At 43.9% G+C, this 119,245-nt stretch overlaps 1 protein-coding gene across 1 annotated transcript; it reads left to right on the top strand.

Annotated features, from left to right (window-relative positions):
- The first annotated feature begins 9,635 nt into the window (after positions 1 to 9,635).
- On the top strand, positions 9,636 to 117,469 carry TMEM87A (transmembrane protein 87A). The gene is given in 20 exon segments (XM_030214515.1): positions 9,636 to 9,895; positions 27,851 to 27,911; positions 46,051 to 46,148; positions 46,720 to 46,836; positions 47,814 to 47,837; positions 48,877 to 49,048; positions 50,824 to 50,885; positions 51,836 to 52,025; positions 53,413 to 53,512; positions 57,370 to 57,463; positions 58,808 to 58,883; positions 84,424 to 84,491; positions 84,493 to 84,529; positions 91,716 to 91,774; positions 92,768 to 92,871; positions 93,606 to 93,679; positions 99,910 to 99,971; positions 100,794 to 100,846; positions 104,523 to 104,553; positions 116,801 to 117,469. Coding segments are annotated over 20 exon segments (1,668 nt in total). The 5' UTR covers positions 9,636 to 9,751; the 3' UTR covers positions 116,843 to 117,469.
- The last annotated feature ends 1,776 nt before the right edge of the window (positions 117,470 to 119,245 follow it).

Genomic DNA, 119,245 nt, shown 5'->3' with positions numbered 1-119,245 from the left:
ACTATTTATAAGTACAATTAAAAAAATAAAACATTAATTAGGTTGAAACTGGGAGCATTTAACATCTTTTTTTTTCCTGTGCCCACATCAAAAGAAAAAGGCATGTGGGAACTTGCTCCTTTTTTTGTGGAATGCAGTAGTATATTATAAAAATGCATTTGCTTTTTTTATTGTTACTATTTCACAAATATGTACTGAATAATGAGGTAGGGGCTTTCATGCAGAAGTTCTGTCCAAAGGCAGTCTAAATTTGCCAACATTGTCCAGTTCAGCACACTATTAGCAGCCAAGTTCATGCAAAGTTATTTATGTTCAATGGAAAATAAATCTGTTGGCACCAAGTATTACATATTAAGGGCATTACTGTAAAGTTTATTTTAATTCATTTATCCAGTCCTTACATGCACATAGTTTGCTTTTTAAACCCAAAGGTGAATCCTAAGGGTGGTTGAACAATTAGGTATAAACTGTGTTGTTGTTTATTTTTTTACTTTACTTGTTTTGGACTGCTTTGGGTCCTGCTGATCTGCACATCTGCTGTCTGGAATTTTGGAAGATGGAAATGAGAAAATAAAAATTAAAGTTTGGATGTACTCTGTAGAAGTTGTTTACTTTTGCAATGTGTGTATGGATGCCTGCTCTGGTGTATGCACGTGCTAATATTTGAATAACTGTCTATACTTATGGCTATGACTTCTGAACATGCAGCATCATTAAAGGACAGACTTTTAAATGCCCAGCTAGGTATATATGGTAATCTCATCTTTGTTAAATGTTTCAGACATAACCATGTGCTTGCTCCCATGATATAACTAAATTCTATTATTCTGTCTCATTGTATTTTCAAATGTAAGCCACATTGAACCTGAGTTTACTTGGGATAATGTGTGATATAAATGTTAAAAAAAATATATCCTCCACCTTTTAAGACACTGCCTATCCAGCTGAATGGTGATGGCACAATGAAAGCAAGTTCAGTCCAGTGCAGACTAACTCAAAATAACCTGTTCCTTAGCTGGGCCCTAGTATTACCACATTGAAAATGCAACCATACCATGCCTCTGTGGTTATGTTCCACTAATAAGTTAAACGATTAACTGGCTATCTTAAAAGCATTATATAACCTTTGGATGCATGACTAGGGACACAAATATACACTTATTTATTCAATATCACAATTCATCATGTACAGCCACAAAACAACCTTTTTAGGGTGGATAGTGTTTACAGTGAACTCCTTTTATTATTGACCAGATAGAGATAAGAGAATTCAGTTTTGGCACAGTAAGACATCACAAAAACAAAATATAAGAAGAACAATGGACTGCATTAGGGGCTTTTAGTCAATTTAGTTATGTTTAAACAAAAGAGATGTGCATGAAACAAAATATTTATCTTTTATTTTGACTCATAAAAACACTTGTCCCTGAAACATGTTCAAAACAGAATAATCCATTTGTGTATCTAAAAGGTAAACTTCTACAAAACAGATGCAGTTGTGATTCCATGTGCCCCAATGAAAGGAGAGTCTGATTTTCTGTCCATTTAATTGCAGTCTATTCCATCTTTATAAATCAAGGCTTCCCAATGCAGATTACAACAACATCTAAGATGAACCAATCAGTAAACAGGATATCCTCACTAGAACAGTGTAGAAAAATGAGAACAAAATTAGAAGTAGAAAAGGTGCAGAGAAGGGCAACGAAAATGATAAAGGGGATGGGACGACTTCCCTATGAGGAAAGGCTAAAGTGGCTAGTGCTCTTCAGCTTGGAGAAAAGACGGCTGAGGGGAGACATGATAGAGGTCTATAAAATAATGAGTGGAGTTGAACGGGTAGATGTGAAGCGTCTGTTCACGCTTTCCAAAAATACTAGGACTAGGGGGCATGCGATGAAGCTACAATGTAGTAAATTTAAAATGAATCGGAAAAAATATTTCTTCACTCAACATGTAATTAAACTCTGGAATTCATTGCCAGAGAATGTGGTAAAGGCGGTTAGCTTAGCGGAGTTTAAAAAGGTTTGGACGACTTCCTAAAGGAAAAGTCCATAGACTGTTATTAAATGGACTTGGGGAAAATCCACTATTTCTGGGATAAGCAATATAAAATGTTTTGTACATTTTTGGGTACTTGCCGGGTATTTGTGACCTGGATTGGCATCTGTTGGAAACAGGATGCTGGGCTCGATGGACCTTTAGTCTTTCCCAGTATGGTAATACTTATGTACTTATGTACACAGTTTATAACTGGTATTTCTACCAGCTACAATAATATTTCAAGCTGTTTTAGTGATATTTAATTTTTATTTCACAATATTTTACGTTTCAATCATTTTTATTCAAAACTTAAGAAGAAAAGTTAACATCATCATGTATGAACGTCTGATATTTTTCCCCCATGTGGCTAAATTAACACATAGTACTTCTACCCCAACAAATAGAACTTAACCTTCCCTCCCCTTCCCTTCCCCTCCCACCCCCCCCCCTTTTTCTTTTGCTATGGCATCAAATGAACATAATAACGCAGGGTACAGGGCAATATCTAGAAGTTTAACAGTCTACTCCTGGCAGTTGGAGTCAGAGTATTCCAAAAGGGAGTCCAAGTGAGTTGGAAATGCACTCCAGTCTTTGTTTTAAAATCTGTAATTCACACCCTCTCTACCCGCAGTAATGTTATCATACGCACACGCCACTGCGATACTGTAGGGTAGTTGTATGTAAGCCATTCTGAGAGTATTGCTTGTTTAGCCACTACAATAGCTTTGCGTACAAAAGCGGTAAATCCTGATGGGACAGGGTGTATGAGAAACGGATGGCCCAGGAGAAGCCCCGAGTCATACTTCCAGCCCGCCTTCCACATCTCAGAAACATATTGTACTAGCTCCTTCCAAAATCGGACTATGCCCTTGCAGGACCAAAACATGTGCCCGAGGGTGGCCCCCAGATCCCTGCATTTGAGGCACTCTCCCCAAGGTGAGAGTCCCATGTGAAAGGCTCTTCTGGGAGAAATGTAGAGTTGAAGAGCAAATTTGTATTGTAGCTCCCAGTGCTGCGTCATGTTCATTGTTTTGCGCATTGTAAGCACAAGGGACTTGAACTGAGGCAATGTAAGGGCCATGGGGATATCTCGTTTCCAGGCAGCCAGTAACTTGGCATAGTCTAGTTCGGTAACTGTGTCCCTGATGTGCCTGTGATGGAATGTGAGGGGCACGTTTTGCTGTGCCTCTAAAGAGAATGCTGTTGCCAACTCTTCCTGGACATCCTCTGCCAGCGCCTCCCAGGAAAAGGAACGTATATAATGCTTTAGCTGTGCATAATAGAACTCATCGGAGGGTGGCAAGGCGTATTCAGCACAGAGCTCCTGAAATGGCTTTATCTGTCCTTCACGGGTAAGTACTTGTAACAAGTATACTATCACTTTCCTTTTCCATCTGCGGAACACCGAATACAGCCTTCCAGGTGCAAAGGCAGGGTTCCCGCATATTGGCAAGTATGGTGTAACCTTCAAAGAAAATCCGTGTAATTTACAGATCCATTTCCAAGTTGCTTTTGCTGATGTCATTATTCCTGTATGCTTCAGTAGGGGTGGCAATGGTAACCCCATCGTGTGCAAATAGCTGCTGAAGTGCGTTTCTGGGTATAATTGTAATTCCAGTTCTGTATTTGTATGGTCCTGTGTTCTGTGAAACCAGTCAGTGATGTGGCGCATGCCACTAGCTATTATTAGATATTTCACGTTCAGTAGTCCCAAACCCCCATATTCTACCGGTATACTCAGTGTTGGAATGGAAAGGCGGGGTTTCTTCCCACTCCACAAAAATTTTTGCATTAACCTTATTTCACAATATTTATATTTATTTATGACATTTATTACATTTATACCCCACATTTTCCCGTACAATTTCGAGTTCAATGTGGCTAACAAGCTAAAAAGGCATTACAAAATATGAAACAAAATACATAAACCCACACATATCAATAAGGAAAGAATCATAAATATATAAAGAATTCAATAATAAAGCATAATGGGAAGAATGAAAGGGTGACATTAGGCACCAGGATCAATTGATAGAAATTTTTGGAAAAGGAAAGATGTAAAAAACTACGAAAAACCAAATAATCAAGTATCTACATATGGGAAGCTTTCAAATAAATTAAAAAGCTGTAAAATAAGAAAAGAAAAAAAATCTTTTGTTCTCCACCTTTTAAGGCATTGCCTATCCAACTGGATCAGGTTTACAGATGGACCACACACATAAGCAGTCCATTATTTTTCATAATCTTTTGCTATTGTTTTGGGTGAACTAAAACGGCAGCAAGTTCCGCCTACTGGCTTCAGCCGGTATAATGGACTAGAAAGGAACATCCCACACGCAAAGAGGTTTAATAGACAGGAGATGAAGTGACGTCAAAACGCTGAAACCAATTAGGTCAATCTGAGTTTTCCCTTCCCTGTGTAGCCATCATCCCCATATACTCAAAACAAAGCATTCAAACCTATGAACTGCTGCATCTACGTTGTCATTCTTTATTGTTGGTAGCATTTTTATTTAATCTCACTTATATTTTCAAACATGCTTGTGCAGCATACGGAAGTACACAGAGGAAGCATAAAAACAGGATAACTTTTTATAGGTAGAGTAGTAATTTGTTATAAATCTTAATCAGTGGTCAGTTGGAGGGGCTGGTTACAGGGACACCCTAGCATGTGTTATATTCATGCAGAGATTTTTTTTCTCCTAGTAATGGGCCACTAAAACAGACATCATGTGATGAGAATCAGGTGCTCAACATTCAGAGTTTGTATTTATTTATTTATGACATTCATATCCCACATTTAACATGTATTAGGTTGAAACCTGGGGCCATTTGAAAGCTTTTTTTTTTTAACTTGTGCCTATATGGTTTGTGGGAACTTGCTCCTTCTGTTTTGAAGAATGCAGTGGTATATTATATAAATGCACTTAATATTGTTTATTACTATTATTTACTACTGGTTGATATACAGCAGAAGTTAACCAAGTCAACTTCATGCTTTGTAATATAATTTTAATAGCATTTTCTCAGCCATTACCCAAATACAAATACAATTATAATGTTAATTATACGACCGTGTCTGTCTCTTATGGTAGCTTTTGTTAATTAAATCCATGTCAGAAAAATATTTGCAAGTGCAATTTTATTATGCAGGCAAACAATACACTGACAAAATACAAAATAGCAAGCAGCACAGTATTAGTCATCAAGTTTATACAAAGTTGATTAGTTTCAGTGGAAAATAAATCTGTTGGCTGCCTGCTATGTGAATATTCCATCACTGTTTAATTATTGCAACCAAGTATTACATATTTAGGGCATATGCCTTAAACATAGATTGTTTGGTATTGCTTAATAAACCTGAAGGCAAAACCAAAGTGTGGTTAAACAATTTGGTATAAACTGTGTTGTTTATGACTTTACTTTTTTATGAAATGCTTTGAGTCCTACTGATCTGTACATGTGTTGTGTTATTTTCATGGGTGGAAACAGTCAGGTGGGTTTAGAGGGAGGGAGGGAGGGGAGTACGGGACGGGAAGGGTTCTTGGGGTAAAAGTAAAAGTTTTTATTGTGCCGTGTTGGATGGTTTACTGTTTTTTTTTTCTTGTTCTGTATGAAGCTTATCAACCAACATGTTTTGCTTTTAATAAAGATGATTAAAACATAAAAAATAAGTTTTGGATGTTACTGAATTCTATTATTCTGTCTCACTGTATTTCCAGTTTTGGCACAGTATAAGCCATCACAAGAACAAAATATAAGAAAACCAATGGGCTACATTAGGGGCTTATAGCCCATTTAGTTACGTTTTCACAAATGAGAGATCTGTTTGACAGAAAATATTTTTATTGTTTTGACTTATAAACCACCTGTCCCTGAAACATTCTCAAACAACAGAATAATCCATTTGTGTATCTAAAAGGTAAAGTTCTATAAAACAGATGAAGATTTGATTCCATATGGAGTGGCCTAGTGGTTAGGGTGGTGGACTTTGGTCCTGAGGAACTGAGTTAAATTCCCACTTCAGGCACAGGCAGCTCCTTGTGACTCTGGGCAAGTCACCAGTGGCGTAGCTAGGGTAGTTGACACCCGGGGCTGGTCATTTTTTAACACCCCCCCCCCCCCCCCAAATCCAGTACAAGGCATACCGAGAATACAAAACATTCAGGACCTATATATAGAGCAATTATACCATACCATAAGCAGTAATTTGTACGAGTCACACAAGGAAAAGGAAAGCATCTTAAACACTACAGTGAACACTAGAACATCAATTCACCTATTGTAAAACGAAAACAGACAGAATAGTACAGATCGTCAATCCTGCACAGTCAATGCCAACCGAAAGCCATGTCTTTTTCACAAACACAGATACACCCTAATCCACTATAGAATAAGTAATAATAAACTTTCTATTTAGACAAAAATTAAACTGAACCCCCGATGCCAGACTCTGTATACAATGCAACACCAAAGAAACAGAAAATGTCCCCTAGTACTGTACAAAATATAAAGACAGCAGATGTAAATTTGAAAAAACAAACAAATACCAATCACCACTTTACAAATTAACAAATAGAAATAAAACAAATACAGAAAATAAAATACCATTTTATTGGACTAATACATTTAGTTTCCAGGGGCCAAAATCTCCTTCCTCAGGTCAATATAGTGTAGTGCTGTTACAGTATCCTATCCTGACCTGGGGAAGGGTGTTTTGTTCTCTGAAAGTTAAGTCAAAATGTATTAAAAGTAGTCCAATAAAAAGATTATCTTATTTACATGTTAAAGCAAAAAAATAAAAATATGTATTTTATTTACAGTTTGTTGTGTCTGGTTTCTGCTTTCCTCATCTTCTTTTCAGTCTTCCTTCCATCCAGCATCTGTCTTCGCTCTCTCTCTCTCTGCCATCCAGTGTCTGCCCTCTCTAATGTCTCTTCCATCCACTGTCTGCCCTCTCTCTCCCTTCCATCCACATCTGTCCTCTATTTCTGCCCCTTCCATCCACCATCTGCCCCAGTCTGCCATCTCTGTCTCTCCCTTCCATCCATATCTGCCCTCTATCTCTGCCCCTTCCATCCACCATTTGCGCCAGTCTGCCCTCTTTCTCTCTCCCCCTTCCACCCACCATCTGCCCTTTCTCTCTGCCCCTTCAATCCGTCTGCCCTCCCTCTCCCATCCATCCATCCAGGGTCTGCCCTCCCTCACACTCCCCCCTTCCATCCAGGGTATGTCCCCTCTCTTTCTGCCCCCTCTTTTCAGCCCCCAGTTCCAGCCCCCTTATTCCACCTGCCCCTGGTTCCAGCCCCAGCCCACATCTCCCACCTGCCCCCCTTTTCAGCCCCACTATCCCACCAGTCCCCAGCCCTTTTCTTCCATTAGTCCCAAGCTTCAGCCCCCAGCCACTTCTCCCTGTCCCCTTTTCAGCCCCCAGTTCCAGCCCCCTTCATCCACCACATGCCTTGCATCCCCCCTTTTCAGCCCCAGACCCATTCTCCCACCTGCCCCAGGCATGGACCCATTTTCCCTCCTGCCCCTTGTCAGACCCCAGTTCCAGCTTCAGACCCCTTCTCCCATCTGAGCACTCCCCTCTGAGCACCCCCACCCCTCCCCAATCCACTTCTTCCCACTGAGCACTCCCCACTGAGCACCCCCACCCCTCCCCAATCCCCTTCTCCCCTCCAAGCACCCATCTGAGAACCCCTCTGGGCTCACCCACCCTCCCTCCCCAATCCCCTTCTCCCCTCTGGGCTCCCCCACTTTCCCCTTCTCCCCTCTGAGCTCCCCCACCCTCCCCAATCAACTTCTCCCCTCTGAACACCCCTCTGGGCTCCCCCACCCCTTCCCAATCCCCTTCTCCCCTCTGAACACCCCCACCCCTCCCATCTGAGCTCCCCCACCCCTTCTCCCATCTGAGCACTCCCCTTCTCCCCTCTGACCCCCCCCCCCCGACCCGGTCCCGTCCCCCCTCGTGGAGAGCTGACAGAGCCCTGTCTCCTGCCATAACCCTTCATTTTTTTTTAATCCATTGCTGCGATGCAGGCAGCGCTTTGCGTCTGCCCTGCGTGTGCTGTGAAGATAGAAAATCACCTCGTTAGCGTCGGGCCTTCCCCCATTGTGTCCCGCCCTCTTCTGAGGTAACTTCCTATTTCCTTGAGGGCAGGACACAACGGGGGAAGGCCCGACGCTAACGAGGTGATTTTCTATATCTTCACAGCACACGCAGGGCAGACACGAAGCGCTGCCTGCGTCGCTGCAATGGATTAAAAAAAAACGAGGGCAGGAGATGAGGGCTGTCCGGAGCACCCCCCCACCCGCTGACACCTGGGGCGGACCGCCCCCACCGCCCCGCCCTTCCTACACCACTGCACGTCACTTAACCCTCCATTGCCCCAGGTACAAAATAAGTACCTGTATACAATATGTAAGCTGCATTGAGCCTGCCATGAGTGGGAAAGTACAGGGTACAAATGAGATTGAAGGGGGGCAGACTCAAGAAAAATGTCAGGAAGTATTTTTTCACGGAGAGAGAGTAGTGGGTGCTTGGAATGCCCTCCCGCGGGAGGTGGTGGAAATGAAAACGGTAACAGAATTCAAGCACGCGTGGGATAAACATAGAGGAATCCTGTTCAGAAGGAATAGATCCTAAGGAGCTTAGCCGAAATTGGGTGGCACAGCCGGTGGCGGGAGGCGGGGACAGTGCTGGGCAGACTTATACGTTCAGTGCCAGAGCCGGTGGTGGGAGGCGGGGCTGGTGGTTGGGAGGCGGGGATAGTGCTGGGCAGACTTACACGGTCTGTGCCCTGAAAAGACCAGGTACAAATCAAGGTAAGGTATACACAAAAAGTAGCACATATGAGTTTATCTTGTTGGGCAGACTGGATGGACCATGCAGGTCTTTTTCTGCCGTCATCTACTATGTTACTATGTAACAAAAAAAATAAATATGCCCCAGTGAAAGGAGAGTTTAATTCTACTTCCATTTAATTTCAATATACTCCATCATCTTTATAACACCATGCTTCCCAAGGCAGATTACAACAACATTTAAGATGAACCCATCAGGAAACAGGATATCCTCACTGAAGTTTGGCCATCTGTATTGTATATAGTGTATTTATTTATTTTTTAGTATAGAAAAATGAGCACAAAATACAGAGTTTAAAATTGCTCTTTCTACCAGCTTTAATAATTTTGAAGCTGTTTTAGTGATATTCAATTGTTACTTAATGATATTTATATCTACATATGGGAAGCTTTCAAATAAATGAAAAAGCTGTCCAACAAGTAAAAAAAAAAAACCAACAACTTTTGTCCTCCACATTTTAAGGCACTGCCTATCCAATTGAAACAGCTTTAGACATGTTACAGATGGACCAACAACAAAAAAAACGACAATATGGATGCAGAAGCTCATAGGTTTGTTTGCTTTGAGTGAACGGGGATGACGACTTCGCTGGGAAGGGGAACCTCAGACTATCCTAATTGGCTTCCCTACTTACAGTGGACTAGATAGGCTCACTTCCACTCCTGCTTATTAAACCTCCTTGAGCACACGTGCCTTCGGGATCAGGAAGAGGCTGGATTCTGTTACCTGGCAGTAGCAGACGAGGCAGAATGCGTGAGCGGAAGGGGCGTGGTTGGTTTGTCAGTGTGCGCTAGAGAAAGAAGACTAGGTAACAGTCAGTGACGGGTGGCTGTAGTTCTTGCTATGGCGGCTCTTTGGACGTCAGCGTGGTCCGTTGCATCTGCATCTCTAGTCCTCGTTCTCTTGGGGCCGTTGTTACCCGGCTCCGGGCCTGGGGCAAGCAGCGCTGCGGAGTTTTCCAAGTGGCGTGTCTCCCTCCCCTTGTTGGTGAGCGTCTGCCAGCGTGGGCTGCACTGAACTCGGGACTGGAGAGGGAGGGGTTGGATCGTGGGGTTCCTAGGTGACTTCTTTTGGGCTGGAGTCTGGTACACGAGAAGTCCAGGGGTCGTGGTGTAGCTCTCAGCTTCACTCTGGGCCGCTGCTGATAGGCAGTAGAGCAGATGGAGCTGCTTCAGCTCGTCCCGGATGCAGGATGTGCTACGTAAGCAAATGAATGAAAAGTGAGAAAGCACTGGGTCTCAAGGAAATTGCCGCCATGCAGTAACCTGCTGGCCGGAGATTTACTCCTAATTCCTAAAACTAGCACTGTGTGAAGTAGGGCAAGCGGCTCCCGAGAGAGACACGAGTACAGCAACGCTGACTGTGGTTGGCAAGCTCCATGGATTTAGTGCGTTTGTAATTATTTGTGTTTAGATGGTTGGCAGCGGGTTGGTTTCTATTGGCAAATCTGTGTGTCAGTCCTTGGTCTAAAGCCAGATCTCAGGCTGTCAATTTCGACATAGTTGAGTAGTCTAATTTTTCACAGACCTGCAGTGGAAGCTGCTAGCTGTCATAGTGTATAGTGATGGAGGGGGTGCACTCAAAGATCTCTATAACCATTTAGCATTTTATAGTTAGTGCTAGAGATTAATTTCTCGCTTGCGTAGAGGCTGACGTAGAAAGATGTGCCATAGAGCTGAGCCTGTGGTTTTACCTCAAGATTAATGAGAATGTATTTCACAGCAATGCAGTAAACAAATGATATGTAAATTTAAAGTACTCAGAACTTATACTCTACTACTACTGTTTATCATTTCTATAGCGCTACAAGGCGTACGCAGCGCTGTACACTATACACAAAAAAAGGCAGGCCTCTGTTCAGAGAGCTTACAATCTAGATAATGAAGGGGAGCTGCTAGATATGTGTATGCAAAAGTTCTGTGATAAGGGCGTTTTCATGGTCCATATGTCTTAAGAAAACACAAGTTACCAGCTCATCTCTGTGCGTGTTTGCATATATATATATATATTGGCCTCACAAAAATTTCTTGTACATGAAATGTTTACGAGGCTGATATTTATGTACAGAACATCATTCTGGTTCATTCAGATGTGTTCTGGTATTTCTGTTTTTTTGCAGACATTTGCACAGATTTGTTATCTCCTGTCAAAGTTACAGGTACTTGCTATAGTTGGCAGGGAAAAAATGGAAGTAAATCCCAAAATCTCATTCATTCCTCTCAACTAACCTTTCTACACTAGGATCCAGGCTAGGATCTTGTACCATGAGCCTTCTTTCACAATTACCCAGGGATTTTTCCCTTATTTTACATCCCCATCCATCCTTGATCTGGTTGTTGCAGTGATTATTCTTAGCTAGAGACCATTTACCATGGCTTCTTCCACAATCCTACCGATCGTGAACCTTCAGTCTGACAAGTTTCATTTCCTAAGTAGCTCTCTCTAAGACGCTATCATTAGTGTGAACTGCAGAAAAGTTTGGGAACAATTACTACTGCTCCCCAGGATCCATTACCATTTTCCTTAATCAAGAAATTTGAAATTTTCTTCCATTTATACATAGTATGGTTGTTGTCATTGGAATCCAGCATTGTTCCAAATGCATGGGAAACCACTTCTATAAACTTGAGAACAAAGGGTCTTTAAAAAATCTGTCTGTTACTAATAACTATTGATCTATTTCAGATTTGTCTTTCTTATCAAACTTAACTGAGAGGGACATTGCTGACCAGCTCTCAAAATTTCTGGATGATTATACGAATTCCTTACATCCAAATCAAACTGCCTTCTGTGAAGATTGTTCTGCAGACTACTCTCTTAGAAATTATTACATTTATACTAACCAACATTGATCAAGATAGAACAGTTGTACTATTCTCCCTAGACCTCTCACCTGCTTTTGACTTAGTAGACCACAATCTGTTAGTCCTACTTCTTGAAGTCTACCGACTATCAGGGGCTGCATTTCTATGGTTTTCTTTATACTTGTCGATAAGATATTGTTTTGTGGAATAAATCAAAATTGTTCAACTATCTGGGGCCAGAATTGCACCGAGTGATCCCTGCAACATTATTTAATATTTTCTTGCACCACTGGGTACTCTGATGCAGTCTTGTGAAATCACTTCCTTTACAAATGCAGATGATACACAATTGTTATGTAGCTTTGATCATATAAATTCTTCTTCCATTTTATCTCTGAATGCTAAACTTAACACCATTGTAACTTGATTTTCAAGCTTGTAAAATTAAACAATGCACACAAGATGAAAGCTGTACTGTATATGCTCAAACATAAACTTGGGTATAAACTGAGATAAGTTTCCCCTCCCCAAAAGGGGGAAAACTTAACTTGAGTATAAAGTGGGGAGGAGTAAAGTGTTTGCTGTGATGTTTTGCAGTTCTCCCTCACCCCTTCCCCTACTACTACTACTACTATTTAGCATTTCTATAGCGCTACAAGGCATACGCAGCGCTGCACAAACATAGAAGAAAGACAGTCCCTGCTCAAAGAGCTTACAATCTAATAGACAAAAAATAAATAAAGTAAGCAAATCAAATCAATTAATGTGAACGGGAAGGAAGAGAGGAGGGTAGGTGAAGGCGAGTGGTTACGAGTCAAAAGCAATGTTAAAGAGGTGGGCTTTCAGTCTAGATTTAAAGGTGGCCAAGGATGGGGCAAGACGTATGTGTGACGGATGTGCAGCATTTTTGTCCTCTTCCCCTCCCCCCAACACATCTGTCACTCCCCTCCCACCCACCCCATGCTAACTGGCATTTCCATATCATCAAGCTGATCAATCCATAGACTGGTGGGTTGTGTCCATCTACCAGCAGGTGGAGATAGAGAGCAAACTTTTGCCTCCCTATATGTGGTCATGTGCTGCCGGAAACTCCTCAGTATGTTCTCTATCTCAGCAGGTGGTGGTCACACACAGCAGCAGCTCTGGCTAGGCCTCCAAGCCTAATTTTTAGGTTTTGTTGAGTGCCTGGGGTTGAGGGCTCTTTTGAGCAAGTGCAAACCTGGTGGTGCCAGGTCCCTCCTTTTCTCCCCCCTCCCGCTGGCTCCGTTTAAAAAAAAAAAAAAAATTTTTAAACGTCCTTAAAGGCGTTTATTTCGACATTTATTTAAACGTTCATTGCAGCTACTCACTGGGACACCAGTTCATTACAGCTCGGAGCGGACAGCAGGTAATTTTTACCTTTTTATAGCGGGCAGGGGGTTCCCCGATTCTTCTCCTCGTGGCATATGGCGTCGGAGGGCGAGGGCGCAAAGGGTCGCTCCCTGGATCGCTTGAGCGCTTCTAGAGGGGATGCGGGGGTCTTACAGCCTGATTCGCCCTTGTTGGGTGACAGTTTCGTGACCGATGAATGTCCCGGTCCTTCCTCCGGCGTGGCGGTTTTTCCCGCCATAAGCGCCCATCCCCCGCTCCTCGCCTCCGCCATCTTGGCCGGCCACGCGGCTCGGACGGCTTCTTCGTGGGCCGCCCTTGAGGTTGGAGACATTAATGCCATGAATGCCCTTAATTTGGGCGACGGCACAAAAGCGGCTAAAGTTAAGCGCCGTTCTTCCCGCGCGGCTCCTTCGCGGAGTGTCGCGCCGGACGCCATTTTGGATGCGCAGCATGTCTCTCCCCCGCTCTTGCGAGCGCCGGTTGAGGGTGCGTCTAGGGCTGTTGCCCAGGCTGCGGAAGTGCACAGTCTGGGGGGTTTCTCCCCCGTGTTTGTTTTGCTGCTGCATCAGGCTTTCCTCATGCAAAACGCTGCCCCTGCTCCCTCGTCTGGTAAAGAGGTTGAGGTTCCCAGAGGTAAACGCCCTCGGGTTGATTCCCAGGCCTTGGAGGACTTTGTCTCCTCCGATGTAGATGAGGGCAGCGTGTCTGAGGTCTCCCAACGGTCCTTTGCGGATTCCTTGGAGGAGACGGATCCCCGCTCGGATGGAGCGGATGACCCCTCTGCAGCGGCTCTTTAGCTCAGAGGTTTTGCCCAACCTGTTAGTGCAGGCCATGGGCATTTTGAAGATTTCCTCTCCGGAGGACGTCTCTCCCTCAGCCCCTGTTGGCTCTGCCATTATGCTGGGGACGAAGCGCCCGCCTAGAACCTTCCACATGCATGATGCCATGCACTCCTTAATTTCGGCTCAATGGGATGTCCCGGAAGCGAGCCTTAAAGTGGCTAGGGCTATGTCCCGCCGCTATCCTTTGCCTGAAGGTGAACGTGAGGCCTTTCTGTGGCCTACCGTGGATTCTTTAATCACTGCGGTGACTAAGAAAACGGCGTTACCAGTGGAAGGTGGCACGGCCCTAAAGGATGCCCAAGACAGAGGATTGGAGGCGGCCTTAAGGTCGTCCTTTGAGGCGGCTGCTTTAAGTTTGCAGGCCTCAGTTTGCGGCTCCTATGTGGCCAGGGCGTGCCTGACTATGGTGCAGCGGGCTTCCCCCTCGGATCATTCCTTGAGGGCTGTTTGGCCGGCCCTGGAATCGGGCTTAGCCTATTTGGCAGACTTGCTGTATGATGTCTTGAGAGCCTCAGCTAAAGGCATGGCTCAGACAATCTCTGCGCGGCGGTGGCTTTGGCTGAAACATTGGTCTGCTGACCATGCCTCTAAATCCCGCCTGGCTAGATTGCCTTTTAAAGGCAAGCTGCTCTTTGGGGTCGAGCTGGACAAAATCGTGACCGATCTCGGCACGTCTAAGGGCAAGAAGTTACCAGAGGTCAGGGCTCGGGCTAGTACTCGCCCTGGTACCTCCAGAGGACGGGCTCAGGAAGCCCGTCGGTACCGCCCGGGCAGGTCGGGCTCCTCTGCCCTCTCTTCCTTCAAGAGGAACTTCTCCCCCAAGCAGCATTCCTTTCGCAGAGACCGCCGTCCCGGAGGTGCTCCCTCCGGTCCTCCCCCAGGGTCTCGTACCCAATGACGGGGCCTTGGTCCACGCCTCAGTGCAGATTGGAGGACGGCTGTCCTCGTTTATGGGCGAGTGGACCACAATAACTTCAGACGCTTGAGTGCTGGAAGTCATCAGAGACGGCTACAAGCTAGAGTTCTGCCGACCCTTAAAAGACGGGTTGTACTCTCTCCCTGCAAGTCTCCGGTCAAAGCTGTGGCAGTGCAGCAGACCTTGGACAATCTGTTCCGCCTGGGGGCGGTCGTTCCGGTGCCAGAGAATCAGCCTGGCAAGGGACGTTACTCCTTTTTCTTTGTGATTCCAAAGAAAGGAGGTTCTGTACGGCCTATCCTCGACCTCAAGGGGTCCATTGGGCCTTGAAAGTTCGGCACTTTCGCATGGAGACCCTCCGCTCTGTTATAGCGGCAGTGAAGGCAGGAGAGTTCCTGGCATCCTTGGACTTCAAGGACGCGTACTTGCATATTCCCATCTGGCCTCCTCATCAACGCTTTTTGCGTTTTGCAGTACTGGTCGACACTTCCAGTTCAGAGCCCTCCCGTTCGGGTTGGCTACTGCTCCGCGGACCTTCTCCAAAGTAATGGTGGTCATCGCGGCCTTCCTGTGGAAGGAAGGAGTTCAAGTCCATTCTTATCTGGACGACTGGTTGATCCAAGCCCCTCTTATGCAGAGTGCGGCAAAGCTGTGAACCGGGTGGTTGCTCTTTCGAGCTCCCTGAGGTGGATCATCAACTGGGAGAAAAGCCAGCTGCGCCCGACTCAGTCCCTGGAGCATCTGGGAGTTCGATTCGACACCCAAGTGGGCAGAGTGTTCCTGCCAGACAATTGGATTGTCAAGCTTCAGGCTCAGGTGGACTAGTTCCTAGTAGCCTCTCCTATTCGGACTTGGGACTATGTGCAGCTGTTGGGCTCTATGTCGGCCACGATGGATGTAGTGCCCTGGGCCAGGGCTCATATGAGACCACTTCGACAATCTCTGCTGCTGCGCTGGACTCCGATGTCGGAGGATTATGCTGTGCGCCTTCCCTTGGACCCAGCAGTGCGCAAGGCGCTGAGCTGGTGGACACAGACAGACAAGTTGTCTGCAGGAATGCCTCTGGTGACCCCGGAGTGGATTGTCGTCACGACGGACGCCTCTTTGTCGGGCTGGGGAGCCCTCTTCTTGGGAAGGACAGCGCAGGGGCTCTGGTCTCCTGCAGAGGCAAAGTGGTCTATCAACCTCCTGGAACTCAAAGCCATTCGGTTGGCGTTTTTGGAGTTCATCCCGGTACTGGCGTTGAAGCCAGTACGGGTCCTGTTGGACAATGCCACGGCTGTGGTCTATGTCAACCGCCAGGGAGGTACCAAGAGCGCCCCTCTAGCCAAGGCAGCCGTGAATCTATGCCAGTGGGCGGTAGCGAGCCTGGAGCAGCTGTCAGCAGCCCACATTGCCGGAGTCATGAATGTCAAGGCGGATTTTCTCAGTCGACATACCTTGGATCCCGGAGAGTGGCAGTTATCGGCTCAGGCGTTCTTGGATATCACGAAGCGCTGGGGCCAGCCGAGCCTAGATCTATTGGCGTCATCAGCCAGTTGCCAAGTGCCGCGTTTTTTCAGCAGAGGACGGGACCCTCGATCTCTGGGAGTCGATGCTCTCCTCTAACAGTGGCCAACACAAGAGCTTCTCTATGTGTTCCCGCCCTGGCCCATGTTGGGCAGGGTGCTAGACCGATTGGCAAAGCATCCGGGCTGGATAATCCTGGTGGGGCTGCCAGTGGAGCAGGGTCTGTTACATCAGAGTCCCGTGGTGATGGAGGATCCCTCCCCCTTTGGGCTTACGGCCTGGCTATTGAGCGGCAGCGTCTGAGGAAGAAGGACTTCTCAGACAAGGTCATCGCCACTATGCTGAGAGCGAGGAAGCGCTCTACTTTTACTGCTTACGCCAGGGTTTGGTGTACCTTTGCAGCGTGGCGAAGCAGGCTCATTTTCTTCATTCACTGCTCCAATTTCTTCAGTGTTGGCATTCCTGCAAGAAGGTCTGGAGAAAGGCCTGTCGCTCAGTTCCCTTTAAGTCCAGGCAGCGGCCCTGGCTTGCTTCAGGGACCGCCTGAAGGGTGCTTCCCTGGCTTCGTAGCCAGATGTGGTGCGTTTTCTCAAGGGAGTTAAGCACCTGCGCCCTCCTCTGCACTCAATGGTGCCTGCGTGGAATTTTAACCTGGTGCTCAGAGCATTACAGAAGCCGCCTTTTGAACCCTTGTTGAGGGCATCTCTGAAAGACCTGACATTGAAAGCAGTCTTTTTGGTGGCTATCCTTCAGCCAGAAGAGTTTCCGAGCTCCAGGCACTCTCATGTCGAGAGTCTTTTCTACAGTTCACTGAGGCAGGAGTGACTATTCGCACAGTGCCTTCCTTCCTGCCCAAGATTGTTTCTCGCTTCCATGTGAATCAGCAGCTCTGTCTCCCTTCCTTTCGTAGGGAGGACTACCCAGAGGAGTACTCTGCTCTTAAATATCTGGATGTGAGACGAGTCATCATCAGATACTTGGAAGTGACCAATGATTTCCGGAAATCGGATCATCTGTTTGTCCTGTTGGCAGGTCCTCGTAAGGGTCTGCAGGCTGCTAAGCCTCCAGTGGCAAGATGGGTCAAGGAAGTCATTGCCGCGGCTTATGTGGCCGCGGGGAAGGTGCCGCCTATCCAGCTGAAGGCTCACTCCACTAGAGCTCAGGCGGCCTCGATGGCAGAGGCCGGGTCCGTCTCCTTGGAAGAGATATGCAAGGCGGCAACTTGGGCATCGGCCCATACATTCTCCAAGCATTACCGCTTGACTGTGGCGGCACGGGCGGAGGCCTGGTGTGGAGCTTCAGTGTTGAGTTCAGGGATTTCTATGTCCCGCCCTGGGTGAGTACTGCTTCGGTACATCCCACCAGTCTATGGATTGATCAGCTTGATGATATGGAAGGTAAAATTATGTATAATCATACCTGATAATTTTCTTTCCATTAATCATAGCTGATCAATCCATAGCCCCGCCCAGATATCTGTATGGTTTCTATTCTGGTTGCATTTCAGGTTCAAGTTTAGTCTTCAGTTACTTCAGGAAGACTTCGGGTTCAAGTTTTTTCACTTGGATTCTTCAAGAGTTGAGACGAGTTTGTGTTACAGTGAGCTGCTGCATTCCTCTCCCCTCCGTTTTACGGGGCTGGATTGAGACATAAATTCTGCCGGCACTCCCTCCCGCTTCGTGCGGTTGTAGGGCAGTTTTGTACCCCTCCCGCTTCGGCGGTGCTAGGGTCAGTCAGCTCCTCCCGCGGTTGCGGTTGCAGGATAAGCCAGATCCCCCCGCATCGGCGGGTGTGGTGTCCCTCCCCCGCTCCACGGGGATGAGCTGGACGGATTCCCCTCCCCCACTTGTGTGGGGATGAGCTGGGTTAATTCCCCTCCCCCGTTTCGGCGGTGGTGAGCTGGGCAGAGTGTCCCTTTGTGGGTGTAATTCTCTAAGTGCTGAGTCCTGCAGATGGAGCTTTGATATCGACATACTGAGGAGTTTCCGGCAGCACATGACCACATATAGGGAGGCAAAAGTTTGCTCTCTATCTCCACCTGCTGGTAGATGGACACAACCCACCAGTCTATGGATTGATCAGCTATGATTAATGGAAAGAAAATTATCAGGTATGATTATACATAATTTTACCTTTGCTTCTTATGGGTATCTCCTTGCTGCTACTGCAGTTTGTGCCATAGTTACAGCATGTTCAACTTTGATAGGGTGGGAATTGGTAGGCCTGAAGCATGCACAGATGCTCAAAGCCCCATATTGACCCAACTTGCTGTAACTACAGCAGCAGCAGCAGCAGCAGCAATGAGGTACCCATAAGAAGCAAAATGCTGGTTGGGGGGTGAGGGATGGAGGAGAAACATGACAGACTGTGCCAGTCACTGCAGGAGGTGAGATAGAAGAGGGAGAGAAGATTGAAAGAAGTATCAGTTACCACAGAGAAAGGAGGGGAGGGGGAGGAGACAAATGTATACCAATTTGTCTATAAGCTGAGATGGCTTAGTCAAGTATATTCAGTACTTTTTTTTTTCTTTCCTGGATACCATGTATCTCACTATCCTTTGTTCTTCTACTTTCAGATGTTAAAAATTGATATAGTTCACACTTTATGGAACTACTGGGAGTTGTTATCGACTATCTATTAAATTTTCAGACACACATTTCATCCATAGTACAAAAATACTTTAAGATGAGACAAATTTGTTTTATAAAATAACTTATCAATCAAAATGCTGTTTGAAAAGTTACTTAATGTTTTTGTTTTAGAGCACTTAGATTATTGTAATGTTCTTTCTTCTGGCTTCCGATTTAAAAGACATGAAAAGGCTACAAGTACATCAGTAAAATTAGTGATTCCCAGCCTGGCAAATGCATCACAGTCCATTCAATTTAAATGGGCTGCGTCGTAGGAATCGCTAAGAGCGGTTTAGTAAAAGAGGCCCTAAGTGTGGGAAGCATGTGCTCCCACTTGAAAAACGAACACTGGCTACCAGTCTTGATCAGAATTCCATACAAAATAACACTGGTATATTAAAATACTTAATTTGGGATCTCCACTCTGTCATGCCTGTTAACACCTTGTATAAGCCTACTTGCTCTTTTGTCAGTCTGCTTTGGATCCACTCACACTTCAGCATTTAGTGTGCTAAGACTACATGTGAAACAACATACCACTTGATTTATGGTTAAAACCTTCATATGAGGGATTTAAAGCTGGGCTAAAAACTTATTTCTTTGAGAAATCCTTTGATAATTGATCCTAGTTTATCAGTTTATGGCGGGAAGCGCAACCAGGTAATGTGGAAAGACAGCACACAATGAACTTTGTTTTAACTTTCCTTTTCTTATTGTAACTTCTTTTCCATATCTTTTATGGAATTTTATGATTAATGTAAACCACCCAGATATGTCTGGGCGGTATTTATTTATTAGGATTTATTTACCGCCTTTTTGAAGCAGTGGCGTAGCCACAAGTGGTTCGGGGCCCACCCATTTAGAGCTCAAGCCCACCCAACAGTAGCTGATGAGGATCTCAAGCTCGGTCAGGTGAAGACTTCCCCCTGATGGTAACAAAAACGCTACTCTCCACAATACTGGCACCTGCACATGCTCAGTTTTCAATTCATGCCTGCTGCAGACTGCCAAGGTGGAAAGAAGCATTTTCCCACCAGCTGAGATTTTTTTTGGTGGTGGTTGGGAGGGGGGAGAACACTTGGTGCCCACCCACTTCTTGCCTAGGCCCACCCAAAATTTGTTGTCTGGCTACGCCACTATTTTGACAGAATTCACTCAAGTTGGTGTACAGTAAGAATAAATCAAACATGAGCAATAGGCAATTACAGCAGTAAAAATATTCAAATAACAATACAAAGTATGGCATAATATACAATGTCAACACAATATGTAATAGAACATTTTAATTGACATTGAAGGGTATAAGCAAAGATGGAGCATATTAGATAGGTAAGAGAATAAGAGGAGTTAGAAAGTAAGGTGACTGATTTAAAGAATGTTGCACAGAAGGTCAGAGAGATGGTTAAATGTTATGAAATAGATAATAAATTTGGAAACTAAGAAGTGGCCATGATTCCCCCTCCTCCCCCAGAGCATGGGAATGTTGTCTTTGCAGCATCCTCAGTCCCAACTGAAGTGAGGATCCAACCATGGACCATCTCCATGACACTGCAACACTTGCCACTTTAGTCATTGGGCTGTCACTGTGGGAACAAACACAGGAAGCAGTGACCAGGTTAAATGAGAACTCCCCTTCACTATCGATTACAATGTTCTATTACGTATTGTGTTGACATTGCAAATAGTATACCATGCCATACTTTGTATTGTTAGTTAAATAATTTTACTTCTGTAACTGCCTATTGCTCATGTTTGATCTATTCTTACTGTACATCGCCTTGAGTGAATTCCTTCAAAAAGGCAATAAATAACTCCTAATAAATAAATTGACCGGGAAGTAGCACAAATGCAGTTCCTAATATAAATACAATTATAATTGGTGTAGGCCTCAATTCTGAGTCATAAACTACACTTGTAGAATATGGTGCGCTGCTCTGTTATAACGGTATTGTTGTGTCGTCTTGAGTTGGCACATAAGGCAGATGGTCATATACAGCTGATGAAACACCAGAAGAGTGTTTCATCAGCTGCATGTGACCAGTTTAATACTCAGCTCAGTGAGGTCCTTTTCAGCTGTTTGATGCCACATCTGTCTGTCTACTTGGACCTCTGTTCACTCTGTCTTCCAGTTCATGGCTTGCCTTGGTATTCGTGTACTTTCCTTTTTTTTTTTTCGCAAGTGTCCAAACTAAGTTGCTGTAGTTTGTTAATGTTGTTTCTCTTATCACTTTGGTTTTAACCTTATCTGCTATGTGACATGTAGAATTCTTCTTAAGCTGTATGAATCAAAACTATCCAGTCTTGTTTTGGAGAGTTTAATTTTTGGCCAGGTTTCTGCACCATGTAACACAATAGGTACACATGTATCTTTGAGTTGTTAGCTTCTTATTGTTCCATCTTACACAATCTGTTCATGACCTGACACTTTTTACCAATTCCAATTTTGATTTCTTTCAGTGTTGTCTTCTGTTACCAGACTCCAAAATAGGTGAATTCTGGCACTTTTTCTAATTCCGCTTCTTTAAATTTGATTGCTATGTTTATAGTCATAAACTGTCATTTTTGTTCAATAAATTTTAACCCTATGTATTTACCAAAAAGGCCATATCATCTGCAAAATCTAAGTCCTCTAACTGCATGCTTTCAAGACATGTTATTCCTGTATTGTTGGCTCCTAATGCATTTTGCATTAACCAATAATTGATGTTAATTGGCGCTAATTTGCAGTTAAACGTGTAATTATGCCAAGCGAAACTGGTGACAATACATAACCTTGCATGATGCCAGTTAACTACTAGTATTTTAAACCAATTTTTGCAACTATTTTCCACTCTGACAAAGCATTCACTGTTCTTATACAGAGTTTCAGTAACTGGTCAACTTAGCTTATAGAGTATTATGGAATCGTATAAAATATCTGCCATCTCTGATTTATTTTTTCAGACTGTACAAGTTTTTAACTACTGGGATTTTTGTACTTGAAACCTTTTCTAATACTTTGTGGTGTGAAAATTTGATCTTCACAGGACCTATTCGACCTAAATTCTGCTTTTGTTTTTTTCTTTCTTGTAGTAACTTGACCACTTGAGCCTTAATCACTTGACTATAAACTTTTTTAAAGTATGGATAACAGATTATCCACACCCCCTGGCATACAGTTTAAGAGGTAGGAGTGATGCCCACTCGCTCCTGGTTCCACATGCCATCTTGGAAAATGGCAGTGCCTGACCCCATGCAGTACATCCTGGGATGCACTTCTTGGAGTCAATGTTCTCCTTATCTGGTAGTCTTCACCCCTCTGTAGAATCTGACAGCGTAGTGACTTTAAACCACGTTCCGATTGCAGTTACCTGTCTGTCTTTCATATCACCTGTTGGGTGAGTGCCATGAGAATGTATGTCTCTGTGCAGGAAATTTATGTCACCAGTGATTAAGCTATTCAGTTGACACAGCTGAAGAAACCTTTGAATTTAAACACTGGCATTTTCCATTGTCCTTTTCCAATTTTGGCATTTAGATTTCTCGTTAATATCATGTTTCAGAACTAGATGGTGTCTTGTGGGGATGGAGAATTTCTTTGTGTTCTATCTATGGTTTTTTTGTGGCTTCTTTGGGGGGGCACAGCACTGTATAGTTCTGCCTTTAGCGTCCTGATTCATATATCTTGCTGTAATCTCTCTGTAATTGGTTTCCATTCTGTTATTGTCTTCGCTGCAGCTGATGACACGAAGTTCACAGTGCCTTGAGTGTATGTCTCATATTTCCTTTTAGACTGTATTGTTCCATTGGTAGTCTAGGCTTCTTGATATCTATCCATCTTGTTTCACTTACACTAAGGATGTCAAGGTGATAGTTTCATTTCCTTAATTGTGCAGATTTTGTTTCCATTAGCGATGTACTTTGCTGTGATTACTGAAACCCACACCAAGATGCCTTTTTAGTTTTGGCCTTCGCCATCATTTAGCAAATCTGGTGCCATTTTTTGACACTCAAAATTATACGCCAGTTTATAATCTAACAGAAGAAAGGGGGTGTTGATGCCCTTGTATAAGTCGTTGGTGAGGCCCCACCTGGAGTATTGTGTTCAGTTTTGGAGGCCTTATCTTGCTAAGGATGTAAAAAGAATTGAAGCGGTGCAAAGAAAAGCTACGAGAATGGTATGGGATTTGCGTTACAAGACGTATGAGGAGAGACTTGCGGACCTAAACATGTATACTCTGGAGGAAAGGAGAAACGGGTGATATGATACAGACGTTCAAATATTTGAAAGGTATTAATCCGCAAACAAACTTTTTCCGGAGATGCGAAGGCGGTAGAACGAGAGGACATGAAATGAGATTGAAGGGGGGCAGACTCAAGAAAAATGTCAGGAAGTATTTTTTCACGGAGAGAGTAGTGGATGCTTGGAATGTCCTCCCGCGGGAGGTGGTGGAAATGAAAACGGTAACGGAATTCAAACATGCATGGGATAAACATAAAGGAATCCTGTTCAGAAGGAATGGATCTTCAGGAGCTTAGCCGAGATTGGGTGGGAGGCAGGGCTGGTGGTTGGGAGGCGGCGATAGTGCTGGGCAGACTTATACGGTCTGTGCCAGAGCCAATGGTGGGAGGCGGGACTGGTGGTTTGGAGGCGGGGATAGTGCTGGGCAGACTTATACGGTCTGTGCCCTGAAGAGGACAGGTACAAATCAAGGTATACACAAAAAGTAGCAATATGAGTTTATCTTGTTGGGCAGACTGGATGGACCGTGCAGGTCTTTTTCTGCCGTCATCTACTATGTTACTATGTTAGGATGATGCGCCGTAAGGGTGAATTCTATATCGGCATGTGTAATTCCCTTATAGTACTACTACTACTTATCATTTCTATAGCGCTACAAGGCATATGCAGCGCTGTACATCATACATAAAAAGACAGTCCCTGCTCAAAGAGCTCACAATCTAAGTAGGACAGACAGACAGAACTAAGAGGTAAGGGAATTAAAGAATTATAGAATACTAGATTGTCTGTCTGCAGCAGGTATGTACTTTAGGCGTGAACACTTAACGGTTGCTCAACGACTGGTGTAAATATTTGCACCTAACTTCTACTATTGTATAACCTGTGCATATAAGTGCTGGGCATGCCCCTGACCTACCTATACCCCTCCCAGGTCTACTTCTACTTGTAGTTGTGTGCCATGGGTTTTGCATGCTCAATTTGTAGAATACTAAGGGCAAGCATGTGTAACTGCAGATTATCACCAATTATTGGTTCTATTAGCTTCTAATTGGTTTTAACAATTACATTATAGAATACTGCCAGTTATGTGCATAACTTGGGTACAATCAAAAAACATGGAGTGGGAACTGGATTAGGCTCTTCAGAAACAGACTCGGGATGCGAAAATGAAATTATAGGTATTTATTTAAGCTGACTCGACACGGTACCATGTTTCGGCAAATACGTACCTGTCTCAGGAGTCTTGATATGTATACTTGACGATGACATTTCTCCTTGGCAGTGTGTCTTGTAAAATAAACATGAGCTGGTCTTTAAAAAGACTGTTGGTAAAAGAAGAAATGATGAATAGCACCATAGTGGCATTTTTTGTATTTATTTTATTTTAGCCACCTCTTGGGATCTCTGTTCTTTCCACTTTTTGTGGGTTTTTTTTCATAACTTGGGTATGCAACCTTGCATGCTAACAAATTGTACATACAGGTTTATAGAATTAGGGTCTGTTCTTTCCTCACTACAAGATCTCGTGGTGGTAGTGCAGTTCATCTTGTCAACTAACGTGTTTCAGTACAGGATGGGTAACTAGCCCATCCCCAATCCCCTCCTTTTTCCAGGCTAGGAACTGGCACCATCTAACATTGCATCCAGTGGTGGTGGTGATCTCATAAATGTTTATATTTACATCATTATAAGGCTGCTATCTATAAACTGCATACAAATGTTTTGTTTTTCTTTTACCCAGTGTTACAGTGGGTAATAGGCTGGTAAAACACCCTCAATTCCTAATGTGGCCGTGTAATTGTTGGGGTAGGGTGGACCAAAGAATCTTATCAGCCAGTGGTAGGGCTCAGAGTTTAAACGGCATCGTAGTGATATTACTTAAGTACGCAAATGTGGAATGCATTACCAGAGTGTGAAAACGATGCATGACCATCAAAACTTTAGGCGATCTTTAAAGACCTATCTGTTTTGCAATGCCTATCCTATTGATTCTACTTAAATGCCTCAACTCTACAATGCATCTATACATACATGGCAATGGACATTTTTATTTCTTACTAGTATAAAAGGCCCCTTTCGGTAGGCAATGAAACGGGGGCTAGCAAGGTAATCCCCCCCGCAGCGTCCTTCCAGCCTCCCCTGCCCCCCCCCTGCAGCCACTCATCTGGTCTCAGGGCCCCCTCCCCTCCAACCCTCCTCTGCCCCTGCAGCCACGCATGTGCAGCGGCCCTCCTCTCTCCCCTGCTCCCCCCGCAGCTACCCATGTCCAGCGACCCTCCTCTCCCCTGCCCCCCTGCAGCCACCCATGTCCAACGACCCTCCTCTCCTTGCCCCCCCTGTAGCCACCCATGTACAGCGACCCACCTCTCTCCCCTGCCCCCCCTGCAGCCACCCATGTCCAGCGACCCTCCTCTCCCCCTGCCCCCCCTGCAGCATCCCTTCTGTCTCTCCTGCCCCCTCCTGCAGCCATCCATGTCCAGCGACCCTCCCCTGCCCCCTCCAGCCACCCATGTCCAGACCCTACCCCCGGCGCATCACCCAAGCCCCTACCCCCCCCTCGGGCACATCAATCCCCTCGCCACCTGCAGCTGCCAATACTAACGCTGTCCGGCCGCTGCTGCGTCTCCTGTTGAGCAGCAGCGGCCGGTACAAAAAGAAAAAAGCCAATGCCAGATGGCTGTCTACGGAGCCGCATTTCAGGTTAAAAATCTTTTTTTGGCTTTTTTCTTTTTGTACCGGCCACTGCTGCTCCACAGGAGAAGCAGCAGAGGCCGGACAGCGTTAGTATTGGCGGCTGCAGGTGGCGAGGGAGTTGATGTGCCCGAGAGGGGGGGGGGGGGGGTTAGGGGCTTTGGTGATGCGCCGGGGGTAGGGTCTTGGGTGATGCGTCGAGGGGAGGGGCTTGGGTGCTGTGCTGGGACGGAGGGGCTTGGGTGTTGCGGCGAGGGGGGGCACTGAGCTGATTGGTAGGCAGGGGGAGGAGTAGGGAAACATGCTTCGTGTGTTTTCCTACTCCTCCCCCTGCCTGGCTCGCGGTTTTGCAGGGCAGGGGCTTGGGTGTTGCGCCGCGGGGGGGCACTGACAGCTGTTTCCCAGGCAGGGGGAGGAGTAGAGAAACACGCTCTGCGTGTTTCCCTACTCCTCCCCTTGCTTTGGAATCAGCTGTCAGTGATATCACTGACAGTGCATTCTAAACTGCTTAGCAGACCACCTCCGAGGGAGCCACGGTACCAGGCACATTAGAATGTTGGAGGTGAGAATTATTATATAGGATTTCCTTGTCCCTTATTGTACCTATTTACCCCTACCTTACCTGACCCTTTTTCTAATTGTATTTGTTTAATACCTACCGTGCTTGGCGTTCATCATTACGGTATTTTATAAGCCACATTGAGCCTGCTAATGTGTGGAAAAATGTGGGATACAAATGTTATAAATAAATATTATTACAAGATATTCTTCTTTACTTCTGCACATATATTTTGTGATTTTTCATCATAAGTGTTTTACCCTGAAGCAGATGATAGATCTGTCGAAACAGTGCCCTGTGTTGGATTCCATACATATCTGGTGCTGAAAAAAGTTACTTCAACCTACCATTCGCTGATGAGTTTCTTTGATTATTCACTCCTACTCTTTTATACTGGCTTTTGGACTACATATGGGGGTTTTCTTACCCTGATCTGTTGGTTGCTGTTTTGATGTGCCATGTAATTGTTGCACATTTACACTATACTAGAGTGCTGCCAGTGTTTGTGCAGCGCTGCGTATGCCTTGTAGCGCTATAGAAATGCTAAATAGTAGTAGTAGTAGCAGATATGGTTGTGATTATATGTGTCTTTGTAATTTTTTTTTAATCTTTGTTTTTCCAAGTCAGTCAGAACTGGAGTTGGGATGTGACTCTATGAGCCTTCATTTGCAAGACCCTGTCAGTATTTTCCCCCAATTTTAGATGACATTCTCCCCATCTCCAACTCACCTAATCTGATTGTTGCAGTTATCATCTTGGGCCTGGGGCTGTTCACCAGGTTTCTTCTGAAACCCTAGAAGTCATCCTTAAGTGATGATCAGGAATTCCTTGCTCTTCCACCTTTTTCCCTTGAGGACAGTGGAGCTCTGCCTTTATAGCGTCCCCAGGTGACCCAAACTGCAGAAGTCCTGACTTGGGAATTGAACTGAGGACCACCACCTACATGGCAGTGAGCCATCTCATATTTGTATACATTTAACAACTGTAATGACCATGGCTTAATTTGTAGATAAAAAGGAAGTGGAACTGTGTAGCTGGAGTAGGGAGCAAAAGCAACAAGAGAAGAGGGTCTGGATTAGGAAACAGTCTGATTTCTGCTCTACTCTAGGCTCACCCTTCTCTTCTCTAAAGGCTTCCTGAAAGGGAGGGGCAGGAGTTGAACATCCCTGTTGCCCTGAAGAATGAAAAGAATAGTAGAATTGCTTCCAGGTCATTCCCCCAGAAATTAAGTCCTGGTAATAAACTGTTTGTATTTAATGTTTAAAAATTCCTGTTTATCTGTGGGTTGTCTATTTATTAGCAGTCTTGCTGGTAAATTTCTCTAAACATGAGGAAACACACAATTACTTCTTTGCACAGTGCCAAACTACTAGCTTTCTCTTCCGTCTTCTCTTTCAGGGAAAGAAATATTTCAGCTTTGGGAAGATCCTTTTCAGCAACTCCACAGTTTTCATTAAGTGTAAGTGTCTTAAGCAGTGAATGGCATACAGCAGCATTGTAATGAGAATCGAATTACTATGATGGACACCAGTTTCAGCATATCATTTTGTTAATAAATGTAATGTGGTCTTAATCTCTGTGATGATTTCCTCTTAGTATCCCTCCTCATAAATGAAGTGGTAAGAGGCACAGAGGAACTTTTCCCTAGGGTGATTTTGATTAATATGAGATATTTAATCCCTCAAGTTCAACCAACTTCAGATAACCATATTTGAGTAAGTAACTGAAGTGATACAGAGGAAGAAAAACAAAAATACATGGGTGCCTTCAGCTTTTTTTTTTTCTTTCTTTTTATTTATTTATTTATTTATTTATAATTTAAATATAGTACAAGATACATTCTTGCTAAAGAAAAACAGATCATATAAATTCCAAGAATATACAATATCATCTCCTTTAAGAGAAAAAAGGAAAATACAATACTCTTTCTTAGACCACCAATATGAAAGTTGTGGGGGCGTTAGGAAAAATCTGGTGGAGTTCAATCTAAGATAACTTATTATAAACAAACAAAAGGCATGATTTACTCCTCATTATACATTCGTTAAATCAAGTTCTCTTAACATCAGAATCTATCTGGTAATTTTCTTCATTTCTAAAAAAACTTTCAGCTGTTCAGGTTCAAAAAACACATATTTTTTATCCAAATAGGTTATCATGCATTTACACGGGTAAGACAAGGTGAATCGTGCCCCCATATTTCGAGTATCTTCTCTAAATGAAAGAAAAGCTTTTCTTCTATCCTGTGAGGTTTTTACCACATCGGGGTATATCCATATTCTATCACCCAGGAAGACTTTTGTTAAGTTATTAAAGTAAAGTTTCATTATTGAGTTTAAATCCTGTTCAAAAACAAACGATACAAGTAATGTTCTTCTTTCAAGTATTTCAATTTCAGATCGTTCTAGAAGAGCAGTTAAATTCTGTATTGCCTGTGTTTCCTTCAGTCTCCCAGAATTTTTTGTAACAGGCAAATAATAAATTTTATTAACTGGAGGAAAAGACTCTGGAGAGTATTGAAGAATTTCAAGCAGGTACTTCTTAAATAATGTCATAGCATCCATTTCTATGGATCTTGGAAAATTCAACAAACGCAGGTTTAAGCGTCTATTATAATTTTCAAACTGCTCAATCTTACGATGGATCATTAATTTGTCTTTAGTAAGAACTTCTGTCTTCTGCTTTAGAGTGGAAAGATCTTGTTGTACTGCATTATTGTTTTCAACTGATTCTTTTTTGAAAGTTTCAAATGCATTTGTCAAAAAGTCCAGTTTACTCACCATTTGAGCAACTCAAGTAGTCAATGATTGCAAAACGTCCCAAATAGAGTCTAATGTTGCTGCCATGGGAGCTTCAAGCTCAACTTTGCTGGTGTCTCCGAGGGTTTCAGACCGAGCTCCGACGATAGGAGACCCCGTTGCGCCACTTTCGGACGTCTCGAGGGATTCTAGCCCACTTCTGAGTCCTGCAGGGCATGGCGGCGGGTTAACATCCGGCGAGGACAAAGTTGTTATTTCCTGTGAGGGAGAAACTCCACCATTTTCTCCCCCCGCGGGAATCAAACTCGAGCCGGTTTGACGAGGAGTGCTAGTGGCGAATCTGTCCATTGTCGTCTGGGTAAGGGCATTTTGAGGGTTTATTGTCGGTAAACCCTTAAGTACCCCCTTCCTCTTGGTGTGAGGCATGTTTTAAACATAAGAGAAAAAGAGAATACTTCTCAGTAAGAAAAATCTTATCCACCAGGGAAGATCTCAGCGACGTGACAGAGCATCCATCTAGTAATCCGCCATCTTGACACGCCCCCCAGCTTTTTATATTCCATGGAATATTGTTCTGTTTTTCAGGATGGTGATCAGTGCGCTCTCTTATCTAAATGCTTGGGAATACAACTACAGTTCAGCCAAAAAAGTCAACCAAGTAGTTTTAATTTTCAGTGACAAAATGAACAAAGACCTTTCATATCATGAAAATAGCTAATCGGATCCATTTATTTCATAATGATAATGAAAATACAGATATCTTCACAAGATATAGTACCATCACAGGTCTTAGTAAGTAACAACTTCCTTAGCGTCGGCAGTAGACCAGCCCAAAAACCTGTAGGTTGTCTCTATCAGTCAGCAGGTGTAGATATAGGGCAGAGCTCACAATTCTGTATTCTCTAAGGGCATATCTTTTAAAGAGGACACAATCAGAAGCCCTTTGGGCATATCTTCTAAAGAGGGAACAATCGGAAGCCCTTTTCATCTGACAGGGCTACTCAGGACCCCCCCCCCCTTCCACCAAATGTAGCAGGTTGGATCACATGGATGAAGAGTCTTTGGTCTCTGCAGTGCCTTCAGCTGGGGGCTCTGATTGCCCCTCCCCCATTAGTGTGTTGGGATTCATGTTTGAAAGACTCCCTTGAGGAAGGGCAACTTCCACCGAATGAGGAAGAAGAATCAACTTGAGTCAGGCCCTTTCACAAAGAAGAGCTTTCAGTCCTTATAGCCAAGTCCCTGGAAGTGCTTAAGATTGATTCACTCTTGCTTATGATGTTTCCAAATGACTGCTGGGACCTCCTGCAACAGATGCGGGTGGTAGGAGGGGCACAAAGGGTGGAGAGTGATTTGGGGGGGGGGGGGGGTCGGTTTTAGCTGAAAATGCGTTTGCATTTTTGGCTGGAACCCAACCCTGGATTTTGGGTCAGGTTTTAATCTGGTGCTGTCACGATTGTGACTGTTTTCCTTGACTGTGCTTGCCTCGCCCTTTGGTGGCCGGAGCTGGTGGCTGCCATGGACTGTCTTGCTGTTTTCCTTTACATTCCAGATTTTCTTTGTGGTCCAGTCCAGATATTCTAGCCCTCCAGACTTGGTTTGAAGTTTGGCAGCTAGCCTCAACCTTAGCTGCCTTGAGATTGCTGCAGTTGAGCCTCAGCTGCTGATGGGCTTTATTAACCACCTGGAAACTTTCTGCTTGGCCTTTGCAATGCCAAAGGTCCAGGTTGGTGTTTGTGCAGTTAGCACTTCTGCCTTGTCTTGCCTTGTTTCTTAGTTAGTGTTCCTAGTCTGTGTTTCTTGCCTGTTTAAGACCCTGTATCTTCTATCCTGTTCTAGCCAAGCTTGTGTTTGTATCCTGCCTGTTTGAGACCTTGTATCTTCTATACTGTTCAAGTCAAGCTTGTGTTTGTTCCCTGTCTGTTTGAGACCCTGTATCTTGTACCCTGTCTAGTCTAGCTTGTTTCTCCTCTCGGTCCAGTAAGTTGTAGGAGTATTTGCTGTGATCTCACCCACCCGGTGTGCACATGAGAGCACCTTTACAGCCAACATGGACGCTGCAACCTTTCACCTATATGTCTGACTACCAACTGTGCAGAAGTCAGCATTTCAGCTTGTAATAGATTTACTGAAGCCTGCACCACCTCCAAGGTCACTCTGTATCGGGGGAGAATGCATGTCCCTGAGAGAGAGAGAGCTTACGAGATAAGACGGACAATGGAAGCTTCATACAGATGCTGGGAGTACATGGTGGGATTATTTCTGATTGGCTCCCAGAAAACGGATGGGTCGGAGAAGCGGGAACAGAAGGAGAAGAAAGCTGGAGTTGGCGGGAAGAACGAGGAGGAAAGAACAGAAGAAAAGAAGAGGAGAGGACTTGCATTTCTGCAAGCACCTGATTTACCTGAGAGACTTACTGATAATACCTGGCAAAGCTTTTCCCCAGGTTACAGCTGTCTACAGGATCTATACTGAGTCTGTATCATCTGTTGCTGAGCAAGACAAGTGCATCACCTAAGCTCGTGGGACCTTGCTGAGACATTCAGCTGAGGTATCGGAAGGAACCTGATCTGGTGACCGGAATGGTGAGATCATAGCTTACTTCCTTCAAGCTGGGTTAGATAATTGGTCTGTGCTCGGACCCATCAGATGCGTGACGTCAGGATTTATGATCTCTACTCGCTGTTAGCCTAGTATAAGATTTGTGTGGTAATCATTAGGATCTCGGTATTGTGTTTATCTGTCATTACAGATTAGCCACTAGGATAATCATAGTTATTCTCTATATTTTTGGTATCATTGTGCATGCAATCAGGAATTGCTGATGCTATAAGCTGATAAGGATTTTTCTATATTTTTGTATATAACACTGTATAAATAAACTAATATATTCCATTGGTCTGTCCGTTATTTTCCATGTAGCGAATGTCGGGCGGAGGCCACACCCCCTAGACATAAGCGAGTACGTATGTAGGAATTGGCCTCTTACAAAATCTATATAACCACCTACAAAGTCCTGCCGGCCGCCCGTACCTAGGGGCTCAACCCATAGGGAACGGCGGTCAAGCGCAGGTGAAGTCCTGTTCCAGTCACGCTAGTTCCTGATTCCTGCTTGTGTTTCCTGGTCCCTGCCAAGCCAAGTCCATTCCGGTTCTGCTTATTTTATTTTTGTTTTTGTTACATTTGTTTCCCACTCATGGCAGGCTCAATGCGGCTTACATGGGGCAATGGAGGGTTAAGTGACTTGCCCAGAGTCACAAGGAGCTGCCTGTGCCTGAGGTGGGAATCGAACTCAGTTCCTCAGTTCCCCAGGACCAAAGTCCACCACCCTAACCACTAGGCCACTCCTCTACTCCTAGCCTAGCCTGCCTACAGCTTCTACTGGTTGGAGAGTTTTGCCTGCTGCTGCCACTCCTCGTCAGCAGCCCAGGGGCTCACGATTCCAGAATATCCTGGAGAACCTGACAGGTGCCTTTGAGTGGGCATGTTTTCAGCCTAGGCAGCCTTCCTTCTTAGGTGACAAGAAAGGAAGTGCTCAAGAAGGCTGTGCTGCATCTTCTTCCCAAAGATGGACTTCACTCTTCACAGATACTAATTGAAGGGTGATTCGCCCAATTCTTCAGTGGACTTAAGGCTATGCCCAACCAGTAGGTGCTAGACATAGGGCAACAAATGGAAGTTTTTCCCTCTCAGATTTTTTATTTTGGAGTCTCCATGCAGAGTGCCTCACAAAAATGTGGTGGTTTATGCTGCCTTGCAGAATCTGCTGAAACTAGGAGTATTAGTTCCTCTGCCCAAACAGGAGAAAAGGATTGGAGTGGTATTCCATCTGTTCTATCGTGCCCAAAAGAAGGGTCTTTCTGCCTGGTCCTAGATCTCAAGAAAGTGAAACTAGGGCTTTGAGTCCCACATTTCAGAGTGGGGACTCTGTACATGGTAATAGCGTTGGTATGTCCATGTGAGTTACCCCTTCTCTGGATCTCAATGAACCTTATTTCCACATTACAGTTTGGCTGCTGCCTCATTGAACATCCTTGAGATTCGCAATTCTAGGGCAGCATTTCCAGTTCAGGGTATTCCCTTCAGTCTAGCCACTGCACCTAGGACCTTTTTCGAAAGTAATGGTTGTGGTCACAGCCTTTCTCAGATTGCACAGTGCATGTGGACACTGGTAGAAGTGGCATGGTTGATTCACAGAGATCTATTAGCCTTCTCTGGGGGAAGGCTGTGTCATCTTAGACAATTCCATGGTGGTAGCCTACATCAGCCGACAAGAAGGGACTTTGAGTGTTCCTCTGGATCTGGAATCAAGATTCCCAGGGCCACTTGTCCAAACTGTTGGTGGCTCATATCCCTGGAAAGCAGACTCTATGGGTAGATTTTCTCAGCAAGCGCGTTCTGGACCCATAGAAACATTCATGATTGTAATTCAGCACTGGGTCCATCTTATTGGCCACAAAAAGAAATGCTAAGGTTCCCCAGTCTGTGAAGAGGAAGTTGAACAGAAGGTCTGGATTCCCTAACCTAACGTTGGCCTCAGGTGGCCGTTTTCTATTTACTAGAATTTAGTTATACCGTGCTAACTCAAGCAGTATCTAGGCAGTTTACAAAACTAATTACATACAGTGGCAGAGATGTAAGTAAACACTGAGACATCAAACACCGAGACATAGGACAATACAAAAGGGAGGGGAGGCATAGTACAAAAATCATAAATTTAAAACACTGTGGCATATGATAACAGAGGAACATTCGGGAAAGGCACCTTGCTTCAGGCTAGAAAGTGCTCCAGTGGAATATGCAAGGGTGTGGAGAGTGAGAAATGGTACTTGGACAGAGCTGTTTTTCTCTTTTTCCTCTTTTGGTGCTCCACATTTTGTCCTTTCTGCAGGAAGGCCTGAAGAAGGATTTAGCTTTGGTTTCAAGCTTCAGGTTGCCTCCCTTGCTGGTTTTCAAGGTTGGCTACAGAAATAATTCGTAGCTGCTTACCCTGAAGTGATTCTAATTTATTTTATTTTATATAGCGGAGTTTCTCGTCTTTGACCTCCCCCCATATCAACTTTGTCCAGAGTGGAATCTCAGTTTGGTTTTCAGGTCCTTACACAGCATGCTGTGTGCACTTCCTAAGGAGACCTGTGCTTAAGGATCTTGCCTAAAGACAGCCTTTTTTGGTGGCTGTTGTCTCTGCCAGGAGAGTATATTAAATTTGTGTGCTCTGTTTAAGGGATCCTTTTCTGGGTTTATGGTGGCAGGCGTTTCTATCAGCATGGTCCCTTCTTACGTGAGGTAGTTTTCTCCTATCTTAATCAACTGTTGTCTTCCATCATCTAGGGAAGACTATTGGGATAGTACAGATCCTTGTGGTATTTGGATGTCCACTCTGTCCTCATGAGAGATTTGGAAATTACCAATGAATTCAATTCTTCTGATAGGGTGTTTTGTCCTTTGTGGAGGCTCCAGGAAAGAAATGTTGACTTCTAAGGTGACTTTTGCACAGTGGATCAAGGAGACAATTGCTTTGGCATATATTCTTGTGGGGAAACAAGTTCCTTCTGTTTTGAAGGCCCACTCAGTGAGAGTTGTAGCTTCTTCTTGGGAACAGTTGAGTAGTTTCTCTAGCAAACATCTGCTGTGGTGCCACATGGTCTGTTTTGTATACTTTGCAGAGCACTAACAGATGTGGCAAGAGCAGAAGCCTCCTTTGGAGTGCCTGTTCTATTGATGGGGTTGTCTTGACACCTCTCAACTTGAGCACTTCTTTATTATGTCCCACAGGCTTTTGGACTGGTCTTATGCTGATGCTAGGGAAAGATTTCCTGTCCTTGATTACCTCCTTAGATGATGTAGGGTATTTCAATTCTCCTGTTTGGAGTTGTTTCCTCCTGATCATGACTTAACAAGGAAGAAGTAGAAACCCAGTTGAGATGGCTCTGTTTTTGAGGAATTAAGGAAAGATAGAATAGTATTTTGACTGAGATTAGACTGCTTTGCTAACCAAATACTGAGCTGCAGCCTGCACAGTGCCTTTTATAGGGCAGAACTTATAATTCTGTATTCTCCACATGCTGGTCAATGAATGCAACTCGCAGGTTTTTGGACCAGTATGATGTAACTCAAGGAAAGAAAATTAGCTAGTAAGACCTGATTTCTCGTTTATATTTAGGTGTTGTGAAGAAACACTGTGTTTTAAGCCTATAAAATGCATTGGATATTTTCCTGCATTGATTGTTATGAAATGTATTTTTCTTATTTGGCCAGCAGGTGGTGTTTCTTTTCTATAAGCTGTTACAGAAAACCTAGTGGGGTTTTTTGTCTTTAGTTTGACACAAACAGGAAGCAAGAAGCAGTATATATTTGAAATCTTGTTGACTGGGCTCTGATTGGCCCAGGAGCTCATCTCATATGGACTTTACTGGTGTTGAGTTCAGTCTTAGCCCTGCAGAAAAGAGACAGGTTTCTTTGCTGAGTAGCGGTGAATTATATGTCCTGACCTTCCCAGGTACTGTTTAGACAGCATACAGTTGTTTAGTTAGTGTTATAATTGATCCATATTTGTTACTTGTTATTGTTTACTATTTGCACTATTTTGCTCCATTGTTCAATTTTTTAGCTAATAAACAGTTTTGTTTGTTCGTTCTACCTGTCTGGACTGATAAAGAATCCTGGTGGTTTGTTTGTTGGGTCTGTGAGTAATTTCTGGGAATGAGGGACCACTGGGAATGTGACCCCTGTAACCTAGAAATCACTGGAGATAATTTGGGAGCGGGAGACTCACCCAGAGGCGGTTGTGACCCAGTCGGTAGGAGGAGGGTGCTAGTGTAGAGCACAAGCGGCAGGTGCAGGCGGACCTGAGCTGTGCTGGGGATTGACCCTCTAAGTGGCTGCGGAGTTACCCCAGGTGGGTGGGTATGCATTTCGTGACAGGTGTCTTATAAAAAAAAAACTGTGATTACCAGGTCTATTTCTACAGAGTTTTAGGAAGGGGGATATGATTGTCTTTTCCTGTTGGTAAAGGTGCCCTTTCTGTGCCCTACATACTCAGCTTATCCATGCAGGTAATCACAGAGCAAACACTGCCAATGCCATGTAGAAGGTAATGTACAAACAAGAAAACGTCTCCATGCACACAAGCTCATTTATAAGAATCTGTATTTTGCTAAGACTATACATTCCCCAAGCCAAAAGAGGAATGGGCCTGATTGTAGCTCTACAGGTATAATCTATTTCTGTCATAGACCTCCAGGATTACTTAAGTGTCATCAGATCCAGCTTACAGAAGGAATTGAAATATTAAGGTTAAAGGTCCAGAATCCGTTGCCATTGTTAAACTTGGATGGGCATTCTGACGTAGAAGAAATGAGTGAGAATCCATTGACGTTTGCGTGTGTGTGTGTGGGGGGGGGGGGGGGGGGGGGGGACTACATAGTTATCAAAAGAAGAGGAAGAAAAAAACCTCTTCAGAGAATTAGATCAACTAACAAGGAAAATCAAAGAAAGTACAGTGGAAAATACAAAGTGTTACTCCAGGAGCCTTTCTTTGATCAAAACCAGAGACATGAAGAGTTGAGGTGAACTGAAACTTAAGGATGAGTGATTGATAGTTGCAGTCCAGGACAGCAGGTTCTGGATAAGATGATTCACAGGAAGCATAGAAAAACTGGTACAACAGACATCTGTAGGTTCTGCAAGAAAGAGAGCTAGGAACAGTTACTTTTCTCATAACTGCAAAGTTCTAATGGCAGAAAACTTCTATACAGAAAGGCATAGTAAGGTGGCACGTTTCATCCATTGGAAACTTTGTGCATATTATGACATTAATGTAATGAAAAAGCAGTGGGATCATAACCCTAAGAGAATTATTGAGAATCAAGAGGTTATGATCACTTTGGGCATCCCCATACAGCCGATTAAAAAAAAAAAAAAAAAAAGCTGGATGCAAGAAAACCAGGCGTAACAGTGAAGGAGAAAACCACAAGAACTGCATTGATAATAGAGGTGCTATTGCCAAGCAAATTATTCTGTGACTTGTGTGGTAAGAGAGAAGAATCTCAAGTATCAACAAATGGAGCCCAAGAAAATGTTGTAGAAAATTTCCCATTATTTTGGGTGCCACAGTTTGATTAAAGTTTTCAAGCATACCTTGATAAGTTGCCTATATGCATTACATATTATGAACTCTATAAGGAAACTCTTGTTAGTACAATGCAAGGACTATGGTAAACATTGGTAGTAAATTAAGATCATAACTCCACATCTGCAAAACTAACCCATTTGGACACATTGGGCTGAGATTGAGACAGCAGGAGGCAGCTTGCATAAGTGCCTCGATAAGACACTGACCCCAGATGTTCAGTGCTGGGCTGTTTCTGGTGACTGGCATTGGATAACTGGGTTTTTTGTTTTGTTTTTTTGGCCGGCTCAGACGTAACCGGCTAAGTGAATATTCCGCTCGCTAGTTTATAGTGGCCAAAAGTAGGATCGCTATTTAGGCATTCCAATTTGGCCGCTAAACTTAGCTGACCAGTGCTTAAATATTTGCAGATAGCTAGCTATATCGTGCGATATAGACGGTTAGATGCTGTATGCTAACTCTGAATGTATAGTGGAGATAACTAAATAGTGCTCAGTATTGGCTGGATTGCCTCTAAAGAAATCCCTCATACTTTTGTAATAGTTATTCTTATTCAACGATATAAGAATATGCTTTTCTAAGTGTCAATCTCTAAACCCCTTATACCAGGGGTGGGCAACTTTTATACACAGAGAACCACAGGACTGTCCCTAGTGGGCCATAACATAATGTCTGAACCAGCAATGCATAAAGCTCCATAGACCACCTGTGATAAGAAAAAATTTAACTAAAAATTATGGCAACAAACTGCTGGAGTGGTTATTCTGAAAACATTTGCAAAATCAGTATTTAAAATCACCAAAACTCTTGCTAAGGACGTTTTCTGTACTTTCCATGTTCTTGCAAGTTGCATAAAATTCAATGGCAGGCCAGATTCAGGCTGCAGGTTACCCATTCCTGCTTTATACCATTCCTTTATTGACAGCAGTTTTATGCCACCAAACAGGAGAGAGAGATTTGAGCTCAAACTTGCAAAGGATAATGTTGCACCTTCTGGTAGAGTGATCATGCAGCTCCTGCTGATGTAACTGAGTCAGTAGGAGGTGGTCAAGTTCTTCTTTCAGATGTTGCCCTTTTCTGGTTGGGTAAGCGTATGGGTTCTGTTGATGTGACCAGGTCAGTAAGAGAGGGTTGTGATCTCCTTCAGAACACAGGGCCCTCCTTACTTTAAAAAGTCTCTGGAAATGCATTATAACAGCAGCTGTTATCAAAGTTCCAGAAAAAGAGCTTAGCCTTTTGCTTTTTTTTTTTCCTCTTTATATCGGGCTAACCCCAGAAGGTACACATAGCTCAGTCAATCCTTGCCCTCTGACTACTTTGGTCTGCTTTTCCAATGTTCCCTTAGATTTTAATTCCATTTAAAGTCTACAGTCTAAGGTTGAAAACATTCTTTAAATAAACTGAAAATAATCTCTAAAAACAAATAAAATATCACTCGCAGCTGCCTAGGCCATAGTTTTCAGTTCTATGGCTCTCAAAGCAAAATGGCTGCACTCTAGCAGCACCCATCACTAACCTTCTTTATTTCTTCTTTAATGTTTGTACTTAAACTTGGATGCACAAGTTTCATACAATTGGCACCTTCAAGTGAAGTTCACAGCGACATCTATGCTTTTAACATTTGAAAACACCATGTCTTTCAAAAAAAAAACATCAGGTTCTTGAATTGAATTAAGATGACAGGAATTGTGCTATTGTATCTAACATGTTGCTTGTATTAGATAATTCCATGTGTGATTTATATGACGAATGTGTAGGAGGCATTCTGTATGTTTAATATACAGTATGTTGTTACCCGCCTAGAACAATTGGATTGTGCGGAATATAAACTTTTAAAAAAATGAATAAAATATAAGGAGGTGAAGTTCTGCCCACTTGCTTTTTTGGTGAAATCCTCCCACTATGAACTTTCCTAGAGCTGAGCAGCAAATAAAAAAACTTCAGTCAACAATTCCCTAAGGCCCCAATGCTCAAAACTCTGGTGCGGTACAGAACAGTTCCGAAAATAGCACCTAAAAATAACTTCCTCATCTTCGAAGCAAATAGTATGCAAATGATATGCGCGCTATTAGCTTTGAGCATGAGGATGTAAAGTGGCAGGATTGTGCTAGGGGCATGTGCAAAGCTCTTGTGCTTGTGCCTAACCCAACTGGGGGAGAGAGCAGCACAGCAAAGGTAGAGAACCGATCTGAGTGAAAGTGAGGGGCAGTGGAACGGGAGCTGGAGCCTGCAGCAGCCTATGTGACCTCACTTCCCCTATCCCATTGACCCCACCACCCATGTATACGAACTAGCTGGCCGCCAGTTGCAGTCTACTGCTTCTGTACCCATCTCCATAGATGGATTTTTAACGGTTCCTGTACTCCTCTCACACGGCCTTCCTGCAGCCCCCTTACATTTCTGCAGCACGATTGCCATGGGGGGAGAGGATTCCCTTGCCTCACGTTACCGCAGCATTTCACTGGCTACATGTGGGAAGGAAGGGGACCTCCACCCTATCACCTTGCTGGATGTGAGTAACGCCTGCTCCGAGGTGGCATACGTTTTTGTGCAGTAGTGCACCCTTCTGGGGCACTGTTTTCTGTGCAAGAGAGGGAATGCAATTTAATCCTATTTGCATGTGATTAGCATTGATCCATGGCGAACTCTTGTATTTCACGATAAGGACCTTCTGATCATATTGCACTGGCAAACTTGGTGCTAGTAGCCTCTAGTGCCCATGTTTGCTTCTGAGCATTGGGGCATGAGAGAGAAATACAGCTCTCACCAACTCCCTTCAGTTATCAGTGTCTTACCTCCTTTGAAGAGATGTATTCTGGGACCAACTCATAAGTCTCCATTGTCTCAAGTTCAGAACAAAGCTTTTAATTCCATCAGGAGTGGTTGCCTTCTACACTGCTCTTCTGAATCCCATTCTGACTGCTTTTGAACTCCTCCCCTTTCCTTCTTCTAGGGAATAATCTCAGAGTTATTATCTTCCCATCATTGGTGGCTGGGGCTAGGTACTGCATTTCCCAGCCTTCCTATATAAGTTGCCCGTAGGACTGAGTAAGCCTGAGCCTGCACTGCTCTCCTCTGGGTTGAGCTTGCTTTTCTCATTGAATATACCTAGGTCTATCCCTTCCCCTGCAGCTCCTAGAATCCTGGGATCTGTTTCAATACCAATACCAGGAGTGGAGAGTAGTGTACTGGTTAGTGCTGCGGGCTTTGATCTGGTGAATTGGGTTCGATTCCTACTGCAGCTCCTTGTGACTTGGGGCAAGTCACTTCATCTTCCAAGTCCCATTCCCTTTCTTTTACATCTCTTGTATGTTGCTATATCTCCATATCTGAGTCCAAACAAACACAGTATTACAAAGTTCACATAAATTTCCAACAATATCTCATTAAAGTCAAAAAGAAGAGCCTCATTTAAGGATGGTTAGCAATTAGTCTTAAGCTTTTTACGAAAAGTAAAATAGTTCAAACATATTCTAATACCCAAAGGTAGAAGATTCCATTTAGAAATCACAAAGAAAGGAAACATAGAGCCAGCCAATCTGGAAAATCTTACACCTTTAGTATGTAAAAGATGTAAAACCTTCAAGGACTGTAACTGGGAAGAAGATCTAGAGAAAGGTCCACAGACTGTTTGCCACAAGTTCGGATGTGAGTTCATAATAGCCAGAAAAAATAGAAACAGATTAAACAAGATTCTCTTGACCCGGGAGCCAATGCAGTTTAATCATATAAAGAGAAATACTATCAAATTTTTTAAGCCTAAAAATCAATCTAGCTGAAGTTTCATTCATTTTAAGTATTTATATACCACTTAGACCTAAGCGGTTTATAGTTTAATTTTACAGGTACTAGGTATGTCCCTAGTGGGCTCACAGTCGTAAGTTCCTCAGAGGTTTCACAGAAAAACCTGAGTAAAGGACGTTACAATAATCAAGTTGTCAATACTAGCATCTGAACTAGTTGCCTAAAAGCCGATTGATGAAAAAATGACCTTACCAGTCTCGATCGTCTCAGCTTGAACATTTGCTCTTTTCCAAAGCAAGTATACTTGTGGTTCAGAGATTAGTCGTGAATCAAGGACCACCCCCAGAACCATAGATTTATCTTCAACTGGAAATGTGTTATCCCCAGAGAATATAAGTTGCTTGGATGTAACAATTCCAGGTCCTTTAAATCAAAGCACCTTGGTTTATTTGAATTCAATTTTAACATGTTTTTCAAGGCTCAACATTGGACCCTTTCTATACAAAACGACACCCTAACAACAATATCTTTCAGCTTATCAAATACAAGTAATACCATTAAAATGTCTGCATAGAACAACAATAATTCTTCAGATCCAGCTAAAGTTCCCAAGTAAGCCATGAAAAAATTAAATAATGGTGACGGGAACCCTGTGGAACACCAGAACTCAAACCAATATTTGGAACAAGTTATTCTAGCACTCGGAATAACTGCGATGAGGTAAAATCTCCTGAAACCATTTGAAAATAGGCCCTACAATGCCTACATCACTCAGTTAGTAAGACATGATGCACTGCATTAAATTCAGATGATATTGTTAAATTGGTGGCGTGTAGCCTCTTTTCCTAGACTTAATTGATTTTTAACATAGGCTTCTTCCCCCAGTGTTTTTGAGTTGAGGTTTGTTCAGGGAAGGCTTTTTGTATCTCTCTGTCCCTGAGAATTCATACCAGGGCTCTAACAGCTAATTTTGGGGATACGAGTTCTTTGGCATCAGGATTCCCTGCCCCTCGCCTCCCAGGATTGGGCCTGTGATTCTTGGGATGCCTGAGGGAATATCTGACTTCTTCTCTTATCCCTCACATGATTCCTGTATTTATCTAAGGGTTTGGTCCAAGCTTCTGGGACCACAAGGGGAATACCTGATTTCCTTCTCCCCCAAAACTGCCTCCTGTGATGTACCCAATGGAGCGCTAGTGATTGGAACTCCTTTTGGAATTTTTTCATTCTGGGTTTCTATGAAGAACTGCACTTAATACATATTTTTTAAATTGATAAGACACAGCATTCTAAACTAACTTGAAATTCGCCTAAGTCCAAGAAGGCACCTATTTTGGGGCTATTTTGTACAAACACATAGGTGCCTATCTATATAAAATAGCCTTATAAAACTGCAACAATCATGAGTAAGTGCAGTAATGTACATTACACTTGCTTAGAAGTTGGTGTAAAGTTGCATGTGTATTTTACATCACTCGTGCTCAACTTAGGTTCCTCCTCCAAACACACCTAAACTTAGATCACACATAAAAGTAGACATGAACATTCTTCATATCTACAATATATGTACATAACCTCTGGAGTAATTTTATAAAAGCCCTTTTCCATGAGTATCTGTGAAAACAAGCTTTTTTGTTTTTGTTCTTTTTTTTATTTTTATAAAATTATATCACTCGTGTCCCACACTGAATACCAGAGAGACCCCCAGTAAGACCCAGGGTAGGGAGTGAGAGTCTTTGTCTAGGGGAGAGGTGGCTAGTGGGGGAGGGGGGGTGCTAATGAATACCGTGTGTGTGGAGGGGTGCAGTTAGAGGGTTCTACTAACTTGTGCACCTATCTACCTTCCCCTTCAGGCAGGTCTGCAAGTATATTATCCTTTATAAAATGGAGAATACATATGTAGATCTATTTATTTTATAACACCTCCTTTCTGTGATACAATTAAAGTGGTTTACATATTGCATTCAGGCACTTTCTCTGTCCCTAGTGGGCTCACAATCTAATTTTTATACCTGGGGCAATGGAGGGTTAAGTGACTTGCCCAGGATCACAGGAGCTGCACTGGAAATCAAACCTAGTTCCCTGGGTTCTTAGCCCACTGCACAAACCATTAGGATAAACTTCTACTCCATTATAAGCCCACTCACAACACACCACCTTAAAAGCTGTACATGGTGTGGATCTCTACATGTAAATGGCAGCTTTCTAAAATTGCTATTTGTATATGTGCAATCTGCACATGTAAAAACTGCTATTTACATGTAGAGATGCTCCTAATAAGCCCATAGATATTACATCAAATCCATAGGCGTAGTTTGACTGTTTCATTTGGGGGGGCAAAAAATGGGCGGAGCATATTAGCATATTTGCATATATACATATGCAAATGAATATGCTAATATGGCGGAAGGAAATGAAATTTACAGGCAAAATATCACAGATGCACATTTCAAAAAGCTGACACATTTCAATTAATAAATTATGAATAAAATAAACTTTTATTTACCTTTGTTGTCTGATCATGTAGTTTTTCTATTCGCTTTGATCCCAGTGTCTTCTGTTTTATGCAGTGTCTTCTTTCCAGTAGGCTTCCCTCTGCTCCCCACCCTCCCAGTCCCATCCATCTCTTGCTCCTTCCCTCTGCTCCCCACCCCTCCCAGTCCCATCCATCTTCTGTTCCTTCCCTCTGCTCACCATCCCTCCCGTCCCATCCATCTTCTGCTCCTTCCCTCTGCTGTGCCTGACCTCTCCCAATCCCATCCATCTCCTGGTCCATCCCTCTGCTCCCCACCCCTCGCAGTCCCATCCATCTCTTGCTCCTTCCCTCTGCTCACCTCCTTTCCCAGTCCAATCCAATTCCTGGTCCTTCCCTCTGCTCCCCACCCACCCCTCCCAGTCCCATCCATCTCTTGCTCCTTCCCTCTGCTCCCCACCCCTCCACCTCCTGCTCCTTCCCCTGCTCCCCACCCACCCCTCCCAGTCCCATCCATCTCCTGCTCCTTCCCTCTGCTCACCTCCTTTCCCAGTCCAATCCAATTCCTGGTCCTTCCCTCTGCTCCCCACCCACCCCTCCCAGTCCCATCCATCTCTTGCTCCTTCCCTCTGCTGTGCCTGACCTCTCCCAATCCCATCCATCTGCTTCCCACCCTCCCAGTCCCATCCATCTCCTGCTCCTTCACTCTGCTTCCCACCCTCCCAGTCCCATCCAATTCCTGGTCCTTCCCTCTGCTCCCCACCCACCCCTCCCAGTCCCATCCATCTCTTGCTCCTTCCCACCCTCCCAGTCCCATCCATCTCTTACTCCTTCCCTCTGCTTCCCACCCTCCCAGTCCCATCCATCTCTTACTCCTTCCCTCTGCTCCCCAACCACCCCTCCCAGTCCCATCCATCTCTTGCTCCTTCCCACCCTCCCAGTCCCATCCATCTCTTACTCCTTCCCTCTGCTCTCCACCCTCCCAGTCCCCCTCATCTTCCCTCTTCTGCCCCCCCCCCCCCCCCCCCCCCCCCGCGAGGTCCAGGATCGTGACTCCGTTTACCCCCTCTCTCCCTCCCTCCCTCCGGCGCAGGCAGCAGTCTTCTTCAACCTTTCTGTGCTCCTGGCAGCGGTAGCGACGTATACACGCTGCCTTCGGTCTGCCCCGGAAGCCTTCTCTTCAAGTTCCTGTTCCCACCTATGCGGGAACAGGAACTTGAAGAGAAGGCTTCGGGGCAGAGCTGAAGGTAGCGTGTACGTCGCTACCGCTGCCAGGAACAAGAAAGGCTTAGAGAAGATTGGTGCTGCCTGCGCCGGGAGGGTAGGAAGAGAGGGGGTAGATAGACACGCTCGTCTCCGTCCGCTTCGCTGCTTCCCTGCCCTCTCTGTCTGCGTCCCGCCCGAAAGGAAATGACATCAGAGGAAGGCGGGACGCAGACAGAGAGGGCAGGGAAGCAGCGAAGCGGACGGAGATGAGCGCGTGCCTGCTTGTTTTTTGTTTTTTTTTCATTCTAGCGCCAGTCCACGTCCTCGTCGTTTGGGGGGGCATTGCCCCCCCTCGCCCCCCCAGTCTACGCCTATGATCAAATCCTAGCTTTCTTTTATTCATTTCTCTGTTCTTGCTTTTTGGTCATGCATATATTTTCCTTGAGCGGGCTACATTTCAATCATTGCAGCCAATGAAATATCAGCATCTTGGCATATGAAATAAGCTTCACTTTCAATATAAAATTTTCCCCAAATTTTCATTTCAGCCATTTTCTTGGTTCAGCACCTTATCTTACTGCTGTTCATAATCCTGTTTGAAAATTGCTAACCCGTAGCTTTTAAGAATTCTCTGGTGCTTGATTTATTTCTAATCACAGTTGTGAAACTCAGACCTGAAGAGTGTACCACCTGCATATTGTTCCCCCTGGTGCTGCTGGGATTGTGCTAGAGAGAGAGAGAGAGCACATGAGACACCTGGAATGCATTGGGGGCTGTGATTGACCACTGTGTGGGACCCATAGTTTTTGACGTCATCTGCCAACCTTTGGTTTAGTTTCTGGCTGATATTGTAAGTTATTATTGAACAGCATCTGCCTGCCCATTAGTGTATAATAAATTGCCCTCAAACAAACTTCTTGTAACCTTGGATGTCACTATGAAGGCTTAAAAAAAAAAGTGTCCATGTGAAGATGTTCTGATTTGTTATAATAAGATTACTACCTTTGTGTACCAAATGGAACAATGCCTCTATGCTTTTCTTTTAAGATCTTGCTTTGTATGTGTGGCTTATATATTCCATCTTTAGCTGGGTATATCTGGGAGATATGTAGGTAACTTAAACTTACACAAGACCATGCAACTCCTGGCTATTAGTTCTCTGTATTCTTGTTTTAACATACAGTCTGCAAAGTATGTAAATCTAATCTGACACTATGTAATTTCTTACTGAAAGAAGGCTAGAGGTCAACCAGCTCAACTTTCTTCTAATGCCATATTTGTTTTGCAGTTGAAGGAGAAGAGAAGAACTGTGATACCTCCCTAAGTTATAATCTCACCTGGTCTCTTCGATATTTGGAGTGCTACAATGAAGTCTCTAATGTTGGGGTAAGCATCATTCTTCGTGCTGCTTTCTGTTACATCTTTGTATGTTCACACACATATAAGAAAACAATTTCCATTCCTGAATTCCTCTTATGTATTCTGAAGATCCCAAATCAACACCTTGACACTGAGGTCTAGAATGCAGTGTTCTGGGTTGGTAACACTTTTGTTGCACAGCTAAGGAGTTAATTTACAGCAAATATCTGTCGGTAAATGAACCCCCCCTCCCCTGCAAGCATATCATTATCTACAACAGCCACAGCTCAGTCAGGATTACCCTGCACTTCTGGGGTTTGCAGTCAGTTTGGGATCCTGCAGTTACTATCCCAGTGCTTTTGTGCAACTCTGCTGCAGCTGTTGCACTGTACAATAAGTGTAAGATGCTCTGTAGAGCCAACTCTGAAAGTCAGTTGTGTTTCTTATTTTATTGATACTTCTGAAACAGATAGCCCAGTTAGTGCTTTGGTCGTAACTAAAAAAACAATCTTTCCGTTTTGTTTAGGTGCAGTGGCTTCCTCCAGAAACTGTATTGTTTGCATACTGCTATCTTAAGCTGGTGGTTTGTCTTTCACAGGAGGAGCAAACAGAGAACTACTTGAGATCCAGTGTAGAAGAGCATGCAGCAGGGCCTGAATCTTACGCCTCAGCCTCGCTATTCTTCTCTAGTTGCACTGGGCTGCTGAAACCACAGGTGTGGGTGTAATTTTTTTTGTAGCAAGAATTGAACTAATGAGTGTTAACGGGCAGAAACACAATTATCAGCTGTAAGATATAGGGGTTTGCAGTGTGTACTGCACTAAGAAGTTGGGAATATTTTGATAAACAGCAAGAACCTGTTTATCAACCAAGCCAAGAGAGTGGTGAAGCAGTACAAAGGATGTTTTTAAGTCCAAGAGCTTCCTTGTTGGATATCAGTAGCACTGGTGGCAGTCTTAAAGTGAACTGTACCTAAGAGCTTCTTAAACTTTGTGTGGTCCTCATTAGGCTGTCAGGGTGGAAAGAGGTCTATATAGTGCTTTCACAGAATTGACACATCTGAGAAAAACAGTATATCAATTCTAGTAAACTGTATATTTGGCCAGAAATCTTTAGGTCAGTATTGGTTTGGTTGTTTTATACAGAGAATTTTTTTTTTAATGAGAATAACACCAGTTACTGTCCCCATATACAGTTCAGTACATGACACTGCATTTAGTGACACTGAATTTCTTTATTCTCACACTGAGGCAGTTACACAATACCTAGTGAAAGTCTTCATACCTTTTGTACATTTCACATTCTGCTAAAAAAAATATATATATATAATTCAAAATGCATCCAAATAGGAATTTGTTTCACTAGTTTGCACAATTTGCTAAACCACCTTTAGCATAAAACATCAAAGTAGTGTAGAGTCTGAAGATACAAATTGCAGAGGGAGAAAAGAGATGATCATGGAGAACAGGAGGAAGGAAAATAGAAAGTGTAGAACATGTTGTCTAGATTGCTGAAACTCCTGCTTTAATGCATTTTGAATTGAATTTTTAGAAAACAAAATGATGTATGACTGAAGGCTTTGCCTCAAAGTAGGATCAAAGAAATTTAATGTCACGGGGGTATTTTAAGATAGTCTTTTTACAGTGTCCATGCTGTTCTTACATGAGTTTCATGTTTTTCTTTTTTGTAAAGGTTTACTACAAGGAGAAAGGAGAGGTAATTGCTTTACTTTAAAAGTAAGTAGCAAGGGACCAGTTCAGTGGTTAGTGCTGTCCAGTTCCATGCAGAAGGTTCCTGATTCAATTCCCTCATCAGATCTTTCATCTGGGTCAGCTGGAGCACGGGGTGCTACAGAGACAGCATCAAGGAGGGCATTGTAGTTCTTGTTAAAAAGCTACACCTAGTGGCTGGATTTAGAAACCATGATAAGATTCTGAAAAAGACCTGGTGCATAGGTTCCAGGTTAGAAATTGTGAGGATGGTCCTATAAAAAGAGGGGAAAAATGTTCAGGTAGTTATGAAAGAAGGTTCATGGTGTTAGAATCCCCAGCACTGCTTTTGACTGAGCTATCTATCTATCTATCTATTTAACATTTCTATAGCGCTACAAGTCATACGCAGCGCTGTACACCATACACAGAAGACAGTCCCTGCTCAAAGAGCTTACAATCTAGATAACACAGGTAAACAGAACAATTAAGGGAAAAGGGAATAAAGAGAGATGAGGATAAAGGACAGGGTAAGTGAGCTAGAAGATAAGGAAGAAGTACTAGTAAAAAAAAAGATAAGTGACTGCTTCGGGTAGCGTTGTGTGTGTGCTTCAAAGAGCAGAGAAGAAAGAAGCTCTCACCATTCCAGAATAATCAGTTGTCTTGTGGGGGAGAAATGAGGAGGGGACATTTTTAATGGTGCCTTGACTTTTAGCAATCTCTGATGTAATTTTTAGGGTATGGTTACAATAAAATACTGAGTCATCACTTGGTGCTATTCAGTGTTTTTATTGTGGGTGTAATTTAAGGGCAGTGTGATAAGGAGTCATGTTTTGGATTTACAGAACAGTTTGAAACCATTTTCACTGCCTCCAACGTGTAATGTTTAGAAGTAACTTGTAATTCTCATGGGCTTTGAAAAGGTATGTTCTGTGCAGTACCCAACAGGACAGTACAGGTTTCTTCACTTATATCCAATCAAATGGACTTCTGACCCTAGAGTAATGGCAGTAATCCACTCTTACACCTTTTGCTTTGCTTTTCAGCCAATGAATGCTGTGACTAAAACTTGGCGGGATGGACCATACAACTTCATATTGCAAATTGAGATTTCATCTAGTGCTTCCAAAGAGTCTAGTGACAAAGTCAAGAGCTCTGATATTACTGAGGTGCAACCAACCATGTCTTCCACTGTGCTGGAAAATGATGGCATTGCTAGTAAGCCTTATTTCCCACTTTATAGGACTCTACAAAGTTCCTCTTAAGTCATTGGCATAAATGGATTGGATTTATGTACAGCTCCTGAGAAGGATGGGGGGGGGGGGGGGGGGGCGAACCAGAATCCTCTGACTATACCCCTTAAAGCTTAAAAGTGGTCCAATAATTAACTCACCCTGCTGTACTGGAAACCAGTTAGTTAACTGGTCCAAGAGCATGCCTGAGCAAACCAGTCCACGAGCTGCACAGAAATCCATCATCCACCTCCTGGAGATAGAGAGAATACTGAGTTACTGTTGAGCAGGCAGAAGCCACACACAGCTAACTCATTCCTAGCGGTCACTGGAAAGTCCATGTTTGTGTGTGTGTACCAATTTTTTTTTTTTAAATCTGTTATGACACAGAAAAGAATCTGTTGAGAAATGCTGGTTTTATGCGTCTCGTACTGAAGTGTCTGGAGGTCATGATCAAAAGCAAACCGGCGCTAGAGGCAGTTAACGCCATACTAGCGCCAGAGTTTTGCAGCCGACCCATGATCAGAGCCCTCGAGCGCCTGAAACAGCGCACTCGAGGGCTTCTCAGCGCAAGTAGCATGCAAATGCATGCTAAACAGGGCTTCTAGCGCAATTAGCTTGCAAATTGCATGCTAATTGGTGCTTAACGCATTCATCCCCAATGATCAGCGACCAGCGCGCCAAAGATTGGGTTGCTGGCTGCAGCAAAATCAACGCCAGCTCCGAGCTGGCGTTAGATTTTGCGGATCATTGGGGAGAATGGTGAGCCCTGTCCAGCATGCTGGCAGGCCCCCCTTCCCCCCCAAGGCAAACGCGAACGGGGGCTGGAGGTCCGGTGGACCTCCGGTCCCCCCGACGATCCCCCCCAATGTTCAGAGAGGGCACCCCCGAACCCACGCCGCCTCCAGAAAAACGCTGTCCTACCCTCCCACCACTGTGATCCATCGACGGGTGGGGGGGGGGGGGGGCTGGAGGTCCGGTGGACCTCCAGCCTACCCCAAATCCTCCCCCCAGCGTTGACCTTAGATTCCCTGGTGGTCCATGGTGTGCTTTGGTGTCGTGACACCCCCCTCCCGGCCCCCCACCTTTTGTTGGAGGAGGGACGCAGCCTGCCTGTCTCCCTCCTCTTCCAGTCAGTCGACGGCCAAAATGGCGGCGCCCAGCCCCGCCCATTGCATCCTGGGATGCGCTGGGCGTGGCTACAGACCATGTAAGGGAGCGATTCCACCAGACCTCCTGCCCCCCCCCCCCCACGTCGGTGGGTGGGAGGGTAGGACAGCGTTTTTAGGGAGGCAGCGTGGGTTCGGGGGTGCGGCCACTTAAGGATTGGGTTCGGGGGGTGGGGATGCTGGAGACCGACCGAACCTCCAGCCCCCCCCCCCCCCCGTCGCTGGGCGGGAGGGTGGGAGACGGTTTGCGCGGCATGCTGTTTGACAGGTTTGGGCGTTTGACAGCCCAGACCTGTCAAACAAGTGCGGGAGGTTTCTCCCGCACTAAAACATGATGATCAAAGATAATAGCGCTGCTTGGATTTGCATGTATTATCTTTGATCATCGATGCAGAAAAGCCCTGCGCTGTCCTTGCGCTATATTTAGGGCGCTGTTTGGAACAGCGCAGGGCTTTTGATCATCTGGGCATCTGTGAGAAGATCTACGCAATCTCTTCCTCTTCCTTTTCCTTGTTGAGACCTAATGAAACCATTCTCATGTTAGCTGCTTTTGATTTTTATATAAAACAGTTGCTGTCTTATGTTTTGGCAGTGGTGGTGGAAGTGAAAGGTCCATACGATTACCTCTCTCTTGGAGATTATCCACTCATGATTGTAAGTAAACTGAGATTCCTCAGTGATTCTCATATTGCTTTTGCATCTGGATGTGTGTAAAGAATGCAGTTAACAGTACTTGGGCTATGTGTTCAAACTCTTTGTCTTACACATGTACTTGTCTACAGAGTCAGAAAATTAATTTTCCAATGCCACCTCTTTGGTATGTGCTTGTGTAGCAAACAGGAGTGTCCTGAGCTAGAATCACATCCTGTAAGACGTACCTCTGCCCGCCTTGCACTGTGGGCCAAGCTGGGGAGACAATGGAGGGGGAGCAACTTTTGCACCCTTGCCTGTAACTGCTCACACAGCTCTCAATGGCCCTGGTGGCAGAGATCATTTGTATTTGTGCAGGTATTTTTCGTGTTTCTATTTCTTTTTTTGTTGTTGTTGGTGAAATGAAATGTGTTATAGTTGTATCCCAATTGAACATCTTCCTCTTGGGAGTTTACATGCCATGTTAATGTGCATCATTTCTTTATAGACAATTGATGTTTGGACATGAAAATGCTTTTGTTGGAATTTCTGCAAAGGCAGCATTTTCTTTGAACAGGACTGGAAAAATTGGATGGAAGGAAGATCACCTGCAACCTAGAATTTTAGAAAACAAAACATACAAAAAATGACAGAAAAGCAAAAAATATCAAAGTAAAATGAGCAAAATAATTCTTTTCAGTATTTCACATGTTGTAAATGAAACAGAAAACATTGGATCATCAGATCTTTTGACTGGCACCTAAATTTTCCAAAATATTTTATTCCTTCTGCTGTCACCTTACAGTTCAGTACTATTTAGGCACACACAATGTTCCTTTTTTTTTTTTTTGTGGCATGTCATTAGTCGAAATGCTGAAGTCGTTGAGAGAGGCAGTTGATCAGAAAACTGTTACCCTTGTACAATTTGTGCTTGGAATTGGGCTGTGACGCTTATGCTGATTCTGCTCTGCTAGTTCTTCATGGTGATGTGTATCGTGTACGTGCTGTTTGGCGGTTCTCTGGCTAGCCTGGTCTGCATGCTACTGGTGGGATCTGCTCAGAATCCATTTCTGGATTGGTGCTGTCATCTTCTTGGGAATGCTGGAGAAGCAGTATTCTATGGCAGAATTTCAGAACATCCCCCCGATACAAAGGGAGAGTCTGGTAAGGGAGTGAGTGAACACTTTAAAATGTTACTGTGGTGAATGTTTTTTGTTTGTTTTTCTTTTTGCATTTAATAGCAAAAATTAGTGTGTAGTAAGTGCAAAGGCTGTGTGCTACTGGGGGCATGCCAGTAATGAGACATGGCCATTTAACTAAATTTTATATAAAGTCTGGAGCAATTATGAGACTTGGAGAACCTCATGAGGATAGAGGCTATGACAAGTAGACCTTTTTCATTGGGATACTGTTCAAGCATCTCGTCTTTTGGTTTTACATGATGATGTTATATTGGTATATGGAAACCAGTGCATTCCAGGGAGACAGTGTGTATGGGGGAGGGGGGGTGTGGGGTTTTTGAAGCAGATATTATGTTGTGTTTTTGCTGCTTGCTTTTTTGTTGTTGTTGTTGTGAATAAATCTAAAACCATTAAAAAAAAACTTTTTAAACAGCACAGCAATGATAGGAATAGTTCTCAAGTGGTTGATACATTTGATTATACTGCCTTTCTGTGGTACAGTTTACATATTAATTTCTTTGCCCCTAGTGGGTTCACAATCTGTTTCTGTACTTGGGCCAATGGAGGGTTAAGTGATTTTGCTCATGGTCACGAGGAGCCGCAGTGAGAATTGAACCTAGTTCCCCTGGTTCTGAGCCCACTATGCTAATTATTAGGCTGCTCCTCCAGCCTTTCTCAGATCTTTCTGTCTGATTTAACTATTCAGTTATTTGAAATTTAAAATGGGGATAATGCGGTTATACTCCTTACAGCAATCAGCTGGCACTGTTATTGACTCAGGCTGATTATTCAGCAGCCCACTGTCTGGATAAGATAATTTGACTAGGTTTACCCAGATATTCATCTGGTTATCTGGTGATGTTCGGTTGTGAGTGCTGGGATATAGGACTCGATAAAAAATTATATAAAAAAAAGTTGGGGTGCATAAACAGCTGTCTAACCAAATAATTCTACCCTGACTTTGCTAAATATCTGTGCTGCCTGGGTAAAAGTTAACTGTGCCCCTGGCATGCTGCTTTCCTCTCCCATTCTTAGATGGATACATTTTGTCCAGTCAGTGAGTTGACCAGACAAAATTTTAGATAAGTCTGTGAGCTGCAATTTAGAAAACCTGCTTTGTCTGGATAACTGCTGCAGTTACTTCGACAAATCTTCTGAGAATGTTACATCGTGTTTTATAAATTAAATCCTGACTATTGGGCGAGTCCGTTAGAGTTAAGAGTTCACTGTGTGCAGATGTGGACAGTACCATTCAGCTGAAGGGAGTGAGAGGGATCCACACAACACTAGTTGATTGCTGGAACACTTTTTTCCTTGTTGCTGCCTTCACAGTTTTCTTTCCTCCTCTTTGCTTGATTTACTGTTGACAGTGCAAGGAGCTGCTGTTTTGGCAGAACTGCTTTCGGCAGTCAAGCGCTCGTTGGCCCGCATCCTGGTGATTATCGTCAGCCTGGGATATGGCATCGTCAAGTAAGTGAGATCCTTTTCTCCTGGACTCCCTGTTTTCACAGGGAAGCGTAACAGCTTCTGCTTAGATAAAGAGGCATAAAGTAGAGTGGCTATGTATAGCATATAGCTCAAAGCAGTACCTGTCTTGCCTTTTTTTGTGTGTTGTATACCTGTCTGCTGTGCCATGGGAAAAAACTAAGTTCCCCTCTTGAAAGCCAGGAGCCTGTCTGTTTTGAACTGAAAAAAAAGGGAACAAAATTATTGTTGTGTGGTGTTGACATACTCTTACGTGTATTGTATCTATTATATAATACTAGTGGAACCAAGCCTGTTTCGTCAACAATGAAATGGGCCCTAGGAAGGCTCTTGTGTAAGTGTTCTTTTTTTTCTCTCTCCCCCTGCCCTCCCCTCTATGTCCAGCGATTCATCCCTCCCATCCATGTCCAGCGATTCTCCTCTTCCCTGCCCTCCCGTCCGTGTCCCGCGATGCTCTCCTCTCCTCCCCTCCCATCCCATCCATGTCCATCAATTGTCCCCTGCCCCGCCCTCCCCTCCCCTTGATGTCCTGCAATTCTCTCCTCCCCTCCATGTCCAGCAATTTGTACTTGAACGTTCTCTGGCTGGCTGGCTTCCGTTCCGTTCGTAACATCCTGATGTAAGCTTGCCTCCAGCGTTCCCTTCCCTCTCTCTGTTCTGCCCTCCTCTGATATCATTACATGTTTATGTGAGGGCGGGACAGTGAGAGGGAAGGGAACGCTGGAGGCTTGCTGACGTCAGGAGATGTTACGAACCCAGGCAGCCAGAGAATGTTGGAGGTACAAATGATTATATAGGATACATTTAAGAAGTGAAAAGGAGAGACAGACATAGGGTTCTATGGCACTGTTGCAGGAACAGAGTGGGTCAAAAAGATCAGTCTCAAGGTTCTTAACTGCTTTTATTTTGTGTTAGATTTTTTTTAAAATTATTATTAAGCAGATTGAGAGTCATCTAATTTGTCTTAGTTTGTGGCAGCAAAGGTTGATGGGTGACGTCTTTAACAAGCCTTTTCCTTTTGTTTTAAAGGCGTTTGTTCTAAAGCTCAGAAGAGTGGGCACATAGTTTAACTACTGAATCTCCTTTGTCTAGTCCTTTTCTTTGCACCAAGCTCAGACACATGAGAGATGGGCTGTGCAGCCTTTACTGTTTTCCTATACATAAAGCAAAGAATTTGGCCTCTTCCTGTAACATGAAACAGGATGCACCATTTTTTCAGAGCTGCTCTCTAGCCGGCTGGCCAGCCAGCCTCCCGCTGCTGCCTCACCTCAAGAGACTGTGATTGGTCTCTGGAGTCTGACCCCAGATCTTCTACTTGGCAACACAAATCATGAACTAGGAATAACCTGTATCAGGAACATGAATTATTGCATTCTATTGCATGTTTCATTTCTATTCTTTATCATTCACACAGTCAGGGTCTGCGACCTGCCCTACATAATGATTGTAAGCTGATTCATATACCATTCATAACATTTCATTCATCATATGACACTAATGCCTGACACAGTGCAGCATATGCAGTTTGAAAATATTTGTGATTTCCGACTCCCCTTACTGAGGCATTGTCTTTTTTATAATGAACATAAATTCTGGTTAATAATTAGGACTTCTGATTTTTGGTTTAGCCCAGTAGTTCTCAATCCTTTCTTCTCTCATGACACACATCACAATATTCACATGTGTGATACGCTGAATACTACAGTTTGTGAATGAATAAAAAAAAATCTAAACGGAGCTTTATTTTTTTATTTACAAACTTGTTGAATTTTTCATTTCTCACGGAAGTTTTAATTTTTATTTACGTCATCAGTGAAACATTTGTGGTTGCTGTGGTACATACAGTTTTTAATATGAGGTTGAATGGTAGCCAAATTCAAACCAATCTCATTGTAAACATCAAGAACATTTTACTTGTTCTGGAATCTATACATAGCAGAGAACTTGGATGTTTCACTTTACAGCTTTCCAATATAAAAATATATATTGGCAGCGGAACACCTTTTTGATTGGAGGGGACAAATAGACCAATCTGCAACCCTGCACCAAAATTGTGTATTTGATGATGCTATACTTTAAAAAAAAAAAAAAAAAAAAAAAAAATTGGTGAGGCTATGGCCCCAGAGGCCTGGCCCAGCCCATTCTACTGTCTCTGCAAAATAAATTATATATTCAAATTTTGGTGTCATCTTAGTAACAGCAACACAAAATTCCATCACTGCTTGTTACTTTGAAGTAGCACAAACTGTTCAGGTAAGTTCTGTTACACAGTTTGAATAGCTTATCTGCCACAACAGCACTAACTCTCAAGACAAAAAAATGGCAAGAATGGTACCGTAGATACAGTGCCAAAAACATCTCTACTGTAAAAACTGAGCAAGTAACTTGTGTGTTGTGTCTGCAGCACCATGACTTGTTAGCAAAATCCCTCACCTCAGTCAGACACACAGAACAGACATCAGCCCTCACCAATTACAAACTATGGGACTAAAAATTTGGACATGGAAACTTGAAATACTGTAATCTGTGAGCACTACAGCATGGGAGAATTATAAATAGAAATCAATTCCCCCTATGCTGTGCAAAGTACAAAGACGTAAGAAATGCACATTGGCAAAGCTAACACTTTCCAAATCACTTAACACTGGAAATATATTTGTAACCACTGCTAACCACCATGATTTTTTTTTCTAATTGTGGTGATCCCGGTCTCCTAAATTTATTTCCAGTCTCTCTTCCGTTTTTTATTACTTCTTTCTTTCTTTCTTTCTTCTTCTCTCTTTTCTCTTACTACCCTACATCTCTCTGACATAGATCATTCTGGTTCATCTTTTTTTTTTCTCTATTTCTTCAGTTTATTAGTGCACACTGAGGGACCTTTTACCAAACAGCAGTAAAAAGTGGCCTTAGCATGCCCTTGTGTGGGTCTTTCCCGTATGCTAGAGCCATTTTTTCCGCTGGGTAAAATGGCCAAATTTACTAATTTTGCATTAATGGCAACATGCTGAAGTTTTGCCATTAAAACAGATTAGCACATGATCCGTTACCGCCACCCATTATGTAGGTGGTAAAGGCTCATGCGCTAATTGGTAGCATGCAGCAATGTAACTGTGCTAACTGATTAACGCAGAACACGCCTACTCTCTACACCCAGACTTGCCCCCACCGTAAAAAAAGTGATCTTTTAGCATGTGGGTAGCACACACATATTCCGTAATTACTGCAGGACACCCCAGTGCACCCTGCTGTGTGCCATTTTTTGCTGCGATATGCACATTAGTGCTCACCGCAGCTTTGCAAAAGGGTCCCTAAATCATCTTAACACGCATAACCTAAGGGTTAACACACTTCAGAGCTGATTAATGCACTTAAAAAAGGTTCTAACACTTTTTTCATTAAAATGACTGTGTGAAATGAGCCAAAAATAAAGTCCAGACATTGGGAAAGAAGCCTAAAGGTTGAACCAAAAACAAACTGAATATTATTGCTCCTTTGCATATCTATAATATCAAGTAGTAGCGCTGTGCTGTTAAAATGTTAATTTTTTTTTAAATAAAGAATCCCTATAAAGAGATTTCACAAAAGGCAGTGTATAGCAGGTACAGCTTGGTATAAAATGTACAATTTTATTAATACTGGTGAAATGATCAAATATAAGCATAAATGTTGTGAATGACGTTCTGAAATGTCTTATCCCTGAAATTGTGTACCTGACGCTTTGCTTATCCTGCATATTCGAACATAATGACTCTTGTTCCCAGAAGCATAGTTTGTCCTTGCCTTTCCCTTCTCTACTGATGTATTCAGCGCTTGCATTTTTGTATTTGTCCTTTTTTCTACAGGCCTCGACTGGGAGCCACACTTCATAAAGTGGTTGTAGCGGGAGCTCTTTATCTACTTTTCTCTGGCATGGAGGGTGTTCTCCGAGCCACTGGGGTTAGTAATCACAATTGGAAGTCACACAGGTGGATCACATGCCTAATTGCATTCACCTGACAGCTGTTTATCTTAGCTTTTCAACTGTAGATCCTTCACCGGAGAGTGAAGGATCTGTACTATAGTTCCTAGATAAAGTTGTGGTTAGCTGTATTAGAATAGCATGTTTTGATCAGCAGTACAGAAAGTTTTGGTTAGTGAATATTTTTGTTTAATTTCTGATCATTTTTTGTTCTACTGTCATAGGAATAGAAGTAGACAATAGAACTTACAGCTGCTGTAATGCAGGACAGCTTTGTATCTAGACAGACTAGCATCTGCCTAGGGCAGCAATTTTTTTTTTTTTTTGGGGGGGGGGGGTGCGGCACAACAGAGCAGTATCTCATTTCCACCCTCCTTCCCTTTCTGCTGATGCCTTCTCTCTTTCCAGCCACCACAAGGTACTTGTTGCTAGCATAAGACCTTTCAGTAGAGTACTGCTGTGTCCTGCTCATCCCCTGACAGGAAATGCATTGGGGAAAGGCAGGATGCAGCAGCATTTGAGCTTGGTTTCTACTGAAAAATCCAATGCTGGCAGTGAGCACATTTGCAGCAGCTGGGAAGATCTAGGGTGGCACCCTCAAGGAAAAGGGGGGGAGGCTAGGGAGGGGCAAGGGGGAGATGCTGAACATGGAGGGGGGGAGGGAAAGGGGGGAGGTGCCGGCCATCTTGAGGAGGGGGGAGGCTGCTTGCCTTCTTGGGGAGTTGATAGAGAGGGAAAGATGTTTTCTAGCAATCTTGAGGGGGGAAAGTAGAGAGGGGAAGGAAGGTTGCTGACCTGTGGATGGGGTGCTTTGAGCTACCTCCTAGAACAAGGGGGTGGAGCACATGGTTGATGGTTTGCCTAAGGTGTTAAATGCCATTTCGCTGGCCCTGCATCCAGGGCAAATACTGTAAAGCTAGATGCTTTCATCATTTGAGCTTTACATCGGCCTGAGAGAGATGTGGTTTAAATGTTCTAATTTCTTTACATACGTTATCTTATCCCCTTCATGCCTTTCCTCTGTTGCATCTTTGTGTCTTACCCATTTTCTTAAATTTATTTTTATTAGATTCTTCATTGTCCATAAGACTACAGACATAGCCTTATGACTTTACATTAGGTACAGTCTAATTTCATTGAAATACATTCTCTTGATTTGTAGAATGAGCACTAACTTTTGGTTCAGTATACTAAATTCTGATCAATTCAACTCTATATCCTTACTGTTACACAGTATTAAGCCTCTTCTTTTCATCTTACCATTTTCATAACAAAGATCTTTACGTTCTATTTTTATCTTGTATTTGCTGCTCTTGCTCTAGTTTTTGTCTAACACTACAGCTGTGGTAATAGATGTAGGCCTCTCTGTGACGGATGCCTGTATTATTTTATGGATATCCTTTTGAATATTGCCATGATATATTATCCTTGTGCCTGATCCTTGCATCGATGTACTATTTATTTAAAGAGGTAGTATCACAAAACTGGATGATGTTTAAAAAAAATTCTTGTTTTGGTAAATGAATGATGTTACATATTTAAACGGTCCTATCAGGGTTGGCCATTCCCCTGCCCCCCTCTGAGGCAAGAAATTTCTGAGAAAGACCAGCTTCCAACATCACCAGATGCTTCACAATAACCAGAAGATGAAGGGTTCATTGGGTATTGTAGAGTCCTTGGCCCTTGCAAATATTCAGGTTGAGGTCACCTGAAAGGGTGGGGTTGGAATATGGCAGAGGACCAACATTTTGCTTCCTTACATGCAGCAAAAATAGTGGAAGGCACCAACAATGACCAACCAGAGAAGAAGGAATTTTGGCCACAGTTGGTGCTGTAAGCCAAATCTGTTTGTAGATACCAATTTAAATTATGTGCAGAATTTAAAAAAAAAAAAAAAAGAAGAAACGAAATAAACAGTCCTAAACTCCCATGCTGAATTGTGGGTGATGCCATCCTGCTCAGTGGTGGAAGTGCACACTTCGAGCACAAGGAGTAACCAGTTTAGTTCTGTGTAGTAACTGACTAAAAAAAAAAAGTTTAAATCCAATCATTCAAATAGATGGCTGCACTTGCATTTTGATGGAGTCTTCAGAGGTGAGAAAATACCATCATATTTTACAAAGGAGATACCAGTCCTAGAGCACTGTTGATGTCTTTCACGCAGTGGTTGAAGTCTGAAGTAATGCCAACCAAACTTAATTTCATGCTGAAATGTTAAACCACTTACAGTTGAGCTCATTGCGGTGCAGTCTCTGATTTTTGTCATGTAGATTGTGTTAGAATAGCTATTATTAGTATGGGATTGGATCATCATGTCATAAGAAAAAGTAGGAATTACTGATGATCCTCAAGGGCCACAAATAGGTCAGGTGTTCAGGATATCCTTTTAGAATACTCAAGTTCACATGCACACGGCCTCAGCTATATGCAAATCTATCTCTTGTCTTTCCTTTTATTAGTGATATCCTGAAAACACAACTCATTTGTGGCCTTGAGGACCATTGTTCTGGTAGAATTTGGATAGCAGTTCTTAACAGGGGCATAGCTACGTGGGGCCACGGGGGCCTGGGCCCCGCTGCCGACGACCCTCTTGACCCCCCCCTCCCGCTGCCAACCCTCCCCCACCATCGCTGTGGGCTACCTTTGCTGGCGGGGGACTCCAACCCCCGCCAGCCGAGGTCCTCTTGGTTTGAGAAGTCTTAAGAACCAGGGGCATAGCCAGATTTCGGCGGGGGGTGGGGGGGTCCAGAGCCCAGGTGAGGGGGCACATTTTAGCCCCCCCCCTGGCGCCGCCGACCTCCCCGCCATTGCTGGCCAACCCCCCCCCCCCACCCAGCGCAACCACCAACTTACCCCCACACGACGAACCCTCTCGACACCCCCTCCCCGCCGACAACCCTCCCCCACCGCCACCATCGTCGCCTACCTTGCTGGCGAGGACCCCAATCCCCACCAGCCAAGGTCCTCTTGCTTCCCGCGGAAGGCTTCATTCTGTTCTTGACATGCAGGATGTCAGACTCAGAAACAGAACGAAGCCTTGCAGATCAAGACTTTCGGTTCTGTTTCAGCGAGTCTGACGTCCTGCACGTACAACGTGCAGGACGTCAGAAACAGACGAAGCCTTGCGCGGGAAGCAAGAGTACCTTGGCTGGTGGGGATTGGGGTCCTCGCCAGCAAAGGTAGGCTACGATGGTGCGGTGGGGGAGGGTTGGCAGCGGGAGGGGGGGTCGAGAGGGTTGTCGGGGGGGGGGCAAAGTTGGTGGTTGCGCTGGGTGGGGGGGGTTGCCGGCAATGGCGGGGAGGTCGGCGGCGCCGGGGGAGGGGGGCTAAAATGTGCCCCCTCACCTGGGGTCTGGGCGCCCCCCCCCCCCCCCGCCGAATCTGGCTATGCCCTGGTTCTTAAGACTTCTCAAACCACTCAACAGTGCTATGAGCGAGATTGCCTAACATGGAGTGCAGCATATTGTGGGGAATGTTAGAGGAGATGCAGTTCAGATACTGTACAAGGTTTGTGAAATAGGAATACACTTGTGCAGATCCTTTCCCCCCCCCCCGCCCCCCTTTTCACTGTTGTCTGGCATGGGGGTAGGCAGTTCTAGTCTGGGCACAACCAAGAGGATGGTTTATTTTGGTCCTTGTTTCCTAGGTTTCTTATAGGTGAACTGACACTGGAAACAGCTCAGGTCACCTTTATGTTAGATCTTCATTGGGCCCTGGGTCTTCTATATGCTTGGGAGAGGTGGTACCTGTTCATAGCTCCTTGCTATATTCTCTTGGGGGGGGGGGGGTTCCCCCACTCTGGTTTGTTAGGATTGCCACCTTACACAAGATAAAATTTGGAGCATTCATGAAAAGAAAAATCTCACCAAAATAAGGATCATATATGGAGTTTGTATAGTATTAGTGACGTTTGAGGTGCAAGCTTACTGTCAATGCATCTGTCTTTTCATGGTCTGTTTCACTATTCTAGGCACAAACTGATCTTGCATCCTTGGCTTTTATCCCATTGGCTTTTCTAGACACTGCCCTCTGCTGGTGGATATCCTTTCTAGTTTGTTATATATTTAATTTTCTTGATTTTTTTATTTAATTTTGGGTGCGTTTTTGTAGTTTGGTGATGGTCTCTTGCATAACCAGTTTCTTCAGACTTGATTTAACATCTTGACACTGTCTTTCGGCCTTGTCAATGAACCTGTATAAATCAGATGCTTTATTCCGACCCTCTGCATGTTCTGTAGTGCTATGTGCATGACATAATGTGAGGGTTGAATGTTTTATACTTGTGTGGATTATTTAAACCTCCAGGGACAGCAAGATATTGAAATCTCACAACTGGGTCACATCAACTGACAAAGCCTAACATGGGAACTTTACTGCAGTACTAATATATACAACTTTTGAGTCGGTTCAACCATACATTGTGTGCCATTTCCTGCCTACTACATGAGACCAAACCAGTCCTATATTTTTTGCAGAGCCATTATAACACTTTATCTTCAGCATTCTGTTCAGCCCTTTTTTGATTTTTGCCAAATATTTGGTATACAAGGTTGTGTAAGTTCATGTTTCTATTGTGTGGTATTCTATCCAATAGCTCTCCTAGTTAGTTTTTTTGGGCATTTTTTCTTTTTTCATCAAGTTGTTTGATTTTGTTGTTTTTACAAACAAAATGTCCCAAATGAAAGCCCCCAGTGGCTTCATAAAGTGCTTCCAATAACAAGACTATATCAATCACAGGGAAGAAGGTAGTGTACATATTCCCCAAATACTTCCAATCAGCGGTAGAACTAAGGGAGCTACCCCCCCCCCCCATGCGAACACTGCCCTAATTACAATATTGGCAAAAACCAGGAAAACCTAGGGATGAGGCCGATTCCTACTGACCAATCTCACTTATTAACTTAGACATAAAAATCTTGGCCAAACTGTTAGCAAACTGCCTGTCAGGACTACTGCCTAACTTGATAGGAGACGAACAGGCTGGATTTGTGAGAGACGGCAGTCTGTAGGAATGTTAAGAAAATACTGATGACAATGTCCAACACTAGGAAAGAAGGTCACATGCAATTGCAGTCAGACTGGACGCAGAAAAAGCGTTTCACAAAGTGCGGTGGGAATACATGTACAGATACTGGAAAGGGTGGGCATTGGGGGATGGTTATGGATGCCATTAAAACACTATACCACAGTCCTATGGCACAAATTTTAGTGAATGGAGAACGGACAACAATTTCAGATACAAAGGGGGACTCGCCAGGGCTGCCCCTTATCTCCCTTACTATTTGTGCTTGCATAGAACCATTGATTCGAAAAATTAGCCAGGAAGGAACCAATCAAGGGAGTGGTAATGCGAGGGCAGGAGGTGAAGGTATTGGCTTTTGCCGATGACTTATTTCTCAACCCTGACTGAACCAGAGACCTCACTTTCTAACTTTGCTTAAGGTGATACACTTATTTGGGCCAATTCTCTGGATTTCCTTATATTTTGACAAATCCAATGCCCTCCCAATCGAAGAAGGGGTGAGGGTGGGCTGGAATGGGCGTTTCCCTCTCCAATGGGCAGACACAACTCTTAAATATTTAGGCATATTTTACCGGCAGATCTAACCAAACTATACTCTGCGAATCTGCGATCTTGTTATCGAACACGGCCAGACAATGGCAAATATGGAATGCCTATCCTGTCTCCCTATGGGGACGGGTCCATCTTGTTAATATGGTAATCATTCCACATTGGTTATACACTTTTCAAATATTGCCACTGTACTTACAAACTAGAGAGTTGAGGCAGTTCCACAGATTGGGTCAGATTTTTTTGTGGAAAGGGAGGAAACCAAGGTTATACATTGATGTCATCCAGACACCTAAGAAATTCGGAGGGATGGGAATGCTGAACATTAAATCCTATATATATATAGAACTCAGCTCTCCAAAAAGTCAAAGTATATCTAATATGAGGAGGAAATCGCCTCAAGAAAAAGCCCCTCCCAACATTACTTAATATATGGGACAAAGGCTGTGCTTCATCATCATGGGCGTTTCAATCAAACCAACTCCTCTTATTATTATGGATAATCCTTTAAAGTAGTTTTGCTAAATGTTCAGACAAAGCCACTGTGCCAAATATGCTGTATATAACAGTTCAACTTAACTTTGGCGAATTTCAGGCTTTCTCCTTTCTGACCGTGGTTTAACTGTGGTCAACGGTCCCGTTTCACATTTCGCTGCTTCAGGACCACAGCCATATATTCACCCGGTTTTTTATAGCATATCCTATGCAAAAGGAAAAAACATTATTAATCCTTAAATCCTATCTGGTAAAATAATGCTGAACATTAGACATTTGACAGTCGCCTGTGAGATGAGGCATGTAAATGATTGGCTTAGGGGGGTGGAAAAATTCTCAGCCACATCAATAGAAGGAAGTGTCATTTACCCTTTCCATTTGAGTCATATTATCCATGCTACCAAATCATTGCCATCCGGAGTCTTTAAGGAGTTTCCAGTATTCTGGGCAGCAAGGAAGACATGGAGATGGTTGTGTCATAGGTTTGGCTTTTCGGCATCGGTGACTCCATTCCTCGCTACAGCTGGAAACCCAGCATTTCCACCAGCGATGTGTGTGTGTGTGTGGGGGGGGGGGGGGGGGGGGGGCGAATGGCCTGAGGTATTTGTTCAATGTAGTGGGGGATGAAGGGAAAATCAAAACCTTTAAAGAACTCCAAGAAAAATATGGGCTGAATCAATCCAATATTTTTGCGTATATACAATTACAACAACATGTAAACTCTGCAATGTACTGATCTAACAGAAGATGTACAGGAGGTCCTTTCTGAGGCTCTTACCTTGGGGGGAACACAGGGAGTGTCGTTATTCCACCACAGATTTTTACAAGATAACACACCAGACATTCGCTATAGTGAAATTGCATCTGCTTAGACTCTGGGTCTGAGAATTGAGGTGACCTGCATCATGTTACAAATCTCTATCAAGTCAATTCATCAACAAGTTATTTCGATTCCGCTCAAAGTGATGTTTAAGTTAATTATGAGACTGTTTGTTTCACCTAACCGGGTGAGGCAGGCTGGATTTGGGGGGGGGGAAGAAAGATGTCCAAAATGTGGGAAGGAACGAGCGCGTCTTGGGCACATGTTTTGGCATTGCAAGCCCATGAAGCACTTTTGGGATTCCTTAATAAAAATGATATCGAGGTGGTGGAACAAAAAAGTGGAGGTCACCCCAGTGTTGCTATTTGGACAATGGAATGAGGGGAAATCCGTTAGTGGAGGATTTGGAACTTTTTTCAGACATACCGTGACATTTGGCCTCAAATCAATATTGTGTGTATGGCTCCAGTCCTCCCCTCCCAGCTTGCAGCGATGGAAAATGTACACGATGGAACAGTTGAAGATGGACAGATTGGGGATCTCCGATCTGGATAGTATACAAGGCCGTAGGCTCATAGCAACATGGGAGCCATTTTGATTGACATTAACGCTTGAGGCACGCAGTCGATTGTTAAATTGAGCTGGTTGCAGCTAATATAGGAATGTGTTGTATCCCCCCCCCTGGTTTCCTTTTTTTATTTTTATTTTTTGGAAGTTCAGAAGGGCTGGAGGGGAGGGTAGGGATTAGAAATAGAATGGAGAGTACATTGCATATTGGTATAACTTTGTACAATTGAGCAGTGCAGCGTTGAATGTAAACACTAGGAGAAGTTAACCTCAGCAACCCCTGTGGGAGATTGAAGGCTTGTAATTTATAATGTGCTTTGTCGTTAAAATAAAAACAAGTTTAGATGGATGAGTGGAACAGAGGAGGTTTTGGCATATTGAATTTATGGTGGTATAACAGAGCGTGTATGGCCCGACACTTAGGAGACTGGTTGAAAGGAGAATCGCGTTATACCCCACTGCAGATGGAATTGGAATGGCTGCGACCATTACATATTAATTATGTACTGCAGGCTGCGGCTTCTAAATTGCCCACTTATATTTGTAGAAGCATTCTGGTGACACCGCTGCGAACGATATGGGGGGAGCTAGCAAAGCTCTGGTCTTTTGATGCACGGATTAATAGACTCCTACCCGAGGGAATAGGGATTTTAGGCCAGGATTAGAGAGTAAACAAATCCGAAGCTGGGGAGATAAAGGACTGTCCCTGGTAGATGAGTTTATAGATAATGATTGGCATCTTAAATCTATGGATTCTTTAAATCTGGATTCTAATACATGGGCAGATAGATATGCTTTTAAACAGGTCTCTCACTACATTCTTACGCTACCGAGACATCTTTTGGCAGTTGATGTGACCTCCAAATTTGATGATCTTTATGATATGCTAACAACAGACCCAGCTACTATATCAATTTTGCACAAAAGGCTGCTGAAGAGTAGAGCACTTAAAAACCTTGACAAGTTAGCTAGGACTTGGACAGCAGATATACAGAAACAAATTATTATAGAATTGATATGGAGCAGCTTGAGGCAAATCCAGGGACGGATTGCTAGTGCAGAACTGAGAGAGTGCCAAGGCCGTAGTATTTATAGGGCTTACACCTCATTAGCCCGACTATATCATATGGGTAGGGCGGAAACAGCAACCTGTGGGAGGTTTGGTGACCCTTATTATAATTATTATCATGCTATGTGGGCTTGCGCAGCGATTTCCGATTACTGGGAGCACATAGCGAAATTTTTAGGAGAACTCCTGGGAAGAAGGGTGACATTGACACCGGAGACGGCCCTTTTGGGAGTCGACATATTGAAGGGGAAAGGCAATGTCTGTCATAACCTGCTTATTTATAAAACGTGCATAGTGGGGAAAAAATTTATTTTGGTCAATTGGATACACTCAGAAGCTCTGTTGTTTTGGCAATGGCGCAATAGATGGCATGCCCTGCTCCTACTAGAGCTGAGAGACTCATTACAAACCCAAAACACAATGTAAATTCTACTTAATTTAGGAAAAGTATATTGATACCTTAGCCCCTAGGGTTCGAAGTTCTATACTTAATCGATTGCGCTTGGACCCAGCACAGATGGCTAAAGGACTGGTTTAATGAGTTGGTCATTCCCTTAGATGAAGAGATGTGTTACTGCCTGGATGAGGGGAGGTCAATGAGGGGGGAGGGATGGAGGGGGAGAGGGGAGTTCTTAGAGGGATAGGGAAGAGTATAGGATGGCTTTGGGATGGGAGGAAGGGATTTGGATATAAAAAAGTAAGGGGGAGGTAAAGGGGAAGAAGGGGGGGGGGGACTTTAAGAAAACACAACGATGATTACTGTATGTGTCATGTTCTTATGGTATTCATTGAGACCTGTTATATTTTGCATGTGGTTTCCAAACGCTGTATTGTATGCAAACAGTCATCAATAAAAATTGTTGAAAGTTAAAATAAAAACAAATTTAAACATAAAATGTAAAAAGGAGAAATCATATTTACATCAACCGGTAACTGATTGCATATCTAATGAAAGCTTCTAAATGTGCAGGATCAAGAAAAACATAATTGTCACCTTGAAAGGAAATGCAACATCTACATGGAAAACATTAAAAATAAATACATAAAAAGCACCCACAGCCAAAGCCCTAGGCTTCATCTGTAGAAACTGCTTCCTCCTCAATTGAGTCAACTTTGAGACATCTGGAAAAACTGTTACTTTAACCACAATATAGAGTGCTTTTGGGGTGGGGGGGGGGGGAGAAATAAGCCTTAAGAGCAGTTATCAACTCATTTGTAAAAGTGACAATCAGTGTCACCCTTGATGAAATCAGATCCTGAGAAGATTACGAGAAATTAGATAAATTTGTAACTGAAGGATCATTTTCTACTCGAGTGGCAGCAGCTTGATCGTTTAAAGAAAGTCACATAATATAACTTTGAAATGGAAATATCCACATTAGCAAGCTGTAATGTAATTCTGCAATAGTGTCATAGGAGAAATGGGACAAGTTCTGGGGAAACTAAGCAATCCTAGTCTCAATACTATTTTCCAGAACATCTATATGATTATGCAAATTCAAAGTATCCTTAATCCATGCTGCCCCAACAACTTGGACTATGGAATCTCAGATAAATATAGAAAAATTAAGAGCGCATGAATCTAAGCTGTTAAAAGTAGGAAGCAATATGGGAAAGTTGGAATCTCAGATAAATAACTTTCCCATATTGCTTCCTACTTTTAACAGCTTAGATTCATGCGCTCTTAATTTTTCAGTAGTCTCTCAAGAAAATTTTACAATCTAACAAATCCTTGCAGAAGAGAAACATTTTTACATTTTTCAAAGAAATATTCCCAGGAGGATCACCAGAGGATGATGACTGTACCTCCAAGCTCCATAGAAACCTTAATAGGATTTGGAAGAGGCCTCCTTTCAGGAATCTGTAGGGAAGAAACCAAAGGAGAGTGAAGTGCCCTAGTTTGTAATAGCCTTTCTGGCACCTTTTCCCTCCAACCCCAAATTGGAAGTTACAGGGAAAGGCGGAGGTAATCTCAAATCAGGACTCAAAAGTAGCCCTAGAAATAGAAGGTGTCTGGTGCAAAACTAGCCATAACTGGTTCACTCACTGATTTCTGAATATACACATCTATTCCTAGAACAGGTCCCTGTAGGAAACACAGGCCCATAATGAAAGGGAAAACACAGGCCCCAAAGTATCCCAGAGTGGTACTGAACCCTTAGGATCTCCTATGGGTTTACTGTCATGCTCAGGGGAAAATGGTTTTTATTTTCCATGGCAGGTCAATGATGACAGAGGCACGGACGAAGTCACCTAAGAAAAATGTGGCCTTGGATATCAGGGGCTCAATACCTCACTTCCAGTGCCCAGATCTCCATTTCCTCCCTGAAAATAGACATTTCTGCAGGTCATAGGCTGTAGAAAAATGGACTTTTATGTTGTACATTGGCTCAGACCCATATATGTTTCTCAGTTTAGACTCTTATCAGGGTGACTTCCATTAACTCATTGTTACAAGGCTACTTTCTCTTTAGGAAGACTGGAAGGGACCAGAACAGGTGACTTTTACAGTTGTGTCTGGCAGAGAATGTATTGGGATTCCCCTTCATGGCTCCTTTGCACTATAGAAGTGACCTTGATAGAATGGGAGGGCAGTGGTCCTGGTGGACTACCACCAGTCCAAGGCTAGGTTGAGGGCCAAAGTCAGCCATCTAGCTCTCTAGCTTGGGAAAACGCAATCTAGGTGGTTGCAGGAAAAGACATTATTTGCAGATGGGAACAAAGCTGAGGGAAAGTAGTAGACCTTTGCCACGCTGGTAAGAGTACCAGATTTGGTCTTGGATGGTTCACCTGCAGGACTTGGTGGCAGAACACATGACTGATACCATTATTGGTCAGACGAATTTTCTGAGCCAGCCACACTTGGGATTTTGAAGTATAAGGACTGAAAGAAGCGGTTGTGGCTCTACTAGGGGTCAATTGTAGTGCATCCATGTGCACCTCCTATCAGCTTGGTGAAACTCCAAGAAAGCAAGTTCTTTGCCAAACAAAAAACAGCAGGAGTCAGGGGGACTGGATATCCTGGTAGAACCAGGATTGGACATCCCTGCGTGTGTTCCTGCTGGATGTCTGGATTTGTCCTGATCTGTTTTCTGAATGAGCCATTCAGGAGGAGTACTTTCTGCACTCAGGTGATTCCTTCCTGGAAAGATCTGTTTCATTTCTTTTACATCCCTGGCTTTTGGATTTTGAGAGACTAGGACAAAATAGCTAGTATAGGACCTTTAGGTGGTGCAAAAGAGGGACCGCATGGGAGATTTATATTATTGTTTGAAATGATCTAGAACAGCAGCGATTCCTGCTAATACCTTGCTGGTTCTTTTGTATTTTCGAATGACAAGTGTGCACAAAACTACAGACTTGTACACAATTACCCAGCAAATAGATACAATAGATATCTTTAATATGATGCCAGCAGAGCATCATAGTTTCTGGTTATAGGTAAAGGATCTTCATAGCAGTATCTTACCTTCCTTGCATGAGGAAGGGGCATGAAGGATCTGGATTGCAGAGACTTGCGGCTACATCCCTATAGTCCACAGAGATATAATGGAGCAGAAAGCAAACAGAAAAAAACCCAAACATACTAGTGCATAGTCGGTTATACTTTTACTCTGCCCGCCCAAACAGGGCAGAACCTGGCCAGGGTGACCAATCAAAAAAGGAATGGTTCTACTCCTAATAACTAACTGATAAGGGAGGAGAAGGTTCCTTAATAAAACCTTTGAGAAATCTGTGGTAAACAAGGGCATGTCAGGTAAGAACAGACCAAAATATGAGGCCAAAGATAAAAGGATTAAATGAAGGCTTTGGGTATCTAGGGAACCTAATTTCCAGCACAACCTTCTGAGCGCACTATCCAGTAAGAAGCAGGTTAGTTTCATTCTGCCTCATGAACTTCTGAGAGTTCAGTTTTTTTGGGGGGGGGACACTATTCTCCTTAGAGGGCAGAGGCTGGCTTTGGGACACAGATTACAGATGCTCCTGCGTCACTCTTGTAAATAGGATACTCACCCTTGGGTAGTTGAGCTTGCAAAACTGCTGTTTGGAACTTAGGCGTAGTCCTCCTTTCTCTCAAGCCTTGCAGGGTGGCATGTTGGGTCTTGGTGCAGAGATTGGTTTCCTGGGGTAATTTTAAAGAAAAGTATTTTTCTGTGCACAACACTCACCGTTCTGAAAGTGATATTTTGTTCTGACAGAATCAGGCTGTCTTCTGATGATTGGAAAATAAAAGTCCGTTGTCAGTCACCATTTGAGATGTTTGTAAGTGCCCAGCTCCTTCTAAATTTTGAGATGGGTCTTTTTTTTTTCCCCTCCTGTTAATATGTCCTAATAAACCATAGTGGATTTTCAGAAGGAGTTGAGATGATCACCTTGGACCACACCAGTAAGAGATGGCAAGTCCCAGAGGGCCAGCTAGTGTTCTTGATCAGAGCACAAAAGTCCTCATAGGCAGTAGGAAACTGCTGTTGCCTCTGTTGCATCCCCTCTAAATGCCTCAGCGTGGTTATACAGGTCTAGAGGATCAGCTGTTAGGTGTAGGAGTTACAAGAACTGTTGTGGCTTCCTCTGCCCAACCTGGGTAGAGCTTGAATACATCCCACTCATCTGGACTGGTCTGGCATGAACAATACTGAAGGAGAAATTTGGACTTCTGTTAATTTCCTTTCATTGAGTCATGCCAGATCAGTCTAGAACATACCCATGGAAGCCATGGTACTCAAGGGTTCGCAGTCTGATAAATTTAGAATGCTAACAGAATATGTTGCATCCCATTCTGAAGTTTCCTTTGTGTATGGAATTCTCATTACTGGGTTAGTAACCACAATCTGATTAATTTTGACTGCACCAGATTTGGTTTTGGGGTGAATTGGAAACCCAAAATATAAGAATCGCCATCAGTAATTTTATCTTTGATACAGCATGCTGAAATGCTGAGGGCAAAACCAGCCCACCTATAAGAAGAGTGATGTCAGTTCTGAGCTGCTGTTCTCTGGCTCCATCTGCTGGCAGGGGGACATAACCCACTTATCTGGACTGATCTGGCAGGACTTGAGGAAAGAAAAAAATTTCTCCATAATATCCTTCATTGCCAAGGAGTTGTATTCTTCTTATGCTAGTAAATCAGCTGGCGTGGTCCTGCGGGACAGCAGCAAGTGGGACATGGGTGTGCATGCGAGGTTGAACTGACTCAAAAGTTCTGTATATTAGTGCTGGCGTATAGCTCCTGCACTGGGCTTTGTCTGATTCACCCAAGTTGTGAGAATCTGTATCCTACTGTACTTGGAGAACACCTGCTACAGGTAAGTAACTCTGTTCTCCATTTTTTTCTGATTTCCCAAAGAACTGGCACACAAATGTGTTCTAAAATATCAAACAAATAGAATAACCAGGTCATGGACAGTAAAATTACCATAATAAATCTACTCAGATTCAAACCTTCTCCCTACCTGCCATCCTAATCTATCTAAATTAACTTAATCCTTCCTGCTGATATGTAGTCAGTTTACCTCATTCCCAGTGCGGTTTTAAACTGCACAGGATTGTTATTGATGTTAGAATGCTGAATGATATTCTATTCATATCCTACTGCCCTCTTTGCCCCTTCAGACCAATTCAGATGCATGAGTTTATTCTCTCCTACCTGCAGATACCGACAGAGAACCATTGATTTCAAGACCTCTAGTATAGCAGGGCTTCGCAAATTGTGTGTTGTGAACCAGAGTGGGATTGCAACCTAGTCAGACGGTTCGTAGACATATTAGCCTGCACCTCTGGGAGTTGCATACTTTTCTGTGGCTGCAATAAATGTCGCAACTGCTATATGGGATGCTATGCAGCCCTCAGCCAGTCAATGTTTACCAATCTCCCACAGATGGTAGTGAGGTGCCAGTGCAGTCTGGATCTAGTCTGAGACACTTTCCCTTTGAATCTGGACTGAAATCATTTCTTCTGGGAAAGGAATAGCCAATGGGGCATTGAAGAAAGAAAGGCAAATGAGGGCTGGTCTGCAGAAAGACCAAACCTGGTGATGCTGGATCCTTTCCTGTTCTTGGTGGGGCTGTTAGCTGTGGTACCTTCTGTCATTTTCCCTGTCTTTGGGAGGGTGTCAGAGTATGTTCTCTAGAATAAACTTTAATAAAAAAAAAAGGCAAGGAGGACCTGGAGATGTTTTTTTTTTTTTTTTAAAGGCCATTGTTAGCAGCCACAGTAGCTTTGAAGGCTAAGAGACCCAGCGCAGGCAGACAGAACTTCAGAGGCAAAGGTTGGTGCTAGAGTCTATAGCTGGTGGCAGCAGTATGTGAGATGGCACAGGTCAAACAAGGCAAGTGCTGTACAGCCTGCAGTAGCTGCTGTTCCAGCGTCATAGTGGGTGTTGTGTTGCCGCTCATGCAAGGTGCAGCATTGGGCAGCAAAATTGTGGCCCTAGGGGGCAGCAGTGCTGCTATCAGCACTGGTGGCAGCACAGTTTTGCTGGGAACAGCTAACATTTTATTTAAGTCAATAACTGAAATCATTTATAGGATCCCCTGGTTTTGAGCCTGGTAGGATCTCATGAGAGCTGCTCTGGGGTAGCTGTAAGGATCCAGTGCCAGGGTTTTCACTTGAGTTCATATTGTTAATACATCAGGCCTTCTGCCTCTTAAGAACAGCCTGGGGATGGGGCTTCCAGTAAGCACCCACCCCTCCCCAAGTGGAAGTCCAGAGTACCTGCCAACTACGAAGAAACCTAGGCTGGACCTTTAGAGAATCTTTTATGAGGGATCCCTGTAGGGCAGTGCTTCTCAACCCTCTCCTAGAGTCGCACCTTGCCAGACAGGTTTTCATGATCACCACAATGAAATATGTATTAGAGAGATTTGCATATAATGGGTCTCTGTTACATGCAAGTTTATCTTGATGCACATTCATTGAGGGAATCCTGAAAACTCAACTGGTTAGGTATGCCTCGGGAGCGGGTTGCGAAGCACTAGTGTAGGGGACCTAGTGGAGCTGGAGGTTAAAAACCCCTCAAGGAAGAGGAGATGTCTTTGAGTGAAGACACAGTAGTGGTCCAGATTTTTTATAGGTGTGAGCTGGTGTCCATAATCCTGCCGGTGTATGCAGTGTTGAAGATATCTGAGGAGGGTCCAGCAGCAGGTGGTGAAGTAGAGGGTCTTTTGCTCAACAGGGTCAAGAAAATGTCCAAGGCTTTTCCTCTCCACAAAATGATTAAGGGATATGATTGTGGCCAAATGGCAGGTTCATGGCCAGACTTTATCTAGTGCCTGTAGAAGAAAACAAGCAGTGCCTTATGCCTTGATTTTAGCCATGACCAAAAAACAATCATTCTGATAGGAGGAGGCATTGCACAAGGATCAGCGGAACTGGCAGATGGAGGATCTTGTTGAAAGTCATTTGAGGTGCCTGAACTGGCTTTGCAAGCTGCAGTCTGTAGCGGCTGTATGGCCTGCATATGTCTGCAGTGGATCCAGCAGTTAGCTGAGGGGGCCCTGGTAGCTCCTCAAAGGTGTCTTGGAGGCTGCCACGCTTGGAGTAAGTCTCCACATTTTGGGGGGCATCTGTATGTTTGATATGGGTGTTGGCAAAGAACATCGTCATCGAGGTGATGGTGCATCGCCTGTTGGCTAAGAAACTGGTCAGCAGTTGTGGATTGACATGGCTTAGCAGGTTCCCTTTTAAGGGAGCACATTATTGTATGTGATTGAATAGGTGATAGACTTGTCCTCATTTTTGTGGTAACCTCCTTTTATCTGTATGTGCAATGTCTATAGGACTACTGAAGTAGGCTTGCGTTCCGAAACACGACCAGTGTTGGGTCTTATTTCTTTAGCTGGATTGAGGTTTTACCAACTGTGGATAAATAAACTCGATGGACATCATTATTATTAGAACATAAGAATATAAGAGTAGCCATACTGGGTCAGACCAATGGTCCATCTAGCCCAGTATTCTGTTTCCAAACAGTGGCCAAGCCAGGTCACAAGTACCTGGCAGAAACCCTAATCATGGCAACATTTCATGTTAACCATCCCAGGGCAAACAGTTGCTTCCTCATGTCTGTCTCAATAGCAAACTATGGACTTTTCTTCCAGGAATTTGTCCAAACCTTTTTAAACCCAATATGCTAACCGCTGATACTGCATTCTCTGGCGAAGAGTTCCAGACCTTAACTATTCGTTGAGTGAACAAGTATTTCCATGTAACTTCCTTGAATGTCCCCTAGTCTTTGTACTTTTGGAATGAGTAAAATATCAATTTAATTCTACTCGTTCTACACCACTCAGGACTTTGTAGACCTCAGTCATATTTCCCCTCATCCATCTCTTTTCGAAGCTGAAGAACCCTAACCTCTTTAGTGTTTCCTCTTGTGAGATGAGTTCCATCCCCTTTATCTTTTTGGTTGCTCTCCTTTTGAACCTTTCTAATTCCGCTATATCTGTTTTGAAGTATGGCAACCAGAACTTGAATGCAGTTCTCAAGGTGAGATCGCACCATTGAGGGATGTAGAGGCATTATAGTATTTCTGGTGTCTTATTCACCATTCCTTTCCTAATAATTCCTAGCATCCTATTTGCTTTTTGGGCCACCACCGCACATTGAGCAGAAGATTTCAGTGTATTATCTACAACGACATCTAGATCTTTTTCTTGGTTGCTGACCCCCACAAGGTGGATCCCTAGGTAACTATGATTTGGATTATTCTTTCCAATCTGCATCATCTTGCATTTGTCCACATTAAATTTCATCTGCCATTTGGATGCCCAGTCTTCCAAGTTGCACAATATTTCATAGTCCGCACGTATTTTAACAACCTTGAATAGTTCTGTGTCATCTGAAAATTTAATCATCTCACTTGTCATCCTGATTTCCATATCATTTATAAATATGTTAAATAGCTCCGGTCCCAGTACTGATCCCTGCGGCACTCCATTGTTCACCCTCCTCTATTGAGAGAAATGACCATTTAACCCTGCCATCTGTTTTCTGTCCAATAACCATTTCTTAATCCAGAACTTTGCCTCCTACCCATGACTCTTTAATTTTCTCAGGAGTCTCTCATGAGAACGCTTATCAAAAGCTTTCTGAAAATCTAGATACACTATAGGGCTCATTTTCAAAGCACTTAGACTTACAAGGTTACTGTGGAACTTTGTAAATCTAAGTACTTCGGTCCATGTGATTTACTACTCTTTAATTTGTCGATTTGGCTCAGTACATCTTCTAGGTCTACAGAGATTTCTTTCAGTACCTCTGCATCATCACCCTTTAAAACCATTTTTGGTAGAGGCAGAACTCTTACATCTTCTTTCGTAAAGACCAAAATAAAGAATTCATTCAGTTTCTCTGCTATGGCCTTGTCCTCCCTGAGTGCCCCTTTTGCTCCTTCGTGATCTACGGTCCCACGATTCCCTCACAGGCATTCTGCCTCTGATGTACCTGAAAAGTTGTTACTGTGAGTTTTAAGCCAAGTTTATCTTCATATTCTCTTTTAGCCTTCTTTATTTTATACTTTGCATCTGACCTGCCAGTGCTTATGTCGTTTATTTTCTTCATTTGGATCCTTTTTCCATTCTTCAAAGGACTTTGTTTGGCTGTAATAGCCTCTTTCACTTCACCTTTTAACCATGCTGGCTGCTGTTTTCTCTTATTTCTACCTTTGCAAATACGTGGAATGCATCTGGTTTGGGCTTCCAAGATGGCATTTTGAATTACGTCCATGCCTGATTTTGTGGCCTACTTTTACAGCCGATTCTTTAGCTTCTTACTAACCATTTTTCTCACTTATTATATTCACCCTTTGAAAATTAAATGCAGCTATAATAGATTTCCGTTGTGGGTTCATCCCAGATAGTAACTCAAACTTGATCATGTTATGATCACTGTTTCCCAGGGGACCAGCATTGCCACCTCTCACACTATGCCTGCACACCACAAGGACCAGATCCAAAATAGGTCCCCCTCTTGTTGGTCCCTGGACCATTTGCTCCAAGAAAACAGTCGTTTATTACATCTAGAAATTTTATCTCCCTGGCATTCCCTGATGTAACATTTATCCAGTCAATATTTGGGTAATTGAAATTGCACTCAAATAGGGAATTGTACATAACTGATCTGTATCAGAAGAATTGCTTAAATCATTAAAAGTGGAGAAAAGGAGACCACGTGAGGACATGAGCTGAACAGCAGCGTGTTGCTGAAGCTCGAGACTCCTGCCCGAAATTGATTAAAAGTGCAGTGATTTAAAGAGAAATTTTGACGCAGACCCTACCGTTGAGACTGCCCTAGTTTATGGACAAATACCTGCGGAAATCGACTGGAGTGATGGCGCAGCGATCCGGAAAAAAAGAGAAAACTAAGACGAATGAACCGGAATCCAAAATGGCAGATGAACTCGATAAACTGCCCGGAGAGTTCACAGAGGCGCAGCTTACACAACTCACTATGGCGGTAACAAAAGCATGGGAGCCAAAGTGGGCAGCGATGGAGCAAAGGCTGGAGAGCCTGGCCACGCAGATGGACGGCATAGGGACGAGAGTGGGAGATCTCGAGGCACGCGTATCGGCCCTGGAGGACGAAGGGAGAGGCTACGGCTCGGACATAGCTGCTTTAACGCAGCAACTAAAAGGCTGCCACGAGAAGCTGGAAGATCTCGAGAATCGCTCTCGCCGGAACAACATTCGGGTGGTGGGACTTTCTGAAAACATTCCGGAGCGAAATCTAACACCCTGGCTTGAGAATTGGCTAAGTAAAGAACTGGCGATTTCAGACGCTACAGGCCCTCTGGTAATAGAGCACACCGAGTAGGCCGCAAGCCCGAGGGCAAGGCACGGCCGAGAGTTGTAATGGCTAAGATATTCAACTACCGCCACAAAATGGAAATTATGCAAGGTTTTAGAACGCGCAGAGACACTCTAACCCATGAAGGACATAAAGTGTTAATATTTCAGGACTTCTCAGCTGAGGTACAATCGTAGAGGAAGCAATTTCACACCCACTTTGCTCAGCATTAGCCCAGAAAGGCGTGAAGTTCACGTTGCAATTTCCAGCCACCCTAAGAATCTTGATGCAGGGACAATGGCAAATGTTTAAAGCATAGGCGGAAGCAAAAAAAGCAACACTGGAAGTGGACTTGATAGATGCAATATAAAGAAGAAGGTAACGCTGTGGACAGGGCAGTTACAAACAAAGCTGAACATTTTACAAGGGTCAAAGTCATGTAAATGGGCAGGGGTCCCATGTGCTCGAAGGTCTCATCACTTTATCTCCTGGGGTGCCAGAAGATGGAGAGAGGGCATAATTGGGTTTGGGGAAGGGAGATACGGGTGGGATTGGCGGGAGGGAAGGGGGGATGGGGGGAATTTAAAGAAGTTAAAATACAGGGGGAACAATTATTGGAGACATGGGACACATTAGAAACAACGGAGGATAGCATGATAAGCACACAATCACTCATCGTTCACAGTAGTCAGATGAATATAAGACTTTGGGAAGAGAGATGGCTAGGCCATGGGAAGTTGAGCTGTTGATGGGAGGTTCAAGAGGTAGATGCCTGTCAGAATAACAACTTGGAACGTGGGGGGGGGGGGGGGGGGGTAAATTCCCCAATAAAAAGAGCGAAAATTCTCACAGCCTTGAGGAGGCTTAAATCTGACATTGCGTGTCTACAGGAGACACATTTGTCAGACACAGAACATGACAAGCTAAAAAGACTGTGGGTGGGAGAAATTTATTCCGTGCCGGCAAAAGGGAAAAAAGGAGGGATAGCGGTCCCTTTCCGAAAAGGGCTGACTTATAAAGCGACACAAGTGGCTATAGGGAAGGAGGGAAGATATATTATAGTGAAGGTTTGGATGCCAGGACTAGAGATCATTTTGGTAGTACTTTATGGCCCCAATATTTACAATCCAGATTTCTTCAGATCCTTAGTGGGTAAATGTAATACTAAAGGTAAATAGAGGTTGGTAGTGGTGGGAGATTTCAACTTGGTGTATAACCCAGATTTGGACTGCTCTAATAATATCTCACCCCATTATTCAGGGAAAAGGGCCAGAGAAATGACATTATTTGTTAGAGAGCTCAATTTAATAGACACCTGGAGAGCCTTACACCCGGCAGAACGTGAATTCACTCACAGATCCAGGGCCCACGGAACGCAATCCAGGTTGGATTACATATTAATTGACAGGGTAATGTTCTCACAGGTGATAGCAACTGATATAGGCCCAGAAGCAATATCGGACCATTCGCCAGTGTGGATGGATCTGGAGTTGCAAGGGGATATAGGAAAGGGAAGAGGATGGAGATTTCCCGCATATTTATTTACAGACCCCAAATTTCAAAAATACCTTAACCATAAATGGGCAGAGTATGCCCAAAATAATAATCGACATGCCCGGTAGCAACCCGCTTTATTCTGGTCGGCTTCCAAAGCAGTCCTGAGAGGGGACATTATTGCCTTTTGCAGTAAACACAATAAATGCAGAGCGGCAGGGATCTTGCTGCTAGAATCGAGATTAAAAAAAGCACAAAGCACGTACATGCGTAGGCCGATGAAGATCAACTTAGAGAATTTGAAAGCGGTGCAGGTCGCTCTAAATACCTTGCTACATGAGCTAGAACTGAGATCGGCGCTATTCTATAAATATAAACTGCATAGGTATGGGAATCGAGCAGGACGCTTGCTGGCAAGAGTAATAAAGAACTGGGGAGGGCCTAGGACAGTGCCCACCCTTAGAGACAAAAATGATAAATTGACCAATGATCACCTCCAAATAGGTCAAATTTTCACAAAATATTTTGCCACTCTATACAAAAGTCAAGGAGGGCCCCGGGGGGGAAGCACTGGTCACATATCTTCAAGAGACATAGCTACCACAAATGCGCAAAAATCACTTAGAACAGTTAAATGTGCCATTGGCGATGGGAGAACTGCAGAAGGCGGTGAAAGCACTGAAACTGCGGTCAGCCCCCGGCCCAGACGGATTTTCTGGGGAGTATTATAGACTGTTACCCCCCGGAGCATTAGTGAACTTGCTCAGTTATTTTGAGGAGGTGGTGGAAGAGGGTAAACTACCACTATACGCTAATTCAGCCCTTATAACGTTAATTCCAAAAGCGGGCAAGTCACCGAAAAGGCCAGGGTCATACAGACCAATATCTCTACTGAATGTGGAGATAAAGCTTCTATCCAAGATACTGGCAGAGCGACTAGCGCAGTGCTTGCCAGACCTGATAGGCCCGGAACAGGTTGGGTTTACAAAAAAAAAAGGAGAGCGGTCCACAATGTTAGGAAGCTAATGCTTGCAATGGCAACATGCACATTAAAAAACATACCCATGTGGGTGTTAAGCCTTGATGCTGAAAAGGCATTTGATTTAGTAAATTGGGATTACCTATTTCAGGTAATGGCGGCGGTAGGAATATCAGGGTGGTTCCTAAAGGCAGTGGAAGTACTATACAAAGACCCCAAAGCTAGTGTATTTGTTAATGGAAGGCGGGAAAGAGAATTTTCAATTCAAAGGGGTAGTAGGCAGGGCTGCCCGTTATCACCCCTACTATTTGTGCTGGCAGTGGAACCATTGTTAGAAAAGTTAAGGCAGGCGCAGGAGGTGAAGGGGGTGGGGTGAAAGATCATCATTTGAAGGTGTTCGCTTATGCGGATGACCTACTCTTGACCATAACAGATCCCAACAACTCCCTAGCAGGAGTATTAGAAAGGGTGGAAAGGTTTGGAGGATTTTCAGGGTTTAAGTTAAATTACACCAAGTCCTATATTCTTCCGGTGACAGAGTAGGAAGTGATACAGCACAGGGACCCCCAACAACTAACCTGGACTAAAGGACCAATTAAATATCTAGGAATCTGGCTCCCAGCAGACCTGACTGCCATGTATAATGAAAATCTTAAGCGATTGCTGAAAGAGACTGCAGAGAGGTTGAATATGTGGAAAGCACTACCTGTTACGCTCTTGGGATGGTTAGCCTTATATAATATGTGCATTGTACCGAAATGGTTATATGTGTTCCAAACAATACCATTATACTTGACAAGAAAGGATGAGAAGAAGTTAATAGACTTTTACAATCATTCCTTTGGCAGGGTAAAAAGACGCGACTACCAATGTCAACTCTGACAACCCCGGTGGAATATGGTGGGTTGGGCCTATTAAGTGTGAGATACTTGACAGTGGCATGCGGAATGCGTCATGTGAATGATTGGTTCCGTGGGACAGAAGATTTCTCCAACACCAAACTGGAACTCCAAATGATGCAGGAATTGCACTTCACAAATTATTTACATGTGGGTGGGGGACCAATCCCGGACATTCTACTCAATGATAATGCCAGCGGCAAAGGCGACTTGGTCTTGGGTATGCCGCCTACATAAATTTTCAGCAAAAATAACACCTTTACAGGCCATCTGTGGGAATGTACAGTTTGCACCTGGGATGTTGTACCCAGCATTTCAAAAGTGGAGACGCAAGGGACTGATATACCTTCAGCACGCATTAGACCCGGAAGGTAAGACTAAACCCTTTGTGGACCTACAAACAGAATTTGGGCTTCCGGACACAGACAAATTTCATTATATGCAGCTTAAACACTACATAGATTCCCTAGGATGGGAACCGTTGGCAGAGGACGTACAAGAGGAACTGTCATCAGCATTTTCCCTGACGGCCCAGCAGGAAGTTCCACTCACGTTCCATCATAGACACATAAGAGACACGACAGAGGAGCCGGATTACATCAGACTAGCAGCACAATGGAGCAGTGAACTTCATACTAAAATTTCAGCCACACAATTAAAAACACATGTTTTGTCTATTAGACGTGTCAGTGCAGCAGCGAGTCATTGGGAAGTGCAGTATAAGTTTGCGATGCGAATCCATGTGGCTCCTAGAAGAGCTTTCCACATGGGAATGTCCTCCTGGGGCGAGTGCCCAAAATGTGGAGAGACCGGAGCAACTTTAGGACATATGTTTTGGACCTGCGTGAGCGTGGGGAAATTTTGGAAATCCATTCTGTTTTCTGTATCTAAGCTTTGGAATACAAAATGGACCTATGATGCTGGGCTATTGTTTGGACACCCCAGACTATTAAAGCCTAGCCCCAAAGGATTTACAGAATTTGTGGCCAAAGCGACTATTACTTCCAAACAGGTCATATTAGCAGAGTGGATCTCGCACAAGGCACCTACACTACAACAATGGCGGACACGAATGTTGCTGTTGATGCGCTTAGAGTGTGCTGGGCTGGTCGACTTGGAGTCGAGAGAAGGGAAGAAATTTCAACAGTGCTGGGGCCCATTCTGGATGACACTCACACCCGGAGCACGAAGCCATCTGTTGAACTTATGAACACTAGAGACGTGTGTGTTATAGTGAGGACTGTGTTGAAAGTTGATGAGTTCCATAAAAGGGGGGGGGGGGGGAGGGATTAGTTTGGGAAGGGGGGCATGGGGGATAATATAAAATGATTGATGATTTCATGTTGAGTTGTGTCAGTTCCACAGCTGTATTTTCTTGAGAATTTCTCATCAATAAAAATGATTTAAACATAAAAGTGGAGAAAAAAGACTCAGTGAAAAAGGAGACACAGCCTTCAATATATAGGTGGCTCACAATCAGCATCAGTCATAAAAAAACAAACCACCACTATAATATCTGGCTCAAGATAGTCCTTTTAAAGCAATTACTCTTACTGATAAAACAGTACATAATCATACATTGCAAATATGCATAAATTCTCTACAACACTTATCTTGGAACACTCCACCAAAATGTTTCTTCAGTCCTGACAGGGATCCATCATGTTTTGCAATCCAAGCTGCTTCAGGGGAAAAAAGACTTTAAACAATCCAAGGTAATGACAAAATTGCAACTAGAAATAAATGCAACATAGGCACTCGCAAAACGGTACTAGGAAACTGTAAAGATGCCTTGATTTAAAAACCGGCATCTCCTATCCACATGCTCAACATATGACGTAACAACATTGAAGGATCACAAAAACGCTTTCCATTCCAGCGCAGTATCAGACCTCTAGGAACCACAGATTGCAAAGCAATATCCAGCGTTGTTCATGTTGCCTAAGCAAGCGTCTGATATCACCTCTTCGTTCTGTCAGATGTAATTGCTCCAGCACCACGCATCTGATGTCTGCAAATACATGCTGTTTTTCCAAAAAAATGTATCACCAAAGGTTGCGCCCAAGACTTTTTTTTTTTTTAACAAATCATTCAGCATAATTTTGAATTTGTTTCATTTATCTTGGGGATAGTGATTATGGTTGTGATTATCTGGCATGCAGAATAAATACGATGGTCTTCTTTACTGTTTTTTTTCTCCTTTAAATGACTGTAACTGTGCTTCCTCCTGTTGATGTTAATCAGATTTGATTGTGTTGTAAATGGACTTAGATGTACTTCTAAAGATGGATTATTAAGAACTTAAAAGAAACACCAAGAAGTAACGTTTTCATAGAGTGATTCATGCCTGGAATGCCCTCCTGATAGGAGGTGGTGGGGCAGAGGCAATAATGGAATTTCCCTTCCAATATTTTGTGCAGAGGAAAACCTTGGGGCTTCAGGAAGTCTGCATCAGTTGGACATCCAGCAGACATTAAAGTTACATAGAACCAAACTTTTCACAAGTTACATCACCTGTTTGTTCTGTCAGGCAAGCACAGAATAGATAAAGCAATTTTGAAAGCATCAGTGGCTTGTTAGATAAAGGAGACTGTTTCCACATACATGTTACAAATATAAGCATTGCCATACTGGATCAGAGTTGAGGTATCCCGTTTCCAACCGTGGCCAATCCAGGTCACAAGTACCTGACAAGATCCCAAGAGTAAAAACATATTTTATGTTGCTTATCCCAGGAATAAGCAGTGAATTCTCCCAAGTCCATCTTAATAATGGTTATGGACTCTTCTTGTAGGAACTTGTCCAAACCTTTTTTAAAACCCTGCTAAGCTGTTACCATGTTCTCTGGCAATTAATTCGAGTTTTGCATGTTTGAGTGAAGAAATATATCGCCAGTTTTGTTTAAATTTACTACTTAGTAGCTTCATTGTATGCCCACCTAGTCCTTGGGTGCAAGATGCCTGTGGAATTGCAGGCACATTTGACAAAGGTGCAGGCTTCATCTTGAGAGAGTATGGCTTAATTCCACTGCAGAACATTAATAAAGCAGCTACTTGGTTGTTCTGCATGCATTCCTTTGCTCAGTGTTGGATTGGATGCTCAGGCTAGGCAGAACATGGCCTTGGAATGAGTGTATTGGAGGCAGCCTTATCTAGGCCTCTGCCCCATTAGATTCTATTTTAGTACTTCTGATACTTGTGGACTAGTCTGGAGGAATAAAGAGGAAGGAGGAATTTATATTACCTGCTGATTTCCTTTCCTTGAGTCCCTCCAGACAAGTCCAGAACCCACCCATGAAAGGTATGTCCTTCAGGTTGGTATATAGAAAAGCGGTGCTAGGACTAGTGCCAGCAGTCTCTGCTGTTTGTTACTACCTTAGTTTGAGATATCGGTGGGCTGAAATTTGGCTTGGTTTTTGTTGATTGTTTGCTTTATTGTGTGGGGAATGTTGTTACACACTTTATTACAGATATACTTGGCTGGCAGAGGGCTGCAGAGGATCCTGTATAAGGTGTTGTCATCAAATGAGTGGTTTGTTAACTACTGGTAGCAGTCAATAAACCCATGTTGTCTGGCCAGGTATGGAGGGACTCAAGTCAGCAGGTAAGATCTAATTCCCCCTTCTCATATGACGTCATTTGTGAGTTTGGGATTTCAGATTACCAGTACATACCATATTTGAGTTGGATTCGGTAGTTTGAATTTCTGTACAAACTTGAACTGGTATATATTTTTCCTCTCTTAAAATAGAAGAAAAATAATTACAGCCTCTGGGGGAAAGGGTGTCATGGTCATTGCTCAAGGTTGACTGCATTCAGGGCTCATGATTGCAGGATTCCAGAAGGAACAAGAAATAAAGGAAAAACTATATAGTTGTGAATGTAGGCTTATGGCACTGAATTTCAGACTTGGTTCTGATTGATGTGGAGGCCCCAAATGAGAAGGAGAAAACTGCCTGGTTCCCCTTAAAATCAACCCCCACCCCCAATCTGTGTGAGCAGATAGGATATACACAGCCATTTCACTTGGGATGATGTTTTCTATCATATAGCCTTTTTATTGTGAATCTAAGATCAAAGTTTTATTCACTTTTAAGACTTTGGTTGGATTGACGAATAGTCACAAAGGGTAGTTTTGTACGGAATCATTGGGTCACATATGCACTTGTCTGTGTGTGATGTAACTGCACTAGGATAGCCTTTTGCTGTTCTTTAGTTTCCTCTAAGCTACTTTCTTTCCCTTAACTCACCCGCTGCACATCTCATCAGCCTCACTCAAACTATGAAGCTGCTAAGGCTGCGGAGGAACATTGTGAAGCTGTCGCTCTACCCGGCATTTCACCAATACACTCATCCTAGCAGTGGGAGGTGAGTTCCAGCCATGTATGTGCTTAGGGGTGCTGGGGTTTAAAATTCTGAAACGTTCAGAAATATCCCTTTTCCTTTTTGCTTGTTGTTAATGGCATAGGCCATTCTATTAATCTAGGTGGCTTACAATAAATACACAAAATAATTCAAACATACATCACATACTACATCATCATCAATTAAATGCCAATCCAAAAGAAATCCCAATATAAAAGCATAAAAAATAAACTGTAACCTGATAAAAGAAACATAACTGTCCATCTCTATTGGTTACAAATGCATGCGAGTTTATTGGTTTACCTTAGATGGTCAAGAATGGTATTGTTCTGTTGAGGTTTGTCACAAGGCTGCATATAGTGAATTCCTTCTCCCCACCCCCACCCCCACAGAATCTGTTGACTGTTTAGTGAAAACTTAAACCTGCTCAGTTTTCCACATTAGTAACGAGGCAGAAGGGAAAATCTAAGCATATCTACCAGGTGCCACTTTTGCTTACTGAAAGTGCTATAAGAGCAGTGCTCTGTTTCTACTTCTGAAAGTGAGAGACTGCTTACTGAAGGTGAAAAGAGGTACACTTGTGTACAAGGTGAAGATTTGACATCTACTTCAACTATCTTCTTGCAAGAGAAGGTAGTAATTATTTTAAACACAGTAATTTGATTAACTGCCTTTCAAATTCTGGCAGCAAGGTGGTGTACAATACATTGGTGATAATTTTATAAAGTAATTTTTGCATGTATGTGGAAATATACACGTAAAATGGTTCTTATAAAATAGTAAAAATACATAAGGGGTAGCAAACTTTCAAAATATCCAAACAAGAGCATGAAACATGCAGTTTTGCTAATAGAATAGCTAACCCAGTCTGTGGGGATCTATAAAAAATAGCTCACAATTTTATAATTTAAAGAAATGAGGCCTCAAAACTCAGAGCAATGGTCTGACCAAACGTTTCAGGCTATCCCCAAAAGGGTTCCCAGATATTATCATTGGCCCCATTAAATTATCTATCTCCAGAAAAAGAGAGCACAGAAAAACGCCAGAAATGGAGAAAAAGTTGTTAAAAATAGCCAAAACCCATACAGTCTGGACAGCTGGAATTTGTTCTTCCTTTATGCACTGGAATAGTAGCAATTTGAGGAGCTGATATTGGGAAAAGATACCTCTTCAGTCAACCTAACTACTTGTGGGACTTTATTTTGGTATAAGTCATGAACTACCAGTGGTGTGTGTTGGAACTTTGGGGATTTGATGTGGATATTTTATGGGGTTTTTGATGACTAAAACAGGCTCTATGGGTTTGGGCTATTTTCTCCGGTACTCACAATGGATGAATGTGTGCATTTTTATTGTAGGTGTTGCTGGGGGGCTGATCTGGGCAGAGTTGCAAGTACACTAAATCTACAAATATATTTGTAAATTTACATGCAAATATTTAAACCTGCTCTCGAAGTGTAATTTCTGCCACTTAATATTGACCTTTATATGTTGTAAACTGTGACATCAATAAAAAAGTTAAAACATAATGCTAGCATTCAATAGAAAAACATAGTTGCTTATGTGTCTTTATAAAATAGCCTCTACTGGGGCTATTGACCTAGTATCCTGTTACTTTTCTGCATGAAAGAGAAGTGGGACTTGGGTGTGAAGACCTTAAGGTGGCCAAACAGATAGAAAAGGTGATGGCAAAAGCTAGAAGGATGCTTGGATGCATAGGCAGAGGAATGGCCAGTAGGAAAAAGGAGGTGATGATGCCCCTGTATAAGCCTCTTGTGAGACCTCATTTAGAGGATTGTGTACAGTTCTGGAAACCACACCTTCAGAAAGATATAAATAGAATGGAGTTGGTGCAGAGGGTAGCTACTAAAATGGTCAGTGGTCTTTTGTCATAAAGCGTATGGGGACAAACTTAAAGATCTTAATATGTATTCTTTGGCAGAAAGGCAGAAGAAGGGAGATATGATAGACATTTAAATACCTATGCGGCATAAATTGAAAGAAAACAATGGAATGACAGGGCATAAGATGAAGGTGAAAGGGGATAGACTGAGAAGTAACCTGAGGAAATACTTCTTCACGGAAAAGGTGGTGAATTGGTGGAAGTGGTGGAGATGAAAACAGTATCTGAATTCAAGCTTGGGACAAGTACATAAGATCTTTAAGGGAATGATGGAGAGAGTGTAGATGGTATGCATGGGCAGACTAGATAGGCCATGTGGTCTTTGCCTACATTTTTCTCTGTTACCATTCAAAAAAATCCAATAAAACAGAGGCATAGTATATAGACAAGTGCCTGAGGGAGTGACAAGTAGGCATGTGCTGCAAACAATACAATTTAACAGGCGGTAACAGAAAAGTAGTTTACCACATGGCCTTACCTCCCTAGGTGAGGAAGGAAACACTAGACAAAAGAACCAGTGGCCCAGTATTCAAATTGATTTTACTGGGCAGGAGAAGCTCCTGCCAGATTAAAACACCTGAGCCTGCCTTTCTGAACAGTGCCACGGGGTAAATGCTGACCAACAGGTCTTCAAACCTGATTTGAATTTCAGTTAGGCTGGGCTACAATTCCTTCTATGTTGGGAGCTTAACCTAGAGAAAAGGTGGGCTAATTAAACAATGTTCTGAACATATGCAGTTAGGGGCAGGACAATAGAGAGAACCTGTGAGGATTTCAGTGATCATGTGAGAGTATAAGGGACCAGAAATTTAGATAGGTGTAGGGAGGTCAGTGTAGAGGGCACAGTGGGTTAAGAGCAAGCTTTTAAACAAAAAGCCAATGATATGTGAAGAGAAGTAGGTGACATGTTAACATTTCCGTGCCCTTGCGAAGGAGCCTAACTGCCATATTTTGGATGGGTTGTAGCCTTTTTGAGAGAGATGCTTCAGATAAAGTGCATTGCAGTAATCAAGCTTGTTTAAGACCAGCACATAGACAAGGAGTTTGGGATCATTCTAAAGCAATGAATTTTTTCATAGCGCTAGAAAAAAAGGACCAGATATGGATCACCTTAAAATGAGATAATAGAACCTCTGTCCACATGGGTGTTGTCTACAGACCTCTGACACAATTGGAAGAATTATATAAAGACCTGATCGCAGATATTCAAAAGTTGGGAAAGAAGAGAGAGATGCTGTTGCTGGGAGATTTCAATATGCCCGATGTAGATTGGAAGGTTCCATCTGTGGAATCGGAAAGAAGTAGAGAGATTGTGGATGCTTTTCAAAGTGCTCTGCTCAGACAAATGGTGACGGAACCCACGAGGGAGGGAGCGACGCTGGATCTGTTGCTCACAAATGGGGATAGCGTGTCAAATGTCCGAGTGGGTTCCCACCTCGGCAGCAGTGACCATCAAACGGTTTGGTTTGATAGGATGGCTGAAGTGGAGGGCGGCCACTCAAAACTCAAAGTCCTGGACTTCAAGCGTGCTGACTTTAGTAAAATGGGGGAATACCTAAGGAAGGGAGGACATACAAGAAGTGGAAGGACAGTGGTCCAGGCTGAAAGAAGCTATAAATAGGGCCACAAACCTTTATGTAAGGAAAGTAAATAAAGCAAGAGAAAAAGGAAACCGATATGGTTCTCCAAGCAAGTGGCTGAGAAATAAAGGCTAAGAGTTGGCGTTCTAGATATACAGAAAAACTCAAGAAGAAGAAGAACACGGGGATGAATACCGGATGAAACTGAAAGAAGCTGAGAGAGAGATACGTCTGGCGCAAGCGGAAGAACAAATGGCTAGAAATGTAAGGAGGGGTGACAAAAATTTCTTCAGGTATATTAGTGAAAGGAGAATGACTAAAAAGGGAAATTGTGAGACTAAAAGATACTGCGAACCGCTATGTGGATAATGATGAAGAAAAAACAAATTTGCTAAATAGATATTTTTGTTCTGGTTTCACAGAAGAAAATCCTGGAGAAGGACCGCGATTGACTGGCAAAAGTACAAATGAGAATGGAGTGGATATAGCACCGTTCACGGAAGAGAGTGTGTATAAACAACTTCAAAATCTAAAGGTGGACAAAGCCATGGGACCGGACGGGATCCACCCCAGGATATTGAGGGAGCTCAGAGAGGTTCTGGCAGGTCCTCTTAAAGATCTGTTTAATAAATCCTTGCAGATTGGAGAACGGCGGATGTGGTCCCTCTTCACAAAAGTGGCGATAGGGAAGAAGCTGGAAACTACAGGCCGGTAAGCCTCACCTCGGTTATTGGAAAAGTAATGGAAGCGATGCTGAAGGAAAGGATAGTGAATTTCCTGGAATCCAATAAGTTGCAAGATCCGAGACAACATGGTTTTACCAAAGGGAAATCGTGCCAAACGAACCTCAGTGAGTTCTTTGATTGGGTGACCGGAGAACTGAATCAGGGACAAGCTATAGACGTAATCTACTTAGATTTCAGCAAAGCTTTTGACACGGTTCCCCACAGGAGGCTCTTAAATAAACTGGACGGGCTGAAGATAGGACCCGAAGTGGTGAACTGGATTAGGAACTGGTTGACGGACAGACGCCAGAGGGTGGTGGTTAATGGAATTCGCCTCGGATGAGGGAAAGGTGAGTAGTGGAGTGCCTCAGGGATCGGTGCTGGGGCCGATTCTGTTCAATATATTTGTGAGTGACATTGCCGAAGGGTTAGAAGGTAAAGTTTGCCTATTTGCGGATGATACTAAGATCTGTAACAGAGTGGACACCTGGGAGGGAGTGGAAAACATGAAAAAGGATCTCAGGAAGCTAGCAGAATGGTCTAAGGTTTGGCAATTAAAATTCAATGCAAAGTGATGCACTTAGGGAGTAGAAATCCACGGGAGACGTATGTGTTAGACGGTGAGAGTCTGATAGGTACGGTCGGGGAGAGGGATCGTGGGGTGATAGTATCTGAGGATCTGAAGGCGACGAAACAGTGTGACAAGGCGGTGGTCGTAACTAGAAGGTTGCTAGGCTGTGTAGAGAGAGGTGTGACCAGCAGAAGAAAAGAGGTTTTAATGCCCCTGTATAAGTCGTTGGTGAGGCCCCACCTGGAGTATTGTGTTCAGTTTTGGAAGCTGTATCTTGCTAAGGATGTAACAAGAATTGAAGCGGTGCAAAGAAAAGCTACGAGAATGGTATGGGATTTGTGTTACAAGACATATGAGGAGAGACTTGCTGACCTGAACATGTATACCCTGGAGGAATGGAGAAACAGGTGTGATATGATACAGGCATTCAAATATTTGAAAGGTATTAATCCACAAACGAACCTTTTCCGGAGATGGGAAGGCGGTAGAACTAGAGGACATGAAATGAGATTGAAGGGGGGCAGACTCAAGAAAAATGTCAGGAAGTATTTTTTCACGGAGAGGGTGGTGGATGCTTGGAATGCCCTCCCGCAGGAGGTGGTGGAGATGAAAACGGTAACGGAATTCAAACATGCGTGGGATAAACATAAAGGAATCCTGTTCGGAAGGAAGGGATCCTCAGGAGCTTAGCGGAGATTGGATTGCAGAGGCGGGGCTGGTGGTTGGGAGGCGGGGTTAGTGCTGAATATATGTAAAGGAATGATAACTTCCAATAAACAAATTTTGAAATAAAATAAACACATGAAATAGTAGCCACTGATGCTCAGAGGTTCATGGTAGAGTCTCAGTGTTCAATCTACCAGAAAATTAGTACCAAAAAATTGCTGTGCCATGCTTGAACTAATAAGCGTACAAATTAATGCCATGTTAAAATTGCAGCAGTAATCTGCAGTGCAGCACTAAAATGTCAGTTCCTGAGTTCTGATTGGCTCAGGCACTGACTAGAAAATTGACATTTAAAAAAACACAACCCACAAGCATGCTGCAGCATACATCAGCCCCTTACTCCCAACCTGCCCCCTTTCCCGCCCCCTAAACATATTCCTGGTGTTGGCGGCACCACCCCACCTCCACATACCTGACCCCCTCCTCCTAATATTAAAAAAAAAAACAAAAAAAACTCTGGTGGTCTAGTGGCCCCCCCCCCAACCTGATCCCCCTTCCCCTAGTGTATATATATATATATATATATATATATATATCCAGGTGGTCTAGTGGCCCCTGGTCCCCCCCCCCCCCCAAAGTCCAAAAACCAATCCCTAACAGGACTCCCCACCACCTTAAGCCTAGTTCCTCTGACCTCATATCCCAGGATTCACCATGCAGGGCAGGGTGGGTTCACCACCATTTTGCAGATGACAGTGCCTGGAGACAGGAGAGAGTGGGTATTGCTCCTGCCTCGTTCAAGTTACAGAATCATGGGGCTAGGCTTGGGGTGGGTTAGGGTCCATCTACACTACCAGGGATTTTGGGGGGAACTTGGAGGGAAGGGTCTACTAAACTACCAGGAAATTTGTGGAGGGGGCCGGGGGGGAGGGGGGGCAGGAGACCAGGGCATTAAAAAAAAATATATATATATATATTAAGGGGGACCATTCTTAAGCTAGATATAGGGGAGAGTGTTTGAATAGGGTCAGGGTGCCAGTGCGTGACCAGTCAAGGGCAGGATGGTTGGGGTGGAGGGAGAGAAGGGGTGCCGCTAGACATCGCTTCTCTCAACCAACCCTTCTATACTTTCCTAGACCTGGCAAAAAGTTTCATGTGCTCAACGTGTGTGAGAACTTTTTGAGTATGGCTGGGGAATATCAAATGACTGCATTAACATGCGTTCTAATGCAGTCTGCAGTAATGGTTCAGCACAAGTTAATACCCATTAAGCATTGCTCAGCCAGTAAAACTCGCAGTAAAACTGGAGTTGAAGCCATTCTAATGTTTTTTTGTGCATTAGTCCCTCTGTGCGGTAACTGCCGGAAACATGCTGGGCATTCCCCCAATAGTTACTGTACAGCCTTTGCACTTACCTCACTTTAGTAAAATGGCTCCTTAGTGCAGGGGTTTTCAACCTCTGGGCACACCCAGCCAGTCAGGGTTTTCCGGATATCCTCACTGAATTTAATGGAGATATCCTGAAAACCCCAACTGGCGGGGTGTGCCCTGAGGACTGGGTTGAAAACCTTTGCCTTTGTGCATAATGATTTTTCTTAAATAAAATACTAGAACTTCATGTCTTAGGATATGAGTACATAGCTCAAAATTGCTACAGGTTTGTAGGGAGACACTGTTGCTTGTTTTGGTACACTTTTAGTGCTTCTGAATTTGAGTGCATTGCAATTTTCTTTTGCTTCTTCAGCTTCAATAGTATTCATTATCTGGACCACCATGAAGTTTCGGCTAGTGGATTGCCAGTCGGTGAGTTAGCAGCTCAGAACATAGTGGGGGGGGGGGGGGGGGGGGGGGGGGTCAATAAAAGGCATCTCCACTGCAGCCCTTTCAGCTGCTCATAGAAATTCCACACTGGTTCGGACTCAAAGGTGGACTGTTGATTTCTTGCTATAGAGGTGGTCTTATGTGACATTAGTTTTAGAAAAAACTGCCCATGTCTTCACAAGTTGCTGGCTCTGAAGAAGAGGTGGTGGATGCTGCTTCATTCTGTTGATACTTTGTAGAGTTGTCTCTCGAATTGAAATCCCTTTTAAACGTTTTTCCTTTAGTTTCTTTTTTATATTTTAATCTGTTTATTGATATTTCCAGATTATAAACACGAATCAACAACAGAACAAATAAACCCATATTACATGAGGCAAAGAACAAATCAACAAAGTATACCGCTAAGGGCCTTGTTTCTTATAGCCCTTCACTAAAACTCAGCGCCTCTACCATGTACAGAATTAATGACGGTTACAAATTACTAATAGTATGTCATCAATTGCATGTTGAATTTGACTAATTACAACCCGATTCGCCGAGATTTGTTACAGTTCATTTGTATTGTCACCCTTAGTTGAAATCATTTTTATGTTTCAACTATTTTATTGTTGATTCCACATCACAACCATACAACAAATTACACACAAAAACCATCATACCAACAGCAGGATAATATTCCCATCATCAACAAACCAAAATTTGTTTTTTAAGCACTTTTTTTCTCCTCCCCTGCCCAAACTCCCCTCCCACCCCTTAGTTTCTTTTTTTAGAAGACAGTATTAGAACCAACAATTTATAGAAAAGTTTTGTTTTGTTTTTAATATTTTGGAATGGAGGAGCGATGTCAGGTTGATGAAATGTTGGTGATCACTACAGAAATCTGTCTCCATCTAAAAATGAAAGGCAAGGTTTTTTTTTGTGCATGTGTGGTAGTGAATTTCTCGCTCACTGTATTACCTCTGCTTTCTCTGGCAGGACTGGCAGGAGCTTTGGGTAGATGATGCTATCTGGCGATTGTTATTCTCCATGATACTTTTTGTGATTATGATTCTCTGGAGACCATCTGCAAACAACCAAAGGTGTGGCATCCACTTTCCCAGTTTAAGGTTTTCTGTCATTTGGTGCACCTCGCACTTCAGCTTGGCCCAGTGTCTTTTCTCATTTTGTCAAAGGAGTCTCGTGCTGATTTGTACTGGTCCTATGGTACCTAGCCTAGGTCACCATACCCACTTCCAGAAACTAGTATGTTCAGCTTCTTTTCAGAGTTAGTAACGTGTGCTACCATGCTAAAGTATGTTGTACCATATATCCCATTTTATGCAATGGAACCTAGCATGTGCTAATTAGGTAGTACATGTTAGTAACTGTAGCTGTCGAAGAGCAAGCCTGAAATTTCAGGTTTCTCACTGGTTCATTTAGCATTTTATTTCTGAAAAGTTATTTTGTACCTTGTTATCAGGAGGCACATGAGCTGTCCCAGGAGCAACCCCCATTAAAACTGGAGATGATACGGGGCTGGGAGCAAGGTTTCCAAACAGCAAATAATGCATGAAAACATGGAAGCCAGATTTAATCTGTAAGGAATGTATAGTTAACTTGCATTTTAATACATGTAGTTGACTATTAGCAGATAACTGAGTTGAAATGCTGCATTATATCATATAGATGATAGTGTTTACATTTTTGCTAGATGTAAAATAACTCCTGCAAACATGACAAAGGAGCCTTAAATAAAAGAACTAAAAAGTATTTTAATAGCTTCTCTGTCCGAGTTTTTAAAAAATATTTTGTACCTGCATTATGCTTCCACCAGGTTTGCTTTCTCGCCACTAACTGAGGAAGAGGAGGAGGATGAACAGAAAGAGCCCATGTTAACAGAAAGCTTTGGTAGGATATGTGAACAGACTCCTCTTTATAAAAAAAAATGGACAAGTTTCTCCTTTTCATTGTGCTTTTGACAAACATTTGACTAATCAGAAACACACACGCACCCAAGTGGTAATGCTATATGCTTCTACTAAGTCATTAACTTTAGAAATTTGAGTCCCCACAAATGTGTGTGAACCATTGAGAGCAGCCTTATATGGAGTGGCGTAGATTGTCATGCAATGTATGTCAGCTCCTCTGTGATAATGTAAACCATATTGACTGAGTCTGTAAGGTAATTTGTAACACCTGTGGTAACTGGCCACTTCCAGAAGTTTAAGAGAAATTAAAGGGGGGGTTACAGCTGCTTAACAAATTTCAAATATAATGGCTTAAAATAATTTGATCAAACTGCAGTGCACTGCTAGTTTAAGCCCTTATCTTGTAAATCTTTATGCTTCCTTAGCATCCTACAGATCAGTCCAGAACTTGTGGGTTATGCCCATCAACCAGTGGATGGAGACAGAGAAGAAAAGTAGTTCTTCATATTTCTCTCCAGTAGATGGTGATAGTGCACCGTGCAATTATTTGGCTACTTAACATCAATATCCAGAGCTATTATATTCTAGCTTTCATACGTTTAAAACTTCTTGCAGCCTGAAAAGGCATCAGCATTTAAGAAATGCATAGAGGTTTGCAAGTCTCTGTCCTATTCCTTTCCCTACCCCAGGAGGGGCACTTGGGGTTGAGAAGCCTCCAGACTTGTAATCTGAGGCTCACTCCTGGACCAGTTTCTTGGCTGGAACATAGTTGAGTATGAGGAGTTCTTTACTGAAGTTTATTATATCCTGAGGGCAGTACTCGGTGATGCCGAGTTCCTTCCCTCCTTCTTCACCATTGCCCTGAAGTGCTGCTATCTAAAGGTTTCTTTCTGAAACTGCAAGTATACTCTTTTTTTTTTTTTTTTTTTCCCCCCCTTGCTTTTTGGGCTAATCAAGGTTAAATATCTGGAGTGAGGTACTCTCATACTAACAGTTCTCTATGGCTACATTTTTGGATGCGGGTTTATTCCATTCCCATTTTCAATGTTTGTCAATTTTTATGCCAGCTGGTGTGCTTAGCATTGTAACACTTCACTTCTATTCTGTCAGAAAGCTATCACTTCAGTACTTTGTGTTTTTTTTTCTATTAAAAAAAAAAGTCTTAAAGCAGCAACTTTCCTTTTTCAGTTACTTGTGAGAGAGTATTTCTCCCTTTGCAGACACGACTCATTTCTGTCCTGCCTCCTTCCTGTCAGAATTCTGTCTGCCATTTTCTTCATTGTATGCGCTTGTTAAACTGGTGACAGGCCACTGCATATGATTCTTTCCCACTCATTTCAGAGCATATTTCTTCTATTGGTGCTTATTTATTTATTTTTTTGTGTGTGGGGGGGGGGGGGGGGGGGCTTTTTTGCCAGACATTTCAGAGAGCTTTTAACTCCTTCGTTCAGTGGCATAGTGATGATGCCTGCAGCCTGCTAGAGGGTTGTTTGCTTATGTACTTAAACAAAAAAAAATTAAAGGGCAGAGAACTCCTTATCTCTTAAATTTAACAACTTTTTTTTTTCTGAGTGTGTTTTCTCTTAGTTTTCATAACAGCTATGTGGGCTCCCATTGTAGCTGTGCTTAGGGAGTCAGTTGGGATTTCATTGGTGGTCTTAACTTTTTAATTGTGTTTGCCCTCTGTTCTGTTGTGGAAGTTTCAGTGGAACATACATGCAGGATATCACCATTTAGCCTTTCTGTTACTGTGTTGAATCTCTTTACAGCCTGTATGCATCTCCTGCTTTATAGTCTGCTTCAGCTGGCTTGCAACCCATCTGTTTCAGTTCTCTATCATCCTGGCAGCAATTAGCAATAGCTGTTTCCTTCATGTTTTGTTTCACCTGTGTGGGCTGTATTTCTTTCAACAGTGGATGTCTTCTATTAACCTCAGTTATATTGGTTGGTCACTGGGGTTGCATCCAGAGCTTATCAGCTGTAATTTATATGAAGCCGCTCTTAAATCATACTTCCTGGGGCTGTTGGCTCCTTTTTTTAATGTGATACAGTTTGTTTTAGTTTTGAAGTTATTACAACTTCTCATTTTCACTTTTACGGTATGTTTTCTTCTGTGACTGTTCACACTCTCCATCCTGTGGAGCTTTTGCTCTTGTTTTCACTTTGGTGGCTTTTCATGCACATGACTTAGAAGCCTGTGCCATGAGCCATCCTAACCATTTCAGAACACAGATCTAATTTCTGTTGCATGGTCAGTTTCAGAGCTTCAGAAGGTTTCACTCATTCAGCTATTATTCTGCTTCTACGTCTTCTTTCATCTGAAATGTTGTTCTCTCTGTCTTAGCCATCATTATTACCCATACTCTATCTTCTCAGCCTTGGTCACGCTCAATCTCTCAGCCTCAGCCATGCACTACTGTCTGTAGAACAGTGGTAGTTATTCTCACAGAAATGGCCTCCTTTTAACTTGTTAGTGCTGGCAGTGCATCAGTTTCTGTGTCTTCTCAGGTTGAGCTTCATAGTTATTTGTTATCTGGAGGAGTGGCCTAGTGGTTAGGGTGGTGGACTTTGGTCCTGGGGAACTGAGTTCGATTCCCACTTCAGGCACAGGCAGCTCCTTGTGACTCTGGGCAAGTCGCTTAACTCTCCATTGCCCCATGTAAGCCGCATTGAGCCTGCCATGAGTGGGAAAGTGCGGGGTACAAATGTAACAAAAAATAAAATCTATAGTGCTGCCATTTCATGGTATTGGCAGGGTCTTTCAATTTCACGGTATTAGTTGTCTTTACCTCGTGGTGTCTTTGTTTTTTTTCATCTTACTCTCTCGCTGTAAGCTGTGCTTCAACCTCATTGTTTCTGCTGTACATGCACAGCTTTACAATATCATCGTTCAGCTTAGCCTCTCACTACTGTGTTTGTCTGGCAGTTTCTTTGCAAAGTCATTGGTCAGTGCTTGTGGTGCTTTGGCCACTCATTCTATGCATTCCTTTGCCCTCATAGAGTTTACAGCACTTTTGCCTCTCAGTAACTATGGTGCTGCAACTTCTTGGTGTAAGTGGGAGTTCTCTTACACTTTAATTCATTTCTGTAATGCCTAAAGCTTCGCTATATTTTGAGTTGAGCTTGTTGGGTTACAGGCATAAACTCCCACCCTATTTGTGAACTACTTTGCTACATCCCACAAATTCTGGATTGATCTGTGGGGATGCTAAGGAAGGAAAAGTCATCTTACCTGACGATTTCCTTTTAGTCCCAACAGATCAGTTCAGAAGCCTGTTCTGTTTACACACTGGGATTTATACTGGCTTTGAGTTAGGCCTGTTTATTGAAAGGAACATATTCTTCCCAGGAAGGTTTTGGAGAGGCTTCTCGGCTTTATCATATCGTGTTTACCAAAAGGAAAAGTGTTGATCCTCTACAGGTTGATGTGGAATCAGTCTGGTCAAGTTTTTGTAGGCGGGGATAGTGCTGGGCAGACTGATACGGTCTGTGCCAGAGCCGGTGGTGGGAGGCGGGGCTGGTGGTTGGGGGGCGGGGATAGTGCTAGGCAGACTTATACGGTCTGTGCCCTGAAAAAGACAGGTACAAATCTAAGGCATACACAAAAAGTGGCACATATGAGTTATCTTGTTGGGCAGACTGGATGGACCGTGCAGGTCTTTTTCTGCCGTCATGTACTATGAGGGGACCTTTATGGCTTCTGTTTAGTAGACTTCAATAGCTACTGCTTTAGGTGCTGAATTGTATCATTTCAATCACTCATGCTTTAGTTACATAATACTATGTTGTTGGACCATGATAGTTCCTGCTTTAATTGGTCAGCTCTGTGTCAGTTGTGTTCAATAGCTTCTGCTTTGATCGGAGGTCTGTGAGCCATTGATGTCATTGATGTCATTGATGTCTTCTTAGATTGAGTATTGCTTAACTATGATTCATGTGCTGAACTCTGTGGCTCTGTTGGTTTGTCATTTGAAATACTGAGTGTGTTCTAAGGCTGCACAGTACCCTTAAGGGGTGAATCATGAAGAACTAGGGTTTTTTCCTGTTGTTTCTATCTGGTGGTCAAGGAACATAACCCCCAAATACTGGACTCATCTGTTGGGACTACAGGAAAGAAAATTATCAGGTAAGACATAATTTTTCATTTACTTCATTTTTACCCCTAAATTTAGAAAGAAATGTCTTTAATAAAATGTTTTACGATATGTGAATATGATAATTCACTATCCTGAAAGGCTGTGAATTGTGAAGGGCAGAGAGGAAATGGCGTAAATCCAGAGATGCTGATGATTATGATGGGTATAAGATTAGATTAACTGAATATACTTGGTTGTGTAAGGATTTGAGGAATATGTATTATTAATAACAGGTAACAGGGGCGTTGAATAGACCTTGGGAGTTGTTTCAGACAGTGAATTTTTTGTTACATGGTTATAAGAGAAAGGAGATTGTTAAAGAGCCAGATGCTAATATGTTTTTGGACTTTTTGTGTGGGAAGGTACAGAAGTTGAAAGATGCTGTGGTTTCACAAGATCAACAACGAACGTTGGAGTTGGTGGAGGTGGTAGACAATACATGGTCTTTTTTTGAGTTGTGTCTGTTAAAGAGGTTGAAGGAATAGTGAGGTTGATTACACCTACACAGTCTTTACGCGACCCCTGTTCCAGTGGGGTGTTAACGGGAATTAGCCCAACAGATGGCTCCCTCTATAACATTGATTGTAAATACATCTTTAAGGGAGGGTGTTTTTCCGGATTTCTGTAAACAGGTTACTGTGAAATCACTGTTTGAAAAAAAAAAAAAAAAAACTACATTAGATTCTTCAGATCTGAGTAATTATCAAACAATATCGACAATTTTAGGTAAAATTTTAGAGAAAGTGTTAAGGCAGCTTAATGATTTTGTGGGGCGAGTGGGTGACCTGGATCCATTTCAATATGGATTCAGATGTACGCACAAAGTTGAAACGTATGGAGGATAATACCTGCTTCTGCGGTCAGAGGCTGCTGTGAGACTTTCAACCGATATGGTCACTAAACTTTGGTATGCAGAAACACAAGCTACTGCTTTTATTCCTGCAGGGATAACATTGTGAAATGCATTGCCAGGTCCACTCCAGAATTGTAGCAGTGTGACACAGTTTAGGAAATGGTTGAAAACAAGATTGTTTCAGTATTTTTTTAAACTTGAGGATTGTATTTTTTTTATTATGGTTTCTTTTATGTTATGTGTTCTGAATATGTATGTTTGTTTTTGTTGTTTTGGTAAACCACCTAGTTAAAGGTGGTATAGAAAATTTTAAAATAAATAACTAGAAAAGTGGAATACCATCATGTACTGTTACTGTGATACAGCTTTTTCTTAGACTGTAAATAGCCAGAAAGGGGATGTTGCCCCTTCATTGGAAAGCTGGGCCCGTGTAATATCATGGGAAAGGAGTAAACAAATGTTAACAAAAACAAGCAAATTATACACAATTTGCAATTGTATTTTGGAATATTTCAGTTTGTAAGTTTAACGTTGTACATTTGTCTTAGCAAGTTAATGCAAAATTATAATAGAAAAAAGTAGTTGGATCTACCTTTGCACAGTTATTTGAAAAATAATAAAGGTGGCGACTCTATAAACTGGTGCCTCATTTTAGGTGAAAACGTTCGCGCTTAGTGCTGATTCTATAATGGCTTAAGGGCACATCTTAGCTGTTACAGAACATCAGCGCAAAACTGTATTGGAGTGTCTACTTACGAAAGGTCAGTGGTAGGCATGAAAGTGTCATTCAACGCGCATAAATGACATTCTGTAAGTTACATGCATTGCTTTGTGACACATTCATGCTCCACCCACTTACAGTTGCACACTGTAATGTTTCATTTACTTCATTTTACTTCATTGATTTAGGTGCACTGTTTACAGACTAGTTCCTAACACTTAGACATGTATGCCAATTATTGGCGCCGATCACTCACTTAAGTGCTACTATTCTATAAAGTAGGCGCCAGCTTATACTATTGCCTTTCACACCTTTAGAAAGCCCTAAATCAAATGGGTCCTGGATTTATGGTTGATTAATGCTTTTTCTTGGATAAAGGTCCAAGATGAATGCCACCTCCAAACTGGGCAGTAACTGCACTGCCAGGAGTTCTTGCTTATGTTAGTGGTCTTGCATGTCTCTCTTCCACTTATTTAGTATTTTTGTGTTTCTCTGTATAGAAGGAATGAAAATGAGAAGCACAAAACAAGAAACAAATGGAAATGTGAAATCAAACAAAACTGTAAGTGTCAGAGTGAGGTAACTCTGCTGCTTCATGTAACTGAGATCCACTTCATGTGATTGCAGGCACATAGGTGAGGGAGCAGTTTAGCACAGCTTTGTATAAGTTGTGGCCAAAGAATAATTCTGTGTGTTCAAAGTTGTGTGGGACATGTTTGGAATATGTTATACCATGAGTGATATCTAAGGAGCCAGAAATGGCCAAACGCTTTGGGGGTAATAATCAGCCCAGGGTTGTAAACGGCTTGTAAGCCACTTGCAGCCACAGGCTGAACAAATCCCGGATAATCCCTGCTGGGACATGTGTGGCTCCAGCACACCACTGCCTCTATCATATCTCCCCTCAGCCGTCTCTTCTTCAAGCTGAAGAGCCCTAGCCGCTTTAGCCTTTCCTCATAGGGAAGTCCTCCCATCCCCTTTATCATTTTTGTCACCCTTCTTTGTACTTTTTCTAATTCCACCATATCTGTTGTACAGATGTGGTGACCAGAACTGCACACACTATTCAAGGTGCGGTCACACCATGGAGCAATACAAAGACATTTTTCCAATCACTTTCTAACCCACTTTACTTGCTGGCAGGCCCAGACAGGAGGTGCTGCAGTTCAGGAATTAAGGTCCACTGGAGACTGTATATGTGGTGGGTTGGGGAATGGGATGTAAACCTGCACAGTGCCATCCTGTATTCCATCAAATTTAAACTTATGCCCTCGCTTTATTAAGAGCTTCTTAAAGAGAAGGAAGTAAATTATTTCTTCTGCCTCCTGGTGTGCTGCTATTCACTAATTCTGATATTTGATGTATTGCCTGGCGTCTGTTGCAGGAGGATGATTTAAAGTGGGTAGAAGAGAATATTCCTTCTTCAGTCACTGATGTGTAAGTATTCAGCTCTCTGTAAAGGCTAACCAACTTAGTAGGTTCCTAAATTTAAACTCCTAGTGAAAAATAGATTCCTAAATTTAGGAGCTCAGGATGGAGGAGGTTTTATCTAGGTACCTAACTCCTTACCAGAGTGCTGTACCAAGTAATAACTGTCTCCATGGGAATGTTCAGTAGTGTGTGAAGAATCCCTGTGTTGCTGGGCCAGGATTGTGTTGCATTTTTTGCATTAAACTGCAAGTGAAATCAGACTTCTAATACAGAAAAGTCATCCCTCCAGACTAGACAACTGGTAGATGGAGATTGAGTACCACTGGTTTGATGATATAACCCAATAACATCTGCATTTAGCCAATATTTCTTAGTCTTTAGGAGATGGAAGATAGGTAGACCTGGGCCAGCTGCTTTAGAAGGATTTGGAAGGCTTGGTGTTTCCCAATAGATTATATTAATTTCCAAGAAGGAGTTGTAGTTTTTGTTTATTACTTGATATACCGCCTTTACAGTAGCCAGGTCAAAGAGGTTTAGAAAGTATCTAAAATAGTAAAAAAAAGAAAGGTAAGAGAATTCAAGTTCACTGACAGGATAAAAAAAAGCATTCATACAAGAGAATAGTCATCTGGGGCAGGGCAAGCCAAGACACAATGAACTCTGGGTTGCTGCATGATCCACTGGTCTACTGCGTGCCATCTATGGGTATGTTTGGCTTTTCAAGTGGGATTTGAATCTGGGAAGGGAAAGTTCTAAGGGAGGAGGGAAGGTCGTTCCAGAGTTTAGAGACAAGGAAGAAAAAGGCAGAGGATCTAGTAGGGAAGACTAGGCGATGAGCATCGAGGGACTGCCTCGCCTCACCCCATGCTTGGAATAAACTCCCTGAGACCATTCGCCAGGCCCCCTCCCTGCCCATCTTCAAATCCTTACTCAAAGCCCATCTCTTCAATGTCGCCTTCAGCACCTAATCACCATACCTCTATTCAGGAAATCTAGACTGCCCTAACTTGACATTTCTTCCTTTAGAAAGCTCCTTTGAGAAGGGACTGTCCTTCATTGTTAAACTGTACAGCGCTGCGTAACCCTAGTAGCGCTCTAGAAATGTTAAGTAGTAGTAGTAGACTGAAGGGAATGAGCTGGCGTGTAGGGAATAACAATAGATGGAGAGGTGGGGGGGGGGGGGGGGACCAGTATGAAATACCTTATGGGTCAAATTTAAACCAGGACCAGTAGGGAAAAGGTAATTAATGAAGCTGCAGATACAAAGGGGTGACGTGGTTGTTATAAGGATAAACCCTAATGTTAGCACCATGAGAGTACTGCTAGGGGTCGCCAGCACCATTTTGAACTCTGTGCCGACATGAGTAAAATTGACTGCGAATTGCTCCTGCCCCATACCACTAGACTCCAGGGATTAGTAAAAAGAGGCCTGAGGGGGTGCTACAGGAAGAGAGAGGACCCCTTCAGGGGAAGGGGAATCAGATATTAGGGAGGCATCTGGGCAAGGGGGCTAACTAGTACCCAGCCCCTTTAAAATACGGCCTGAGAGCATCAGTTTGTAGCTTTCCAGCTCGGTACTCCTGAATAGGAATTTTTCCAGGAATAACCCAGCTTGCAGTATCAATTTACATAGTAATGAGGTGTTTTGCATACATTTGCATGATTTGTGTCTCTGTATGTATATGCCAAAGTAGCTAATCAGTAATATGCACATTATTGCTATTTAACACATGTTAAGGGGCAAATAATGCACATTATGGTCATAACGCACTTTAACTATCTCCTTTAGTGTTTTGTTTTTTTTCCTGTGTAGCCTATGGTGCTAGTTCTTTTCTGTTTAGTATTGCAAATTAAGATGTGTAAAGAAAGGTGAATGTTTTTGCTCAGTATATTTTGCAGTAAACTGGTCCAAGGTTGACTCACTCCCACTCCTTCATTTGTGTCTCCCTCAAGCTCCTGGTTCATTAATGTTTGGCCATCCTGTCACGGGCAGGGCCACCAAGGGGGGGACAAAATTCCCTTGGCCTCCAAGGGGGGGGCCCGGCACCGGGGTCAGGCCGCCGGCGCTGCAGTCCCAGGTCTTGCCTGCCCACTGCTCTGATAGCCCCCCTCCGTCCGCCACCTGGTCCCCTGCATTCAAATCAGCAGCGCCTCACCTCTGTGTGAAAGCGGCAGATCGTCTCCCTTTGGGCCCTCCCTGTGTCCTGCCCTCGCGGAAACCAGAAGTTACATCAGACGAGGGCGGGACACAGGGAGGTAAGGCCCGAAGGGAGGCGATCTGTCACTTTCACATGGAGGTGAGGTGCTGCCGATTTGAATGCAGGGGGCCTGGTGGCGGACGGAGGGGGGCTGTCGATGGGGCTTGGGGTGGCGGCGCCGGCAGCCTAAGAGCAGGGGAGGGGCGGCCTTGCCCCGGGCCCGGCAGTCTGTTGGCGGCCCTGGTCACGGGGTCTCCTATTGTGTGGAATATGGACTTCAGCAGAGCACATTTAAGAAGAGAGATGTTGGGTTTGTAATTTAGGTGCAAATGGGCAACTCCTATGCTTCCCTTACCAGGGCTATAGCCAGCATCTTCATTACATAGTTTTGTGCAGTGTATTTATTTTCCATTGTTAAATTGAATTTATTGTAAAATTCTCTGGGCAGGGTGCAATATAAAAGTTGAAATTATTAGTATTGAACAATTTTCCTTATAGGTCTCTGTGGGAAATGTTTGAGCCTATGATTCCCTACCAGTAGATTATATTCAGCTCTAGGGGAGGAACTGTAGCTTTCATTATATATTCTACTCATCGAATTACAACAGTGTATTGTCCTGAGAAAATATGGCATACTAAGATATAGAAACTGCTTTATATAGGCCTACTAATTTGCCTGTGTCAACATTTTTATCGATGACAATGCAAACCGCATCCAACAGCAGTAGTAATCCAGAGACAAAATACAGCAGTTAATATTACAAATGTCAGAAATACAAATGTTACATTTTATCATCCTTTTAACAAAATTGACTCATTGTCCACATATATATATATATATGAAGCAAAACCTCCAAACCCAAAGTGGATAATACGACTGATACCAAACCCTGGTTTAAACAATTTCAATGAAAAGAAATGGAAAAGGCCTCAGAAGTCTGTGGTAATACAGCACCCTAACAGACTGGTCTGTGGAGTGCCCTTTTGATACTCAATTAGAGCTCATTTAGAGCCGTACCCACTGGACCTCAATCTATCATTGGCTATAAAAACCCTTTCAAAACCTTTATACTGAACTTCAACAATAATTTTACCAACTATTTTTCAAATAACCAATTCTGATTATACATGTATAGAAATTCACTGCATATGCAATTTCTATGTATGTATAACCAATGTTGGTTATTTGAAAAATAGTTGGTAAAATTATTGTTGAAGTTCAGTATAAAGGTTTTGAAAGGGTTTTTTTACGGCCAGTGATAGATTGAGGTCCAGTGGGTACGGCTCCGAATGAACTCTGAGTATCAAAAGAGCACTCCACAGACCAGTCCGTTAGGGTGCTGTATTACCATGGACTTCTGAGGCCTTTTCCCTTTTTTTTCATTGAAATTGTTTAAACCAGGGTTTGGTATCGGTCACTTTGGTTTGGACGTTTTATCATCCAACAATTTAATAACTGGTTAATCTTTCTCCTCTTCTTGTAGTGCACTCCCATCTCTTCTGGACTCCGATGAGGTCAGTGAACTCCTTATTTTTTTCACTGCTCAGGAAGTTGTATTTTTGAAAGTAATAAATAGAAATAAAACAAACAGAAAAGAAAATATGATGATACCTTTTTAATGGACTAAGTTTTCTTTGTACTGCAATAAGTTCTCTCTGGGTGTTTTAAGGGTAGAGGCAATATTCTTGAAGGTTATTTTGGGGTTGTAGCCCTTTTGTTTGAATGATTCAGTCAGGATTTTGAAGTGTTTATCTTTGTCTCTTGGGTCAGAGCAGACAACATGGTATTGTGTGGTTTGGCTGTGAGAACCTATTGCAGTACAAAGAAAGTCAGTACAGAGAGAATCCCCCTTGTAGTGACATACAATCCAGAGTTGGAAAAACTGAGAAGAATCTTTAAAAAAAGATCTACAGCCATTATTCCAGGAGGATAAATTACTGAAAGAGATTCCCAGCTCCACCAATGCTGGCCTTTCAACAACCACCTAATCTAAAAAAAAAAAAAAAAAATAAAAAAAGAGTAGTAAAACAAGCTCCCTATAAAGCGCAAAAAGAAGACAATGGCACACATCCGTGCTATATACCAAGCTGCAAACTGTGCCAATGCATTTCATATGATCCTATAGTCAGTCAAACAGGAAAAAAACATTCAGCATAAGGGGATCCTACACATGCTGATCTTCAAATGTGGTGTATATCATTCAATGCAAAAGATGTGACAAAGGGTGCGATACTGGAAAGACAAGCAAGATGCTAAAGACAATCAATTTACACAGACATCATATTAGATATCACAGTGCCAACTGGGACATCACCTCAGTGGGACAGCACTGTACAAAACCAGAACACTGCATCAATGATTTCATGATGCAAATACGAAAAAGACATTTTAAGACAACCTAGGAACGTAAGATCTTTGAAGTCAAAATGATAAAATATTTTGACACCCACCAGACAGGACAACAAAGATTTGGGTTTTCTATCATATTGTAAACCATAAATTTCTACTGCTTTGTCACCTTATCCATCCATTTCTCCCTGTCTCTCACCCACCCAGCTCCCCACGTTTCTCAAGTAACCCACCCCACCCTCTTCCTGTGAGAATGTCATTGGAAGGCTTTTATGTTTCACTTATATATTCTGATGTTTGTCAACGTTTGCTCATTTCTGATCTGAAGAAGAAGGTATTAGCTTTGAAAGCTAATCAAAAAATTGTATTGTTAGTCCATTAAAAGGAAAAATTATGTTCATACCAGACCAGTCCAGACTAATGGGTTATGTCCATCTACCAGAGGAAGGAGACAGAGAAAATAGTTCCAAGTAAACTGCCCCTTAAGGGTATCATGCAGCCTGGAATGTTTAGTATTTCGAATAGCCAAGCAATGGTGCTCTGAAGTCTAGAAGAAAACACAGTTTAATACCAAACAGGTAAACTCTTGGAGCCAATATGCAGAACCTCACTGTTTCTGCTTGGCCAAAGGCAACTGCAACCTCCCCTCACAGTAAAGTAAGCGGGAGGGAATGGTCCATACTGAGATCTACCCCTGAATCTAGGGAAAGAACTCAGTGATGCCAAGTAACAGGAGTCATACAGAGCTGGCACAACAACAAGTGGCAGGAGATTGAATAGAGAAGATGAAGTAGGCAGTGCTGTAGGACATCCCAGCGTTTTGAAGCATTGTGGAACAGCCAGGGATACATAAAGGAAACAACACTCTGACAGATTTAAGCCAGGGAGGGCATCTGGACTGGTCTGGTATGATTAAAGGAAAGAAAATTATCAGGTAAGAACATAATTTTTCCTTCCTTGTCATCTATACCAGACCAGTCCAGACTAATCGGATGTAGCAAAGCAGTTTCCCAAAGAGGGGGGGGGGGGGGGGGGGGAGAAAAGAAGAATGCAGAAGGTTGAAAAATCAACAAAGTTATACACACAGCAAAAAACTGATCAGCAGAAAAGGATTCGAATATCTGAACCACCAGGCTACCAAAATGGAACAGAGTTAGACACTAGAAAAGGAACTGAAGCCGTAGGACGTAAAACAAATGTCCTGAGCAAAATAAAAATTACGTACCCCTGTCTTGAGTCCAGTGTGGTCGGATGAAGCGACCCTAACAAGTACTAGGAGTACGCAACCCCAAACAGTGCGCCACATTTCATAGAAGAAAGGAAGCAAGGCCCAGGAACCACCCAGACCCGCGCCTAGTGAGAGAATCAAACTCCACAGAGCAAGAAGAAACTCCAGAGTCGAGAGAACCAACTAACTGGAGCGCTAGTCTCTCCAGAAGAACCATGAAGAAAAGGGCAGCAGCATACCAGGGTACAACCGTAGAAAGAGTACTCCTCAACCAGCTCGCCCTGGACTTAGGGATGAAAGAACAGAGCCAAGAGAACAAAAGGAGACAAAAAGAGAGTCAAGAGCCACACTGTGGAGAAAAGACCCCCAAGGGTGCCAAGTAGCCACAAAAGGAGCAGAGACTAATTCAAACTCCAGCAATGGAGAAGCTTCTCACCAGCCACCAAGAGGCTACGGCAAGAAAAGGTGCCACAGGAATGGTGGCTAACAGGAGACAAGACAGCCTTGTCTAGCAGTCTAAACTGCGGTATGCCACAACTGCTGAAAAGTTACTGTATCCAACCCGCAGAAAAAAGCTGGGGTTGACCGACAAGGTGCCCAATAGGCATAGGTGAAAATAAGCTCCACAGTCAGAGACTGAACTGTGCTCAAGGGACAGAAAAGAAGCTGCGCTCATCAGGCAGGCAGAGAAGGATCCATGCTCAATGAGAACAAACGGAGTTGCACTCAAAGCACACAAACTGAGCCACGCACCACGGGCAGAGAAAGAGTTGCACACCTCTGGCAAAGATAGAAATGCCCTGAACAAGCAGAGACGAAGCTGAGAGTAACAGAGGATGAGCAGTGCCCCACTGAAAGAGCTGGATGTTAGAGGTACCTGCAGAACTGAAGCTGCGGTAGCAATGGAACTGTGTATAAAACGCAGGCAAGGAGCTGCTTTCCACACGCAAACATGGAGCTGCGCTCCAGATGCCAGCAAAGAGCAGTGCTCCACACGCTGAGAAGGAGCTATACTTCCTAAGCAGACATGAAGCTGTATAGCACCTGCAGTGACAGAGCTGTGCTCCACTTCACCCAATTTGCAGAGAAGAGTTGTGCTAAACATACAGAGGTGGAGCTGCGCTCTGCATGCAGACAGGGAGCTGTGTTCCATACACAAAGAGAGAGAGCTGCGTGTCACGTCTGTGGCCGTGACCACCCTCAGACTTACCTTGTTCCTGGGGGTCAGCTTCATAGCTGGCTCCTGTTTCTTCTGTCTGGCCTTTCTGAGCTAGCTCTGGCTCTCTGTGCTGGCTGCATCTAGCAGCATGACACTAATTGCTTCACTATACTGCACCTGTGGGTGTTGCCTGGGTTAGCTCTTTCTCTCTCTGGGTGTGCTGTCTGCTTCCAGCATGACTCTAATTGCTCCACTACACTACACCTGGGTGTGGGAAGCCTCTCTGTGTTTCACTGTGCTTTCTGTCTGCTCTGTGGTTTGTGCCTGAACAGCCTTCGTAGTTAGAGATTGCTGCAGCTGCGCCTCTGGTGTTGAAGGGCTTTATTAAGCACTTAGAGACTACAGCCTTTGCATCGTATAAGGTCCCTGGTATGCTAGAGTGCTCTGTGCACTGCTACATTGTCCAGTTCTGTGTGATTGCCTAGTGTTTGACTAGTTAGCTTGGGGACAGCCTTGCTTGGTAGCCTGTGTACAGCTTTACTAGTTCTTCTGTGTTTGCTCTGTGTGAGTTCCTAGTGTTTACCTAGTTAGCTTGGGCACTGCTCTGCTTGTTAGCTTGTGTACCGCTTCTAGGTCTCCTGAGTCTAGCCTCTGGTTTTCCCCGGTGGGGTTTCCTTGGTTTCTGGAGCTTCAGCCCTAGTCTTGTCCTTTGCCAGTTCTCCTTGTTACTGGAGCTCCAGCCCTAGTCTTGCTATTGGTTCTGACCCTTGCCTATACCTATCTACTGCTCTGCTAGCCGCCTGCCCAGAGACTCCTGCTTTGAACCTAACCACGCCTGTCTCTGCCTATTGCCTATACTCAGTTATTCTCTGCCAGCCACCTGTCTCTGCCTATTGCCTGTACTCAGATCTTCTCTGCCAGCCACCTGTCTCGGACTATTGCCAGAACCCGGACATTCCCTGCCTGCCTGTCTTACGTTAGCCTAGGTACCTGGGAGCACTGCTGGATCCTGACTCCGGTTGTTCCTGTTGCTGGTTCCAGTTCTGGTTTTCCTGTAAGCCCTACCGGCTGCTCAAACCTGAGGGCTCAACCCTCGGGGAAAGGCAGCTAAGCGTAGGTGAAGCCTACTCCAGTGTGTTCCGGTCCGGTGCGTTCCAGTCCCGAGTGTTCCAGTGCAGGACTCCAGTCCGGGGTCCAGTCCAGCCTTGTCTCTTCTCTGCTCTGAAGGTGATCTTGCCTGCCACTGCCACTCCTTGGCCGTGGTCCAAGGACTCACGTACCCAGGGTTCCCGGGGAAGAAGCCTGACAGAAGCCAAGGTCCTCGAGAACACGACACTGCGTTCCACAGGCAGAAACAGGACTGTGCCCCATGCTGAGACCTGCAGAGAAAGAACTACACTCAACATGTGACAATGGAGCTGTGTTCAACATGCAGAGAAGAAAGGTTGCAGAATAAGCAGCGAAGGAACTTCACTCCATGCCACAATTAACCATCACCCTGCTAGAAAGACAGCCAGGGGAGGGAGGGGAGGGAACCAGGGTCATTGGATATCACCTTAGCTGGCAGATGAGGAACTCAGGACCACTGAGCATCATCTAAAACTAGCCCCAACACGGCTACCAGCACACCCCTGGCTCCACTGTCACCAGAAGAATCTGGGACAGGAGCTACCAGCCAGCAATCCAGAGCAGCTGCGCGATCCGTCCACCATCCGCTAGGAGACAGAGAAAATACTGAACATCCCAGGCTGCATGATACCCTTAAGGGGCGGTTTACTTGGAACTATTTTCTGTGTCTCCTTCTGCTGGTAGATGGACATAACCCATTAGTCTGGACTGGTCTGGTATAGATGACAAGGAAATGGTATCTTATTTTTTCTGTGTTTTGTCTATTTATTTCCTTTAAAAGTGGATTAACATAGCTACCACACCACTTTACTTTTGAAAGGAAACTAGTCCACTATACATGTTAGACAAGGTAGTGTTAGTGTGGTAGAACACCTTATACAGAGACATTTATATTCTGTTTAGCCCAATTAAGGTTCAAGGTGGGTTACAAAAGAAAGACACAATATGATATATAGAATCCAGAATGCAGACTACAAATTAATACTACAAACATTAAGTATTGATAAATAACAAAGTTAAATTCATATATTCATAATCCTCTTAACAAATCTTCCATATAAATAATTCCTACTCTAGTATGATAATCTAAGGGAAATGCTTACTAGAGTGCAGTAAGAAGGTAAAATTATGTATCATACCTGATAATTTTCTTTCCATTAATCATAGCTGATCAATCCATAGACTGGTGGGTTGTGTCCATCTACCAGCAGGTGGAGATAGAGAGCAATCCTTTTGCCTCCCTATATGTGGTCATGTGCTGCTGGAAACTCCTCAGTATGTCGATATCAAAGCTCCATCCGCAGGACTCAGCACTTAGAGAATTACACCCACAAAGGGACACTCCGCCCAGCTCACCACCGCCGAAACGGGGGAGGGGAATCAACCCAGCTCATCCCCACACAAGTGGGGGAGGGGAATTCGTCCAGCTTATCCCCGCGGAGCGGGGGAGGGACAACACACCCGCCGATGCGGGGGGATCTGGCTTATCCTGCAACCGCAACCGCGGGAGGAGATGACTGACCCTAACACCGCCGAAGCGGGAGGGGTACAAAGCTGCCCTACAGCAGCACGAAGCGGGAGGGAGGGCCGGCAGAATTTAGGTCTCAATCCAGCCCCGTAAAACGGAGGGGAGAGGAATGCAGCAGCTCACTGTAACACAAAATCGTCTCAACTCCTGAAGAATCCAATTGAAAAAACTTGAACACGAAGTCCTCCTGAACAGGAACTGAAGACTAAACTTGAACCTGAAATGCAACCAGAATATAAACAGTACAGATATCTGGGAGGGGCTATGGATTGATCAGCTATGATTAATGGAAAGAAAATTATCAGGTATGATAAATAATTTTACTTTCCATATCATCATGCTGATCAATCCATAGACTGGTGGGATGTACTGAAGCAGTACTCACCCAGGGCGGGACATAGAAATCCCTGACCGCAACACTGAAGCTCCAAACCGGGCCTCCGCCCGAGCAGCCACAGTCAAGCGGTAATGTCTGGAGAAGGTATGAGCCGATGCCCAAGTTGCCGCCCTACAAATCTCTTCCACGGAGACGGACCTGGCCTCTGCCATCGAGGCCGCCTGTGCTCTAGTGGAGTGAGCCTTCAGCTGGATAGGCGGCACCTTCCCCGCGGCCCCATAAGCCGCTGCAATGGTTTCCTTGACCCATCGTGCTACTGTAGGCTTGGCAGCCTGCAGACCCTTACGAGGACCTGTGAACAGCACAAACAGATGATCTGACTTCCGGAAATCATTGGTCACTTCCAAGTATCTGATGATGACTCGTCTCACATCTAGATATTTGAGAGCAGAGTACTCCTCTGGGTAGTCCTCCCTACGAAAGGAGGGTAGACAGAGCTGCTGATTCACATGGAAGCGAGAAACAATCTTGGGCCGGAAGGAAGGCACTGTGCGAATAGACACTCCTGCCTCAGTGAACTGCAGAAAGGGCTCTCGACATGATAGCGCCTGGAGCTCGGAAACTCTTCTGGCTGAAGTGATAGCCACCAAAAAGACTGCTTTCAACGTCAGGTCTTTCAGAGATGCCCTCGACAAGGGTTCAAAAGGCGGCTTCTGCAAGGCTCTTAGCACCAGATTGAGATTCCACGCAGGTACCACTGAGTGCAGAGGAGGGCGCAGGTGATTAACTCCCTTGAGAAAGCGCACCACATCTGGCTGCGAGGCCAGGGAAGCACCCTTCAGGCGACCCCTGAAGCAAGCCAGGGCCGCTACCTGGACTTTAAGGGAACTGAGCGACAGGCCTTTCTCCAGACCTTCTTGCAGGAACGCCAACACTGAAGAAATTGGAGCAGTGAAGGGAGAAAGAGAGCCTGCCTCACACCACAATGCAAAGGTACGCCAAACCCTGGCGTAAGCAGTAGAAGTAGAGCGCTTCCTCGCTCTCAGCATAGTGGCGATGACCTTGTCTGAGAAGCCCTTCTTCCTCAGACTCTGCCGCTCAATAGCCAGGCCGTAAGACCAAAGGGGGAGGGATCCTCCATCACCACGGGACCCTGATGCAACAGGCCCTGCTCCGCTGGCAGCCGCAGAGGGCCGTCCACTGAGAGCCTGATCAAGTCCGTATACCAGGGACGTCTGGGCCAGTCCGGACCCACCAGGATTATCCGGCCCGGATGCTTTGCCACCCGGTCTAGCACCCTGCCCAACATGGGCCAGGGCGGGAACACATAGAGAAGCTCCTGTGTCCGCCACTGTTGGAGAAGAGCATCTACGCCCAGAGATCGAGGGTCCCGTCCTCTGCTGAAAAAGCGCGGCACTTGGCAATTGGCCGATGATGCCATCAGATCTAGGCTCGGCTGGCCCCAGCGCTTCGTGATGTCCAAGAACGCCTGAGCAGATAGCTGCCACTCTCCGGGATCCAAGGTATGGCGACTGAGAAAGTCCACCTTGACATTCATGACTCCCGCAATGTGGGCCGCCGACAGCTGTTCCAGGTTCACTTCCGCCCACTGGCATAGATTCATGGCCTCCTTGGCTAGAGGGGTGCTCTTGGTACCTCCCTGGCGATTGACATAGGCCACAGCCGTGGCATTGTCCGACAGGACCCGTACTGGCTTTAATGCCAGTACCGGGAGAAACTCCAAAAGCGCCAACCGAATGGCTCTGAGTTCCAAGAGGTTGATAGACCACTTTGCCTCTGCAGGAGACCAGAGCCCCTGCGCTGTCCTTCCCAAGCAGTGGGCTCCCCAGCCCGTCAAAGAGGCGTCCGTCATGACGACAACCCACTCTGGGGTCAAAAGCGGCATTCCTGCGGACAGCTTGTCTGGCCTCAGCCACCAGCTCAGCGCCTTGCGCACCACTGGATCCAAGGGAAGGCGCACAGCGTAATCCTCCGACACTGGAGTCAATTGCTGCAGCAGAGAGTGCTGTAGAGGTCTCATATGGGCCCTGGCCCAGGGCACTACTTCCATCGTGGCCGTCATAGAGCCCAACAGCTGCACATAGTCCCAAGCCCGAAGAGGAGAGGCTACTAGGAACTGGTCCACCTGAGCCTGAAGCTTGACAATCCGCTTGTCTGGCAGGAACACTCTGCACACTTAGGTGTCGAAACGAACTCCCAGATACTCCAGGGACTGAGTCGGGCGCAGCTGGCTTTTCTCCCAGTTGATGATCCACCCCAGGGAGCTCAAAAGAGCAATCACCTGGTCTGAAGCTCTGCCGCACTCTGCATAAGAAGGGGCTCGGGTCAACCAGTCGTCCAGATAAGGATGGACTTGTACTCCTTCCTTGTGTAGGAAGGCCGCGATGACCACCATTACTTTGGAGAAGGTCCACGGAGCAGTAGACAACCTGAACGGGAGGGCTCTGAACTGGAAGTGTCGGCCCAGGACTGCAAAACGCAGAAAGCGTTGATGAGGAGGCCAGATGGGAATATGCAAGTAAGTTTCCTTGATGTCCAAGGATGCCAGGAACTCCCCTGCCTTCACTGCCGCTATAACAGAGCGGAGAGTCTCCATTCGGAAGTGTCGAACTTTCAAGGCCCGATTGACCCCTTTGAGGTCGAGGATAGGCCGCACAGAACCTCCTTTCTTTGGTACCACAAAGTAAATGGAGTAACGTCCCTTGCCAAGCTGATCTTCTGGCACCGGAACGACCACACCCAGGCGGATCAGATTGTCCAAAGTCTGCTGCACTGCCACAGCTTTGACTGGAGACTTGCAAGGAGAGTGCACAAACCCGTCTTTTAAGGGTCGGCAGAACTCTAGCTTGTAGCCGTCTCTGATGACTTCCAGCACCCAAGCGTCTGAAGTTACCCTGGTCCACTCGCCCAGAAACGAGGATAGGCGTCCTCCAATCTGCTCTGAGCCGTGGACCAGGGCCCCGTCATTGGGTACGAGACCCTGGGGGAGGACCGGAGGACGCACCTCCGGGACGGCGGTCTCTGTGAAAGGAATGCTGCTTGGGGGAGAAGTTCCTTTTGAAGGAAGAGGGGGCAGAGGAGCCCGACTTGCCCGGGCGATACCGACGGGCTTCCTGAAACCGTCCTTTGGAGGAACCGGGGCGGGCACCACTGGCCCGAGCCCTGACCTCCGGTAACCTCTTGCCCTTAGACGTGCCGAGATCGGTTACAATCTTGTCCAGCTCGACCCCAAAAAGCAGCTTGCCTTTAAAAGGCAACTTAGCCAGACGAGACTTAGAGGCGTGGTCAGCAGACCAATGCTTCAGCCAAAGCCAGCGCCGTGCAGGGACTGTCTGAGCCATACCTTTAGCCGAGGCTCTCAAGACATCATACAGCAAGTCTGCCAAGTAGGCCAAGCCCGATTCCAGGGCCGGCCAATCAGCCCTCAAGGAAGGATCCGAGGGGGAAGCCCGCTGCACAATCGTCAGGCACGCCCTGGCCACATAGGAGCCGCAAACTGAGGTCTGCAAACTTAAAGCAGCCGCCTCGAAGGACGACTTTAAAGCCGCCTCCAATCTTCTGTCTTGGGCGTCCTTTAGGGCCGTGCCACCTTCCACCGGCAACGCCGTTTTCTTAGTCACCGCAGTGATTAAAGAATCCACGGTAGGCCAAAGAAAGGCCTCCCATTCACCTTCAGGCAGAGGATAGAGGCGGGACATAGCCCTAGCCACTTTAAGGCTCGCTTCTGGGAAATCCCATTGAGCCGAAATCAAGGTGTACATGGCTTCATGCACGTGGAAGGTTCTAGGCGGGCGCTTCGTCCCCAGCATAATGGCAGAGCCAGCAGAGGCTGAGGGAGAGACGTCCTCCGGAGAGGAAATCTTCAAAATGCTGATGGCCTGCACTAACAGGTTGGGCAAATCCTCTGAGCGAAAGATCCGCGCTGCAGAGGGGTCATCCGCTCCATCCGAGCGGGAATCCGTCTCCTCCAAGGAATCTCCAAAGGACCATTGGGAGAACTCAGATACGTTGCCCTCATCTACATCAGAGGAGACCAAGTCCTCTAGGGCCTGGAAATCCACCCGAGGGCGTTTGCTTCCAGAGGCCTCAACAGGGGAGCAGGGGCAGCGTTTTGCATAAGAAAAGCCTGATGCAGCAGCAAAATGAACTCAGGGGAGAAACCCCCCAAACTGTGCACTTCTGCAGCCTGGGCCACAGCCCTAGACGCACCCTCAACCGGCGCTCGCAAGAGCGGGGGAGAAACATGTGCATCCAAAATGGCGTCCGGCGCGAAACTCCGAGGAGCCACACGGGAAGAACGGCGCTTAACTTTTGCCGCTTTCTTGCCGTCGCCCGAATCAAGGGCGACCATAGCATTAACGTCTCCCACCTCGAGGGCAGCCCAAGAAGCCATCCAAGCAGAGTGGCTGGCCAAAAGGAGGGGGCGAGCAGCGGGGGATGGGTGCTTATGGCGGGAAAAACCGCTGCACCGGAGGAGGAACCGGGACACTGACCGGACTCCAAACTGACGCCCAAAAAAGGCGATTCAGGCTTTGAAACCTCCGCATCCCCGCTAGACGCGCCCACACGGTCCGGGAAGCGATTCTTCGCGCCCTCGCCCTCCGACGCCATAAGCCACGTGGAGACCGATCGGGGAACCCCCGCCCACTACAAAAGGTAAAAATTACCTGCTTCTCGCTCCGAGCTGTAACGAACTGGTGTCCCAGTGAGCAGCTGCAATAAACACTGATATAAACGTTGAAATAAGCGCCCTTAAAGGACGTTCAAAATATTTTTTTTTTTAACGGAGCCAGCGGGAGGGGGGAGAAAAGGAGGGACCTGGCACCACCAGGTTTGCACTTGCTCAAGAAGAGCCCTCAACCCCAGGTACTCAACAAAACCTAAGAATTAGGCTTGGAGACCTAGCCAGAGCTGCTGCTGTGTGTGACCACCACCTGCTGAGATAGAGAACATACTGAGGCGTTTCCGGCAGCACATGACCACATATAGGGAGGCAAAAGGATTGCTATCTATCTCCACCTGCTGGTAGATGGACACAACCCACCAGTCTATGGATTGATAAGCATGATGATATGGAATTTGCATTTGACATATATTAACAGCCAAAATTAACTTGTGCTAAGTGCAGAGAGTGGAATAGCTGTTGCATCTGTCCAACACCCCCTCTGTAGTTACCACACAGATGAGTTTCCTACCTGTGCATTAATGTCAATTGTAGTTAGCATGAATGTACCTAATGCCACCTCTTGGAGAAAAGTTAAGTGCACCATCTACCTGCATATTTGACAGCTCATGCTAATTACCATGTGCTAACTGCTACATGCAATCTCCACTCGTTCCCTGCTCCATCCACACTAAGCAGGTAGTAGTACTGTGTTGGCTGTTTTAGTGTGCTGTAACTGTTAGCGCAGGCCTGAACTAAGTTACTGTGCACTAAAACCTGTAATAAGTGCTTAGCACACTTAGAAAATATGCCCCTAACAGAGTGAACTACAGCTTGGTTAGCTTGAGGTTAGAAAGATTTATATGTAGTCCAACCAGGATGTTTTGGGTTTTTTTTTTAAATAAGTTCGTATGCAGTTGTGATAACCTCACCTCTAAGAACTTGTATCTTTATATGAATATTCTCTCACGTTTTCTTTAGTGTTACATGTCTATGCAATTTGACTTGATTCTTGTATATTTTGAGTGTGGATAAAATGAATCATATAAACGCATACAAATCCTGACTACAAGCATGTGGATTTCAAAGCAGACAGAGCAGTGGTTTGAAACTTATTTTGGGGGAGCACCAGCTAGTTGGCTTTTTAGTGTATCTACAGTGAATGTATATGAGATTTGCATGCAGCATCTCTGGGGCATGCAGGTTTCTCCCATGCATATTCATTATGGATATACTGAAAACCTAACCAGCTGGAGATCCCCTAGGACTTGCTGGAAAACAATTGGGATGAAGTAATAACCAGTGGGAGATGTGCCCTTCATAAGATTCTATTTTTAAATCCTTTTAGGAGAGAATGATCACACACTTTGAAAGGTCTAAAATGGAATGAAGACTAGGACAGAAGGATGTGGAGTAGAGTGGACAGCTTGCCTTTACTGTACTTCGAAAGGTGGTTGACCTCTGGAATTTGTCATATTCCTCCTGCCCTGCTGTATTAAGAGAGGGGCAATTGAATCCTACTGATCTGCATCAATATGTTACCCTCAGGAACTGAGCCGGGAGCATTGCACATTGTTTTTGTAAACCTATGCTGAGCAGGACTCAAAAGGATTTTACAAAGGGATGTTAATAAACATTCTGAAAATAAATTGTACTATACTGTAATCTGTGACTGCCTGTCCCAGGCTAGACGTTTGAAATAATTGCAATGTGTATCTTTTCTGCACCTTCTCTGTTTTGGACTATAATTTAGGCTAAGTCAGACACTGTTTGTGCCTGCCAGATTGAGGAATTGTGAAAGGAAGATTAGAAGTAGTTTCCACAGTGATTTCTGCTTTTGTAAATTTCTTAACATTTGCTTTTAATTTCTAGGCATGGGGTTAATGCAGCAGAAATGGATGTGCATGTGGCCTTTTTATAATCTGTGTTTTTATGAATCTATCACTTAATTTTCAAACAGAAGCCAGAACACAGCTGAAAAAGGCATGTGTAATTATCTGCTATTGTGACTTTTTTCTTTGAACAAATTCAAGTGCACTTTTGTTTACAAGATAAGTTACATGTTAACAAGTTTTATATTTTCAGTGTGACTTTTGAAACATCAGATATGGTCAAGTGAACAACACAATCTGTATATGTCAATACATGATGTAGCACTACTTTGGAAAGAAGGCTGGTATTTGCCCCTGGCTTTAACCCTCTAAATACCAGTCAGGTCTGTGGCTGCTGTCTGGGCTTTGATTGTGCCACCAGACTGAATAGTTCAATTTGTGGTCTCTGTCTCAGCAAAAACAAAATTTTTGCCCTCTTGAAGCCGAAGTTCAGGTTGAATATGGCTAGGCTTTTGTTTTAGAAAATTAAGTTGGTATGAATCTTTCATATTCTTGCCATTGGAGTGAAATATCTTTAACCAAATGATATCATTCTTTTGATAAATATGAAAAAATAGTAAGATGGTGTGTTAAAACCACAATTGTTCTTTATAATCTGTAATGTTTCCTCTAGATTCCAAACCTCTCTCTATACATAAGTTACTTTAAACTGACCTAAGTAAAGCAAACCCTGAAAGGTTTGGAATACTGGATAGGTCTTTGTTGTTTTGCCAAATTCAGCAGTATCTATTTCCATGTTCCCTGTTGTAATATGAACTGGTGTTATGTTTAGGATCCAGCAGTTACATCTTGGCTCTTAGTAATCATGAGTTTCAGATGATTTGTCTAATCTGTTGATAGATTTCAGACAATGCTGCGTATGTCATATGGCCCTTAACTTCCTGTTAGTGCTGCTTTGCTGTATCACCACAGGTACGAGTGTAGGTTTTTCACACATCCCTCATTTGCCTTGGTCATATCTCTTCCTGTTCTTATCCCATCCCATGGCTCTGATTCATAGGTCATAGAGTGCCTTTCTACAACTTGTGCCTACTTATCTTGTCCCTTCTACCTATGGCCCCAGGCTATGGATAAAGGAGCCAATGCAGTAAGACCTTTGTAAAATTACCATGGTAAAGGATATTGTGGTTGGTGTGCAGATTGACAGAATAGGAAATTCTACCAATGTGTGTGTGTGGGGAAGGCGGGAAACCCATACACAAATTTACGTGTGATTGTTTTATGTCCCCTCCCCCCCCCCCCCCCCCCCCAGCTCTGAATCTTTACTAAGGCTCTTGAGCTGTAAAAATTCTATTGGGAGTTCGAGTCATTGGAGGTGAAATGCTACACTTTATCTTAGATCACCCTTGAATAACCTTGCTGAAAAAGTCCCTAGTGGGCCCAAAATCTGCATCTCCCCAAAACAATTCAGCTGGGCCTTAAGGACCCCTTCCATCCTGAACTTTGAAGAAGGCAGGAGTGATGTCTACTCACTCCTGCCTCTGGTGTTGCCATATTGGAAAATGGTACCACCTTGCCCTATTAAAACATAGTGCCAGCACCCAGCCTTCAAAGTAAGGGAAATGCTCCCTTATTTGGTATGATATATTAATACCTAGATGGCTTGCCATCATTGATGCAACCATGAATTCTTTTATATCAGGACATTCTAAAGAATGTCTGGACATCTGTCTGTGAGCTGAAACTGAGCCAAATGTAAGTCTTGCAGCAAGATGAACTTAAACATTCAAGTAAACCTACTACAGAGTGAGCAAAGCAGAGATTTTGCGTTTTGGTTTGGCTAAGTCAGTTCTAACCTAAACACTTTTGAATAGTGAGCTGTTCTTGCAAAAAGAGATCTGAAATGTCAGTGCTGAAACTGTTTTCTGTGGAAGAATAGGCCAAAGTCTCTCAAGGGTGGT

This window comes from Microcaecilia unicolor, chromosome 9 (assembly GCF_901765095.1).
Source record: "Microcaecilia unicolor chromosome 9, aMicUni1.1, whole genome shotgun sequence".
NCBI classification, from domain to species: domain Eukaryota; kingdom Metazoa; phylum Chordata; class Amphibia; order Gymnophiona; family Siphonopidae; genus Microcaecilia; species Microcaecilia unicolor.
Note: the sequence above shows the minus strand (reverse complement) of the source record. Positions and strands in the feature narration are given on the sequence as shown.